Below are 123,459 nucleotides of genomic sequence, written 5' to 3' on the forward strand. Positions count from 1 at the left end.
AAAGGGGAGGTTCCCTGCCCCACGTTGGGCGCCAAATCTGTTATAGGACAGGGAGAGGGGCAGCCCAAACCCCGCAAACCTGCCTATTCTAAATGGGTTCTGCCATCCGCCGCATCAACACAAAACATAGGAGACTTTAATGGGAAGGAACTTTAATAAAACTAGGAAACAATACAGGTAAGGCAAAGAATCTAGTTTCTAAATGAAGCACCCAAAGTTACCCGTCCCCTCGCGGGTAAAAGTCCATCCATATGGGATTGGCCCAGAGCAAGGCCCCAAAGCCTGCCACAAGTCTAAAGCATCTTCCAGTGGGGACCCACAGCAAAGGGTCAGAAACAACCAGACAAGCCCGGAAGGAAAAGAGCAAAATCAACATCAAGATAAAAGCTGCCATGGTCACCTCTCCACGGGTCTCATCCACATCTGTGTCACCCAGTCCACAACCAAAAGACAAGCTTGGTTTCTTCACGTGTCTCTAGGCTCCATGCGCCTCCTCCAGGTCTCCTGGCTCCATCCTGCCTCCTTCCTTAGTCTCTTCTGCAGCTTCTCCTCTTCCTGCTCAGCTCCACCCTCCCTTGGGTGGGGCAGGGAACCTCCCCCTTTCCTGGGGACCACCCTGTTACAATAAGATCAGTGTTTAGATACCCCAGGGGAACCAAATGAGAACCTAATGGCTCCTAGACCCAGTAGGATGGAGCTCCAGTTGCAACAGTGATCAACAGTGATGGCTCACCATTATGGTGGCTTCCCCTTCTGGCCACACTCCCCACAGCCCTGCAGCATTTCCTGGGGGCGCTTCCTGAATCCAGACCCTATCTCAGGGTTTTCTTCTGGCATGGCTCAAGCTAAGATACATCTCACAACACCTTGGCTGTTTTGCCCTTCCTCCTCCCAATCACCTCAGCTTCTTGAAGCCAGAGAAACTCAGATTTATTTTCCTGACTTCCCCGTTGCACCTAACCATGCTGAGAACTGTAGGTAATCCATAAATACTAACCAAAATCATTAACTGGCTCAGGGGCATCTCGGACTACAGATATTAAGCCAACTATCAATGTCCGACCCCTTTTCCTTACAGACAGGTCAGCTTTGAGTTAAGCTGTGGGTGGAATCCATGACAACTGCTAAGTGTTCTCAGGCACTAACCCTTCCCCAAATCATTGCAGCAACCGTCCTGCTAAAGTGGAGGATGAGCCTCTGCCTGGGCTGAGGACACAGCACCAGCCTGCTGTTCCCCTGGGGTGTCCTTGAGAATACTTCAGTGGGCTAAAGGCCCAATCAAAATCAGAAATAAGCTGATTTTCACCAGTTGTCCTTTCTTACACACTCATCAAAGACTGTATAGTCCCCGAGAGCTGTACAGCATCCAGTTCTCATATGTTGGGACAGAACTGAACTAGGCCGATAATCTGATAGCTGGGCCCCTTCCAGCTCGCAGCTGCGAATTCTCCCCTGAGTGTTGTGAGATGGCAAGTGCTCAGCAATGAGCTAAGACGGGTGGAGGAGAGCTAAGAACAAACACAGTGCTTCTGCTAGGCACTACATAGCTAACCTATACGATTTCCACTAATCTACACTGCAGGCCAGGGTAAATACCTGCCTGCCATTTTACAGATATGGAAACTGAGGTTTAGGGAGGTTATGTAGCAATCTCAGGTGAGACAGTGGCTGGCAAAGCAGGAATTCATAACCATGTCTCCAAAAGCAACTTTCTTTCCCCCACCCTGAGCTGTTGCTCCATCTAAAGATTTGGTTGATTTTTAATGCAGCACCTCTTGGCGAGGCCAGGGCATTTAAACTAGAGGAATGTGTCAATTAGCCATTATAGCATAGCAAATGATTCCAAACAGCAGTGGCTTTTATTTTTTTAAAGATCTATTTATTTATTTATATAAGAATGGGGGTACAGGCCAGATCCACGGGAGGGTGAGAGGATTCACCAGAGACAGAGTGGGGAACAGAACAGGCAGACTGACGAAATACACTGCTGAGGAGAGGTGAGACAGCAGGTGAGACAGGAGCAGCAGGTGAGACAGGAGAGGTGAGACAGGACGTGTCTGAGCAGCAGGTGAGACAGGAGAGGTCTGCCGCTCCATGTGGGACCCTCCTGGCTGGCTGGGATCGAACCGGTGCTGCAGAGGCTGCAGACAGCTTCACAGCACGGCGCTCAAACGCCTGCGCCACCAGGGGAGGCCCAGCAGTGGCTTTTAGACAGCAACAATTCATTCTTTCTGGCACCTCTATGAGTTGACTCATCTGACTCACAGGGTTAGCTGATCCAGACTGGGCTCAGCTGGGCATCACTGTATCAAACTGCCTGTTTGACTGGCCTTGGGTCTTTGCTGCAGGCTGCGTTCAGATCAGCTCCGCCCAGGATCATTTCTGGGGTCAGGCTGAAGGGATAGCTGTTCTCTCGATGTTAGCAGAGGCATGAAAGAGCAACTGGAAATGCACAGTGAGGCTCAGAACTAGCACCCTGTCATTTCAGTCTCATCCCATTGGCCCAGGCAAGTTATGTGGCTAAGTCGAAGTCAAGAGCTGAGAGTGACTCTGCTCTGGTGGAGAGAAGAGGACTTTGTCCTATAACAAAGGTTAGGATACAGGGTGTAGGGGAAAAGCATAGCTAATAATTTCATCTATGAGGAAGACAAATATCAACACAAGGGAATGAGCAACTGATAGGGAACATTCCTAAAGTCTGTGGGGAAGATATTTGGGTATGCGGGTCATTCTGGTATCTCTCCAGTTACACTACACAGGGAATAGCTACACCTGTCTTCTATATCTGCGCTAGGGTCTCTCTGTAAAAGCTTTTTAGTCTTGGGGTCCCATCTCCCCAGTGTTTTTTTTTTTTTAAACTCTCTAACCCTTCTTCTACGTGATCTTAGACATCAATTTGGCTGAAGAGATGAATTAAAGCAATATGGGAGGAGTATGTGAATGGAGTGAGGGACAGGGCTACCTCCCTATTCTTTTACCTAGAACTGATCAGTTCTTGTCTTAGAAAATGAGTGATTTCTGGCCTCCCTGGCAGCGCAAGGGGTTAAGCACAGCACTATGAAGAAATCTGCAGCCTCTGCAGCATGAGTTTGAGCAACCCACATGGCGCAGCAGACCTCTCGTGTCTTATCTGCTGCTCCCCTCAGCATTGTATTTCAGTCAATCTGCCTGTTCTGTTCCCCACTCTGTCTCTGGTGAATCCTCCCATGCCTGCATCTCTGTCCTGTACCCCAGCTCTTGTATGCATAAATAAATAAATCTTTAAAAAAAAAAGAAAATGAGTGACTTCTAAATATCATGACTATTTAAGTGGAGAAGGAGTCCATGGACTATGTAGGTGGGAGCAAGGGAGAGGCTTTTTTTTTTTTCTTCTTTCACTTTATGATTACTTTATTTTTTTAAATAAATTTTATTTTTATATTCCCCATACAATTGCAACCCCCTTATTTTGACCCCAATCCCTCCCCTCCCTTCCCCCCATCCCCCATAGAGTGTCTCTGGTTCATAGTTTTTTGTTGATTTTGATTTTCACTTTCTTATAGTTATTCATTTTCCTGGTCCCTTATTTAAGTTTTCTAGATTCCTGCTATGAGTGAGACCATCTGGTATTTTTCTTTTTCTTTCTGGCTTATTTCGCTGAGCATGATCCCTTCCAGCGCCATCCATGTTGCTGCAAATTGCATGTGTTTATCTTTTTTGAATGCTGAGTAATATTCCATGGTGTATATGTACCACATCTTCTTGATCCAGTCATCTATTTTGGGGCATTTGGGCTGTTTCCAAAGCTTAGCTATTGTAAACAGTGCTGCTATAAACATAGGGGTGCAGGTGCTCTATGGAATTGATGTTTCTGTGTCCTCTGGGTAAATACCTAGGAGTGGAATTGCTAGGTCATATGGAAGCTCTATGTTTAGTAGGTCCAGAAATCTCCACACAGCTCTCCATAATGGTTGGACCAGTTTGCACTCCCACCAACAGTGCAGGAGAGTTCCTTTTTCTCCACATCCTCGCCAACATTTGTTGTTGCTAGTTTTTTTTAATATGTGCCTTTCTCACTGGTGTAAGATGGTATCTCATGGTAGTTTTGATTTGCATTTCCAAGGGAAAGGCTCTTAATGGTCAGGAGATAGAACAATTTAAATCTTTGGGCCAACCAGTTGACTCACTTGGAATTCTTTTCTTTGGCAGGAGCTAGAGTAGTAGAACCAGAGAGTGTTAAACAGACTTTAATAGAAATAACCCCATCATATTATGAGTTTAGGAAATATGCCACCTGTGAGTCATTCAGGGAAAATAATGGATTTAACTGATGACTGTGGTCTTGGTTAGAGCTGCAACAAATATTTGCACTTCTTCTGAGTTCAGAAGAGTCCTTGCCCCTTGGAGTTAGATACGACTATGTAACTTCCCTGGCCAATGAAACTTGAATGTAAGCGAAATGTGTCATTCTGGACAGAGGCTTTGAAAGGCAGTGTGAAATTCACCATGGCACTATCCATGCTGTGATAGTCATGGAAGCATGTATGTATTAAGAGGGAATCCCCATCAACCTATCTCAGAGTGACTACACCAAACAATTTTCCTGACATGGAGCTTGAGTGAGAGAGAGATCAACCTTTGTTGCTAAATCATTGAAATGTGTGTGTGTGTGGGGGGGGGAGGTTATTTGTTGTAGCAGAATAATTTGACCTATTCTGTTTGATCTGATGATGCAACTTGACCAACAAAGAGATGTATGAAAATAAAGAATTCAAGGATGACCAAAATATGATTTTCAAAATAACAATACTAACAAGAATTGATGAGCACTCTTAAATATACAACTAAGACTAAACAATTGCAAGGGTTATGCTTCTGGGAAGAATGTAAAAGCTATTAACTTTGGCAAATTATAAGTAATAAAACCAATTTTAAAAGGAAAGGGAGAAGGAAGATGGAAGAGTGTTAATTTTTTACTTTTGTATCAGGAGTTCATACTATCTAACACTGAAAAATTGAGTTTAAAGCAAGCCTAATGTACTAACCCTGCTTGTTTTTCCCATTTTATTCTTCAAACTAAGGAGAAATTTAGAAATTACTACATGTATTAATGGAGAAAAATTTCAGCGATATTCAGCACTGAATTTTTTCCTTGTTAAAAGAAAATTAAATTCCAGCACTTTTGTCTTCGGTTGGGTTCTTTCAGAAGTCAGCTGAGACTAAATTTGAGTATTTCGTTGGTGGGGAATAATCCCAAGGAACCCCGATAGGGAAGTAGGAATACAAGACAGGAAAGGGAGAGAAGCAAATACCTGGGTGGTAAAGAACAGGTGACCATGTGGGCAACTGGCCTAACCCCACTGGAAGCTTGGGGTGACTGCCTCAGAGTAGCCTCACCTGAGGAGTGAGGAAGCTGGGCTTTTGGCCATCAACTCCCACTCATAACTGAGGTTTTTCCTGGGGGCATTAGCTCCCTAATATTTCATCCCTGTGTTGTGGCTATGCTAATCCCACTTCTGTAGCCAGAGACCCCCCCTCAGGCTGAGGGGATTCAGCTTCTTGATGAGAGAAGTTACTGGCGTCTACAAGAACAGTGAATGCCTGAATTATGCTGAATGAAAAAAAATATGTTAAATGAAAAAAAAATCTCAAAAAGCTGCATACTATACAATTCCATTTTTATGACTTTCTAGAAAATTCAAAACTTTAAGGACAGAAAACAGATCTTTGGTTGTCAGGGTCAGGGGGAGGGGGAGGGGTGCCTGAATCAGGCATTTGGGAGTTCTTCAGGGTAATGAGAATGTTCTTCATCTTGGTCTTGGTGGTAGTTATAGGACCATGCCTTTGTCAAAATTCATAGACCTACACAGCTAAAATGGTGAGTTGTGTGCAAACGATGCTTGAAAAGCCTGACTGTGATGGTTTTTAAAATAGGTCCGCATATTATGTGCTATCTCAAGAAAGTTTAATTTCTCTCCTTCCTCACTGGGAGACTTAGTGACGTGCTTCTAAAAATAGAATAAGGAAGCTTGATGTTCTGTGAGTTAGTGACTAGGTCATAAAAGACTGTGGCTTCCTGCTTGCTGTTAGCCCCTCTTGAATCAGCCTCTTCGTGGAAAGCTAGATTCCCACACCATGAGCAGCTCTATGTAAAGACCTATGCTGGAATAGCTGAGGCCTTTACCCAACAGCGCTATGAATGAGTCATCTCCGAAATGGACCCTCCAGCCCAAGTCTAGCCTTCAGGTGACTACAGCCCAACTGACAGTTCACAACCTCACCATAGCCCTGAGGCAAAATCTCAGTTAAACAACTCTCATTTCTTAACTCTCAGAAACCATCAGTGATAAAATTATTGTTTGTTTTATATGACTAGATTTTGGATTTATTTATTATGCATCAACAGGTGATTAATACACTGAGTTAATATTTTAATTCCCATTTTTATATCATTATGTCCCTTTTATGTAAATGTCTGCTGAGATATTTGTATGCTATTCATACAAGGTGGATTTTCTTATGTTTGTCCTTCTTTATATTCTTAAACTACTTATTATAATAAGCAAGTATCATTAAAGTTATAAAAAAAAAATGACTCCAAGCCTACATCTTGGTACAGCACAAGTCCATTTATACAGGCAGCAGAGCGAGGAGGGGTGTTTACAGGAAGCAGGCACACCATTCCTTCAGACAGTTAGAGCTCTCCTTTGCCTCACACTCAGTAGCACCACAACAGCAAATGAGCCACTTCTGGAACTCAGCTTCATTCTTATGCATCAGAAGGAACTGTCCCAGTAGGATGTAGGCCTGTGGGGAGGGGACAGGCAGGGAGCAAAATGGGAAAGGACTTTGTTACATGACAAGTATTTCTGATATGTTCTTCAGGCCTCTGAGCTAGTATTTCTCTATTTATTTATTTATTTATTTATTTATTTATTTATTTATTTGTAAAAGATTTATTTATTTATTTATACAAGCACCGGTACAGTCAGAAGTGCGGGAGGGTGAGAGAATTCACCAGAGCCAGAGTGGGGAACTGAACAGGCAGACTGACGAAGTACACTGCTGAGGAGAGCAGTGGGCGGCAGGAGAGGTCTGTCGCGCCATGTGGGACCCTCGCCGGTGGCTGGGGATCAAACCGGCCCTGCAGAGGCTGCGGGCAGCTTCTCAGCCCAGTGTTCAACCCCTGCGCCACCAGGGGAGGCCCAGTATTTCTCTCTTCAAAACACACACACACACACACACACACACACACACGCATTCATTCTCCACACCACCACTATCTCAGTTGCTCTCAAACAAGGGTTCCCAACACCAGGCATTGATATTTTGGCTATTTATATTTTGTGGGGAGGGAACTGTCCTGTGCATTGAGGGAAATTTCCCAGCATCCCTGGCCTGCACCCTCTATGTATCAGTAGAATTTTCTCCCTTGAACAGTAACCATCACAACCAACTTCCAGACATTGCCAGATGACCCCTCAGGGACAAAAATCTCCCTTGGCTGAGAACCACTGCATGTGGGCCTGGCAGGTGAAGGGCCTATTAGCATCCATTTGTTTTTGCGACCCAGTTGCCTGAGATCTCAAAGGCAACTCAATCTGAAATGAGAACCCCCAAAACCTGGCCTCACTTTCTGCATTTTCTGCAGGTAGGTGACATGTCCTGCCTCATCTGCAAACTGACCACTAGAAAAACATGAATTCCTTTTTCTTCTTTTATAAGGAGCACCATGGGGTGAGCATAGAAGGTCACTAAACTTTGCCCTTCCTTCCCTCCTGAAGAATCTCCATGGATGAAAAACACACATGAAGATCAAATAAATACATCATGAGTCATACATACATTTCTGGCATTCCTGGTTTTCTATTTGTCCTACAATTAGCATTTATTTTTACCATTTTATTGCACCATTATGGATGAGGAGCAAGGAGCCGTGGAGAAATGGACTTTCAAGACCGGGTGGCTGTAGATTGGCTGTCACTAATGGGGAAAGCCTGGAGATTTAAGGTGCCATAAGTGCCTATCTCTTGGGGCTGTTTGGGGGTTTTCCAGCCTGGAATGAACGAGAACCATGTCCATGCCTCAGTTCTGGGCCCTCTCCAGAATACCCACTGGCATCTGTTTACTTTCAGTCAAATAGAACAAAGCAAATTTCATCTTTACCCAAGGGAACATGTTTTTTTTTAAGAGAAATTAAATAAAAGCTGAATCCCAGTTGTAAAATGTCCCCAAGCGTTGGAGTTTGGGGTTTTTAATTTTTAGTCATGGTCCAGTTGTTGAAAAGAGAAAAAAGTTAGGATTTCGTGGTCATTTTAAACTGCTACTTTAATCATCTTTTTTTTTTTTTTTTTTTTAAAGCAGGGTAGTTGCTGAGAATGAGCTCATTTTACTTTATCGGTATCCTCACATCTTCAGGGGTGGATTTCCTGAGCTGCTTTTTAATTCAACATCGAAAATAATGAATGGTTGGTTCCTGGTGGCTGATTGAGCCAGTTGCTGCCTGTGTGGGAGGTGCAGAGGTGAATACAACAGGATCTGGAAACACAGTGTTTTTTCTAAGGAGAGGGTACATTAGTGAGAATAATAGTAATAATAGTGAGGGCACTTCTGATCCTCTTTGCTGGGCTCCAGAGCCCTGACAATGTTTTAATCCATCTGACACTCACATGTACCTCTCCCGTTCTCCAGATGGAGTCACTAAAAATCCGAAAAGTTAAGACTTCTGTTTTCCTCGACCCCATTCTTGGACATCTCAACTGTCTACAGGTGGCCTGGCACCCATGGGGTCCCCTGACATTTCAGAGGCTTCCATGCTGGCTTCAGCTGGTCAGCTAATTGGAGTCTCCACATTCCCCCAGGCTCAGCAGCCAGGAAACCAGGGAATGCCTGGTACACAGAACCAGAGGCAAACTTTCCAGGAATGCCATAGGAAGAAGGCCTGGCCCCGTGGCTGGGCTCAGGAGCCAAGTTGCAATATGACACCCCCTTCTCCTTCTCCACTTTCTCTCTGGTCTCACCCTGCCACCTTCCAGCTGGTGGAAAGGGACTGTTTGCCTGCTTTGCTATGTTCCCAGGGGATGCTGGAGTCAGGGGCTTCTGTTGGGCCCTGCTCGAAACTTACTCCGTTTTTCTGCCAACTCCAGAAAGCAAGCCCTTTGGAGATGAAGAGAAACTGCCTCTCTCCTCTCTTGGGCCAAAGCTCAAAAATCTGGCTGCCAGGAGGGTGACATAGAGACACAGGAGCACTGAACAGATGTCCCCATCTTCCCACCAACTGAGACAGTAGCCACTGCAAAGCCAGGACGTTTGTTCCCTCCGCAGCACACATGGCAGGAGGGTGGCTCAAGGACAGGCTCCCTTCAACTCCAATTCCAAACACTAAGGTTTACCCCAGAGACTTGTCCCAAGCAAATCTGGAACACCTGCCAGTTTGCTGTATACAACTCCTGAAGGGCAGCAGTTCGTGTCTGCACCAGGACATGGTTCCTTGTGTGCAATGGGGCAGTCGATGGACTCACCCTCAGAGGGTCCAGCTTTGTTGCATATTCTGCTGCCCCCACCTTAAAGTGTTAATAACTTTGAACAGGGGCCTTGCATCTCCCTTTTTCACTTGGCCCAACAAATTAGGTAGCTGGTCCTGGTCCAAGCTGATTAAAAGTTTTGGTCTTCAGATGACTTCTGACCTTATCAAACAGAGATACAAAGTCTCAGCCTTCTTGTTGTCATGCTTGAGGCAATGTTCCCACTGCCCAGCTCCCAACTTCTCACAAGACTTCATTGTGTGACAAACAACTTTCTCTTTTTCTCTAATGAGATGTTGGCACTTAAGCCTCGATGTCACTGATAGTCCATGACAACTTGGCAAATCTGCTATTTCTCAGTGATTTGTGGGTTAAAACTCTAAGTAGAGTCTTAATTCAGTGCAGGGCTTGCTCCTTTTCTTGCTTCTTCCTGTTTCTCTGGAGCATAGGTCATTAAAACATCATTTGCTTATTTGAAATTCACATTTAACTAGGCATCATGTACTTATCAGGCGCCCTTACACAAGGTGACCCTAAATTTATTAGATGACTCCAGACACTGGGTAGTGGGATCCATTATCTTATAGCTTGCCCCAGAACCTGCCTGCCCATGTTCAAGCTTCATCTCTTTCACCTTCAGTGACCTTGAGCAAGTCACAAGGCTGTTTTGTGCCTCAGGTTCCTCACTGGTAAGATGGAAATGAAATTGTATACATTATAGGATTGTTTGTTGATTAAATGAAGTAAATTGAAAATATTGAGATGTAGCAGATTATGTGATGGTTCTTCTATCACACAGGAGAGACTTGGGGAACAGGTGGGCACCCAGAACTCCATTCTGATTTTCTAAGTATCACTTAGGAGGTAGATTTAATCTCAAGAATATAACTTTATAGCATCTTCAGAGAGCTTCGAGCCAAATTTGGTTCTCTGGGTTATTAAACTTCTAACCTGTTGGAATAACTAATCCCTATAGTAACACACCCACCCCATCAGGAACTGCCTGTGACTGAATATACTGAGTGCCTGGAAATTCATTCATTCCCCTGTGGTTGGGGTTTTCTTAGGGAGATGTGCAAAAACCAGAACAATCCTCTGCCTTAGTGCAGATTACAGAGAACACCAAAGGCACGTTGTGTCTCTATCATAGTGAGTGTGGGTTTGCAGATCACATGTTGGAAAACTGGTCAACAGTACAGGGTCCCGCTGAATACTCGGACTTCACTGAGGCCTGGAAATATGTCTCTTCCTCTGCTAGACATAAGTCTCCCCGAGGCAGGGGATAAAATTACAAGAACTCAGAGGATTATAAGGTAATGAAATGACTGTGTGTGATATTTTCATGATGGGTCATTTCACATTTGTCTAAACCCACAGATTGTACACCACCAAGAATGAACCCTAATATAAACTGTGAATCTGGTTGATAATGATATGTCAGTGTGGCTTCTTCAATTGTAACAAATGTACTTGGGATAGTAGAGGAAGTTGATAATGGGGGAGGACATATTGATGCATGTGTCAGTGCAAGGGATATGTGGAAAATTGCTGTTTCTTCTGCTTAATCTTGCTGTGACCTAAACTTGCTCTAAAAAATAAGTTATTAAAAATATACATTCATACATATGTGTGTGTATGTACATTTGAGTCTGCACTTTTATTTGCTACATCTGAGACCCCTTGTCTATAAGCATCTGCCTGCCCCAGAGGCTCAAAATTACACTGGCCCCGCACAACAACTGGTCTTTATCTAGAAGCATTTGCTCATCTTAGAAATGCTGAGTGTCTCCTCCTCCATCCTCCATCCTCTTCCATCCTCAATCCTCTTATAGGTCCAGCCGGTTCCAAGTCCTGATACAGGATCTCACCAACAGATCTTAGTGTAAGCCCCAGATCTTCTTGACAATTCTAACTTGACTTTACTCAGGAATTCTATCCCAAGGTACTAACTCCCCAGAGTCTCTGTGACTTTCTTTATGCAATGCAGACAGTGACTCTCATCTTGTTTGTTGCTTTCAGAGGCTCAAAGCAAAGAAGAAAGGTGAAATCCTCCGTGTTGTGCCTAGTGTCATGGCCGTAGGAATGAGAGGACCTAGAAATGGAATGCTGGTCAGGGTGCTGGCCAGGAGGTCATGAGCACAAGAAGGACATGACTCCAAGAGCTTGGCTGCATATAGACAAATAGTCTCTTCTTACTGGCCTTACTGGTCATGTAGCAAGTTCTCAGATGCCTGAAATTCTCCCATTATTCATTCATTCCTCTGTCTTAAACATACTTATCATACCTGTAATCCTCATTTACAACACAACTAAGATGGAAAGACTTACAGAAAACAAATCAGTTCTTGCCAAAGACTAAGGGTCGGGAATATGAAGGGTATGGGGAGTATTTTGGTGTGATGAGATTGTTCTGTCTTGATTGTGGGACTGCATGTATTTGTCAACACTTCCAGAACTAACATGTTTAGTACTTGCTGTACTAAAAAAAAGGTGAAATGTCCTTAAAAATATCTTTTAAATGATGATATAGTTGAATAATAAAACCTCACAAACATGGAACAGTAAATCAATGGCAATAAAAGCCAGAATAAGGGTTACCTCTGCGAGTGTGGGATGACATTGACTGGGAAGAGACACAAGGGAACCATCTGGAATTCCAGAGGTGCCTAATCACTGGATTTGGGTGGTGGATTCATGGGTGTATATAAATGTCAAAATAAGCTACGGTGAACCTTTCACATCACTGTAAGTTACACCATAATAAAAAAGTAAAAGGGACCATAGTTACTTTCCAAAAAAGAAACTGTAATTAAAAATGTCTCCCCTAATCAGACTTGCCCACCTCCCTCCTGATTAGGAGTGATCCTCTATCCTTTATCTGGTAGGAAAGAATCAAACCCACCTCAGTCATGGTGCTCCAGCTTCCTGACCAAGGCCTTTTATTGGACATTAAACTGGCTGGTAGATGGGGATGGCATTCAGAATACTTAACTTGGGCAATGCAGTGATCAATCAGAAAGCCACAGGTCCAGTAGCTCTGATGCCCCCTGGAAACAATCGTGTGCTGTGCCAGTGGAAACCAAACATGATCAGTTGAGAGTGGAACAGCCCCCAGCCAACTTGGGTGTTTCTATAACATCTTCCTTGCTGGCGATGTAGACTGATTTTTAACAATGGACGAGGAAGGACAGCAGTATTTCTGTTGGTGGTGTCTCTCTCCAGGATTGTGCAGTGCTGTGTGGATTCCCATCTGCCTCTGTTATGTGCTCTCTTTCTTTTGGTTTTCTTTGAGGATGTCCCCCTTTCTCCAAACAGCTTTATAATAGCACCATAAATAAAAATAATTACATAGGACAAGATGTTCAGATTCCACTAGAAATTCTTGAGACTGCTCTTGGTTCTGGGAGTGATATCACAGAATACTCATATCTCAGTACACTGGTGTAGATCCCAGGCTGCTGTGAATCCACCTGTCATTGCCAGGCTGATGGCCTGATGGGGTAAGAAAGACCCTGACAGTCTTTTCATGGGGATGAGGGGGTGGGTGTGCACCCAAATCATCCAACCTGTCAGCTTAGTCTGCCCTAGGCACTGACTCACTTCTGTCAACTCTTGAGTATTTGAACACCAAGTGAGTCATATCCAGTCCAGCAGCCCAGCTGCTCTGAATGGAAGTGATTCTACTTGCCCAACATTTATGGGCCCATGAGGCAACCCAAGCATGTGGGGTCAATAGTGCTGAAGTATGTCACACTCTGCCAAGTGGCAGCTTTGCACTCTGATGGCCCCTTACAGGGACATGTGGCAGCAACGACCATCTGGCAGGACTGGGAGAAGAGAGATTGGGGAAAAAAATGGAAAATAAGAAAAAAGAATTACCTTGTTGAAACCTTTGGTGACCAAATTGATTGCAAGTTCATGGCTGACCCCATCTACCCAGGCAACATCCTTTTCCCCGATGGGTTCAGAGAGGAAGGCTCTCAGTCTGGGAGACATGTGATCCATCTTCTGCAACACTAATGGGGAGAAAAAGGATTAAGAGATAACTGAACACTCATAATGTGAGTGGACACTGAGGAGCTCCCTCAGCCTACAGAGGAACTAGGGTAACAGATGGCAAACTTCCTTCCACCATCCAACATTTATTGGGGGCTTTTAGGTGCCAGGTGCAATGTCCTGCACTAAAGACCTTTACACATCCATTCCCATCTTGATAGACTAAAAGATAAATGGTGATGGTGTCATGTGAGCCTAACAAATCTCACTGAAAGAGTGTGCTTAATGCTAAGAAATGCAATGGTACCTTTCCAGTTCTTTCCACCCTAAGTACTCAAATGTCTTGCTTCTCTTAGCTAATTAACCTCTCTTAAATACCAACACTTTTCCCATATTTTTAATTTAGCACTTATCACAGTCCACAATAAATGGTTTGGTTGTAAGTAACAAAACTCTTAAACTGGCTCAAATCTTAAAGAAGACAGTCTATCACTTACTCTATAATTCAAAAGCTCAAGGGTCACATTGATTTCCCTGATTCTTTCAGCTTTTCCTCTTTGTGTCAGTTGGTTCCCCTTGGGCTAGTGAAAGAGTTCCAACACTCATATTCCCAAAAATCTCCACCCCAAGAGGAAGATGAAATAGAAAGAACAAGTCTCTGAAGAGTTCCCAGCAGGGTCTCACAAAGTTTCAAGGTCTCGCAGGGTCACTGGTGTGAGCTTAGAGTTGGTTGATGTGCCAGTCCTAGAGCTGGAAATAGAATTAGCTTTATTGAAGCTGTACAAGGTGTGAATTTAAGTATAGCTACCTGGAAAAAAACACTATTATTATCCAGAGAAGAGAAGATGGGTATTCAAGCGGTAAATATAACATCCCACTATGGACTACCCCTTTGGTGAACTGAATCCATACTCTCCTTCCTTCACATACTCATCAGAAATAACCACAGGGCCAAAATAGTCTCAACCCCTCCCCAATAGGTGAAACCCTGAGGTTCAATGAGTAATTGGATTCAGACTCAACTTTATTATTTTCTGAGAGATGTGTCATACTCTCATGTCTGGAAGTAGCTACACATGGTCTGATAACTTGTGAACTAAATTCTCAACTTCACTACCACCAACAGCCAGAGATACCAGGGAGAAAACCAGAATGTCTACCATAAGCATTTCCAGAAAGGAACCTTGTATTTGGAGAAGGGGAGCATGGGAAATACCTTCAGTTGTCATTGGTTGATATACCATACAATGCTGAGAAAACATTGAGGGTTCCTGTCCTATAAAACAAGTTTCCTGATCAGATAATATGGCAGCTCCCAGTTCTGGGTTTGGGTGCATTTCCACTGACTTGTTAAGATTAGAGTGGGCATAGTGTTGATTCCTTCCAAGAAGAGACTCTCTCTGTTTTAGTGCTCCACTTCATGTAGATTCAAGTTCAGGATGGTTCTGACAGATGGGAATCTCAGGCAAGAGTAGGCCTCTTTTTGGAAACTCAGTTCCCATGTGAATTTAACGAGTTTCTTTTATTTAAGTTCATGGGCAGGTAGTGGAAGCTAGAGATCCTCTCAGGTCATTTCCTTGAGCTGATAATTGACTTCTCTACCTTGCCATTGTCTTGCTGCTCATTTCAGTAGCATCTTCCCTTATCTGGTGTGGTACCTCAAACTTGCTCATTACTTCTAGTTGTTCCCAACTGCATCTTCACATGATAAGTCAGTTGTCCTCATTAGCAAGCTTGACATATGTTTTAAGACAAGATACTCAGCAGAGACCTGGTAAATGGGACAATGCTTTTTGGGGGTCCCAATCTTTTTTCTTGCTAAGTCACTAAATTTGTTGCCTGCCCTCTAACTTTATCCTGATAAATCAGCTTTTCCAACCCAGAAGGACTTGTTTATCAATGTCCAGAACCTTTAGATTATAGGTGACAGGCAGAGAGGCCCTCTTTTCACAAAGCTCTATTTCCATCCCTCTCCACTTTCAAAAGGGCCACCTTTCCCCTAAATGTGAAACTTCCAGAACCATGATGAAGACTGCCACTGGTGGCCAACATCCTGAATATTTCCTATCTTGTTTTCAAATATCATGTCTCCCTAAGTATAAGGCCTGTATTCCAGGGAAATACTGGCCCAGCAAAACTAACCATTTTGCTAAACAAAGGTCATTATCTTCCTGATTTAAGTAAAGACATTGAGACATTCATGCTGCCTGCTGTTTGAACTTCTTTTCACAGCCAACCTGCATTTAAGTTTTGCTCATTTTAGAATCCCCTTCCTCTACCAAACTCTGTGTCAGTTTGGGCAGTTTATGATGCAGTTTGTGAAAATCCAGTTCAAATGGGTTTACACAGTAAGGAGGTTTTATTAACATATGCCACCAAAAAATCCAGAGGTGGATCACATGGAGCACAAAAGTTGTGTGGTATTACTGGGGGTAACTGCCCCATACCACCACATAGAACCATGTTAGGAAAGCAACTCAGCACCCACTACATAGTCCTCAGTAGGCTGTGAGATCCTGGAGAGCCATAGCTACCTTCTGATGGTCTTTGCTCTCCACCCCAGCTCCTGCCGCATTGCCCAGATCTGTGCCTGACACATGCCAAAAGTGCTGTGCAGCCATTGGTTTCAGTGCCTCCCTTTCTTAGCACCAGCTCCCTCACCTCTCTCCTCTGCTCCCAATTCTTCAGACCCTCCTGTAAAGTTCAGTTCTCCCTGGAAGCCTTCTTATCCCCAGGGGAAGTTTTGTGACATTTCAAATGAAACTAAGCTCTCCACAATGAATCTAAACGCTCTGATTTTAGGAGTTGGGGGGTCCCCAAGGGAAGTGGTCTTGCTGTGTTGGCTGATTCTGGGAAAAGAAACACAAAGCAAGCGAGGTTGTCCAGGTTCCAAACTCTGCAGTTCTCAAATACTTGGATGTGTGAGCTGCTAATAAATTATGTGGAGAGCATCCGTCTCTGTCTTCAAAAGCCAAATAGGAAGATTTTTCTTAATCTATGAAAATAATCTTAATGGGTGAGCTCCTGGGCATCCGGCACCTCAGGGGACAATGATTGGGAATTGGTGGCCAGTTCAGGTCAGGTGGGTAAGAGAGGAGAATTTCTGAGCAGAAAACCCAAAAGTGCTGGCGGGGCTCACCAACTTTGCTGAGGGAAAATTCCATTCACTATCCATATTGGCCATCTGTTAAGTTAAACATTTCTACCTATTACAAGAATAAATGGAAACTACAACATTGTTATCACTGCACGAACAGCATCAAAGACAGGCAATGATTAGTAACACCTTGTGTGTGTTTGCTTTTCTCACACACCTGATATCACACTAATCGTTGAAAACTCTGGAGGATGGGAGTGATCTTTATCCCTCCAAGGGCCCACAGTAAGGTCTTCATGTTTATTAGGATGCCATGGCCTGCAATCATGGTTCTCCGTTAGGGGTAAATTGTCTCTCCCCCCAACATTTTGTAATGTATCTGGAGACATTTTTTGGTTGTCACAACTCGGGGAGGGGAGAATTATATTGAAAACATATGGGTAGAGTTGAGGGTGCTGCTTAACATTGCACAATACAGGTGACATCAACACACACACACACACACACACACACACACACACACACACACATACACGAAGTGTCCAATCCCAAATAACCACAGAGTGAAGGAAAAGAGAAACACTGAGCTAGGGATTTCAGAGAAACTGTGACTTAAATGGCCTTAAACAATAAATACATTTTGAATCTCATTTAACCAAAGACCCATTGGTGCAATGAACCCAGGATTTTTGTCAGTCAGTGGCTGTGTTATCAAGAACCATGCTGGTTGCTGCCAAGGTCCCAAAATCCCTGCAGAATTTGCTTGTGTCCCATCCCAACATGAAAACTTCCAAAGAAGGGAAGGGCCATTTCTACTTGGGTGTCACCGAAACCTATTCAGAACTTCCCTTGGTTTCACTGGTCAAAAGCTGGCAACACACCCAACCATAAGCCAGTCACTGATCAGGAGAGTAGGACCACATGGGGAATGTGGCCATGAGAGAATGTCCTGTTCTGTAAGAAAAAGAGAGGACGTGGGAAGGCAAGTGACATTTGTATGTTTTCTAAACTGTCAGTGAATCACAACTAGAGCTTCGCAGAGTTTATGTGTGCACACAACACCTGTGTGTGTGTTGGGGGAGGGTTGTTGAAAAATGCAGATTTTGATGCAGCAGATCTGAGGTGGGACCTAATATCACATTTCTAACTAGCTCCTAGAAGATGCCAATGCCATTGATCCACAAATCACACTGAGAAATAAGGCATTACATGATGCCACTTACTTTTTTTATGGTATTTTATATTTAATTGTGGCAAGATACACATAGCATAAACTTTACCATCTTAACCATTTTTAGTGCACAGCTCAGTAGTTACATCTATTTGCATTGTTATGCAATCCACCTCTAGAATTGTTTTCATCTTGCAAAACTGAAACTCCCTACCCACTCAACAAGAACTCCCCAATCCCATCTCTCTCCAGCTCCTGGAAATTACCATTCTACTTTCTGTCTCTATGAATTTAGCTATTCTAATATCGTATAAATGGAACCAAAAGAATGCGTCCTTGTGTGACTGGCTTATGTTTCCCAGGATAACATTCCCAGGTTTCACCATGTTGTATCATATGTTAGAATCTTCTTCCCTTTTTTAGGCCTGACTGATATGTGCATATACCCCATTTGTTTATCCATCCATCAACACTTGAGTTGCTTCTATCTTTTGGCTATTGTGAATAGTGCTGCTATGAACATGGATGTACAAAAATATTTCTTCAAGTCCTGCTGACAATTTTTTAGGATATGTACCCAGAAGTAGGATTGCTAGCTCAGATGGTAATTCTAAGTTTAGTCTTTTGAGGAGCTGCCATGCTGTTATCCATAGTGGCTGCACCAATGCCATGTGTTCTTAAACTTGACCACACATTCGATTCAGATTGGTAGAATTTCAAAATGCCGATGCTGGAGTCTCTCTCTCCAAAGTCTGAATTTATAGGCATGGGGTGTAGCCTGGACATTGCAATTTTTTTAAACCCCAGGTGATTCCAATATGATGCAAAGTTGGAAAGCCATTGCTTTCTTGTTATTTGCTTCTTTCTCATAAAATGATGAGAAATTTTTCTAGGATGATGGGATTTCAGCTAAGTGGAACTTAAGCGGTATTTCTCTAGCATCCGCATCACCAGATCAAGTACATTCACCAATTTGCAAGCCAGGTGCACAACCCCCATAGCCAGCCCAGCATATTCTCATTAGCCATCAATGGAAGGTTTTACTGTGACCTCTGATGGCTTTGAACAGAAACATTTAGAACAGGAAGACCTCAAAAACAGCCTACTCCTTTTTTTTTTTTCTTTTCAAATTAAAAAAGGTTTTTATATCAAAGTAAATTTTACCTGGAATCCTTTTCTTTATATAAAATAGATCAAAGTAGAATTACTCTGTTGACTTGGGAGTAAGGTGAGAGCACCTGAGGACCCCATCTCACTGCTGAAACATGGAGTTATTCCCATGGTTCCCCCTGTGTTCCCCAAAAACCCTTCTCTGACCTAGGTCAAATCCCTCAAATCCCTCACCTTACACATGAGAAGACTGGGGCCCTAGAGTGAAAGTGCTCAAGTTCACACATCTAGCAAAGTAAGGTGGCTTGTTTCCCAGAGGAGCACCCCTCTTAAATCCCGGTGTACTTCCCGTGTGGGCTTCTGGGTGGATTGCATCATGGTCAGATTAAGCGCTCAGCTACCATAGGACAAAACTACTGGCAGTACCTTAACATTGTTTCACTCTATAAAAGATCTGCTGTTACAGGGAGTTCTCTTAATGACTTAATTTTGAACCACAAAGTTTAGGGAAGATATATTGGCAGGAAATGGCATCATTTCTGGTTTTAGATGCTTTGAGAAGTCACCTGTTTAAATAAGGAGTAAAGGAGTCAATGGAATTTAATCATGATTCCCAAAGGAATGACCTCATTGCAAAGGTCTGACATCATTTAAAGATGATTTAAAAAATCTATACAATAAGTCTTTATGAGAAGGAAACCGCAGATACTCCCGGATTAGATAAATGGGTAAGGGGCCTACTCTAATGCCTTATAAATGGGTATTTGGGGTTTGGGATACAGTTTCCAGTGGGGATATTACACAAGAACTCGAATAGTGATACCTCTCAACAACCTTATGTTGACAACCTTATGTTCTGTTGTCATAACCTCAACATTAGCTGGAAGTGCAGTCACTGTTCTCTGAAATCCATAGGACTCAGTGGCTCCAAAGATGAGAGACTGATGCAGATGATGCATGAATATAGTTAGAACACTCTTGTATTGGTCAATGAAAATGGGAAATGTGTAATATTTTGAAATATTTTATATAACATGTTATCTGAAAGGTATCTAATTATGAAATCACATGGTACATGTAGACTATTTTACCTATATCCTGAAAAGTTTATATACTCAAATGGCAAAAAAAAAGTTTGGGGGGAACCTTTTTTTGCTTAGCAAAAGAGGGAGTCTCTTATTTTTATGTCTGCTTTATAGTTGAGTACATATGGTATCACCTAGCCCAGAGAACTGAAGTGCTAATAAACTTCCCATTTCACTCTCACCCTTTCTGGAGGGTGGTGACAAGGAGTAGCAGGGAAACCTGCATTGTGGTGATGTTGTTGAGGATGCTATTGCCAGTATTTTGCTTTGTAAGATCTCCTACATGATAAATCTTTCAGTGCTTAATGTGAAGAAAAAAAGTATACCTTTCAAAATTGGTAAATTTTTGTTTCTTTAAAAAATAAGAACTTAAAATCATCATACTCCTCTTTTTTATTCAGCCTCCTAGGAAGCTTTAAGTTATATATGTGGGGCCTCCTGCATATTTGGTGACCTAGGGGGTTACGTCCCAGCGTTATCACCTCTACTGCCTGAGTTGGGTCCCCAGCCAGGGAGCTAACCTAGATGGCTCAGCAAGACCTCGCCTGTCTCTCCCATTGCTTCCCCTTAGCAGTGTATTTGAATTAATCTGGCAGTTCTGCTCCCCACTCTGTGTCTGGTGAATCCTCTCACTACTGGCACTTCTGGTGTTTTCTCCAATTATTCTATGCCAAAATTAAAAAAAAAATTTATATAGGGTCTCCCCGGTGGTACAGCGGTTGAGCGCTGGGTTGCGAAGCTGCCTGCAGCCTCTGCAGCGCCGGTTCGATCCCCGGCCACTGGGCGAGGGTCCCACATGGCTCGCAGACCTCTCCTGCCGCCCGCTGCTCCCCTCAGCAGTGTATTTCGTCAGTCTGCCTGTTCTGCTCTCCCCTCTGGCTCTGGCGAATTCTCTCACCCTCCCGCACTTCTGACTGTACCCAGTGCTTGTATAAATAAATAAATCTTAAAAAAAAATTTAAAAAAAATTTATATATGCTGACTTTATAGAGAAAACAGTTTTTTGGTAGTTAACTTCCTTTGTACTTATATTTGTTTCTCTTGCTCAATGTCATCATTTTCTTTTTTCCACCTTTACTTTAGAACTTACATTCATGTGTTCAAAGTACTCACACCCTTTATAAAAGCTGTTTTATCATATGCTCAAAGCCTCAAAGATATGGAGAACATATATTAATAGTTTCTAAACTGAGCAGATTTATCAGAAAGTGCTGGATCCATCATCCCTATGTCCTCACAGTACTGCAGCCTTATATCACCAAACAAGGTGAGAACAAGGTTCCAACAATCTCAGAATAGTCCATGCAGAGCCCCCGGCCTCCAAAGAGAAGCTGGTGGGATGTCTACAGGGATGGAGTTGGATACTACACACTCTCACCCCATCAGGACCCAAGGGAATGTTGTCTGTCAAGTCCACTCCTAATATTCAATTCTGCCCTCTCCTCCCTTTGAATGACCAGGTCTCTACCCTCCCAGTCACTCAGAGGAAGGATGAGAGGTAGAGTGGTCATGTTCCTATGACTTTGAAATCTGAATGAGATACCTTCTCCTCCTTAAGTTGTTACGGGTCTGAGACGGTAAGGTTGCTCACGTACATAGGGAGGGAAAATGTCTCCCTTTTTGGAATGAAGCTTGTGACCTGCAGACAGTGTTCCCTTTTACAGAGTCAACTCAAGAATTACTTTTTGGAGTGATGAGACTGACATGTGAGCACTCCTTGCCTTCTCAGGACACATCCTAGCGCACCTAAGAATGATTTTCTCTGTGAGGATTGCGCCACGGTGGGAGCTAAGTATGCTGTCTGCCATCTTTGCCACTACCCATGGACCTCTGGCCTGAAGGGAAAGCACCACGGAGAAAGGTAGGTCTGAGAGAAAGAAGGCCCCAGCAATGCAGATGGACATAAATGCCCATGCTGGTGAGTCAGAATAATTATGTGGCGATATCTAAGTAACTGTAAGGTCCTGAGAGGATTCCTGAACCAGACTCAGTTTCCCCACCTGTCAAATGGGATTATGAATTTCACTCATCCAGAGGAGGGTTGTGCATATTCAATGAAATAACTGAATGTAGAACACATAGTACACTGTCTAGAATAGAGTAAGCACCATGATGAGCTGACTCATTGGGGTTGTATTTAATTATTATTTCTCAAGCCTACAATCAAGCAGTTCTCTACAGTTGTATGATCAAGTTGATATATGTTGTTCCAAGCACTATCTTCTAAAACATGTGCTTAATGCATCCTTCACAATACCATGGACAGACACATCAGCATTCACTCCTGTATGAAACATCTATCGTCTATCGTCTATCCCTGCTCAGCACCCCCACCCCCTCCTTTTGGGACCAGCACCTCTATTTTTCCTTGGGACTACTCTTCCCCCAAGCTCAGTCTCTCTTTTCCCTGGCTGCAAGGGCAACTGTGTTCAGGCCTGACCAAAGAAACAAGATATCACTTTGATCACAGTGATTGGGTCAGAAACAGGTGCATTATCTCGCTTAGGATAAGTCTGGAACTTCTGATGGAAATACTGGTAAAAAGACTGTCCTTGTCTGCAAGGTTTGCCCAGAAGGAAGCATGTGAATGCAGAACTGTTGGTGACATCTCTGCCACTATGTGTGCCCAAGAGTCTGCCTCAGAATGCAGCAACAGGTAAGAAAGCAGATGTGAGAGAACGAAAGGGACAGATTCACCAATGATCATTTCAGCACTGGACCTAGCCATGCCTAAAGCATCTGCCCCTGGACTTTTCAATTACATAAGGGAATATTTTCCATTTTTTTAATTCAACTTTAGTTGGGATTGTGCTCGTTGTAACAAAAAGTTCTTACTAATACACCCCCAGTATTTATTTATTTTTTTTAAAGATTTATTTATTTATGCATACAAGAACTGGGGTACAGGCCAGAGATGCGGGGGGTGAGAGGATTCACCAGAGACAGAGCAGGGAACAGAACAGGCAGACTCACTGAAATACACTGCTGAGGGGAGAAGCGGGCAAAACAGGAGAGGTCTGCCTCACCATGTGGGTTTCTCTCTGGCTGGCTGGGGATCGAACTCATGCTGCAGAGGCTGCAAATTGCTTCACAGTGTGATGCTTAACCCCTTGCACCACCAGGGAGGCTCCCCCCCAGTATTCATTTGTTCACTCATTCAATAAATTAGTGGTGCACCTATGTGTCAAGTACAAGCACCCACTTAACTCTGTCAATAGATTCTTAGAAGCTATGACTTTAAGCCCAATGATATATATCAAAACTAAAAGTCCTTGAATAACGTTGTTTCATGCAATCTTAGTCAGGATTCTTTTTTTCCTCATCGATGGTATAACCAGATTACACTGAATGACAGGACATTATTCAATGACCTGTTGTAATAGGCATGAAAACATCTTCACTCTTCCCTGAGATGGGACAGGATCAGTCCCATGGCTTAGGCATCAAGGATGGGAAACTATCACTTTTCAATGAACATTAATGCTCATCATTCAAAAATAAAAGTAATAGTTGCCTTCTTGTCTCTTATCTCCAACTCTACAATGGCAAACAAGATCTTTAGTGGCTATCTCACACATTAGCTTTTATTATAGCTCCTTCTCCAGATGGGTCTACAAGTGATGGAGACCCAAACAAATTTAATAAAATGTCTTCTGTTATTTACCAAGTAATAACTGTATGACAGCAAGGCCTTGAGTTAAATTTATGAGCCCTTAGGACTAGACCTTCTACAGGTGTCTCAAGTAAACAAAAGTGGCCTGTTGCAAGGTATAATAAGCAAGGTGGACTAAGCAATAAAAAGGTACAGTCCTAAAGGCAAGAGGTCACCTTTTCAGGGCAGTAGAAAGGAGAGGAAGGATTGATCTCATGGATTCCAGAAGCCATTCAAAGGGCAATCTGGGTCTGAAGGCCCTTGATAAGCCCCTGCTGTGTGTGCTGGGTTGGGGTAAGAGACCTGAGTCTGATTTCAGCTCTCCCCATGCTTGGTGGTGTGACTTTGGGCAAGCCAACTCTGTTTCATTTTATAAAATCAGAATTTTGGATTTGCAGTAAGTCATCATCCCTATCCTTTCCAACATTCTGGGTCTTTGTCAAGTTGCACTTTTTGGCTGGCACAAAATTCACACAGGTCCACAACTCCTATTTCTGCCATTTTCAAATCCAAAAAGCTCTGAAAGCCAGAATTTTTTTTTTTTTTTTTTGAAATTTACTTGGCAGCAAAACCTGGCCATGGACTAACATGAGGCTATTTATAGTCTTTATTATCCCACTTATAAATATTATACATTTTGCCACAGGAATATTAATGGGTTTGTTTACATGGTCCTGAGCCAGACTCTGCTGGGAGTGTTGTGTAGTATACAGAATAGGCACCATATTTCCTCTCTGGCCCCTGTTGCTTTTAGTACGGTTTTCTAGACTATGTCAAGACCACAGACTATGTCTGTGGTCAAGGGCACCTACAGTCACGTGCTGAAGAAGTCTTTTGTCTCCCTAACTGCTCCACACTCTACTTTCCTTGTCCCATACGTGAAGTCTCCCAAACCCCTTCTCCTGAATATAATTGTCCCCTTTCTCTAAAATGTTCTTTACGTTAGATATTCTTGGCATAGTGGTTCTAGTTAGGACTGGCATGGGTTGTATCTTTCCCTCATGAAAATATTTCCTCCCCTTTTGTTCTCACCAAAGACTCAGGGGCTGATCTAATAAAATAAGTCAGCCAAGGAACACATGAGTACACCTGTTACCCTTCATGGACAAGATTTCTGCATTTGTAACATATTTCCATTTTTTATATTTAATCATCATAAAATGCACATAACATAAAATTTATCACTTGACCATTTTTAAATGCATAATTCAGCAGCAGCAAGTATACTTACAGTATTGTGCAATCAATCCCCAGAACTTTTTCATACCCATTAAATAGCAAGTCCTAGTCCCCCTGTCCTCAGCCCTTGGCAACCACTGTTCTACTTTCCATCTCTATGAAGCTGGTGACTCTAAATATCTCAGGTAAGTCGAATCACACAGTATTTGTCTGTGACTGGTTTATTCACTTAGCATAATATTCTTGAGCTTCATCCACATTGTATTTTGTGTCAGAATTTTTCTTATAAGACTGAATAATATTCTACTGTGTATGAATACCTAATCTAATCATCTTTGCTTTCACCTTTCAACTATTGTGAATTCTGCTATGAGCATGGGTGTAATATAAGAGATACATGCTCAAACCTTTTGACTTACACCCCCTTATGGATAGCTTTTGATTTCTCTCTTTGTGATTATAGCCTCAGAGAGATGGGGAAAGCAATCTTGGCATGGGAAGGTAAAGAATTTTCCTCAGAAGAATGAGAAAGGAAGCATTTACCTCTTCTGCCTGGCGGATTCCAGAAAGAAGAAGGTGAAAACTTACCCCATTATCTATAACAGAGATGATGATATTTGGGAAGTAGGTAATAGAGGCAGGAAGTTTAACCTTCCCTCTCTCTGACAAAGATCCCAAAGTGGGCAGACACATTAGGTTCTAGAGGGAAAGTTCTGGAATGTTGACTGGGCTGTAGGAATGGCACCTGAAACCCATAGGCCCGTTTCTCAGGGTATACCAGAATATGACAAGAACAGATGATTTCCAGAGTGTTTTTGGCCAGTGGTGTAACCTCGTGAATATTGACTAGAAAGACAGATGAACCTGAGCACAGGGCAGAAGGCATTTCAAGGATTGATAGAAGTGTTAAAGCCTGAAGTCAGAATTAAGAGGTCCCGTGAATGGGGACCTTGCAACCAGGGCGAATGACCAAACCATAGATTCAAACAGTGGGTACCAATATATCCCTAAAAGAGCAGAAGGAACCGGTTCACCCCTGGCCACAGGATCACGTCATCCTGCAGAAGCTGTGGGAACCCTAAGTCCCATCTTCCTACTGCTATAAAGATGCATAGGGGCTGCTCCCACCCTCATGGCCACATAACTCCTTAGGAAAGATGGGGGGCCAGGTAGAGTGGTCCTTAAGGAGACACAGCTCCCACAGAGACTCTTGAAAGCCTCAGGGTTAGGTGACTGCTCCCACTGAGAGGACGTGGCGGCACTGCAGAGAGGAGGCATAGTGGGTGGCACGCCCAGGCCCCTGGACCGGCTGGAGCATTCATCCTGCAGCTGTTACAAGCGCTGCTGCCAATGCTCAGGGACGCAACTCTCCCTGGAGTAATGCTTGGCAATGGAAGCAGTTTCACCTGGAGACACCTGAAAGGTTAGGAGGCCCAGGCCATCCTGAGAGTGGCCAAGGACCCAGACACGGACATACAAAAACCCAAAGCCCTGTCTCTAGGTGGGACTAACCGGCACAGTTCCTGCTCCAGAGCTCTTGCGGCATCAGGCAGAAGCTCGCTCCAGCTGGCATCAGATGTGCTTAGCTCCTTCCTGCCCTCCTGCTTTTCTCCCTCCCTCTCCCCCCAGGCGACATGCACCTGAATGTTAGGCTCAGGTCTGGTCTCTGGAACCAAGTGCTTTGCTGACGAGTCTACATTTCCCTGCACCCTGTTGGCTGGAGGTGCCCAGGAATGAAGTACATTTTCTTTCACATCAAAGCACAGAGCGAGTGAATTTGTTACTGACTCCACTATTTAGCTAGCAATGTATTAAGGCCAAAGCAACCCTAAGGAGGAATTTACAAGCCCTGGACTCAGGTCCCCAGAGATGCAATCTGGGGGCAGGTGGCCCTTCTCCCCTCCGCTTTGCCCACAAGGACCAACCAGGTGGTTGCTGGGCTGGTCTCTAACCCAAACCTCCCTTGGGGTTTTTTTCCCCTCATGAAGATGGATGGACTTAGGAAACAAAAATACAAAACGCCCAGTTACATCTGAATGTCAGATAAGCACTAAATAACTTATTTGTATAAGTGGACCCATGTATTTCACAAGGCATACTAAAAAAGTTATTCACTGTTTATCTAAAATTTAAATTTAACCATGCAGCTTGCATTTTTCTGGCAGACTCTCCCATGCCCTCTGACTCAGCCAAAGGCGGTGAGCTGCAGGGGTGAGAAATTCTTCCTGTTGGGATTTCCCTCCCTGCTTTGTCTCTTATAGGTCAGCCACTTATTCCTCCCTCTCTGAATCTGATGAAAACCCAGCCTCAGGGGGCTCGCAGCTGGGGGACACAGCATGGTAACACATAGCTAGGCCATCCTGGAGTTAGGGCAACTTGTCACTCAGAGTTGCCTTGGAGGCAAACAGGAGTGGTGATGTCAGCATGTCCCTGCTTATCTGGACTAGAACAGAGCAGAGTGAAAGGAACAAAACCAAAGGGGGCTGAGCCTCCACCATGTGCCTACCTCTTCAGGGCCATTGGCACACTTAATCCTCAAAAGGAGCTTGGAAGCACTCAAGAACTGTTCCTATTTTGAGAGATGGGGAAACTGTGCCCCAGAGAGGCAAAAAGGGTCACAGATCTGGTGAAAGGCAATGATGGGAAATAAGCTCAAGTTGGGTGACTCCAAAACCCACACACTCTCCTCTCCAGGATGGAAATCAGAACAATGCTAATTTTAGCTGCCCCTGCCTGCCAGCTGGGCGAGACCCCGACAATGATGGAGGCCGTGTTGGTTAAACACCCCACTCCTGCAAGGCTCAGGTGGGACCACTCTGGGACTTGTTGGTGTCACCGCCCAGATGACTCTGCAGGGATCAAGCCTCTATTGCCTGCGGTGGTCACCTGCTCTCGAACAGTTAGTGACCTTCCTCGCTTCTTCATTCCTCTCTTGTATGACCTGGATCCCCTTCCACATTAACTGCTTGTACTGAGATTAGATTCTCAGGGTGGTGACTGGGAAACCCAAGAGAGCAGCTCATGCTTATGCAGGCTTCCTGAGGCACTGTGTGCGACTCTTCATTATTATCCCATTAAACCGCCCTTCTGTGTGAGGAGGGGCTATGACTAGCCCCACTTTATAAATGAAGTGCACTAACAAATCAGGCCATTTCTGGACTCAAGCAAGTGTGCTTCAGCTTAATTTCTGCATTTTCAAATACTGAATCATCAAGAAATCCAAGGATTTCTGGTCTTCATTTTCCATCCTTCGAGCTCTGGACTGAATTCCTCTATTTGGGTGCAAATATGAACTGGGGCAGCAGGAGCTGGCTGTGGGCCAGCAAAGGGACCTCTTGTGGAATAGGGGGGATGGTGCAGTGTTGATAAGTATGGCATTCATGCCAGTCTAAGATATACTAGGCCCAGATGCTATGTGTCTTCTGTGTGCTCTTTGGAGGACAGGATGCCCAGCCCAAGCTTCAAATTTCTGTTATCCTGTCAGCTCTCATATTTTGTGCACTGCCCTTCTCTACTGGTCCTCAGCACAGCCATTCTGGTAACTTCTAAGGACACTTTTATTTCTGCACATCTCTGGTTATGAGGGTATGTTTACATGCATCTGTCTTGTTCAAGATTCATTGCGAAGTGCCTTGCCCAATCTTCCCAAATATAAAAATTTACTTGCGACTCCCAAAAAAATCACTAGATTTATTAGCTCTTGTTTCAGAAATGGGAACTTAGCATGAGAGTTGTGTTGCTCCATCTTTCTGATTTGTATCCATTCAAAGGCAAGTTCTCAAGGCCTTAAAGAAATGACTTCTCAAAGATTGCCATTGGCCTCGTTCATTGTATTACCATCCAAGCAGATAATAAACTATTTGTATTGCAAATTGGATTCTTCCAGAAACTATATGAAGGAGTTTCTGTATTTTTGGAGACATTTGGTATCTTGTAGCAATGAAAGATTAGCCTGCCCATTTTTAAATGTACCTTTGACACAGCATGAGCACATTCCTCAGGGAAAGGGATTCCATGTTTCTTGGCCTGAGGGGTGGGGTGCTCTCCTCCTTCTAAGTGTTTCTCTTAACCCTGCATTGTCAGGGAATAATTTAAGATGGAAAGTATAATAGTCTCAATAATCTTTTGGCATCAGACATGCTTTGGAGCATTTATTAAAATTCAGATTAGGGCTTACTAATTCAAGATCCAGCAGGTCCAAGCAAGTGAAAAATATATTAATGAGGAAAAACAGTTCAAGAACATTGATGAATGAAGACTGACGTTTGACATTCATCAGGGAGGTCACAAAGTGGTGTGGACAATGGCTAAGTGAGGTCTCACACCCCCACCTAAAGAAAAGAAGGTAGGGGCTTCCCTGGTGGTGCAAGTGGTTAAGCACTGCACTGCAAAGCCATCCTCAGCCTCTGCAGCATTAATTTGATCCCCCCTTGTCCATGGAGCTACCCACATGACCTCTCCTGTCTCGCCTACTGCTCCCCTCAGCAGTGTGTTTCAGTCAGTCTGCCTGTTCTGTTCCCCACTCTGTCTCTGGTGAATCTTCTCACCCCCCCCCACCCCCGCACCTCTGGCCTGTACCCCAGGTCTTGTGTGCATAAGTAAATAAATCTTAAAAAAAAAAAAAAAAGGAAAGAAAAGAAGGTAGCCCCCTCTCAGGAATGTGGGTCAGAGCTTGTAAGTTATTTCAAGAGAAACTCAAATTATAGGTTTTTGTATGCAGGGTCCCAATTTTTAAATGCTGGGCAGTAATTCAAGAATCTATAACACATCATGGAGCCAACAAAACAAAGCTAGGCCACTAGTTTACCTCTCCTGCTGTAAACTTTTCCTTACAGAAAAATGCCCAGTTTGCACATATAAATAAAATTTGGCATCACATTTAAGGGGGACTGTGAGACAAAGACTCCAGGTTAGGGACCTCTGCTGTCAAGTCTCAACTCTCAGGAAAGCCTCATGTTGGGTGAGTGGAAATCATCTTCAACCTTGGACTTGGCTTCCTGGGAACACATTCTGTCCTCCTGCATAAGGGCTCTCCACAAACAGGTTACCTCTTTCTTATCTCCACTTTTATCTTCCTACTCAGTGGCCAGACACTAATCCAAGCTGGGGTTAAATCCCTGCTGGGATTATCAACCTGAAAGCATTCACGAGTGAGAGCAGATTTCCAGTACAAGCAAACCTGGCTCAAAACTCCAGGGTCTTCCCTCTAGATGGTCTAGAATGGTCATGGCCATTGGCCACACAAGTCACATTTGGCACAGGCTCTGCTCTGAAGGGTCAGATGCAGATACCCCACTCTGCTCACGATATCCTCTTCTCTGCCTGGCCTTTGGATAAAGTGACCTAGAAGTGACAAAAGAGACCATGCCACCCCTTCCCATACAGGGGAAGATTTGAAAAAACCCTTGGTTCCTCTCCAGGTTCCCAGCATCACCATCTCCCCATGAATGCTGCTTCTCTCTGAGTGGCAGGAAGGAGACACGCCAGGGCATTGACCTAACTTGGGTTTGATTTTGGCCCTTGAAAGCTCAGAACCTGGACCTGATGCAACTTACCACATTCCCTCTACCACATATATCGTCTTGACAATGGATGGGCCAGCCATGTTTCTATTTCAGACACTACCTTATTTAATCCTTATAGCAAAGCTATGCTCAGTGACTCATTTTAGTCACATTTAACAGATGAGGAAACTGAGATATAGAGAGTGTTATGAACACATCCAAGATTGTAAACTCAGAAAGAAGAGCTTCAATCCATCATCTTTAGTTATTACTTGTGAGTTCCACCAACTAGCTGATGGCCCCTTTATAATGGAGGTCCACTGAGTGGCTTGGAGAGAGCACATATGATGTGCTTCAAAAGCAATGCGGTTGTAACTGTCACCTCATGTCTGCAGGCTCCAGCCCTGATGCACAAGCTCTGCTTGGATTAAAGAGCATGCTTGGCTCAGGAACATTATTTTCTCTCCTGCCTGGTGCTGTTGGCAACTTGTCTGTTGCTGACTCTTCTACATTTGACTGAACTTCAAGCCTCCTCGACCTCATCAATGAGGTTGCTGGTTGGGTTTGTTTGCCTGAGTCCCGATCCACATGGCTTTCTGCACTTTCAATTGTTGCCTTCAAGTCTGCAAGCAGTGAGGGCGGTGTCCCAAGCAGGGGGTAGTCCATGCTGTGGGAGTTTATGAGCCGTGGACAGGGGTGGCTTCAAGAAAGAGAACAAATAACCATCCAATGGGAAAGAAAACCACCAGTTCTGGGGGACAGGGACACTCTGAGACACAAGGCAATGTGTCTATCCAGCATTAGAGCTGTCACTGTCACAGAGTTGGAGTTAAGTAAGGTGCTAACTACAGTTGGCCCCTGAACAGGAGACTTTGAACTGTGTGGGTTCACCAATACACAGATTTTCTTGTAAACAGAGCATGTTAGCTTATGTATTTATACATACAGCACCATGTTGTAAATGTGTTTTTTCTTACACCCTTAATAACGGTTTCTTTTATCTAGCTTACTTCATAGTAAAAATATAGCATATAATACATAGAGCATACAAAATACGTGTTTAGCAACTATTTATGATATCAGTGAGCTTCTGGTCAACAGGAAGCTATTGCTTAAGTTTTGGGGGGATGTCAAATATTATATGAGGAATTTGGACTGCAGTTGTGAGGTAGTGTCAGTACTGGTAACCCCTGCATTGTTCAAGAGTCAACAGTCGTTGCATGACCCGCCCATTTCTGGGCCTCAGTTGTTTCATCTGTAAAATGGGTAGAGTGGCATTCCATTTATCATTCACAGTATGCTCAATAGAACAACAGCCTCTGATATCCCCACAACTCTTGGGGATTCACAGGGTATTACAGATTATTCAAGGTCCCAATAATTCTAGGCAACAAGTTTTAAGCATGCGGATGACTTGGCCTAACCCATTGTCTCCTAATCTCCACGGATCATACAGTCTTTTCAGTAATATCAACTAACATCCTTTGGGCCAGTGTTCTTTGGAACATGCCTTGGCTAATTTTCAAGACTTTTCTGGTACTAAATGGCGTGGTCACTGCAGGGGGAGATGCAGCAACTAAAATTTTTCTTAAGCTGAATTCTCAATCAAGACTAGGGAACAGGGGCCTGGTTAGCTATGGCTCTATGGAACTGACAAGGTTCTGCCCTCAACTTCCTTAGCTGTCACAGTTCCTTTGTTCTCATGGCCAAGCGGGTGATTTCTTGGCTTCCCAACAGCTCTCTCTACTTTCTAGTTTTTACACCTTTCCTGTTCTCTTTGCATGTGGCTCACTGAGGTGGGGCTGGCCTCATCTGCTGGCTCCAAGGGCAATGACATGACCTAGGCCTGGCATGGAGGTACAAGCCCTCCTGCCACAGCAATTGGTTCATTGTGCTCATGGACCCCAGCTGGACCACCAGAGAGAACTCTGCATTTCTGTTGAAAAGATTAGCAAAGATGTATTTGCCCCTACCTGCTGTGGTTGTAAAGCAGGGGGTCTTTTCCTTCTCTGAGGAGTGCCCACCAGGATGTTCCTGGAGGAAAAGAATGTTGATGATGGTGGCAAATCATTTTCTGGCCCATCACTAAGGGGCTAGAACCAGGCATTCCTGAAGCCATGGAATGCTCATCAATTATTTCCCCTTAAACTAGTTTCAGTTTGGTTTCTAATTCTAAAAAGACCCCCCTAATTTTATGAGGGGTGTGATGAACATTGAATGTTAAAGGACAAAGGGGCTGTAGGGCCTGCTGAAGCAATGTGTTGGAAGAGTTGGGGAGGTAGCATGGACAGTTCCCCATGGCAAGGTGTGGTCACTAGGAGAGAGGGGGCTAATCACAGACCCCAACAAGAGTGGGCAGTTCCTAAGCCATTGGAGTGAGGCACCAGACTGGTATTATTGGGGCACTAGGAGACCACAGCTGAACAGAGAGGCAACACTGTAGTCTAATCAGCTTTGTGACTCCAAGTTGTAGTCCTGGACCCTCAGTCTTGGCAGAGCTCCTGGGATCTTGTTAGGAATGCAGAGTCCCGGGCCATGCCCTGGACCTACAGGATCAGGATCTGCAATATAACAAGACCCAGGCAGTCCATGTGCATATTCCAGTAAGAATGTTTGAGAAGCACCACTACAGGGTCACTGAAAGTGACTGTGCTGGCAGGTCAAGGTGGCCCTGCATATTCCTTCTTCCCAGTATATACCACTGTTCTGTCCCTTAAGAAGAGGACAATTTCCCTTTCCCATTTATCTGGCCTCTTCTGTGACTTGCTGAGACCAATGGCATGTGGCAGAAGAGGTGCCAATGCCAAGCTCACCCTCAAGGGGTCTGGGAGCCCTGCATCCTCTCTCAGAAGCCAGCTGCCATAAAGTCCCACTGCCCGAGACCTCCATGCTGGAAGGAAACCAAGTTGTCTGCATGGAGATGCCCCACAGGACCTGTGAGCTCCAAGTGAGTAGAAGGGACCCAGCCTTGGGTGAATGTAGCTGAATATGTGGCCCTCCTTGGGGTCACATGGAGCTCCTAAATCTCATAGAATTGGAAGAGAAATAACTAATCATTGCTGTTTTGAACTACTAAGTTTTAAGGTTATATGTTGTGACTGTCTTCCCTCCTCACTCATAGGGGTGGCTGAAGAATGGCTGCTGGGGCACCTGCAGGGTGCCTGGACACTGTGCTGAGAGCTTTTCACCTGCCATGAAGAGTAGAGACAGCATCCCTCTCTTGCAGAATTGAGGGTCTCACCCCATGAGGCAGAGGGTGGTGGGCAGGAAAACAAGCACAACATGACAGATTGAATGTTTGTCTCCCTACAAATTCATGTTTCGAAATCCTACCCCCTGTATGTGGCATCAGAAAGTGGGACTTTTGGGGGCCTCCCTGGTGACGCAGGGGTTAAACACAGCGCTATCAAGCTACCACCAGCCACTGCAGCATTAGTTCGACTCCCCAGCTGGCCAGGGAGGTGACCCACATGGCACAGCAGACCCCTCCTTTCTCACCTGCTGCCTCCCCTCAGCAGTGTATTTCAGTGGATCCCCCTGTTATGCTCCCCACTCTGTCTCTGGTGAATCCTCTCACCCCTTGCCTCTCTGTACCCCAGTTCTTGTATGCATAAAAAAATAAATCTTTTTTTTAAAAAAAGGTGGGACTTTTGGGGGGTAATTAGGTCACTAGGTGGTTAGGGTGGAGCCTCCTAAATGGGATTAGTGCCCTTATAAGAGGGACCCCAGAGAGTTCTCTCTCTCTCCTATGAAGATCAGTGATAAAATGGCCATCTGCAAGTTGCAAGTAGGAAACAGATTGTCACTGAACCCCAACCACACTGGCAGCCTGACCTCGGACTTCCAGCCTCCAGAACAGCGAGAAGGAAATTTCTGTGGTTTAGATCACCTGGTCTATGTTACTTAGTGATAGTAGCACAAACTAAGACACATGATAATTCCAGAAAGAACGAGCAACTAAGAGTAGGGATGGGGACAACAATGGACACTGTAGGGAAGATCTTTCCAAGGAGACACACTTATCTAGGGCCCTGATATTAAACAGGGATAAACCATAAAATGATCAGAGGAAGAAGAAATTGGGGAAAGCTCTTTGCTTGTTGGAGGCACAGGCCTCAGGTCTGTTGGGGAATGAAGAGGGAAGAGGACCCTGGGGACAGGAAGAGATGAGTCACAGAAGTCGGCAGGATGTGTCCCTGTCCAGCTCAGTTCAGCAGCCACTAGCCACATGTTGATATTTTACATTCTACATCAACAAATATTAAAGTGAAGTAAGAGAAAATTCACTTTCTTAGTCCCACTAGCCACATTCCAAGTGCTGAATAGCTATACATGCCTGTGACCATGCCTGTGACCATCTGGGGCAACACAAATATGTTTCCATCAGTCCAAAAAGTTCTAATAGCTAATGCTGATGCTAGAACAAATCAGAATCTATAACCAGGATCCATGTTCAAGGTCAGACCGTGTGCTCTTACTTGGTACTCCATTAAATCTTTTGAGGTTCCAGTCTTCCCAGGATTAAATCAGCTCTTCCAGCCCAAAAGAGGGTCTGAATTATCCACAATGAGATGCCAAGTCCATAATAAGTTGAACCAGGGTCTTACCCAGAGACATGTTCAAGGCCTCGTCATTGGTACTGGCAGCAAAGAGGCCTGTTTAACTGACTTCTTTGCAACCTCATTTAAGCTGCCAATTTGGGGCTCCCTGATGTGAAAAAAAAAAAAAAAAAGAACAGAGCGTGGCTACTATTTCAGGGCAGCACACAGAAGGGAAATTGCTACAATTAGCTGAAGCTGATTTCGATTAGCATATTTTCTTCCTTGGTGCATAACATCTGTTGGTGTGGAAACCATCCCTCCTTCTTGTCCCATCAGGGTGAGAGGCATGGGCAGTGAACCAGGCGGACCCATGGGAGCCAGACATAGGCCAGGAGAAAGCCAAGAAGGGCCTTGAAAGAGCCCTGAGGAATAGAGCAAGTCATCACAATTTGTCTTTAGGGAGGATAAGAAAAGATAATGCTTCCCTGCACAGGCTGGAAGGCAGCAGATGGAGATATGGGTTGTCCTTGGGGTTAGCGAGACCTGCATTGTCATATAGTGCCTTTGACATTTTCACAAGTTCTCTAACCTCTTGGGCAGTTACCCACTGTTCTCACCTGAGAAATGAGGACAATGAACCCACCTAATGAGTTAGGGACAGATTACATGATCATAATCTCTGTGAACTCAGGAGGCTCTCAGTGAATACTGACCAAATTATAATCTTGTTGGAACAAGTCTTAGGAGAGAAAGAGAGATGGGCTAAGGGATGTTTGATAAGTATTCTGACCTGTTTCAATATAGGTCCTATCACCATTCATTCCTTCCATAAATCCATAAATATTCTGCAGACTGGCTCTGTCACCTCAGATGAACCCCCTACTTGCCTGACCTCCTGTTTCCTGACTGAAGTCCAGCAGGTCAGTTCAATTGACCTCTCTGGCCCCTTTCAGCTATACCTCTCTAACCAAGTTCCCAACCTGACCTATTTGGGTTCAAACATGGGGAATTAAGCAGGTACTGAAGCCCAGATCATGCAAACTTGGATTTGGAATAGCCTTTAAAGATCTTTCAGGCTAAGCTCCCTACTGATTACAAGAATGGTGTCCGAGCCCTGCTAGCAGGAGGCACTCTACTGGCCCGCACACGTCCAAGGGCACACTCTCACCACCTCGCAAAACTGCCCATTCTATTTTCAGTGCACTCTGATGCTTGCTGATATAAGTGGTGTGTAGAGACTCTAAGCTAATGTCCCCCTGAAACCCAGCACTCAGCGTTCTCTGTAAGATGAGCGCCAAGAACACCTACTTCACCTTCCAGATGGTAGGAATTACAAGCCATTACATAGGTAATGAGTCTGACACATAGTATGTGCTTAGTAAATATTTGTTCCTTCCTTTCCCAAAGTAGGCTGGTTCAAATTGAGGACCACAGGGTTCACGTGGTGAACCAGTGACATCGGGACTCTCATGTGTGGTGTATGGGCCAACATTAGCCATCTCAGTAAGTCAAAGGAAGGATGAAAAAGACAGGGGTAAAAGACTTTTTCAACCACCCTCTTCCTGACTTTTATACTCAAGTAAAGCCAGGAACCAGATCGAAATCATGGGGCCCAGCACGCCACCCCTCTGCTATGGCCATGAAGACCTGTCAGGGTTCACAGATGGCGAATGGCCCATCTGATGCATGACACCAAAGGACAGGCGTGGGAGCACTTGGGCAGACACCCTGCAGTTGGCTGTAGGAGGCCTTCTGGATTCAGACCACTCTCAACCAGCCCCTGGTGACTGAGGTCAGGAAGGCCAATAATCACTTGGAAAGAAGGCTTTCCTCGCTGCCCCACCCCCACCACTTCCCATCTTGCCTACTTTCCTGGTGCTCTAATCCATCTACCCACTTTTCATCATTTTCTCAAATCTCTCTCACTATCCCAAAAAAGGAAGGAAGAGATTTGATACACTGGAGGACCATAAGGAATTGCATTTAGAAAGAGACAGAGAAGAAGGCAAAGTCTCCAGAGAGGAAGAGTCGGTCATAATATTCTCGGTGGGGAGGTGGCTTTGGCAGCACTGGCACCACAGGAGGTTACGCCTGCCTGGCCATGCTGACGAGAGGCGTGCCATTGGACCCATGGCTCCTATGACCTTGGCTGGATTTACCATCTGAGGGCCAGGTCTCTCTGCCCAGAGCCTCTATTAAGCACGAAGTTGACCTTTGCCCAGGTCTCTGGGGCAGGTGGCAAACCCAGCCTCTTAGACATGATTAGAGCATAACTTCCTGCAAACAGTAACCCTGCAGGAACAGGGTCAGAAAAGGAGAACTGCACTTGTAGCAGGACTCTACCTTGTCCTGGCACAATCCTGCCTGTTAAATCAGATTATTCTGTCTTGAGCATGAGGCCCCCAAAGGACTAGGCCAGTCGACCACTGGCTGTATTTCCTTCTGTGTCTCTCTGGACGTCTGAACACTCACCAAGAGTTCCCTGGGGTTGACGCTACAGGTTGGTTTGTCTCAGGTGCTGTGGCCTTGAAAATACAGGCCAGTCTTTGGAAGTTACACTGCAGGCCTAGGGGTAAGTCAGGTGCAAGATCATGAATGGACATTATGACGTCACACCACTGGGGCAAACCCACAGGCCTGCAGTCTCTGCTGGTGTCAGGGGACAAGGCCTAAGAAATGAACACAATTTGATGCTGTTCTCAGCCGGCACTGACGGAGAGGCAATGAGGGGTGTCTGCTGCTAGACACACAGCGCAGGAGATGGGTTATGAAACTACCCAGTGCTGTGGGTTGCCTGGGTCAATGCAAATAAACCAAGCCCAGCTTATAAATATTTTCCTCACACAAACTGATGAAGGGGTTATCCCAAACCCTTAACTATCCTTTTACACACTTTCTATGATTGATCTAAAATCCCAGGACAGATCCCTGTGTTTTCCCGACTGCCCACCACCTGGTGTGTCCCTAGGCAAGCAAAATAATTTAAATATTAGTTCAGGAAAATAAACAGGAACATAAATCAGCCCTACCCATCCTCTCTTTGTCTCTTTGTTCAAATCCAACAAGATGTTAAGTAATTGATAATTAAGTGCAACTTATATTAATAAGCACCAACAAAAAGGAAAACAAAAAGGGACAAATTTAGAAAACTTTCTTCTAGAGGTTCCATCCCTTTTCCTCTGGTGCTGGAGTTAGGAGTGTGGACCATCTAACTTGGAGACAGTCCTAAATATGAGAATCTAAAACAATGGTTTACAAACTCTGGAGTACATTAGACTCACCTGGAGGGCTTGTTAAAAATACAGATTCCCAAGCCTGGCCCAGAGTTTCTACTTTAGCAGTTCTGGAGTAAGACCCAAGAATTTGCATTTCTTCCAAATGTGCAGGTGTGATCTGGTCCAGGGGTGACACTTGGAGAACCATCACTCAAAAACGTAAGGGGTTCTTACCAAAATAGCACTACTGGCTGATGGCAGTATCCGGGGAACAAGCAGCAGCTATAGTTTCTCAGCCAAAGCTAGCTGAGTCCTCTGGGTTGTACCAATGTACTTTATCGAGGATCTGTTCCTAGCCAGTGCCGACCCATGTTGGGAGGCATAGCCGATATTTTCTGTGTCCTGCCTGTAGCTGCCAGCACCTGAGTCTCTGCCTGTGAGCCTTCTCCAGCTGCTGGAGTCCACCCTGCCTGCAGGCACCACAACTACAAGGACAAGAATTCAAACTCCCCAGGAACATCCTCAAGGAGCAAATGTTAATGGTTGGTGGATTAATAGCCCAGCTTCCTCCTGCTTGGGTGTGGTAATGTGAAGGTGTGTTCTGTGTCATTTCCCAGAGGTTCCACAACACAGCATCTCAGTTACCCACAGTGGTAAGTGTCTTAATACCACACCTTATTTGCTGCTCAATCTCTCCTGGCTCATTTCCTCACTCCTCTACCAAGGTTTCCTAGGGTCATGCCCTAAATAAATGACTTTCATTTGAATCCTCATCTCAGGTCTCCTTCTGGGGGAACCCAAGCTAAGACGTCAGGAGTAAGATATGTTTTTTGTCCTTGATAAAGGGGAAAGACATATAACATGGCTTAGTACAACTAGGAATTTCTGGGAACTGCTGGTGAGCATCAGTTCTGGGCACATGAAGATATTCTACTGGTTGCCCATTGGAGGGTCATCAAGGAGGCATTGAGGAATTGCACAAGTTGATAATCTCAGGGGAGGTCTCCCAGGACGGCTCAGTAGGGGCCTGGAAACTTCACTCGAGGGCCTTTTCATCCACTGGGAGGCCTGAATGTGGTGGCTGATGCTGAGTGATTTGCTATGTAAATTTCTCCTGCTTCCTAGCTCTCTGGACAATTCCCTCTGAAGGAGGAATATGGAAGGTGGATCTGACACCTTTGGGGGAGATGGGATGCTTGGAGATGGGTTGGTAAGTGTCTCTGCTGGCCTGATGGGATGCACGTGCTTTCCTAAGTGCCCAGCCCCATGTCTGCACAACAGCAGGATGAATCTTACTCCTCCATTGACTTAGTAGTAGGTCTTAGTCCTTCCAGTTCCTTCCACCTCCTCTTCCTCATCATATCATCACCATGTTTTCCCAGAGTTCCCAAACAAAGACACAATCCAGATAGAAATACCATGCAGAACATCAAAATGCTCTTTAAGTTTCTGCCTCTCTTTAATTGGGCACTTCATTTACAAAAATTGTGGAACTGCCACCTAATCACAACTTGACTGGGCACCTTCACAGATCATTCTTAGGGGCTAGGCACCCCAGAGTTCTTCTCTCTCCATATTTCAACTTGGTTAGAGGGAAAATGAAGTCTATTATGCCACAGCACTGAGTCAATAACAGCATTAACCTTTTCAGCTTTACCCAGGACTCCAAGAATAATTGGCGACACAGCAGCCATAAGCCCTGCCTCCAGACAAAAGGCTCACATTCATGATGGGGCCTGATTCAGACACCTCAGCATAGAGCTAAGAGATGACAAAGGGGGTTTAGCACGTGCCTTCAAAGGCCAGCAGTGTCAATGTCCATCTCATATTTTACACTTCCAAAGCCACAAAAATACATTTGACTGAATTATTTTATTTTTGTGATTAATTTAAAGGAGAATACTTAAAATATGGGGGAAAATATATGCACTCACATGTTAATTTCCATATTATTTAGGGATTTGGGAAATTGGAAATAATTTAAATGTCTGATATAGGAATTGATTGAATAAACTAGAGAATTCCCTTGTTGGAATATCAGGTACTATTAATGTAATGCTTACAAAGACTATGGGATAACAGAAGAATGTTCATATTATGTGTAAATTTAAAAATCAGAGACTATGAAGAATTATAACCAAGAGAATCTTGCTTGAGGAAAAATGTTCAACATTACTAGTATCAGGGAAATGCAAATTAAAGCCATTGCACATTCATGAGAATGGCTAAAATAAAAAAGTAGTAATACTAAGTGTTGATGAGGGTGTGGAATAAACAGAACTCTCAGACATTTAAAGTAGTATAACCACTTTAGAAAATCATTTGGTAGTTTTCTACAAAGTTAAACATACAAACCTACTCCATGACCCAGCAATTCTATTCCTGGGTATTCACCCAAGAGAAGTAAAAACCTCACAAAAAGACTTGTAAAAGGATGTAGATAGCCATTTTATTCATAATATACCTTACCCAGAAATAACCAAATGTCCATTAACAGGTGAGTGACTAAACAAATTCTTATACATTCTCATAATGGAATATTAATCAGCAACAAAAAGGGACTAACTATTGATAATCCTCAAAAACATACTGAACAGCAGAGGCCAGAGACAAAAAGTACACTTTATTTCATTTCTATGAAGTTCTGGAACAAGCAAAGCTAGTCTCAGGCCACAGAAGTAAGTTCAGAGATTGCCTGGAGGAGGGGGTGGGGGAAATGAGCTAAGGACACAAGAGAACCTTGTGGGGTGAAGGAAATGTTCCAGATCCTTATCATAGTGGTGTTTACTCAGGTGCATACATTTGTCAAAACTCTGACTTGCACAATTAAAATGTGTGAATTTTAAAGCATATAAATTATACCTCAATATAGGTGAGAATATATATGTGTGTGTTTACTTGTGGGATGTGTGTGTGTGTATGCTACATAATGTATATACATATTCACATAAATAAACATATAAACACATACAACTTACCTAAGGACAAAAACCAAAAGGAAATATACAAAATTATGAAAAGTGGTTATGTTTCGTGAATGAGATTATAGATGACTTTCTTTTCCTAGATTTGCCAAATTTTACCTGTGTGATTCTATTCTGATATGATATAATAATAAATGTTCATTTTTTTTTAATCAAAAGCTGCTAGAGGCAAGCACTTATAGTGATCTATAATACACTAGATTTTATTGAGGTTTGTGTGGTGATGTTCTATGGATTTGTTTTCAGTTTGTCCACCAACCTACATCTTTAAGCTAGGCTCCAATCTCACATCCCCTTCTATTCCATCCATAACATCTTTGCTATAAACAAATACTGTCTTATATCATTCACCATCTTTTCACATACGGTTTCTCTTTAACTGTACCATGTGTTCACCAAAGATTAGAACAATATCTTTACTCTGTATTCCTAGCAGTTCCTAGCACAGAAATTTGGAGAAAATAGATCTGATCTGGCATAGAATCACTACGCACAGTGACACAGGCTGTGCACTGCACAAACTCCAGGCAATGACACCAATGGCCCCACCTGCTGCATCCATAGTATCTTCAGTGATTGTGCATATAGTCCTTGATCAGAGTCTCTATCCCACCATTTCCTGGCTTTGTGACCTTGGAGTTACCTCCTGAATCTCTTTCCTTTTCTGATAATAAGGCTGTTAGATAATTAAATTGAGATAGGGTGTATTTAAAGCCCTCTGCAAACTATAACACACTGCAGTGTTAGATGTGATGCTTTTTCATGATATATCTTACTTCTGCCTTTCGTTACCCCTTGCTCAGTACCATGACTTCCTCACTAAGTTTCACATAGGTCCCTGATAATAGCAAACATGTCCCTACCTCAGGGTCTTTGTACATGCTGTTCCCCATCCGCTTAGAATTTTGCACCCACATCTTCTCTCAGCTGGTTTCTTCAACTAACTTAGATCCCAGCTCTAATGTCACATGAGGCTTTGCCTGAGCATATTCAAATAGCCTTCTCCCCACTATCACTTTCTTTCTTATCATCTTGTGATATTAGTAACTGGAATTATTGCTTGTTTAATGCTGATTGTCTGCCTCCCATCGAAACCTCCTTGTGTAGAGAGTCTAGGTCTATTTTTTTCACAGCTGTATTTCACAGCTATATCTCCCTGGAGCACAGTAGATACTCAAAAAAATCATTTACTGAAGGAACAAATCCTTATTGATAACTAGGGTGACACAGATTTATTCAATTTGGTCTGCCAACTGTTTTCCAAAAATGAGACTGTGAAGCAACATGGCTAGTTCCCACCTCTGCGGAGAGTAGGAACCCACCCCCATGGCTGAAAGAATCTGCCCAAGACATGCCTGTTGACCACAGGTCTGAACATTTGCCACTGACTCTGTACCGGGTGAGACTCCAAGTCAGCCGCCACGTCGTGAGGACACGGGGAATAAGGAGGGCATTGTGCTGCCCACAGAGATGGATGGTTCCAGAACAGCTCAGGAAAGCACCGCCTTCTGACTGGACACACCTCTCTCCCAGCCAGGTGCTTTGTTCCTTTCTCCTGTGCCCCTTTCTTTTCCTGGCTGGGAGCAAGAAAATCAGGCCAATGAGCCTTACCTTTGTTCCTCGTGGCTTTCAATGTGGGGTTTCTTTAAAGTTCTTGTGCTGGCGTAAATCCTGCCAACGCCACAGTGGAATTTTCTAATCCATGCCAAAGATGGAGCTCATTAATTTTCGTGCCTGAAAGAAAGAAAACACTTCTTTAGGAATTGGCATGTTTAGCGTTCTGCTGAAGGAGGGTGAGGCCTCCCTGCAAAGAAAATTAATCTAGGTTTGTAGGTGGCTCATTCAGGGAAAACCCAGTTCTCCTCACGGAACTCACAGGACTGCCAGGCCCAGCGTTGTCTGCACCTAAGGCCACTGCTGCCCATGGAGTGAGGGCCATGAAGGGCCTTGGGAGACTTGAGAAAAAGCAGGAACGCAGCCCCCTCCCCTTAAAGTGCCCACCCAGTACATTTCCAGAAAATTCTTCTACACTCTCTCTTCTTTCCTTTTCTGAAATGTACATGATTTCTGCAGGGTTCACCTCTGCTTTTCAAACTGGAAAACACATGGGCCATCCTAGGGTCTGGCCCTAGGCTCTCTGGACCTGACACCACCAGAAAAATAGCCATAATCTTTTAACACCATGGTAAATAATTTAAAGCATAATTTTCTATTAAAACAATGTGTTTTATTAATAGCAAATAGTGTAGAAGGGAATGAATAAGAAAACATCATATTACATGGTCAGGACTTTAGGTGGATTTTTAAATTTTTCATGATACTTTTTCCTGTATATCTTCATTACATGTTCATATATATATATATATATATATGTATGTATGTATATACATATATATTGCCCTTATGTCATAAAAATAACATTAATTCCTATTTTTAGAAAAACTGCCCATGTGACTGTATTTTGGAGAAGAATGCAAAAATCACATGGATATAAACCCTAATGCCTTCTTGATACAGATGACTTAGAGATTAGAGCCCCAATCCTCAAACTCCACCTTCACTTTCCCCTGCCATTAGAGGGAGTTTGGTGAAAATGTTTAAGAGAAATTGCATGTTAAGTCAGTGAAACTCTAGTGTGAATTAATCTGAGTTTACCTCCTTCTCTCCTGTGTGCATATACACACACACCTCACAGATGGGACCTGGAACTTTGTGAGCTTCTATGGAGTCACAATAAAATGACACTGGAAGAAAGAATGAACATTGAAAGTTGAATGATAGAATGAAAGAATGAAAGTTGTTTGCACTAAAGAATGAAAGGTAAAAGTTGAATGAAAGTTGCTTGCATTAAACTGGCTAACTAAATTCTGCCAGGCCTGGATTTTTCTGACTGCTGTAACTGTCAGCAATCTGAAGACAAGTGTCAAGATGGCCACAGGCTTGTTCTTATGCTACCAGACCTGACTTTTCTATGGCGCACACTTGGATCAGAGACTGAATAGCTGTGCCAAGTTTTTCTGCCAGGCCAAAGGTAGAGAGTAGAACTCAGTCACCCTAGTAGGTCCTTTCTGGATTTTATTATGCTTTCTTTTTTGCATCTTGTTAAAGGACTTCTTCAAAACTCTCACTAATGATTTTTAAAAATCTGATTAACAGAGTTTGAGAAGAGCCACACTATGATTAAGTGGTTGGGGAAAAGATATGAGGAGAGGTTAAAGAGCTGTAGTTTTTAAGTCTAGAGGAAAGATCTCAGAGGAGGGGATAGAATAATGATTTTTAAGTGCCAGACACTTACTAATCAACTGACATGCACTCCCTGAACACTCTGAACCAGCACTGAGCATTAGCTCTGCCCTAAAACCCTGAAGAATAAGGCTTTAAGAAGTACGTATACAGTGATGTGGGAGATATTTAAGATAAACATAAGACAGGACTTTCTGGAGTAAAAAAGTAGCTCATTGTGGAACTGGACATCACAGGGAATTTAGGGGGAAATAATAAAACTTAGAACTTTTGTAAGCTTTTGTCATTGTTGAAGAGTCATCATTTCTGTACGTAAAATCTACCAGAGGACTCTGATATTCAGTTGTGTGGAGGTGGCCTCTATATAGATATGGTGCTGGGCAAAAGTGTATTCAGAGGTTCAGTGATGGAAACAGCTGAAGGACAAGAGGAACCAAGTTTGATGGAAATTTATTTCCCCAACAATAAGAAAGTGTGAATTAATGGTAAACTTAGTGCCTGATTCTAGAATGAATGACCAAAGGTGGAGCTGAAAGGATAGCTTTCCTTGACAGCTGGAGCTGAAAAGGATAGCTCAAGATTGGGAGGGTGTGCTTTGGGCACAGGTACCAAGAGGGCTCAGGGTGGAGTTTGGTGAATGTAGCAGAAGCAGGGGAGAGGAGGCTCTGGGCTACGGGTTCCACAAAAATCAGGCAGAGAGGCTTGACACGGTGGAGATCATTTTAGGCTCCTAAGGGAAGGCAAGACAAGATAAACGTAGTTATTTGAGAAGGTTAAGTTTGCTAAAAATAAGTGGGATGGATTAGAAGAGAAAGAAAAAGATGATCTCTCACAGTTCCTGTATATCACTTTATTTCAGAACACTCCCCACAAACTGATGAAGTATTGGTTAAATGTTTCCATATCTACTCGATTATAGGCTTATTGAGTGTGTGGGTATTCTTTGTCTAGTTCTCTATTAAACTTTTAGCATCCAGCATAGACCTCAGCATGAAGCAGTGCTACATCAAAAGCTTTGGAAACAGCCCAAATGCCCAAAAATAGATGACTGGATCAAGAAGATGTGGTACATATATACCATGGAATATTACTCAGCATTCAAAAAAGATAAACACATGCAATTTGCAGCAACATGGATGGCTCTGGAAGGGATCATGCTCAGCGAAATAAGCCAAAAAGAAAAAGAAAAATACCGGATGGTCTCACTCATAGCAGGAATCTAGAAAACTTAAATAAGGGACCAGGAAGATGAATAACTATAAGAAAGTGAAAATCAAAATCAACAAAAAACTATGAACCAGAGACACTTTTTGGGGGGTGGGGGGCGGGAGGGGAGGGATTGGGGTCAGAATGGGGGGGTTGCAATTGTATGGGGAATATAAAAATAAAATTTATTATTTAAAAAAAATTAAAAAAAAATTAAAAAAAATTATTGACTGAATGGATAAAGTAAACCAGGAATGGGAAACAAAGTTCTGGAGTCCTGAGTTCATTTCTGCTAATCTTAGAGGCAAGCCAAGATGAACTAGTCAAGATGAAATAGGGTACTTAAGGATGCTTTTTGCTTAGGGATGGAAACATAAAGCTCCACTGAGCCTTCTTACCCGGTGGGTCCTCAGATTTTGTTCCATGATGTCTAGTGTGAAGCATGTTTCTCATGACTGGTACCTCCTATTTAAGACAGAGGGTTATGATTCTAGAATTCTAGGACAACTTAACTGGATATAATTGGACATAACTGTCCAACATAAGTTGGATAGTGTCTTTGGTTCAGTTGAAACACTTCTGACAGCTTACCAAATATACACAGTTATCCAAGGAGTTGTCTGAAGGAGAGATACATGGAGATCTGGAAGGATAATGGGAAAGAGAAATGTTTCATTAACTCCTATAGGCTCTGTTATATCTGCTCATTTCCCTATTGGTATTTCCATGGAGGAAACAGAGGGAAGCATCATGGAAAGATGTCAATGTTGACGTCTCCAAGGCTTATTTAACTTTGTCATTTATAAGAGTGAAATCTTGAATCAGCTACTGGACTTCTCCAAACATCTGATGACTCATGTGTAAACATCTGATGACTCACGTGTAAATTGGTACCTGTGCCCAAAGCACACCCTCCCAACCTTGAACTATCCTTTTCAGCTCCACCTGTCAAGGAAAGCTATCCTTTCTCCTGGTTCTAGTAAAGATCATTTACAAAGCACTTTAGAAGCAAAAAAGTGCATGACAGACATCATTCATTTGCTTTTTGTTTTCTTTGGGATGCATCTGCAGCTAGCCACTGGGTCAAATTACAGTTTTTGCAAAAGCTCCTGAGTTCACTTTCAGTATCCCATACGCAACAAACCAAACATTCTTACCTAAGTTATCTTTTACTAATACTAACAATGACAAAATTTGGTAATTTGGGTATATGCTTACCCATAGTCTCTTTTCTTTTCCTTTTGATATTAATATATCTATAGAGATTTTTCTTTATGTATAACAGCGCTGCTCTGCTTTTCAGTAATACTGCGGCAGAATTTAAATCGTCTGGGATATTATAGGTCCTCTGCTCTAGATTTTGCAAAAGTACGTGATAAATGTGCTGACTGTAGAGTGGACGAATCTGCATTCTTTCATAAAAATTTTAACGCACAAATTTGTGTTTAGAGAAGGTCAGAGGACCCCACATTCATTCATTTAAGAAACATTTCTCAATTTTGGACCAACACTGTCAGTGAGATTTTCACATCCCTTTTACCATTCCTGTGCATACAACAACAACCTCTGTATACACCAGCAATGTTCTTCCTCAATACTTTCTCAAGAGTGTGGCCTAGAAACACCAGGGGCAGACTTCAACTGTGATGATAGCAGTTGGTGAATCAGTACCCCAACTTCCCTGATTCTCAGTTTGAATATCTCTGGGGCATATGCATCATCTCCTGGAGCTCTTCAATGGAATTAGGCTTCTGCTGCTCACAGTGGAAACTTCCTGATGCTGCTATTCATTGGCCATATTCCCTTCCCCATCTTACTTCTCCAGTCCTCCCTGGCAATTCCTGGGATCACTTTCCAAACAAATACTTTTCATTCAAATCTTTTTCTCAGAGCTTGCTTCTAGGGAGATCCAAGTTAAGGTGAATTTTTATAAGAATCAAGGCATTGGGTTAGGTGTTCAGGGAACATATTTTGCATCAGATAAAGCCACTAGCTCCAGAGACTCCACAGTTCAGAAGGGAATGGCATGTGTGGAGAAAGGTAACATTAACAGGTACTGTTTTTCATTTCTCTGATATTTTCAAATCTGTTAGCACTCTCCCTTTCTCAATGCTCTTTCTATCTCCTTCTCTCCCCTCTGGTTCAGATAACTGGAGGAATATGACAGCTCATAAGAGGTAGCTGTTACATTTTCAGGATTTTTTTGCAACAGTTCCCTAACACAGTCATTACTTCAAGAGCTAATTATGTAAACTTATAATGAAATAGATATATTAAAATCAAAGGTAATATATACTCAATATTATCACTTCCTAATGATTTAACTACATGTTCCCATTACACATGCTCTTGAGATTTCTTATATCTATTATGCCTATTTGATATATAATGTTAAGTGCCACAAATTTCTTTGCACTTTCGTATTCAGTGACTCAATAGCTTGAAACCAGCTACACTGGGAGTATTTTTACCAATGAAATTAGCAAATGCTATAAATTAGGAATGCCCCTCCTACTCCTCAAACTGTGATAGTCAATTATTAAATATATACCCACAGAACATGAACTACAGTTTGCCAGGAATATTGCAAAAAAGTGGTCTATCTGGTCCCAGTGAAGCTATCCTAACTATTTCCATACCCCAGAAGAAAAACATTGGATGGTTTCACTTATAGCAGGAATATAGGGGAAACAAATAAGACATCAGTATAAAAAAATAATAACAGTACAAAACACAACAAAGCAAAACCAGACAATTATAAATCAGAGACATCCTGCAGGGGAGGAGGAGGGAGAGGGATCAGAGGGAGGGAGGGAGGAGCACAGGGGAATGAGGTGATGGCGCACAGGTGCATTGGTGGAGACTACACCTGAGGGTGGGGGGAGGCAAACATTGTTTAAAAATGAACCATGATGTAAAAAATTTTTTAAAAATTTTAAAAAGTAGTCTTAAAATGCAGAGGGGATTGCTTTACTCTCCCCTTTAAAGCTGCTTGCATCCATGCTGGCTTCCCCTTTCATCCTAGCTCTCTCCCACATGTCCAGTACAGCTGGTCCTCTAACACTTTCCTTCCAGTCATTTCATTATAACATTGATAAGGAGAGACCAAACCAGCCAAGTTATTTGAGCACCTGCTCTTGTTATACAAGTCCCAGTTTCTAAGAGCCTATTGACACCCTTAAGTGAGGACTTCAGCACATACCTTCCTGCACATAGTTCCCTATTCCTTCTTGTCTTTTCTCCTTGAATTCTAGTCATGCGGACTTTTGTTCCCTGAACCAGCTAGTAAGCAAGCTTCTTCTTGCTCCAAATTTTTTTGACTTATCCTTCCTTCTCCCCAAGACAAGATCAACTTCTTCTCATCACTTAGGTGTCATGTCAACTATCATGTCCCCAGAGAGGTTTTCTCTGATCATCTTCCTTACATCCACTGCACTTCCTGTCCCCAAACCCTCCAGCCAACCCATTGCTTGAGCCTGTTTTATTTTCCTGGTGGCCCTTACCTCATTTTGATTCATCTTCCTTATTTACTTACTATCTTACCTATCTATGCTCTGCCTACTAGAATGTGAGCTCCATGGAAGGAACTCTTTTCAATGTTCATGGCTATCCCCCAGCATCTAGAATAATGGCTACACATAGTAAGTCATGAGTTGGATTAATCTGTTGGATGAAAGGATGAACATTATATCTACTCTCTCCCTTCCCATTGTTTTCTCAGTCCTCAAGTTTGTCCTCTCTTCCAAAACTGTGTATTCAAAGTATCTGATGACTCTTGAGTTGCCACATTTAATATATACTCCAGTTTTCATCTTGTTGGATTTCTAGAAGGCATTTTATAGGGTTTACCATTCTCTGTTATTGAAACTCTTTCCCTTGTAGAAATCCATCCTCTCTTGATTACCTTTCCATCTGTCTTTCTTGGACACACAAATAAATTGCATCATTGGTGTCATTTCTTCATCCCTGCTGAATCTGGCTTGTCCATGTAACATGCTTTGGCATTAAATCAAAGTGAAGTGACACAATTCTAAGTCTTAGTGAGAATTTGTTTTCTGCTTGTTTTCTTTTGCTTCATCCATTGCCAGATGTGAATGCCCCTTTGGCTCACTACATCCAAGAGACTGGGAAGGAGCTAAGTGGAGCAGAGCTGCTAAGGTGCCTCAGTCAAGCCCAGACTAGAGGTGAGCCCCCACTCACTCATGACCCACAAGTGGGCCGGCTGGGATTAGTCAGGTCACAGAATTCTAAGAAGAAATCTAATTGTTTTAAGCTACTGAATTTTGGGGTGGTTTCTATGCAGCAAAAGCTGATTGCTATAGACTGTTCTGTAAATTTTCTTTTCTCTGTCCAGTACTCAAGCACTGGCTTTCTCCTGCCCCATACCATGCAGCTCCACATCGGCCTCCACCCCAGAGCTTTAGGCCCACAGAAATAGTATTTCTCCCTGACTTCCTTCAGGCTCCTTGAATTCAATATGTCAAAACAGCAACATGTGAAAACATCCTCCCCAAATCCTATAGGCCGCTGGTTCATTCTCCTGTGGGCTCTGCCCTAACCAAGACACCACCACACTCCCAGCCACCCAGGCCAGGAACAGGGCCTCACAGGTGTAGTCTCTTACACCCTGTGGATGCCAACTCTCACCTACTTCACCTCTGAAACACCTCTCACTTGGGACACTTGCAGCTTCCAACGCTGCAGCTGCCTTGCTCAAGCCCTTGTCACCCAATGAGGTGACTATTGCAATAGCCTACCAGTCCACAGGCTCCCTGAGCTAGCTGAGCTTCACACCACCCAAGAGAGTGCTCTAGGAGCAGTCACGACTGTCACTGATCACAACCATTTCCTGAATCACCACAACCAAATGTTGGGCCCCCTGCTCCCCACCCCCCACAGGTACAGCATAAGGCTGCCTCAGAACACAGTGGTTATGCTCACAGACTTCAAAGTTTCCTCCTGACCAGCTCCACAACATTGGGGAGGCTACGCAATCTCTCTGTGCCTCAGTTTCCTCATCTCTGAAACAGAGATAATAACTGTACCTTCCTTTTGGCATGTTCTGGGGGTTTAATAATTTCCTATATGTGTAGGGCATGTTGAACAATGCCTGATGTGTGCTAAGACCAAAAATGTTATATGCTGTCACAAAGACTTACATTTCACATGAGATTTTATTGTTTGTCATTTATCATCCTTTCACAGTTGTTGATAAAGCAAAACCTCTTTAAACACTGTAAGATAAAATTTATTCTCATCTTTCTGCCTACTCTTTTAGGATAATATTTGCAGTTTAGTAATAGAAAGCAAAGCACTGGCATGAGCTAATGGGCCATAGTAGGTGATTACTCTTGTATGTTTAGTTTTTTCTTAATAAGAATGAGTTATTTTAAATACACAACTAAAACTTAATATGCCCTTTTTTTGAGTCAGATTGAAGTATAATTTGCTTACAAATCAAATTCACCCTTTTCAAGAGTGTATCATTTGACTATTTGTACCAGTTATGGTACAACTATGGTACAACTATCACCAAGTTATGGTATCATAACTATCACCAGTTATGGTATCACTATCACCAAGATAGACAACATTTTCATCACCCAAAAATGGTTTCCTCAGGCCCATTATGATCACTTTTTGACACACATCAATTCCTACCCACTCCTTCACTCTTCAGGTTTTAGCAAAACATAACATTTTTGTGTATGTATCACAAAAGGCCTTTGGACTTCCAGGCCTTTGCATGTCCCATTCTGTTTTCAAATGCCTCCTTCACCCACTGTTTGGCCTAGCTAACTGCTATTTCTCCTTGCAGCTTCCACTGTCACCTAAGTCTAGGTTGACACCCCTGTCCACCAGCTCTTGTCACATCACCTGAGGCCTCCCTCTCTGACCATATGGGCAACTTTGTGTTGCTATGAGTGGTTTACATGACATCCTCTCGCTGGACTGCCCCCAGGGACCTGTTTTCCCGGGTTCTCAGCTAGTGCCAGGCACAGAACAGACAGGACCTGGATGCTGGAGGGTGTGATGGGCTCTCTCTTATGCCATGGCAGGGAGATACAGGTCTGTGGTAGAAAACTGCCTGCGTCTGGAGGAGGGCCCTCACTCATCCCTGTCCATCTAATCCTGAGATGTTTCTGGGCTTTTCCAGACACACCTTGGGAGAATACAAGGCTGAAACACTGATGAGACTGAGCTTGGGGTTGTCAGTGAGAGGACAAGGGCCAGGGAGGAAGGAAGGGCAAAGGCTCAGGCCAGGCCTCTCTTCCATACGGAAACATGTGTTGAGGCCAAACCAAGCATCAAATTATGGGAAGGAGCAGAGAGTCTCTCTCTCTCACACACACTCTTTTTTGTAAACATGCCTCACTCTTAGGGACTTTGCAATCTTATAATTAAACAATATTTAAGGAACATATATTTATTGAACTTCTACTCTGCATGGGCACACTGCCAGGCGCTGGGTCATATTGTATAGAGGAGACAAGTGTGACCCCAGAGCCCCTCTGTAGTCACCCATGTGGCAAGGGCTTCTTGTCGTGAGCAGCGGCTTCTCTCTGTGGGAAGGCTGACAGGGTGTGGGGGTGAGGTATAGACCCATGCCCCCAGAAGAATGCTTCAATTACCAAGAATGTGTAGATAAATAACCCTCTTCCTCGCCCCTTGGGTGGATCATCTCTGGGGTGTTTCCTGGCATGCTGAGCGATACGGAGCCCTAGTGCTCACAGCACCACTTGTTTGCTACTGATATTTTGTCAGCCTCTTTTCATTCCACTTCTTTATTCAAGTTTTCTGTGATCATTCCCCAAATCAATTACTTGAACCCCAACCCTGCTATCAGGATCTATTTCTAGGAAAATCACAGCAAAGACAAGCAATGAATAAGATGAAGGAGGTCTCTGCCCAGCCCTTACTTGGTCTGTGAATCACCGGAGGTTGCTTACCCAGCCAGGCAGTGAATACCAGGCACGCAACACTAGTGACTGGCTGAATGAATGAATGGCCTCCTGAAAACCCAGAGTGGCCAGTGACTGTCTTAGAGAAGTTCATCCATGTTCAGAGATGTTAACTAGTTTGCCCATGGTCAACTGGTAGCACATGCAACCGGAACCTGGAACTCTAGACTTTTTTTTCTAGCTGGGGCTCAACACGACAAAGATTTGAGTTTTGAAAGCTAATCCAGGTTAATTCCCATCGATTAATCATTAATGTGCTAAGGAATTGCTAAAAAGAAGAATAGGAACGAACGTTTTAATTTCAACTTTATTCCCTCATGATGGCTTATATTTTCCATGTCTTTCTAACAACAACTGGTATATTAGGAAAGGCAAATGTTAGGTTGGTAACATAAAATTATCCAAGAATAGACATTAGGAACAGGATTCCACAGCCACAGAAGCTGGGGAAGGGAGGCTAGGAGCAGATAAGTCTCTGCAGCAGGCCTCTCATCTCTCAGAAACTTTAATCCCAAGAAGGTGACTTTGACTCAAGTTTGGAGTTAGCTTAAGAGAAATTGAAATAATGGTTAAAAACTGGCCTAAAATTAACTTAATTGAAAGATTTTATTTGGTTATGGAAAGAGTTGGCTCACATGGGGGAAAGCCATGTAATCAACAGGTACCATTTGCTCAGTTTTCTGTGAAATAGGTAAGTTTTCTTGGGTGGCATGCTCACCCTCCTCCTTGCATGGAGTAAAAGGCCCTAAGATGCATTGTAATCATCGCTCTGCTAGCAGTGGTTTGCACTAGCAACTCCATATGACTCAATTGTACCCTTCCTAAAAATGGGTTCAATGACGTCTACGCTCGATTTTTTTGTGCACTTCCTGTCTTTCCACGCAGATCCCTCCATTTACTCAATAAAATTCTTTCTGGGGTTGATAGCAATCTCCTTGCGATAGGCACTTGCCCTCCCGGGGTGAACCCCCAGCAGACCAGGGGCCTAGAGAGGGCGCTGTTTCGGAGGAAATCAGCGGTTTAATTTTTCCCGGCATTTGCGGGTTGCGCAATCCGCTCAGGGTGACACCCACTGCCACCTCAGCTTGGCAGGACCAGGGGCGCAGGCCCAGCACCGCCAGGATTCGAACATTCCGCCGCCCGCCTGGGCAGAGCCCGCCCCACGTCGGCGAGCGCGAGCAGCGCCGCGGCCCGGAGTGGGCGGGGCCGGCCAGCGCCCCCCTCCCCCGTTTGGCTGGGCGTTCCGGCCCCGCCCCGCCCCCGCGCCGGGCCGAGCGCCGCGCCGCCCCGCCCCCCTCCGGCCCCGCCCCCGGGAGCCCACAGCTCCTCCCCTCTCCCATTGGCCGAGGCGGAGACCCTCCTCTCCGCCCAATGGCCGCCGCGGTGGCTCGGCCACTTGCACTCTGACTGGCCAGCGACCGGCAGAGTGGCGGGGCGCAGGCCAATGGGGAGAGGCGGCTCGATGAATGGCTGGCCCGGGTGGGGAAGGCAGGAGGCGGTGATCCCAGCGGAGGGGGCCGTTCGCCAGCTCCGAGGCAGAAAGTGCCACGACTCCACACGCGCGCACGCAGCGAGCGAGCGGCCGGAGCGGACGGTGGACGGGGCGGGTGGCGTCGAGGTCGCGGCGCCTGCAGCTGCTCGGGGGCGGCTTCTCCGCGGAGGCTCGGCCAGCTCCTCTCTCCCGGCTCCGTTGCGGCGGCGGCGGGCGGCGGTGTCGGCGGCGGCTCCTGCCCTTCCCTTCTCCCTCCCGCGTCTCCCGCTGCAGGTAAGAAACTTGGCCGGGCCCTGCAGCCGTGGCGGCGTCGGCGCGCGGGCCGGGCCGTCGGGGCGCCTGGGCCGGGGCCGGCCGCGCCGCGAGTGACACGTCTCCTTGGCCGCCCCTCCCCCGGCCGCGCCGCCCGCTGTCGCTGCAGCCGCTACCCGCGGGGTCGGGCCGGGCCCGAGGGGCGTGTGCCCGGCCGAGCCCCGCGCAGGGCCGTCGGCGGGCGCGACCCGCGGTGGGAGCCCCACGCCCCTCGCCGTCCGGGGACCTGCGGCGGCCCCGCGGCGCGACGTGGCGATCCCGCCCGCCCTCCCAGGCGGGCCGTCGGGCCGGCCCGCGCGCTCCGAAGTTGGGTGAAGAAAGTTGGCGGCGGGCGGGGCGGCGCACAGCTGGCGGAGGAAGGGGTTAAGTTTCGGGAAGCGGCCGGATGACGTTGCCCGGCTGGAGTCCGGGCTGGCGGGGGTGGGGGTGCGGGCGGAAGGCGGTGGAGGCCGGCGGGGGGGGCGGCGGGATTGAATGGGGGGCCCGCGAGTGGGGCGCTGGTCCGCGGGCTGCGGCCTGGAGGCGCGTCGCGGGTCGGGCGGCCCCCGACGGCGTGGGCCTGAGGCTCGGGGCTGCCCCGGGACTCGGAGCAGGGACGGGGGCCGTCCGGGGTCCGGCCGCGGTAGCAACTTCCCGGAGTGCGGGACGCGGCTCCCTGCTCCCCCTGGCGGCGGGGCTGGGGGCGCCGTTTCCTCGGCCCGGCCGCGCGGAGCCCGGCGCGAGGGCGCCCTGCTGAGGGACGGGGGCACCCCGAACCCGGCCCGGCCCGGCCCGCTCCGCCCCGCCCGCGCCACGATGAATGGACCCGCGGTGCCAGGCCCGGGCGGAAGCGGGCACCTCCGGCCTGGCCCGACAAGCACACTGGCAGCCGGCCTGCCGGCCTCTGTCCGTCGGTACCCCAGCCGCACCCTGGGTCAGGGGAGGGCGGGCGGGGGTCTGCACCTCCTGGAGAGGCAACCCCTTCAGGGACCCCTTGCCAGATTATAGACGGTACATTTTATTTTGCTCGGTGTGATATGATAGTTGAGGGAGTGGGCTTCTGAAATCACAGCACCATTGAGGGTAACCTCGGCCAGGCCCTTCCCCTGCGGGTGTCAGCTTCCCCATCTGAAAAACGGGGCTGCCAATCATTTATGATTAAAGAGGAAAAAAAGCTGTAGAGACCCAGCACTTGCAGGGAGTCGTCAACAAGTGTTGGCTGTTACTGTTGGGATGAGTTTTTAGGAGCCTGCGTGGCACAGGAGGGAGGTGGGGTCTGGCGTCAGCCTCCTGCTACAGACGTAAGACAGGGCACGCACAAGTCCCAGGTTGGGATTCCATCCCCTTAGCACGCTTACAGACCCTGTGTGCAGATCCTTTCCTTATCTGTAGCCTGGAGATAGAACCACCCACTCACTGTAGGGTCGGCAGCCTCCAGGCAAATGCTGGGAAGAACCGGGACCTTGTGCAAACACAGGGCAGTTTGGCAATAACTCCTGGAGGTCGAAGGTCAGCTGAGACTAGGATGCACCCAAGAAATGAAACTTATTTTGAAGGCTCTTGGGAGCCTCCCTTGTCACTGTTCACGAAGTGTGCTGGAATCTTCAGGTTAGAGGGCTTTCTATGGCTTTTTCTGAAATTTGGGGGATTGGGCCCAGTAGGGCCTTGCATCCTGGGCTAGAGATCTCTTCAGAACTCTCCCTGCTAAGTGTCCCCTCAGTGCTAAGTCTTCTGTCCTGCTCTCTTGGGAGGAACAGCTGCATGTTTTTACACCAGCCTTGTGCAGTTGGGAGCATACATTCTTTTCCATCCCTGCCTCCTGCCTTACACTTTCTGTCTGCTCAGTTGTTTTAACTTCCTGCTCTTTGGACACCAGAGAAGTCTTGGTGATTCTACAGCATGCTACTTACTGTGGTGAAGTCTCAATTCCTTTATGAACTTTCCAAAGGTCATCTCCACTGTGGCCTGCCAACCTGTTTGTCTTGCAGGAAGAAGCTTCCTGTTCTGAGGTCCTGTTGATGCCACTTCCCTCTTTAAGTAAAAGATAAGAGGTGGGAGCAAACTTCCTAGTAGGTTAGGTTTTCCCTTTTCTTGGGGCATTGCAAACCTCTTGCAGGACTTCTGGGTCTTTTTGAGGATGGGAAGTAGTTTAAGATTAGGGAGGGGAACAGGAAGGGTAGTCTTGCAATTTGGTGATGGGTTTTAAATAAATCTGGAATCACTGAGTCACATTTGAGCAGTTATGCTCTTTGCTGAAATGAACCCTAAGTCAACAGGCTGCAATCATTATACAGCATCAAATTCTATTCAAGTGGTTGGATGCAAATGATTTAATTGTAATATTGGTTTGGTGTGTAGCAGGGACACCTTTCAAAAGTGGTGAGACCCCACGTTCTTACTTGATCTTTTATCCTGGGACTTTAACAGAGAATGACACAAACACAGAACTCTTTTGATACACCAGGTTTTTCATTGCTGATATCTTGTTTCGGAAGAAAAATAAGTTAGTCAGAGTTATGAAGGCAGAGACTGTGTTATCCATTCCTGTATCCTGGGCCTGGAATGTTTAAGGCCAGTTCCACGACAGAGTAGATGTTAACCAAATGAAGTACACTGCCATACCTGCTAACATTCTCATTAGTTATCCAGTTATCTTGCAGGACAAATGAAACTGAATCCAATTTGCTTTTTAAGGTTTACTGTTTAGAATCAGATTCCACAATTTAATGTTTATGTAGACATTGCAACAGTCCCAGTTTCTAGAGTCCGTGTGGTCATCCCATTCTGTGGGTGAGAACACGGAGGACAGTCGGTCAGGCTGTCAGGCCGGTTCCCATTTCCCAGCTGCTGGTCTTTTGAGTGTTTACCTACAGTGCTATATAATTCCACGCTCGTTAGGTATCAGTGGAAGGAAGGTGGGGAGTTAGTTGAAAATGTGGCAGTGTGAGAAGGTACTTTTCATTACTTTATCACATGTCTCCTGTGTCCTGTGCTTTCAGACACTGTCGATACAAACATGAAACTTAGATCTGTGTTGTCCAACATATAACCATATAGAGCAATTAAAATTAAGTAAAACTTAAAATTCAGTTTCTCAATCATAACCACATTTCGAGTGCTCAGTAGCCAGATGTTGGTCAGTGCAGATCTAGGTCATTTGCATTATCACAGAAAATTCTCTTGGACTAAACTGGTCTTGTGTTGCTAGAATTCTCTAAACATTCAGGTCTGTGTCTCTTGATTGTTTGGAAATATTTTGTGAGTCACATGAAATTAATTGCCCATTCTATAGGTCAAAAACATCTAAACTAGTGGCAGATCATGGGTTCATTCAAGCTAGTAAAATTTCACCTTTGGAAGGCATTTTTTCCTGACTGTACACATTATAAATTGCATATCAAGATAAGGTGGGGTTGTAGAGTAGGCAGCACAGATTGTGATCACTCTTGGAGAGATTTTTACCTAATCCTGACCACCAAAAGGGGTTGAATGTATCAAACACAGAAAATAGGTATTGGCAGAAAGCATATGGCTTGTAGGGAAAGTAAATATTTAATTCTAAGTGAGAGAAGCTGAGCAAGGAAGGCCACGTAGCGTTATAGAAAATTAACTCAGGACTTGCTCACAGGCTGTTTTCTTAGGCAGGCAAATTGTGATGAGTCTCCTAAAACAGACGGCCGGATATTCCTCTGTCTAAAAACCAGACACCTTGTATTTCATTTAAGTGCCATGAGTAACATGTATCTCCTGCCTGCCTAGCAATGGGAAGCAACTTTAATTTATAAAGAAAGTTTCGTAGTTTCTAAACTTGATTATTTTTGGCAAGACTGGAACAGCTGCTGGCCCCCAACCTTACATTCAAATATATGGGTGTTTTCATATGGACGGACATAACTTGTTACCTGGGTCGGTGACCGTTTTCAGAACTGTGTCATCTCATGGCTTTGAAAGGATCTTTGAAAGGATCATTGGGTAGTATTGGAGAAGAATTTTTGCATTCTTGGCTGTGCTATTCGGCTGATCTTGTTACAGGACAGGGAGAGGGGCACCCCAAAACTCCCAAACCTGCCCGCTCTAAATAGGTTCTGCCATCTACCACATCAAGACAAAACATGTAAGACCTTTAATGGAGAGTAACTTTAATACAATTAGTGTGCAATACAGAAAAAGACAAAGTATATAGCTTCCAAATCAAGCACCCAAAGTTACCCATCCCCTCGTGGGTAAAAGTCCACCCAAACAGGATTGGTCCAAAGCAAGGCCAGAAAGCCTGCTGCAAGTCCAAAGCACTGTGTGGCGGGGACCCAAAGAAAAGAGTCAGAAACAGTCAGACAAGTCTAGGAAGAAAAGAGCAAAATCAAAATCAGGATAAAGCTGCCATTGTTACCTCCCCACGGATCTCTCATGCACATCTGTTTCAACCAGTCCAGGACCAAGAAGCAAGCTCAGTTTCTTCACATGCCTCTTCCTTCCAGGTCTCCTTCTTGCCCTCACATCCAGCTTCCTCCCTTCTCCAGTCGCTACTGAGTTTCTTCTCTTCCCTGCTCAGCTCCACCGTCCCTTGGGTGGGGTAGGGAACCTGGAACCTCCCCTTTTCCTGGGGACCATCCTGTTACAATCTTAGTACAGTTCTGTAAAATAATGTAAGACCAAAGTTAACAAAGAACCTTGACTGATTATCAGTTGCTTACTCGCCTTTTGGTTAGAGAGGAGATCCTCTAAGGAAGTTATCAACTAATTAAAGTGATAATAAATACCTATTGGCCCAAAAGTTGGAATAAAAGACTGTCTTCAACCAAACCTTTAATTTCATATTCTAACCCTGGTTGAGGTGTGAGCAAACAGTATGTTTTCAGGCTGCTGTCCTGCATGGATTGAACTTGACCTGCGTATGAGATTTGTTTGGCTAGCCCCATGGTACTAAACAAGTCAGCTGCTTTTTAAAAACAATTTTTTTTTCATTAATGTCTAGATTGGGGAGTTCTCCCTTGAACAAAATGGGAATTTAGGGGACCTACCAGGTCACACAACTATGGACTGTGGTCTCCCTTTCTGGGCAAGGCCTGTGCAATTGTTCACCAGGTCCTACCCCAGTTTTCATTGCATGGTTGAGCTGGAGAAGTTCCTCCAGTATCTAAAGGCAAGGAGGATCTGGAGAGCATCTTAGTGTGAACTGAACCGTGTCTCCCGCTGAGCTGCAGTTTGGGCAGTGGGAGAAGCCCAGGTTGAAGTTTCTAATCACAGAAATAAGTGGTGTGACCTTGGACATGACTTTGCTCCTTCCTGGGCTTCAGTTTCCTCTTGTAAAATGAAACTAAGCCAGATGGCTCCATCTTTCAGACCACAAGCCTTAGTTTATCCTTAACTCCTTGCTCTCTCATACATCTGAAAATCCTGTCAGGTCTTTCTTCAAAATAGTCAGAATTCAACAATTTTACCTCTTTCACTGACACTTATCTTCCACCTGGTCCAAATCCCTGTCATCTCTCGCCTGTGTTATTTCACTAGCTCCAAAACGGTCTCTCTCCTTTTGCCCGTCGCCTCTGCATTCTAGCCCTTGGCCTCTACGTTCCCAGAGCAGATCATGTCAGTCCTGTTCAAGATCCTCCTTGGCCAAAGTCTTTACCTGAAGTGGCCTCGAAGGACCCTGCATTCACACCGGCTTCACTCCTGCTACATCCCTGTAGCATTTGCACCAATCACACTGGTCTCTTTGTTTCTCAGGCATGCTTCTGCCTCAGGGCCTTCGCATATGCTGCTGTTCTCTGTGGGAAGCTTTGTCCCAGATGACCACATAGCTTTCTCTTCTACCTTCTTGAGGTCTGTGAAATGTTACCTCCCTGGCCACCCTATTTAAAGTAGAGTGGTGACCTCTTGGCCCCATTCCCACTCTCTGTCCCATTTCTTTGCATGGTTTTCTCTTCATTATCACTATCTGTATCACTATCAGCATAAAAACGTGTCTGTTTTGTTTCCCGGAAGTATCCCTAATACCTGAAACAGTTACTGACATACAGGTGATGTCCATCCCTGCTGAGCTAATGGAGAGATGATTTTCTCGTGCTCATGTTCTATGATTTTATTATTCAGCTTGAAATAGTCTGGATTCCTAGAGTGTCCAATAAAAACACACCAAAAAACCATATTTCAAAGCCAAGTGATTTTTTGGATTCTCTCCAACCTGACTCCAGTTGGGAAATGGACAATAACAGTCATGGAGAAGCGCTACCATTGCTAACCATCCCTGTTCTGCCAGCAGGCCAGGATTTGAAGTGACCTTAGGGGAAGGCCTTGGGCGTTTGCTCTGGCCTGGGAGCCCTAAACCTCCAGGCTGGGTATATTTATCTCAGCGCTACCTGTTTCTCCCGGACCCTAGCTTGCAACGGGTCCCTTCCCTGGCATTCTCTTGGTTCTGGGAGGAGAATTGGCAGCAAGCGTCCTTTATTTCCTTTTATAGTTTGAGTGTTAGGTGGGACTTGGAGAGTAATTGCGTATCAGTGGTGACACACTTACTATGAAACAAAACGTTATTTTTGGTTTGAACAATGAGCTGGCTTACCCTGAAAAGAGATGAATTTTGTGTTTAGTGAGCAAGAGTGTTCCTTAGTGTTAGGAGGGAACATTCTTTACTTGTAGTTGGCATTCCATTCTCTCTTCTTTTAGTTAACTTGGTCAGACTGAAGAGGAAGAAGGGTTGATAAGATTAACCTCCTGCCTCCCCTACTTGGTTTTTCTTTTGGCTCTGCAGAGCTTGTGCACAGAAGCCCGGGAAAGTGGGAGAAAACAATCGAGCTCGCAGTCTGGTTGGAATCCCTCCCAGTCCTAGCCCTGTCCTTTGTTTCTCCTACTTTTGCTTTTCGGCAAAGAAATGACAAGTAGATCCTTGTTTCCTGGCCCTTTCTGCTGGGAGGATCTGACTCGCCCATTTTACAGGGAATGGTGCAGGACCCTCATTCTAGGCTAAAGCCTAGATTGTGGCTTTTTCAGATACTTCTCATTGTGTGGTTAAAATGTACCACTCAACTGCTTTAAAAGCCATTTTCTTTTCAATGAAGATTCCTGAATAGGAATTTGACATAACTTTATGAAAATGAATGTATTTTCATTTCTTAGGAAGCTCTAGATATTTGTAGTTATAAGAAAGAAATATACTTTCAGAATTTCATTGTAATCACAGTGATTAAAGAAGTCAGTGAAGAATAAATGGATTATTGACACTCTTCATGAATCGTCTTTGTGATAAGTCCAGGGACATTTCAAAGGTCAAGTTTAACCTCAACTCCAAGTCTACTCTTACCTGTTTTATCACGTCCCTCTTAAGTTGGAAGCCCCCAGCCTTGTTATACACATTTTGACTTTTAAAAGACAGTGGGGACAGTACAGCAGGCATGGCCTCAGACAGTGAGGGTCTGTGGAGTGGTTAAGGCAGGAGATGACAGCACACCTTCACCCTGGTTTCAGCCTTCCCACCCTTCTCCTTGGTGGGAGCAGCATCGTTACATTGTTGGAGGGCTGATGTGGCAGTTATGAAAGTGTTATGACAGATTCTGCAGTTATGAAAGATGCTTCTCCTTGAAAATTCATGTGAAACTTCTTCCTTTCAAAGTTGGCATGTAAATATTTTTTAAACCCTTTACTAAGAGTGCACGCATATAAGAATGCACTGTCATGAGTTTACAAATCGATATACTTCCACAAACCAAGCACCCCTTTTAACCAGCAGCTCAACAAACAGATTACCACCACCATTCCCAGCTCCTTATGTGTCCACCCCCCCTCCACTTGCTGTCTGTCCCCAAGGGCAACTAATCTCCTTATTTCTAGAAAACACTTTGAACTCAGTGTAAATGGCAGCTACTCCTTGGGTTTTCATTCAGTGTTGTGTGCGAGATTCTTCTGCACGATTGGGCTAATTCATTCTCATGGTTGCATAGTATTCCAGCATGTGAACACATCACAGTTCATTCATTTCACTATGAATGGGTATAGGGGTAGCTTCTAATTTGGGCCTTTTTAATAATATGATATAAATAACTTTATAAAACATAAAGACTTACCTCTGACTTTGGTGACTGCTTGTCCATATTTCCACTGGGTTAATTCCTAAAAGTGGGATCACAGGGACACAAGGAGACAGGCTCAGCTCACTCTTTAGAAAAGAGTGCCAGTCTTTTTCCTAAAGTGCTGGTATTTTTCACTCCTGCTAACAGTGATGGGAGCATGGACTAGATTATTCAGTGGTTGACTTTAAAAAAAGAACCAGAATAAGTTTGAGTTACCATTGCTATTAACAAAAAATAATTCACTTATGTTGAATTTTTCTGTCATAGAGGTGAGAATGTTTGGCTGTGGAATTTGTTAATCAAAGGTGGGCCTTTGCAAAGGACTTGTGAAAGAGGGTCAGATTTTATTACCAATGAGCTGTCTCTTAACCACAAATCCAAGTGAAAAAATAGCTCTTCTGGTAGTGGTTAAATAAAGGGAGGAGTTCAGCAGAGCTCAGAGCTGGAGACCAAGTTTTTCAGGCATAATATAATGAGTATTAGTGTATTAAGTGGAAGTCTTAAAAACCAGAGGACCAGCAGATGGGTACCAGATGTCATTCAGTGCTAACCTACATACACATTTCTAATCTGAAATCCATCCACTTTCTGGAATCCTTGTGCAGAGTCCAGGGTTAGTGGTGCAAGGACACTGCAGGCTCCCCTCCTCCTGGGATTGATGGATTGGATTTGGAAGTATCCCTTGCACATAGCACAGAAGCCCTTGTCATGTAGCAGGGATGATCTTTTTCTTTTAAGCGCTTGATTGGACAGGATTTGCTTTGGGTAGGTATGACCACAGTGCCAAATGTTAGTAGCTTAAAGAAGGAAGGGGCCACTATGTTTCTGGTGATGAAGATGGACTGAGTGGTCTGGACCTGACTTCTGACAAGTAGGATGGGAGACGTATACGCAACAGGTAAACTGCTTCTGAAAAAGCACTGGCTTAGACAATACTGAAGAAGAGAGGGAGACTCTGAAAACTTGGTGGAAGGAGTATACTGAATGTGGGTACAACCCTGAGGGCATTTGGCACACTGAGTTTTGATGGCATCTTTGGGTAAGGGTGACAGAGATCAAAGTGGGTAGTGTGATAGAAGACCCTCTGAGCTAGAGCTACAGAGGGCTGCTGCACTGTCAGGGTCAAAGTGCATCAGAAGTAACCCATTCCCCTCCTGAGGAATGTCCCTGTAAGTGTAGAAATCATCACACCAATTCAAGAATTCTTTCAAGACAGCCTGGATGGATACTGCTCCTGGCCAGTTTACAAGTAAGCAGATCTTTGAAGGACTGAGTTTTATCCTATCTCAGTGAAACATCTATGGAAAACAGGGATAATAGAGTGTTGACATAGCTTTTAAACAACACTTTTACAATACCCCACATAATAGGCAGGATTGAAAAGATGTACAAGAAAAAGGAAACTATGACGACTTAGCAGACTTGAAAAAGCAATCAGATACAACTTCTGGACATGAGCAGCTCAGTAATTGTAATGAAAAATCCAGCAGATCAGATATAGCTCAAGAGACTAAAGAAACTGGAAGATAGAAGAAAATATACAGATTTCACCTTAGAGAACCAAAATATTAATTTCTAAGACCAGTTAAGAATCAGGGAAGGATAGACTGAGACATGTGTCTAATTGGGATTCCAGGAGGGGGAGTGATCAGGGACAGAGCCAATGCATGATAAAGGCTGAGGTTTACAGAGCGCATGAGACACCCACCCAAAAACAAAGTAAACAAAAACTCCACTTGTGAAAACTAATGATTTGGCAGCAAAGAGAAAAAAATGTAGAGTAAGAGAAATGAAGATAATGTTTAGTACAAATACAAACCAGGATTATTGGTGGCAAATGCTCACTATAGAAAATTCTCAAGGATGTTCTTGGAAGGAAAGTAATACCAAATGGAAATAGCGAGATGTACAAGCAAGGAAGAATAAAGAAGGCAGTAAATATTGGGCAACTCTAAACAAATGTAAAAGAACAATGATAATGTTTGTCAATGAGGAAGGGGCTGGAAAATGCATAGGATTAAATACATTAAAACAATCACACCTAAGTTAAAGGGGTAATGGTGTTAGTGGAGAGGAGTCAAGTTTTGTTTAACTTTGAATTTTGGGAACCCTGCTTGTTATTTTTTAAAGGTTCTTACTAAAGAATGGAAAATGGTATATTCCGTAATAGTGGGGGTGGGGTGGGATAGAATGATTAAGAAATAGTCCAAAAAGAAATAAGAAAGGACAGTAAAAGAACCCCCGAACAGGGCAGGAAAATAATACCAAATAAGATTACAGATTTAGACTCAGATATTGGCATTCATATTACATATAAATTGACCAAATACTCCAGTTAAAACATGTTTGATTTCAAAATTTTCAAAGATTGGCCATATCTGGGGCCTTAAACTATATCTCAACAAATATCACAAGATTGAAATTACATTGAAATTGATTGAATTGCAGGTAGTTTGAACTTAATTCTGTTAAACTGAAAATATGAATTAAAAAATAAATAGAAAAGCTCCATGTGTTTGGGAATTAAATAAATTGATTAAAATATACTTCTATTTATTTGTAGGCCAAAAAAGAAAAATAGATGTTAAAAATACTACACATCAAAACTGTGGGATGTAGCTAAAGTGTTCTTTACTGTAAAATAGGAGAAAAATGAAAATTAATAAATAATCTTGCTTCAGAAGTTACAGCGGGAAAAAGAAATTTAAACCAATCAGACAGAAGTAACAATGAGAAGGAATTAATGAAACAGAGAGCAAATATATATAAAGTAGAGGTTCAGCAAAGCCCCAACTTCATTGTTAAAAAGATGTTAACAAATATGTAACAAAGTTGATCAAGAAAGAGGCACAAATAACTATTACCAAGGTTATAAAGTAGAACTTCACTACAGATGTGGTAGACATTAAAACTAAGTGGTTAGTATGAACAACTTGTGCAAAATAAAAATAAAGCATGTCCATATCATTGGTGTTTATTAAAAATACTGGAAGGATCCAGAGGAGGGGGCTGTCCTGTACATCATACATAGAAGATATCCTTTTTATATCTCAACATGGCAATAATTTTGCAAGTTCTGACAGTTTCTAGGAAAACATAACTTATTAACGCTAACCCAAGAAAAGTACCAAGAAAACATATAGCAAACATCACACTAAAAAGCAGGAGATCCTGGGCCTCCCCAGTGGCGCAGCCGCTGAGCGCTGGGTTGCAAAGCTGCCCGCAGCCTCTGCAGCGCAGTTTTGATCCCCGGCCACCGGGCGAGGGTCCCACATGGTATGCAGACCTCTCCTGCCGCCTGCTTCTCCCCTCAGCAGTGTACTTCATCAGTCTGCCTGTTCTGCTCTCTGCTCTTGCTCTGGTGAATTCTCTTACCCTCCTGTGCTTCTGACTGTACCCAGTGCTTGTGTAAATAAAATTAAAATAAAAAAAAAAAAGATGAAAAGCAGGAGATCCTAATTTTCCCTTTGAGATCAGGAAAAACAGGATATCTTCTTTTTAACACTGTGTTGGAGGCCCTAAGCTGTGTGGAAATTCAAAGAAAGTGAAGCAGGAGATGGGAAGGTTGGGAAGCAAGGGTCAAAACTATTAGTATAGGCAATATGCTTATATATGTAAAATGTTTTTTAAAAATCTATAGCTACTAGATTTAAGCAAGGTTGGGGGTAGGAATCACCCTGCAGAAATATAGAACAAAATAGAAAGTGAAACTTAAAAAGCATTTGTAGTAGTGTGAAAACTATGAAGAACCAAGAAGGTACTCTTTCCAAAAACATGTAAGATCTCACCAGTGAATGCATTATTTTCCTTTATTAGAATTACTTGTTTTTTTCTGTTTAGATGTGGTCCTTACAACCATATTAATGAATGATTCCTATCTTGATGAGATATTCTGCAAACACTCTTGAGTGTTGATGTGCTAAGATTTCATTGAATACAATGCCCAAGAGACTGATCCCTGGTTTCTGGAGCCTAATGTCTTAATGCAGTGAGAATTGTCATAGGCTTGCACGTCTTTGCTGTTGTGATCATTTTGAGAAGTCAGGATTCTTGATTCCTAACTTGTAGACATGCTATCTTCATTAACAAGGTAAAACCTGTAAGCTTCAAATACCTACTTTTCCAAAAGCTATTATTTGGAGAAAAACAAAAACATGTTTTTTCCTCCCTTAGGCATAGAAATTGAATCTGCAATGACTGATGAATAAGCAAAGACTATACATTTCTATTTTTAGTGTTTCAATCTTTCTTTAAAGTGAGTTGCGTTGTTTCTCCAAAAGAGGGAGTCTGTTGTTTCCATCTCCTTAAAACATGAAATAAATTATATCAGAATACATCTTTTAGTTACCGCATTTCCTTCTTTGTTTTTCTGAGTACATAAAATCAGATTCCATTTAAAATTTTAGATGATTTGATCTTTTTTTCCAAATATTTTAAAATGTTAATGTTAATAAGTATTTATTTTTTTTTAAAGATGAACTTATAAAATAGAGATCGCCAGAGGTCATAAAAGCCTAGGGTGGGGGCCGGAATGGTGATGGTGGGTGGTGACTAGAAAGGAATGAGCTGACCCTGGTGAAGGTGGGGTGTAGTCGACTGTTGTCTTTGTGTCTTTGACTTTAATGTCCGGGTGGGAATAAGGCTTTGTGTCTGAGGTGGTGAGTGAGCACTGAACCTCTCCTGCAACCTAGAAGGGCTATACCATGCTCAGTGAAAGGACAGACTTGTTGCGAGGGAAGACTCACATATTTTGTCCTGAAACCAAAGAGTCAGAGTCTGAGAATTTGTAACAGGAGGTCCATGCCTCATGTGAGAATTAGTCGTTGGCTGCTGTTTTCTCTGAGGGTCAGTTGAAGGAAAAAACAGTTCTTCAACTCAGCCCAAACAGGATCGCCATGGTATAAAATCACTGTTAAAGGTGTAAAAGTAGGTAATAAAAAACATGTTAATGTCAAAAAATAACACCAGGAAAAAAAAATCTGGTCAACTTAAAAAAAAAAAAAACGAATAGAATAATTAAAAGGCTGTTTATAGAGCTGGGTAGAGTTAGTTGAAGAGACGACTGGTGAAAGTGGACGTGTGTCCAGGGAGTTTTTCCAAATGATAGTACAAAGTAAATGAGGTCTAAATAGGAGATTTACTACAAAGAACTGAGGCAAGAAAATTTTCAAGGAACTAAGTCCCCATGGGTTTTCTAGAATTGATGACAAGTTTGACTCCTCAAAGTCAGGAGGTACAATGAGCTTGAACAAAGTAAATAAAAATAAATACACACCTAAAAATTGTTGAAACCTTAAAACTCCAAAGGTAGATCTTAAAAGTAATGAGAGTTTCAAATAAAGTTTTATTAAGGAATGACAACTTGACAGCACATTTCTTAATAGTAACTTCCCCTTCACTCCTGACCCCCCCCCACCAAAAAGAAGCTAAACATTTCTTCAAAATAACTGCCTGATAGGATTCTCTACTCAGTTTATCTATTTATGAAGAATGAGGGTAAAATAAATTTGTACAGGGCTGTATTGGCTGAGAAAGTTTATCAAGGAAAGATCATTGCTGAAAGAACTAGTCAAAAATGTACTTTTGGAAGATCTTGAAGACGGAAATGAGATCCAGAAATCAGTAATGAGCAAATTGGTAAACATTAGCTATCTGGAACAAAAATAAGTAGTTCAGGTCAATGTGATAAAGAAAGGGGTATGCTGATGTGGAAAGGGGGCTCTTATTTAGATGGAAGGGCAGCATACTTCAGACCTTCTGTGCTGCTTCTTTTAGGTAGGTGGCATTAGTGGAATCAGGTCAAGAATGATGTGTGTAAGGGTAATAAAAAATAGACTTTTTTAAAAGAATGCTTACTAAAAAGAAATAGAAGGGACATAGAATATGTAAGTTCTGAACACTAGAGGGAAGAGTGATAAAACTTGAATAATACAAAAAAATGCAAAAAAAGGGGAGTGATCAAAGAAAAAGTATAAATAAGAATCACAAAATAAGGATATAAACAAGTCCAGTTATACAGGAAATTGGAATAGATATTGATGAACTAAACCTAATGCTAATAAAATAAATTGCTACTCTGGTCTTAAAGTAAAATCCAGCTATATGCTATTTTTAAGAACTCCACTTAAAACATGAACACAGTGGGCCTCCCCAGTGGCACAGCGGTTGAGCACTGGGTTGCGAAGCTGCCCGCAGCCTCTGCAGCGCCGGTTCGATCCCCGGCTACTCCCCGGCCACCGGAGGAGGGTCCCGCATGGTGCACAGACCTCTCCTGCCACCCGCTGCTCCCCTCAGCAGTGTACTTCGGTCCTTCTGCGTGTTCTGTTCCCCGCTCTGGCTCTGGTGAATTCTCTCACCCTCCCGTGCTTCTGACTGTACCCAGTGCTTGTATAAATAAATAAATAAATCTTAAAAAAAAAAAAAAAAAAAGACCCCTCCCGCCTTTGTTTAAAAAAAAAAAAATTGACCATAGCCTAGGAAATTTCACCAAATACATAATCTAAATTAGTGTTTCTCCAGCTGAAGACCGACCTAATGTAAACCTCAAAGTTAGTTTTGTTGGTTGTGAAAAGCCTTTCTAAGTTTTTTGATGGCACAGAAAATATCATTACATCCCATGTACTAATATTGAGTTTTTTGTTCATGATAGCTTTATTGCTTCATGTCTCTCTACATATACATATGCACATGCTGGTGTGTGTCCCGGGTAATGTAAAAGTTATTTTTCTGGATCATGGTTAAGTCTAAAAGGTTTGACTGATAACACACAGAACAGATTCTCTGTGACAGAGCAATTAGAAATTATCAATAATAGCTCAGAACCCCCATGTGTTACGAAGATTAAGTACACTGCCACCTCACAAATTAAAGAAGTCATACAGAATTAAAAATACAACTGAACTCTTATAAATATGCTTTGCATTGCAGCTTAGAATAAGAAGCTACAGCCCCACTTACAGGGAAATTTAGTACCTTAAATATTTGCTACAAGGAAAAGTAAAACCTGAAAATTAATAAATGTCCATGACAAGAAGAAACAACAGAATAAACCAATGAAAGCTGGGGGAGGGAATAATGAAAATTATTTAGATCAGATTACAAATCCAAAAATGCTGATTCTGGAATCATTTAAATGGAATTAGTTAAAAATAATTACTCTTCAATAACAGATCTTGAAACACCAGATTCTGACAATTTTACAGGCACGTTCTTCCAAACCTGCAACTACCAGGAAAAAAGGGATGTTCCTTAACTCATTTCATGAGACTGACCTTGCTACCAAAGCCACATGAGATCAGTCCTAGAATGTTCTTGTACCTTACTCACCGAGGGCACATATGCAAATACCATCAAAAATATGAACAAATGAAATCTAGTAATATATTAAGAAAGAAAACTACCACCAAGGAATTTTTATATCATAAGTATCTATGAGTTAGCATTAGGATATATTGTATTTCAACCCATTTCAGATCAGAGAAAATGTCCAGTGATAAAAAGAATCTGTTAAAATTCAATACCCACTTGTTTAAAGTAGAAAAAATAACCAGGAATATGAGCTTAATGAGATAAAATGTTTCTACCAAAATCTTAAGATCAATACAACACCTCATAGGCAAACATTGGAGTTGAGGCTCAGGGGTGAGGCCAGGCAGCGCTTTCTCCACCCTGCTCAGCTTTGCTACAGAGTTCTTAGTTCTTTGAGTCAGGAAAAGACATGAGAGATAATATGACTTAGAAAGCAAGAAGCAATACTCTTTTCATAGGTGATATTTTACAAAGAAAAATACAAGAGAATCTACAAACTCCTAGATCTGATGGAAGTTTAGCATACAAGTTGGGTAGACAAATGACACATACAAAAATAAATAACTTCGCTGGTTGTCTATAGCTAGAAATAAAAATATTTACAAGAGATAGCATTTTCTAGTACATTTAAAAGTGGCAATAACCTTAAAACAAAAAGTTCATGAAAAGTATCGGCAAGTGTAAAATAACGTTTAAAGACAGGAAGGCCCTACATTGTACAATATCAGTTGATCATACATTCATCTGTAAATTTAGTGTGATTCAAATAAAAATCCAGTAGCGTTTTTGGAGGGGGACTACATAGACCAAAAAATGTGGTGTTTGGGCCTCCCTGGCGGCCTAGGGGTTAAGTCTCAGCGCTATCACCCCTACAGCCTGAATTCCATCCCTGGCCAGGGAGCTAGCCCACATATGGCACAGCAGACCTTTCCTGTCTCTCCTGCTGATCCCTTTAGCAGTGTATTTCAGGAAATCCACCTGTTGGGTTCTCATTCTGTCTCTGGTGAATCTTCTCAACACCCCCTCCACCCCCACACCTCTGGCCTACACCCCAGTTCTTCTTTTGCAAAAAACAAAAACAAAAATGTGTTGATGTAGAGCATAGATAAATATAATAGTGAAACCTAGTGTGGTAACTGATAACAGATCCACGCATATTTCAAACTGAATGTGAACAGATGTGGCTGTGTAAGTCTAGTCAAGTTGGGGTCGAGAGAGACTAGACCTAATAAACCAGTCAGGAAACTGCCGAAGAATTAATGTGATGTCACTATTTCCTGTTGTATGACAGTTAATTCCAGGTGAATATAAAACTATAAAAAGCATTACTGAAGCTTTCAGAAGAAAATAGCTTATTCTATATGATAAAATGACTTTTGCCACATGGTTCTCTCCTGTCGTAATCGTAGGAACAATGGTGACTGGGGGACAGGGCTGTAACGGAGATTTTCCTCTTGTAGAAACCATTTTGTTCCTTTTTGAGTTTTACCCAAAGGAATTATGTTGCCTCTATTCAAAATGAATGAGCAGTTATTTAAATTTAAATGACAGCAGTATTTTCTTTTCCTTAAAAAAGGGAAACATTCTCTTTATGACTCTCGGGTAGTAGCTGTCAGATAAGAATGACAACTGTAAAGGCAAATGTTAGTCAACTGGACTGTGTTAATGGCATAATTAATAGTTATTGTCAGAAAACACTATAAATTGGTTCAAAGAAAGATCATGGACTTGAATACATCTAAAACTACAATGTTAATATCTAAAATGTGTAAAGGATACCTATAAATCAGGAAGAAAGACAACCTGATAGAAAAATGAGCAAAGGATATGAATGACACTAAAGGAAACCCGGATGTCTGGACCTCTGGTAAAGTGGAAGATGCAGTGTTACATCCATTCAGTTGATACCATGTCTCAAGTTTAACACAGGAGGAAATGTTTGCAGAGATGTGGGGGGAAAAGTGCCTTTGGGGAGCAGTTTGGCAGCCCAGCAGGTACAGTTGTAGGCATCTAGAAAATCTGCAAAGGCAAACTGGGAGGCATGTCACACTATAGTTCTGTATGAATAGCATAAAATTTTGAAATGTAAATGCCTGTTATGGGAGTGTGAGTCCATTTCCATTTGTGGTCACGACATAGGAATTAAAATGAACTATAGCTAAGTGTATTTATGTGAAGAAATCTCAAAAATGAAGTTTAATTTTAAAAATGTTGTCCAATACCTCTAATAGTAGTGTAGAGCATGTACTAACTCTCAAATAACTGTTTGTTTGTGGAAACACACGTGTGCATAAACACCCATGGAGGTGCTAAATCATACATTCCAGATACTGGTCTCCAGAAGGATATATAAGATAGATATATAAATAATATATTTATGTGTGTGTGTTTTAAGTATCTGTTTTAAGCATTTATGCGGTCAAATACTGGATTTGGTAAGTCTGATAGGTAGTTAAGTGGATGGTCCTGATATTTTCCTTTATTAAAAATACTTCATAATATTCTTTAAAATAAGGAACGAGAAATCTGGATCCACCTGTGTCTCTAGGTTCTCTATTTCATTCTGGTTGGATTTTAGTTTTACATCTTCCTGATAGGGCACCTTGGTCTCCTAGGAAATGTATCTGGAGGCTCGTTTTCTTTGACACCTCTCCCCACCTCCCCCCTTAAGCACCTGCCCTCCCCCAGGAGATGGTCTGTCCTAGGGATTCTCTGAGTACCCACACATGGCCATGGCATAGCAGCTGGTTAGGGTGAGACGCAGCCAGCCCCAGGGGTACTGTTGAGGGTCCTTTCACAGTGCCACATTAGAAGCAACTAGTTGGTCTCAATGAGTTAGCAAATGTATTTCATGTCTAAAGAATTTGGGACTTCACTTATTTTTGTTCCTGAATCCTTACCCCCTAGGAACAGAAGAAAAGCCACTCAAAGGACCCTTGAGATGGGTCAGTGAGTAGTCAGCCAGCCAAACTTGGGAGTGGTGCCCAAACCTCTGGGTGGCTACAGGCTTCCTTCTCTTGTGGGCGTGTATGAGGGAGAGGAAAAGGTTCACCTTTTTGCTTGACACTCTGAACATACTTGCAGTAGTACCTGGTGGCACAACAGGTTAAGACACAACCTATGAAGCTATCCCCAGCCACTGCAGCACAAGTTTGATCCCCGGCCAGGGAGCTACCCACATGGTGCATCAGACTTTTCCTTACTCACTCGCTGCTCCCCTCAGCAGTGTGTTTCAGTCGATCTGCCTGTTCTGTTCCCCACTCTGTCTCTGGTGAATCCTCTCACCACCACCACCACCCCCCCACCTCTGGCCTGTACCCCAGTTCTTGTATGCATAAATAAATAAATCTTTAAAAAAATAATAAAAAAGGGCCTCCCCAGTGGCGCAGCAGTTGAGCGCTGGGTTGCGAAGCTGCCTGCAGCCTCTGCAGCGCCGGTTTGATCCCTGGCTGCTCCCTGGCCACTGGAGGAGGGTCCCACATGGCACACAGACCTCTCCTGCCTCCCGCTGCTCCCCTCAGCAGGGTACTTCGGTCCTTCTGCCTGCTCTGCTCCCTGCTCTGGCTCTGGTGAATTCTCTCACCCTCCCGCACTTCTGACTGTACCCAGTGCTTGCATAAACAAACAAACAAACAAACAAATAAATAAATCAATGAAACATCTTAAATAAATAAATAAAAATTCATGTTTCTTAAAAGTTTCTGGAAGGCCTCCCCGGTGGTGCAGTGGTTGTGCGCTGGGCTGCGAAGCTGCCCACAGCCTCTGCAGCACCGGTTTGATCCCCGGCCACGGGAGAGGGTCCCACATGGCGCAACAGACCTCTCCTGCCACGCCCGCTGCTCCCCTCAGCAGTGTATTTCGTCAGTCTGCCTGTTCTGTTCCCTGCTCTGTCTCTGGTGAATCCTCTCACCCTCCTGCGTTTCTGACTGTACCCAGTGCTTGTATAAATAAAAATAAATGAATCTTTAAAAAAAAAGTTTCTGGAATTGATACAATGTAGGTCTTTGTGGTCAGACCATATAGGATATGGGTGGGCACCCATCTGGTCTCATTCTTTTCCCTTTTGGGGAAAACCCTTAGGGAAATTCCAGCTGGGGCTAATTTTATGGGGGTTTCAGAAGCAAAGCACCCAGAATGTTAAACTTGAGCACAGTTGGTAAGCAGCAAGCATTGGCTTTATTGTCCCTGGGAATCAGGGATTTCTTCATGATGTTTCTGCCCCATCAGGCTGACTACAGAACAGGAAGGCTGTCTGTCACTTAGATTTCTCTGCTGCTCCAGTGATAAGATCTTATAGTCTTAAAAAATCTTAGTGTATTACTACTTGAGACTAGGGTGTTTCATTTTTCTGTGAAAGAATTCTTTCAAAGATAGTCTAACTCAGAAATTAGTGGTGAGGATATCATTTCTTTTTAGAGCAACCTGTTCTACCTAAGTTGGGAAGACACATTTATGCTCCTTTCAAACATGGAGTTGCATGAGCTGCAGAGGAAAAATATCCACCAAAGTTTGCTTTTCTCAATTTTGTGCTTCCAGTGGGGCTCTACTTTCGTATTCCATGTTTGTGAGTAAGAAGCAAAGCTAACTTTTCAACCTTGGCTTCCCCCCCCCCCAAAGATTTATTTATTTATGCATACAAGAGCTGGGGTATAGGCCAGAGGTACGGGAGGGTAAGAGGATTCACCAGAGACAGAGTGGGGAACAGAACAGGCAGATTGACTGAAATACACTGCTGAGGAGAGCAGTGGGCGAGCCAGGAGAGGTCTGCTGCGCCACGTGGGTAGCTGTCTAGCCGGCCGGGGATCAAATTTGTGCTGTAGAGACTGCAGATAGCTTCATAGGTTGCGTCTTAGCCCCTTCTCGCCACCGGGGAGACCCTCACCTTTGGCTTTTGTGCCATCACCAGGAGGCTACCCAATGCCTACAGCACTTGCTGAGGAACAGACTGCCTTGTGACTCCACAGCTCCACCAGAGACATCCCGGAACACATCTTTGGGAACTCATCTGGGCCTTGGAGAGCTTTGGCCAGGGTAACCAGGCCCCTGTAGATCTGCTGCCTCCGGAGAAGGGGTGTATTTCAGAGGATTGTTGTCTTCTGAATAGACCGAACATAGTTTTAGTTGGTGGATGCCCACCAAGATAGAGAGGTTGACCATAGAATGTTTCAGGCCTTCTTGTCTCTGCCCTCCCAATCACTGGGAGCTCTCCAGGGCTCAGCAGGCTAGTTCCTTTTCAACAGCTAGCTATTGAATGTTCCTGAAAGGCAGATTTGGGAGCGCTTCTCATGGCTGTCATACATGAGGGAACCTGACAGGGGGATCACACAGTCAATACCCGAGGCCAGAGGTCAAAATCCACTTGCTCAGCATTTGAAGACTTCATGAGCCCATGTCAGACTTTGCAGAGTTATGGCCTGCAAACCACGGGACAGTAGTTTAGGGGAAATGTTACTGCTGCAGCTGGCTGGTGTTACTTCTGTGGAAAGCATGTGCTATGAAGTGTTTGTCATGAGTTTATTAAGCCCTTTTCCTGCAAGGGTTTCATTAAAAAGGCACAGTGAATTCATGTGCTTGTTCTGCATTAGCAGTGACTTTTCTGAGAACATAATGCTAAGACCTTTAAAACAATTTCTTTTCTCAGTCCCTTTAAAATGCACTGAGGTCAAGATTTGGATTTCATGATTATTTAGAAATTTCCACTCTTTCCCTTCATTCCTACTCAAAAAGGAGCCTTAACTTCTAAGTCATTGATAAGCCTGGACCCAGCCTATCATTTTGCCCAGAGATTTTAGGGGGTAATCATTCACCTTTCTCCCTTCACTTCCCCTTCCACTTGCCCTTACCCTCCTTATGCTAGTGTTTGGTTCGCTAATTCCATTGTTCAGCCTCTTTAGTGGGGTGAGGCTTTTTTTCACTCTGTAGTTTAACGCATTGAGAATGTAATAAAACATAAAAATTAGTTGCTAAAAGTTGAGTGTATCCAAATAAACATCTTACAGTTCCTCACTGAAGAACCAGGAAGGTGTGGCTGCTGCTGACCCTTTGGACTTTGGTCCGTTGAGGTGGGCAGGGGTGCTTCATCCTCTTAGAGTGTGTCATCAGACTAAGGGTGCCCTCCTCAGGCAAGAATTTGTCCTGGTGATACCACCCTCCTCTTCCTCGCAGTCTGTGGATGTAAAATTCTAACCTGAAGTCTTTGCCTTGGTGGAGTTCCTAAGACTGATGCTTCCTGTTTCCCAGTGTGCAGGCAGCAGGTTCTTTCCATAACTCTTCAGTAGCTATCCCTGGCAAAAAGCCAGTTTTCTCACCAAGTCCTCTATCACGTCGTAGCATTGTAAGGCAAAGGTTGGCTTCTTTGGATAGTTGTGTTTATCAGCACTGGGAAAGAGGGAGTCAGCAGGATAGAGAAGTCATATCAGGGGCCTGCTGGCCATAATGAATGTGGCCAAAAAACTGCAGATGTGTTTGGTTTGGCTCATGGCATTTTCAAAATCAATCAGTTTCACATTGAGAAAAAAGATTTTTGGCCTAACACGAAAAAGTAAAAGATCCTTCAGTATGCTCATATTGCTATATCAATCATGTATGCCTGGGGAACATCTGCTTCCTAATTTAGTGGGGCATTTTTACCACAGTCTTGACCATTCCCCATTGTCTCACACCTGTCCGTGCTTGTGCTCATGTGTGTCTTTGGCCTCTGCGGTGGATTGAATTGGGATAGTGGGTTGTATATATTCCAGTTACAGACCTATGCTTTGCCATCTCTCTATTGCTTTGTATGACCTGGCTTAAATATGGATTGTTCACATCTTGTGTAAAAATTGTTAACTTCTAAAGAGGCACAGGTAAGAATGCATGATATCTGAGTTTGCCTGGGTTTGTTTTGCCTTCACTTTATTAGTCTGAGGAATTGGTGAGGCCCTAAGTTTGATGGAGGGGGTGAGGATAGAAATTATCAGAAGCCTAAATTTCTACAAAACATAATCTACATGTATGTTTTGGCAGGTGAAATAAAAGCACGCCAGGATGGATATTTACGACACTCAAACCTTGGGAGTTGTGGTCTTTGGTGGATTCATGGTTGTTTCTGCCATTGGCATCTTCCTGGTGTCTACCTTCTCCATGAAGGAGACATCGTATGAGGAAGCCCTAGCCAACCAGCGCAAGGAGATGGCAAAAACTCACCACCAGAAAGTAGAAAAGAAAAAGAAGGAGAAGACAGTGGAAAAGAAAGGAAAGACCAAGAAAAAGGAAGAGAAACCAAATGGGAAGATACCTGATCATGAGTCAACCCCCAACGTGACCATCCTCCTCAAAGACGCAGTGCGGGTACCTGCCGCAGCTGTGGCTCCAACCCAAGTCCAGCCCTCTGCGGTCATCGCCCCTGTAGCCACAGTACCAGCCATGCCCCAAGAGAAGCTGGCCTCTTCCCCTAAAGACAAGAAGAAGAAGGAGAAAAAAGTGGCAAAGGTGGAACCAGCAGTCAGTTCTGTAGTAAATTCCATCCAGGTTCTTGCCTCCAAAGCTGCCATCTTGGAAACCGCTCCCAAGGAAGTACCTATGGTGGTTGTGCCCCCAGTGGGTGCCAAGGGTACCCCAGCCATTGCACAAGGCAGAAAGGCAGATGGTGCCCAGAACCCGGGCAAAAAGGCAGAGGCTGCCCAAAACCAGGGCAAAAAGGCAGAGGGAGCCCAGAATCAGGGCAAAAAGGGAGAAGGGGGCCAGAATCAGGGCAAAAAGGCAGAGGGAACTCCCAACCAGGGCAAAAAAGCAGAGGGGACCCAGAACCAGGGCAAAAAGGCAGAGGCTGCCCAAAACCAGGGCAAAAAGGCAGAGGGGGCCCAGAATCAAGGGAAAAAGACAGAGGGGGCCCAGAATCAGGGTAAAAAAGTAGAGGGGGCCCAGAACCAGGGCAAAAAGGCAGAGGCTGCCCAGAACCAGGGCAAAAAGTCAGAGGGGACCCCCAACCAGGGCAAAAAGGCAGATGGGGGTCAGAACCAGGGCAAAAAGGCAGAGGGGACCCCCAACCAGGGCAAAAAGGCAGAGGGGGGTCAGAACCAGGGCAAAAAGGCAGAAGGGACCCCCAACCAGGGCAAAAAGGCAGAGGGGGGCCAGAACCAGGGCAAAAAGGCAGAGGGGACCCCCAACCAGGGCAAAAAAGCAGAGGGGGGCCAGAACCAGGGCAAAAAGGGAGAAGGGACACAGAACCAGGGCAAAAAGGCAGAGGGGGCCCAGAACCAGGGCAAAAAAGTAGAGGGGGCCCAGAACCAGGGTAAAAAGGCAGAGGGGAGCCCTAACCAGGGCAAAAAGTCAGAGGGGGGCCAGAGCCAGGGCAAAAAGGCAGAGGGAGCCCAGAACCAGGGTAAAAAGGCAGAGGGAGCCCAGAACCAGGGTAAAAAGGCAGAGGGAGCCCAGAACCAGGGTAAAAAAGTAGAGGGGGCCCAGAACCAGGGCAAAAAGGCAGAGGCTGCCCAGAACCAGGGTAAAAAAGTAGAGGGGGCCCAGAACCAGGGCAAAAAGGCAGAGGGGGCCCAGAACCAAGGCAAAAAGGCGGAGGGTGCCCAGAACCAGGGCAAAAAAGTAGAGGGAGCCCAGAACCAAGGCAAAAAGGCAGAGGGGAGCCCTAACCAGGGCAAAAAGGCGGAGGGGGGCCAGAGCCAGGGCAAAAAGGCAGAGGGGGGACAGAACCAGGGCAAAAAGGCAGAGGGGGGACAGAACCAAGGCAAAAAGGCAGAGGTAGCCCAGAACCAAGGCAAAAAGGCAGAGGGGGGTCAGAACCAGGGCAAAAAGGCAGAGGGGGGTCAGAACCAGGGCAAAAAGGCTGATTCAGTTGCTAATCAAGGCACAAAGGCAGAGGGGGCCCAGAACCAGGGCAAAAAAACAGAGAAGGCCTCCAATCAAGGCAAAAAGGCAGAGGGAACCCCAAACCAGGGCAAAAAGTCAGAAGGATCCCCCAACCAGGGCAAAAAGGATGCATCTGCCAATCAGGGTAAAAAGGCAGAATCAGCTCCTAACCAGGGCAAAAATGCAGATGTGATCCAGAGCCAGGAGGCACCGAAGCAAGTGGCTTCTGCAAAGAAGTCTGGTTCAAAGAAGAAAGGAGGTGACCCTGGTGAGTTAACGTGATTTCTTTATGAACTTGGAAGAAAAGCTATCTTTCGTGGATTTTCTTTGAGGAAGCCATCTGTATCAGTTAGCAGTTGCCTCAAGGCTGTGTAACAAATAAGCCAGACTGCTGCTCACAGCAGCAGTCACTCTGGCTTGTGCTTCTGTTGAACTGACGGAGCTGTGTGGTCTCAGTTTGGTGAGTCTACACTGCACTTGAACCAGGATTGGCTCCTTGATACAGGTCGAGCATAGGTCTGTCACACCTGTGTTCATTTCTGGGCCCAGAATGAGGCTTCTGATACGCAAGGGCAGAGTTTTGTGGTTATGGGTGAGCTATAAAGGGCACAGTTCACCAAGCTCCTATTGGCCAGAGCAAGTCATATGACTGAGCCTGTGTTGAGGAGTCAGAAGTCCACTGTCTACAGTGGGAGGGACTACAGAGTGACCTGGGAAAGGTGTGAGTACAAGGAGAGGTGAGGGATTATGAGCAATAGTTCTACCCACCCCACAGTCTGGAGCAGGTCCGTGTCTTGGCAGGTCTTATTTAAACATCTGATTGCTTTCCATTGGCCTGTTCTGTGTTATTCCCTCACCTGGTACTTTAGCATAGCTTTACTGGTTTCTTTGTTTTTAAGGAGCAGCAGTATCCACACTCCTCCACCCTCCTCCCCAGTTTCCCTCTTCCCTGTCCCCACCCCAATTATTTAATGGACTATATAGAACATGAATTTTCCGTTATCTTCATGGTGCATAGTACTATAGAATTTGGGCCAGTGAGTTCCTCTTCCATGGTTACTGCTCAACCAGCAGTCGTGTGGTCTTTTTTTTTTTTTCTTTTTTTACTAAGTTTTTATATAGTTATTAGTTGATTTGGAGAGTTAGTTGCATTTACCTTTCAAGATATCTTAAGGGTTCTGAAAGTTTGTGTCTGGTCACTCATGGCCTTATGTTTTCTGTTGGATTTCCCTCTCTTGCCCCTTTGTGAAGCTGTATTAGGTTTCCTCTTGCCCCCAACTTTTTTTGGGGATGGGGAGGCACCTTGTGCCAAGTTAGAGGAATCCTGCTGTGTGAACAGCTTTGGGCTCCTACTGAAGGATATAAGACCAGCCTGCCTGACCCCAAAGGCCAACTCACCTCAAGCCCTTTGAAAAGCCCCAACTCCCCGCTCGCATAGGCTGAAGGCATGGGACCTGCCCTGCCTTAAGGTTTGATTTGAAATAGGAAGATGGCTGGTATGGGAGCCAGCCTGTTCTCTGGTTCTCCCACATCAGGTGTTTTCAGAACAGAGTTTCCTGGGTCCGGCAGCCATCATTACCAAGTGTTGCCTTAGACATCTGAAACAGGTGGCATGAACCAGAGATGTGATGATAATCTTAGAAAGGAAGACAAAATTATCCTAATTTGCAATAATAAAAACCTTGTTTGGAAGAAAACCCAACCTTATGACTTGTGTGAACTCCCATAGCAACTTGACTGAGGTGGTAGAAGAGGAAATTTGACCAGAGAAAAAAAATATTGTCCAGATTAAGAAATATGAAATATTATATAGATAAAATCATAGTTATTCCCAAGTTAATTTAGTGGTTTGCTGTTCTTCAAGCAGAATTTCAGTGCCCCCCCCACCCCTTAACTTAACAAAACTGCTGTGTCAAAGTAACCCTTCTATGGCTAAAGGTTCCATCTGGAGGGAAAAATAGGTAAGATTATTGAACATATTTTTAAGTGGCTTTTGTACGGCCACTTCTGTCCAATGTGTGACTGCATTCCCAAGTTACTGTAATTACAAAGTAGGGCATGGGCCCAATACCAGCCAGGTCAGGGAATAGGGTGGTCCTGTAGCCGGATCCTCCATTTTGCAGTAGAAAACATCCCTAGACTAAAAGTTAGGAATAAGAGGAATTAAACTCTAACCCATGAATTGCATTCCTTCTTCAGTCCTGTTTACTGTTACTGTTACTGTTTACTCAGTTGTACACCCTGTCCCTTCCTGATGATTAACTGTTAACTGTCTTCACCTATATTCCTGGGAACTTGGAAAACTGATTGTGTTACAACCCTAATAAAATTCTCTGTGTCTCTCTGAGTTGATAGTGGCATCAGAAACAAACATCCGCTGATTGCTGAGAAAACACCCCACTGGGAAAGTCAAACACCTTGACTCCTGTCACCTAGACTGCCTGGCACCTCCTCGGACCTGGAAATGTGAAGTCCTGATTTCCCTCACATTCCTTCGCCCCTTATAAAATCCCAGCACTCCTGCCATTCAGGGAGCCGGTTATTTTGGGGTGTCTATCCCACCGACTCCCTTGATGGCTGTCTCGAATAAAACTCCTTCATGTAAAGACAATTCTCGTGATTCAGAGTTTGGCTTTCTGGGCGCGAGCGAGAGACCCGGTTTGGTCGCTTACAAATTTGGGGGCTTGTCTGGGATCCCCTTCGCTCGGAGCTCAGGGGCCACCCTGGTGGGTGACAGAGCCACCACTCAGTCCTAGCAGCTGCCCGAGCTTCTTTGTCTCGGAGGACTGGGAGTTGTGCTGACTGTGCCTCCAGGGGCTGTCCCTCGCTAACTTTGCATGGAGGAGTTTTGGGGGTAGTGCCGGCTTCAGCCTAGTCTTTCTGTCTGTCTGTCTGTCCGTCTGTTTGTCTGTCCAGACCGGGTAAGTACCTGTGCCACCAACAGGCTTAGAATTGATTGTCTCTCCTGGAGCAGTCAAATGGGACTGCCAGGCCTATGTTGTTAACATTCTGCCAGCGGTGGGGTGAGGGGCTCTGGTTTGAGGAAGGTCCTGGAGGCAATCTTTTCTGGCTGCCTGATTCTACTTACCCTCAGTCCACTCTGTTCTGTTTCCCTAGGCTCATATTATATGGGGGCTTTAAGTTCAATACCTGCTGAGAGTCCCTTGGAATGCATTCTGCATGATTGAGAGTCCTTTTCTCTTAAAAAAAATGAGACTTTGTTGTTTCTTTTGGCTTTCCTCTTGAGACTCTGTTTTTTGAGTTTTCTTGTGCGTCATGCTTTGTTCATGTTATGTGTTGTATGCTATTTTATGATAAATTGGTAAGAGAGCTGTGAAAAGGAGGATCCGGCTATAGTCCTGAAGTGGACTTATTCCCACCTGACAGCCTCAGTTTCAATGAGGAAGTGAAAAGTTTAGGCATTGATCTTGGGCAGAGTGTGCAAGATTTGGAAAAGTCTGTTTGGACCTTTCTAAAAATGTGTGGTTTGGGTGAATTAGATTTAAAAAGAAATCGACCCTAGAAAACATAAAAGATAGCTGAAATTGGTAATAGTCCAGATGTTGAGAGACCCCCATTGAGGTTGCAATGAGAACATCACTAAGGCTAATAGGGGACACTTGACTCACATGGAAAGTCAGAAAAGACCAAAATGAAAGCACTGCCACTTGGGGAGTGTATGTGACTATGACACCTGAAAAGTGAGTTTTCTTTATTCTTTAAAGTATCTAAGTGCCTAGAAACATGGAGAAAATGTTTTCTTACATTTTTTTATTTTCTTGAAGTTTTATTGTGTGATCACAACCTAGTTTCCCCATGTTGGTGTGTTAATGACATCTTTGGCCACTCCCTGCTTCCTTCCTTCATGACGATCAAGATGTCCTCTGTCTTGGGAAATAGTACCTGAGTCTCAAGCTTCCATATGCAGAAGAACTGCCTGGGAATTTTGTTTCCACTAAGATTCAAGATTTTGACTTAGTAGTTCTGGGTGGGGCCAGAGATTCTGTATTTCTAACTTGCTCCCAGGAAATACAGAGGGTATTGGCCTCAGGACTACTTTTAAAGGTGGTAAAAACCCTTAAACCACTGCCAGAGTGGCAGAGTAGAAGGCAAAATGCCTCCATGAGCTTGGCTTCAAGCAGCCTTGCAGCTTTTATCTGTGGAGGACCTGGGCCCCAAGGATGGAGTAAGGCATTATGTGCATTTTTCTTCATGACTTGAGTGTTTCCAAATACAAATACACAGTTCAGGGCTTACTCTGAAGAGCCATTCCTAAGTTGGGTGTCATTTTTCATCAGGGCCTACTCCACTCTAAGAAGCCTTAGTCTTTTGCAGCCGTATGCCCTGCCCTGTGCTCCCGTTGACTTCTTTCTGCATTTTTAGCAGTGTCACATTAGCCTTAACTGTGATGATTTGAGGGTAGGGTCTGAGGAAGGAATCTATGGGTGTCATGGAATGTCCCCAGGGACTTAGGGAATGGGTCTCATTTCTCTGCAGTTACACCTTGTACGTGGAGTTTAGGGTTCCACAATTAATCTGACTCATATTTAGCATTTCCACCTGTAACCATGTTGCTGGGTGAATAGACACAGGTGAGAAGCAGACGATGTTCTTTGCATACAGTTACACCTCTCTTTGCTGGATAAGTTGTAGTCAGCTGCAGCCAACCTGCCCTTGACCTCCTGCCTGCCAATCAGGGCTGAACTTTTCTGTGTCTTTCAGGGCCTATCCTCTCCCAGCTTCTCCAGGGACCACATACACCCAAATCAAAACTGTGGGCAGAACTCTGGCTAGGTTGACTGACCTGGACATTCAGAAACGTGGGGGCCAGAGATGATGGGAGTTGTGTGTGTGTATTGTGGTGGTATGATGACAGCATTGCATAGATCTCGGAGGTGCTTGGGGGTGGGTTTTGGATCACAGATATAGACCAGGCCTGGAAAGAGCTCATTCTCTGAATTGAGGAGAATATGACTCAAGCGGGCAAAGGCTCCAGGGCCTGAAGTTTTTTAACTGTGGCTGCAGAGAGCTAGGGTTGAGGGCTGTGCTATCCAGTATGATAACCATTGGTCATGCAGGCCCAATTAAATTAATGTTTATATTAGTCAAAAGTCAATCAAATGCAAGATTCAGTCTCACTAGCCACATTCCAAGTGCTCAGTAGTCAGTGAGCACTGTGTACAGTGCAGGTGAAGAGTATCTCCAGCAGTACATGGTTTTATTGGATGTGCTGTTGTGAGCAGGAGCCATTGGGAGGGAGGTAGCCTCTTGTGTCACCTTGGGGGTGTCCCTGTGAAAAGGAACATGTGTTTGCAGCCCTACGTTGGTGTTTCCCAGCCCTTCCCTCTGTGTTCTATCTGCCTACATCATGAGTAGGGTGTGGGTGAATGCACCATTTCCTTTGTATCTCAGTGAAATATGACTAATGAGATCACAGAGTCTATGACTGACCCACAACATGTGACAGCAGCAAAGCCTGCTGCAGAGCTGGGTCCATCAGCAATGGGGTTGCTTCCTCAGTTGTCTGCGTCTTACCTGTCATCTGGTCAACCTATCAGGGCCCTCGCTTACAGGAAACCAGGAGGGAGACCTGGCAGGTGTGGAGGTGGGCACAGGACATCTGCACATCCAAGTTGGAACGATTCCAAAATTGCTGATCTGAATTACTTGCAAGAGCAAATTGGTGCCATGTGACAGGTTTGACAGTGAACACCTGCCTTGCTAATCCTCACCTTTTAACATTTATTATTGTATAAATATGTGCTTCCAGTAAGCAAAACTATATGGAAGCTTGGAAGGTGAAAATTGAAAGTCCTCCTTCCCACTCTATTCCAGTCACTACCCACTGACCAAGGAAAGCCTCCAAGACCATCTGCTTGTCGTACCGCATACACAGGGGGTTGTGGGGGGCATGCTGCAACACACAGCATTTGAACTTGCTTCCTTTGCTTCCAGGTGTACTGGTGACATCTTTCGAATCCCACCCATAGGGTTGCCATGTTCAGCTGCATCATACTCCATAGCTTGAATGTGTCATAATTATTTCAATGACATTAAGAGCTTACAGTGTTCTGCGACTAAAGTAAACACTGCAGTCACATGCATATACTGATGTGTACCTTTATAAATTCCTCAGTGTGTAATTGCTAAGTCCAAAGGTATATTTTTAATATAGGGTAGTCCAAAATCACTTTCCAAAGAGATTTCATATCAGTGTTCTCCTTCTGACTGTACTGCTCGTGGGGTGATGTGGAAATGGTGATAATTTGCGGGATGCATTATAAACCCAGCATGGAATAGGGAGAAATCATTTGCTTGTGAAACAAAGGGCGCGGATTCTTTTCTCAGTGTTGGAGAAGAGGGAATTCAAGGAAACATAGGGAAGTGGAAATTTCCCCAAACTAAAGCTTCTGGGTGTTTACCACTGTTGTGCCTGCATGCACAGGGCAGGTTCCCTATCGATTCGAGCAGGTGGATAAGGAGAGTCCTGGTGCCCTCAGTGGATTTTTCAGGCTTTAATGCTCTGTGAGGGAACCAGGTACACAGGCACACCAGGCAGGGAGGCTGGCACTCAAGGAGGCAGGCATGGGCCTGGCAGGGGTGGCTGGGAGGCAAGCAGGCAACCGAGCCTCCCAGCCCCCCACTAATCTTTAAGCTCTCTCTGGCATTCTCTTGCGCGCGTCGTTTGGTCTCGCCTCCTCTGTAGTCATGCTGCTTGTCCGTTTCGCCTGTCTCTAGACGCAGGTGTGCACACTTACACATGCGTGTGCTCCCGTATTCCAGGTGTTCACAATCAGGCACACATGCCTTCTGCATTAACGCGATCAAGGCCACAGAGGCTAGTGACCTAAAAAGCCTCATAAATATATTTACCCTATAGCCACCCAGACCTCTGCTGGTTTGTTCTCTAATAATTGCCTTACACAGTGTTTATTAGGAAAGCCACATTTACAGGAAGTGGATGTACTTGATGGGAACTTTTTAAAGGTCTGTTTTTGTCCTCATCCTTCATCTTTGCTCACGTGATTATGCCAGCTTGCCGCCCATACTCTGCCTCCTGAGCTTGGTGGCACATGTGCTGGGGGGGCATGTTAATATTACACATCTGGAGTGAGTCCGGATTACACAGTGCTGGACCCTGGATTAGCCAAGGACTTAGACCTGTGTAGTGGCAGAAAGGGACGGAGCTGGTTCTCTATGATTCTAGCAGACCAGATAAAGGAGAGTTCTGGAGCCCTCAGTGGGTTTTTCAGGCCTTTATTGAGTTTACCAGGTACATGGCAGGAAGGGGTGCCGGGGAGCTGGAAGGCTGGCAGGCCTCCCAGCCCCCAGCAAATCTTCACTCTCTCTGACGTTCTCTCGTGGCCTTTGCTTCTCTATTCCTTTCGCTCTCCTCTGGTTTCTGCTCTGCTGGTGTCCCCGTGACACTGCCCTTATTAAGCCCAGTCTCTCAGCCCAGGTGTTTCTACCTATGTATGCCCACACCCTACTCCAGGTGTCTGCCATTAGGCATGCATTAAGGGCCACAAGGATCTATCATCAATCCTAATGGTGGGAGGGCAGGAAAGCCTGATGCTTTACTTACCCTACAACCTGAAAAGTGCAGGATGCACATTCTGGAAACTCCAATAGCTCTGGTGTGACGTGCTTCCACTGGAGCTTGATTCATGCAGTGTTGCGCTGAGGGATACTGAGATGGTGGCAGGCCAGCCACCACATCCCTCAGAAGGGTGTGGAGGGAGGGCCTTGCTGCACTTCTGACTCTCAGAACTGGATGGGGTGGGCACCCTGGGTGTGGCACTTCTCTTCTGGACTGTAGGCTGACTTTATACTGGACCTGTCCTGACTGTGTACACGAAGGTCATCACATCAGAGCTAGGAGAGCTCCAACACCCTCCAGGAGGTAGAAAATGCTCTCAGAAATGTTCTCTATGATGACTCTTGACAGACACACAAGTTCATGTGGTAGGAAGAGACCAACTTGAGGGGATAGGATTATGGGTTAATGTTAATATCTTCCCTTTTCCCATCCATGTTTTCCAGTTTTCTGTTTTGTTTTGTTTTTTTCTTTCAATGAAAGAAAAAAAAATTTTAATGAGTTAAACAGACCTCCTCATGCCAGAGTGGGACTCCTATCCTTCCAGGCATCCTGAGGCACCCTAACCCTGACCTCGGGTCCCTGGAGAGCACTGGGCCAGCAGAGAGGAGTTGCCTGTCCTTTGAGGGGCCAGATTGGGGCAGGATGGTGCCTCGGTCTTCTCAGGCTTGTCTCAGCACCTGGACACCAAGTAAATGGTTCCTTACTTCAAAAACTGAGGAAAGCTAAAAGGTCAAGTTGGCCCCCACATTGACGGAGCTAGTGGCCTGCCTGTTTGAGACCTTGTTGGGCCACACCTGCCTCTTCCAGAGCAGGTTGAAATGCACAAATGGGAAATACCCACAGTTTGAAATAGAGAACATATTCTGTAAGGTAACAGGCCATGGTCACCAATAGTCTGGGAAAGAGATTTTGTTTTTTCTTTTTTGTAGTTGAAGTAACATAGCATTGCAGCATACAAGTTTCAGGTGTTTGTAGTTGAGAATCAATAGGTATATACTAAATGAAGTCCACCGGGAGAAGAGTTTTCAGACCTATCATTAAAACTTTATTCAAGTTATCTGGCTTAGCAGGGGCTCTCATTTGAAATGGTATGACTTGATAATAATAACACCCCTTCCTCCCTGTAGCCCACCCCCTGCATACCTGTCCTTTATCTAGCGTGGACCTGCTGTGCCTGAAGCCTGTTGCTGGGTCACCACTGGGAATGTGACTCTGTTGTACTCCTGGTGGGAATATGGTTTATAAGCTCCTTTTTCATGCATTTCCCCCCTGACTGTTCTATAAAGTCCCCCCCCCCCCCGCCTCATTTTACTAAAGCAGAAACCAAAGTTTAGCTGTGTTTCAAGGCTTCCCAGAAATCACACATCAGCAAATGGAGCAGAAGGACACAGCACCCTGAGTCTCTCTACTGGGCTTCCTCAGGCCTAGCTACCCTCTTTAGGCACAGGCTTCACTCCCTTAGTGCCAGGGCACAGGCAGGTGTTTGTGGAGACTGTTTGATTGTCTTTCACTTGAACTTAACTCAGTTTCAGAGGGGCTGAAGCTCTGAAGAAAAGTCTCTTGGGCTTTTGAGCTCTTACTTTCTGTGTAAGTGCTTCAAGCCAAAATCTCCCTTTTCCTAGGGGAGTGAGCCAAGTATCAGCGTGGTACTGCCATGTCTTAGAAAAGCTGCTGCTGACATTCTTCTAGAAATCTCCATTCAGTCACCTTAAAACATGGCAGCCTGGTTCTCCCTTTTTTAAAATATATATATATATTTATATTTTATTTTATATATTTTTTACATCATTTTTCATTTTTTGCACAATGTATGCATTTTCATCTTGGTTATAGTCCCCATACAATTCCCACCCCCCTTGTTTTGACCCTAATCGCTCCTCCTACCCCACCCCCCCAGTGTGTCTCTGTTTTACAGTTGCTTGTTGATTTTGATTTTTACTTTGCTGTGGTCAGGAAACCCATGGTTATGACTTTCTTGTATTTACTGCAGGCATCAGGTAAAATAGCTCATCCTTTGAGACATGATCTCCTAGGACATCCTACGTGCCTAAGGAAGCCCAAGGAAAGCTCTTTCCCAGAGGTTCTCCAGAGGTTGTCTTTTGTTAAAATATTGTGATGCAATTTGTTTTTGTTTTTTTATTTTCGATATAAAATTGGTTTTGTTTAAATTTCTGGGGGCAAAAGAATAACAAGAAAAATAGTCAAAGTAGTCATTCAGTGTATAGAATATTCACATTGGGCTAGACAGCATTAAATGCATAACCTCCTAGTTCGTTACCAGATTTACTTTTTTCCAACCAGAGGGTTCAGAGTCCCCGAATCGTTTTGCTCTTGACATTATTTGGGCTTCACTGCTGGATACTTAAAACGCCAGATGCTATTATCTGTGGCAGTCAGCAGTCAAGTGCCAGCTGCGCCTCTAGGGTCTTGTTTCCCAGCCTGGGCAGTGCCAGTGCCAGGCTTCGTGCTTGAGCTGGGCTTGCAGTCGGCCACCTGCGTGCTGCCTGTGCTGCCTGCGCTGCAGGGCAGCCGAGTGGCCTCTGGTGTATCTGGCAGATCTTCATCTCTTCAAGGGGTTGCTTCCCCTGGCCTCAGTGACACCCTTTAGGGTCACTCACTGGGAAAATGTGGCTAGTGGGGAGGTCAGCAGTGATACTTGCCCAGGTTCCTCCTTTCTAGACAAGGGTGTGCCCACCAGTCTTTCAGATTAAGGGGAATGCCCTCTGGACTAGGGGTGGCTTTTCTCCAATCTGTAAATTATGTAGTGTGGGGCTTTGAGGCTCTGCAGGGGAAGCTCACATTGGGGGCTTGGGACCTTCAACTTGAGTTTCGCTCAGGTGATTGGGGATGTCAGGGCCTGGAAGTCTCTACGAGATTGGAGTCTGGTTTCCTGATGGGGGAACCATGCAGGGTATCGCCTGCCTGTATCTATATGTTTGAGACCTTTAGAACTAACTTACTTTTCTCAGGACATTCCCTGAGAAAATAAGAGTGTTTGCTATTGGCATTCTCCTCCAGCTATTAGGATCACACTGCCATGGCAGGGCCCACTGTCAGAGTCCCTGGGCTGACCCCTGGGCCTTCTGTCTTCCCACCTTAGTTTCCTAAATATTCATCTTGGGCTTCAACCTTGGCCTGTGACTCTTTCCTGATCTGCCTGCCTCCAGCCTTGTTTCCTGGATGTCCTGAAATAACTTCTCCTGAATGCAAACCTTGCTCCTTTCTAGTAGGCTCCTTGCCTGTGAGACAGAATCCAGATCCCTAGGGCCTGTGTAAACTTGGACCTGCTCCAGTCTCACTTCCCTCCTGACAAGTGAGGCTTTAGTGCCCATCCTTGCCGCTCCCCTTCCTGAGTCCCTCACTTTTCCCAGCCCTTGCCTTCTCCTTACCCAGTGGTGTTTGGTCCAGGTTTCTTCTTCAAAAGCTTTTCCCTGGAGTTGTGGCTGGAGTTGCTTCCACGGCACCAGACATATCTCAGGTTCCCTCTGTGTATGACTCTGCTGCGTGGCTGCCTTGTGTCTGGTCCTTCTACTTTTCTCTGGCACTTCCATTTCTAACTTACTTTTCCAGGCCCAGCAGTTTGCAGACTGCAGGGTATATAGTAGGTGCATGTCACTTAGACCTGTCAGCCCTGAGTAGAGCTATGGGCATCTGCAACAGTGGTGGTGTTGGTTTTTGCACTTACCTGTGGGCATATGTGATTGATTAGACCCCACCACCACTGAGAGACTTGGGAAGCCGTTCTTGAAGCTGTTGTGAGGCCCTCCCTGTTGGTTGAGTCAGCCAGGCGTGAGCAATGAGGAGTGTTCTAGTAACCAGGCACTGGAGGGGCTAATGCCAAAACAGCACTGTGTACAGAGCCTCATGAGTCCCCTGTGGTTGAGACCTGGTAGTTAGGCAGAGAGAATGTTGTTCCTGAAGGACTCCACAGTTGACAGTGAAAGTGACTCCTAGGTTTGTTTTGGCAGGACAAGTTTCATTTTCGGTGATTAAGCTTCCCAAACAGTTACAAAATGGAGCATACATAGTAGTTCTGTAATTTGAGGCTTTACGAACATTGTTCCAGCGTTGCATGCTTTTTGGCTGAGAGCCAGAGAGTAGAGGGCTCATCTCTTAACCAGAAACGCTGCTCTTTTAGCCTGATGGGTGAGGACAGTGGTGCGGGGCAGAGAGTCTGCCGGATATGCAGTGCTGTCCACAGAGAGGTATGTCTCGGGTGCCACCCTGCCTGACTTTTCATTCCTGTGGGAGCAGGAGAAAGACCACCTTGGGTGTCTCTTTAGGTGTTCTGTTCAGGGAGGGCTTGAGGTCTGGAGTTCTCCTGTGATTCGGGCCTTTACCCGGTGCCAGGCGAGTTCCAAGTGCTTTGCAGTTTAATCTTCGCAGCGAGGCTATGAGGGAGGATGATTATTATTCCCATTTCACAGATGAAACAAAGGCAAGTGAAACTGCTTGGCCAACAACATGTGGTGGAAAGGAGCTGAGCTGGGGTGCAAGTCCAGGCCACCTGGCTCCAGGGACCTTGTTCGTTCTGACCATAGTGCCTGTTACCTAAGCGTGGAATTAACCTACAGCCAGACCTGACACAAACAGGGTGTTCGTTCAGCCCCACAATCGTTTATTTATTTTTCATGATAGCTATCGGCCCTAAAGGTCAGGAGGTGGCACATCACACATCAAATTTTCCAGTTTTCCTTCACAGGCAGGTAGCTCCGAGGGTTCTAACCCAGATCCATGGGGATCCTGGAGGTAAAGGAACTTGCCTCAGGCCACCATGTTTAGGAGATGCTTCTGTGCAATGCCTGGCTCTGGGGATGTTTGCTAGACCCTCTACCAGACGGGAGTCTGGATTATTCCATATCAGTGAGTACTGGCCTGTTCTGCTGCCCCCCTCCTTGCTCTCCTGCTCTCTTGTTCCTTCCTGGGCCTCCCTGGTCTTTGCCTCACCACTGTGGGCAAAGCACTGACTATGGGAGCAAGCCCTGATCTTTGGAGTTTACTGCCTGTGGTCTTGATGAAATACAAAGTATAAAGTACAGACTGGTAGATTTGATGTTGAGTCTTTAACAAATTTATTTTCGTGCCTTAAGATTTCACAATACCCAGGATACTTTCTAGTCTTCGAGTATTTGCACATGTGTGTTGCACTGGCATGCAGTGAGCGCCCATTGACACGTGACTGCTGATGGTAAGGCTCCCAGGCAAGATGAGTTTAGCACTGCTGGTCTGGCAAGAGGATCTTGAAACCCAGAAGTAAATGCCCATCACGCAGAGATCTAGAAATTCTAGTTCCTAGTTCCAAGTGCTTTTCTTTTTTCTTTCAGTTTTACTTCCTGTGATTTGGGGAAAATAGAGACAGCACAGTTCTTATCTGACAATTTAATGGAAAACTATGAAGTTATGGCTCTTTAAAAGTAATTTAAAAGATGGTGTTTGAGCATGGAGACTCCATGGAGTTTGGTGGGGAGGGGCACGGTGTGGGACATGGTCAGAGTTAAGATTTGTTGTACATAGCTTTAGATTATTTCACTTGTTATTTCTTTGTGCACCAAAATATTTAATAAAATTTAATGCAGTTATATTCGGTAGTGATTATAAGGGTTGATTAGAATTATAGAATTATAGAATTATAATTATAATTATAGAATTATACTCTCACAGAATACTCTCAGAAGCATTTTGTGGCTAGAGCATCATGGGGTGTGACTTCTTTGGCCCTCCAGGAGGGACATACATTTGTCAGAACTCCCCAGGGAGCATCTGGCTGGGTTGATGAATTCCGTGACAAAGCCAGGCTGCCTTCTCCTACTGCTTCCCCTCCTGGGGCCACAGGGCCCACAAGGATAGTCTTCAGGAGAGACCAGAGTGTCACTCTAAGACCTCTGCAGCGTTGGGGCTGCCAGGTGTTCACATGAGGAGGACCATCCTATTCAATGGAAATACAGTGTGAGCCGTGTGTGCAACTTAAATTTAAAAAGTGCACGTTCAAAATGCAAACAAGAAACAAATGGAATTAATGTTATATTTTATTTAACCCAATTTATTGAAAATGCTATTATTCCAACATGCAATTAGTATAAAGATTTACAGATACTTTACAGTCCTTTTTTTTTTTTTTTGGTCATACTAAGTCTTCAAAACCTGGTGTGTTCTTCTACTTGTGCACACCTCAGTTCATACCAGCCCCATTTCAAGTGCCCAGGACAGCACGTGGCTGACGGCCAGTGTGTTGGACAGCACAGGAAGGGCCTTTTCTGTGTCAGGAAGGAAAGATGTCTGTGCAGAGATCAGCTTCTGAGAGGCTGTCCTGCCCAGTCCAGCTCTAGCGTGTGGACCTCCTTCCTACAAAACATTGGCAATAAATGTCTGTCTAGTTTGAGGGGGAAGAACAGGAAACCCCTAAACCAGATTGTTAATGACCTGGTTTTCTCCGGATCGTGATTTTTGTCTTTTATCTCAGCTGTGCTCAGACTTTTCTCTATTGTGCTTAAGTTTACCATCAAAATTATTTTATATATAGACACATATTTCAATAAAAAGAAAGCAGACTGAAGGGGCATGCGCTCCCTGCCTATCTCCCACCCAGTATCCTTGAGCCACTAGACCTTTCATGTCAGTGTGGTGGTTTCTGATTTGCTTCACTGAGGTAGGAGGTTCTCCTGTGAAGGTGCTTCTCTCAGTCAGTCGCCCACGCCAGCACTCCCCTTATTAAGGTATTGTGTGAATGCTTCTCTTGTGCTGAAAACATTGTGACTAGTGAGTGGAAATATTGTGACAAGTCAGAGAATTTAGAGTTGCTATGGGAACTTCCCCATTCATTGTCCTAAGTAAGGGGGCTTAGTCCGAGGTGCTGCTGCAGACCAGCCTATTGCCTTTGATTCAGCTCATTTTTGGCCCTGTCCCCTGAGAAACTTGAGGCAAGGCTCTGGCCAGTCAGGGTATCTCAGCTTACTTATTTTGCCTTTGGAGATGGTGGGATGAGAGTGAAACTTAGGGGGGTGGGGCATGGGAGGGTGTCAGGAGGTTTTCACAAGTGACACTTGATTGTTGGCAGATGGCTCTAATGTCCCAGGAAGTCGCTGTACTGGCAGGTGCAAGAACCCAGCCCAGCCTTCCTTCCCCTAAACCCTGTCCTAACCCCATCCTGGAAGAACAGGAAACAGGGTGTTTGAACCTGGATGCCCATGGGAAGCAGCCTCCTGCAATCAGAGACCATAGAAGAGCCGCCTTGGAAACAGGAGCCCATTTGCTTTCCATCCTTCTCCTATGCGGGTCGGGGAGGGGAGAACACTGAACTCACTTGTCAGTCAGCACCCTTGCGGCCACAGGGACAGGTCACAGGCAGGTGGAGATCCAAGCCAAGCTGTCAGGGCAAGAACTGAACCACATATATTGCTGGAAAAAGAGGGAAATTAAAAATGACCAATGGAAAAAGTATGCACTGCTTAATTCTGCTCATGTTGATGATTATTTTGATAACACAAAAGGAGAGACATCTCCCCCAACCCAGAAAACTAAGCCTTTATTTACTTCAGGACCTTACCCCTCAGCTGTCTTGGGTCATTTAGGGGGCAGGTGTGGGGCCAAGGTGTCATCCATGTCACAGTAAGTGCTCTGACAGAGCTCGAGGTAGCCTGGGCAGCTTGCCAAGGATCCCAGGCAGCTAGATAGAGCCCTTGGCTCTGACTGCATCTGCTGCTTCGGGGTGTTACAGGCTTGGCTGCTGGTGTTTTGAGTGGTGTTCCTACTCCTTCCCTGCGCAGGACTCCTGGACTCCGACAGCTCTCTCTGCCTCCCCTACCAGACCCTGGTCTCCACGGTGGGAAGCATGGTGTTCAACGAGGGTGAGGCCCTGCGGCTCATTGAGATCCTCTCGGACAAGGCTGGCGTCATTCAGGACACCTGGCACAAGGTGGGCTGCCCTATCCCCGCCACACTCAGTGGCCACTGTGTCTGGCCAAGGCAGTTTTGCCCTCCTGCCTTTCCTTCTTTGGCTGGTGAGTTGCAGTGGTTGCCTGGGCTGGAGCCCTGGCCTCTGCTGGGAACTGCCCACTGACTGCCACTCTTGGCCTGCCAAGCTGCACGTGTTTCAGAAAACAACCTCCATGCTGCCTTCTCTCCACTCACCTGCCCAGACTCAGACTGCATTAGTCTCGTGCCAATGCGTTGCTTCTGCCGCAGCTCACCTGCTCCTGAAACACAAAGGCCATCAAAGACCAGGACAGGGTTCTGTGCTGCAGGAACCTGGGAGTAGATCACAGGAGCTGGGGCCCTGCTGGTCTGTGGCCAGAGCTAAGAGTACAGGAAGGAACATGCAGGGAACCCTATAATGTATCTGCAGTGCCTTACTCTGATTTTCCTCCTGCTTTTTGCACCAATTCAGAGGCTGGCACCCACGTTTGTTTTGGAATAGTCAGTCATTTTGCTGGAGAATTTTGTGGTACCTTAATGATTAGAATGTTTGGGGATTCTGAGAGCTAGGCTGATGGCCCCTAAAGCCAGGAGAGCCTACTTCCCTCCTGCCCTCACTGAGGGTAATGTGAACTCCCTGCTTTGTGAAACCTGAGGGATTTTTATGGGTGTAGGTGATTGAAGAGGGTCAGGATGACCACTCCTTCGAGAAGAGAGATCCAGGCTCACCTCAGGCCACTTTTCCCAGGAAATACTTTTCCTGAGTGGCCTGCAACCTGCATAAATAGACTGAGGAAATGGACCTCATCCAGAAACAATGGCCAAGTACCTCTCAGGAGGGCAGGGAGAGGCCCTTGCTACCATTGACCAGCTTAGTATGAAACTCCACGCTTCTAGAGAGCTAAAGCTTTTGGCCACTATACACACCAGGCATGGAGTCTGCCCGGCAGAGTCGGTGGCCAAGAACTTGGTTGCTACTGTCACTGGTCAGGGTCTGATCACTCTGATGAAGGCAGCAGACCAATTGTGTACCCCCTCTGTTAATGCAGCTCTGTTGGGCATTTTTAGGCCACTCAGAAGGGAGACCCTGTGGCGATTCTGAAACGCCAGCTGGAAGAGAAGGAGAAACTACTGGCCACAGAGCAGGAAGACGCCGCTGTCGCCAAGAGCAAATTGAGGGAGCTCAATAAGGTATAACTGAGACATCGTCCTGTCCTGAGACCATGCTCCCCGACATGTACCTTGGGCAGGGGGATTGTAGCCAGTGCCATCCGGCATGTGGGTTCAGCTTGCTCGCTGCCACTGCTCGCTCTGGCTGCCTGAATGAAGACTCTGAGGCTCTGCTTGGATGTTAAGTGGGGGGTTAGGGTCCTTCATTATGAGGAGGATGGACCAGAATATCACTGAGTGGTCCCTTCATGATGGACTGTCTTTTTAGGGTACATGCCTAAAAAGGAGGATGAACTCATTGATTCTCAATTCCTGAGAATTGAAGCAGAAACCCCTGGGTAGGGGATTAGAGATGGAGGGACTAGAGATGGAGGGACATCACTTCTCTGATGTCAGTGGCACCTTCCTGCGGGAAGTACTCCTTGCTCCTACTATCATCTGATGGGCTAGCACTGGACATTTGTCCTCAGAGAATGGATGAACCTTTGGATGGTTGTTACTCTAGGTTCATGCTCAGCGCAAGAGAAGAGAAAAGCAGGTCCCCATGCCTTCCCAAGAGCTTAGTAGCCTTTTGTCCAGCGGGCCTTTGTCCTCTCTCAGGATGGGCCATACTTGGCCTTCACAAGCTGCATCCTGGGTTGAGCATTAGATGTGGCAGTGGCTAGAGCCACTCCCCTGCTCCTGGCTGCGCATGTGCTGTCTCTTTCTGTCTTGGCAGTAGTGTGACAGGGGCCGTGGGTGCTTACAATGTGGGAATGGACCAGCACCACAGTTCAGCTCCCCTCCCCCGAGCTCGCTGACAGCATAGCATTGCTCGGGAATCTGTTGTTTCAGGGAGTCATTCTTATGTAACTGCTTCCTGAGCAGAGAAGTCCCCGTGAACATCTGTCGACCCCCAAATGAAGCCCAAGGGAGAGGAAATGGGAGTCAGCATAGTCATGGTGGGGGTCAGGTGGCTGCCTGGCTAGTTCCCTGTGCCTGCCCCCTTGAATTTAGGATGGGCCGGGGGTGTGGTGAGTGAATAGGTACAAACTCAGACAGTGACAGGGCCTGTCTCTTCCCCACTTCAGGTCCTGCAACCAGTGTGGCCAGGGAGGCAGGTGCAGGAGAGGGAGTGCATCCTGTCAGAGGAGGCCCTTAGATGCTGCCCCTTATGCTGGGCACTTACTGCTCTTCCTCAGCGGTGGCCACATGAAGTGCTCTCCAAAACCATAGGCAGCGGACCCAGGATACCATCCCAGGTCCAGGAGCCATTCCAACCTCTCATTGCTGGAGGTTGTGAGTTACCCAGGGCCTGTCTGGCTTACCATATCCTCCCCCGTGAAGCCCAAGGAGATCCTCTTGGGCTCACTGAGTCCAGTTACCAGTGTGTTAGCTCCAGAGGCTTTTGGTCTTCAGACCTAAGTCTGAATCCCTCTACTCCACTTCACCCACTGACAAGCCATGCCCTTTATCCTCTGGCCTGCCTGCTATTTGTTAGCCTCAGCTGCCCTTCGCTGCTTGACTGGCTGGAAGTATTCTCCTTATCCTGGAAGACTCAGTTTGATCTTCCTCTCCTGGGAAATGTTCTGGAGCTCCCATTTTCCTGCCCAGCAAGGGGTTGTCATTGCAGTATACATCTGTATCTGTCACCTGCACCCTGGCCACATTTTGTCCCTGCCTAGCTGGTTATCTGTGAGCAGTGGCCACTGAGCCCCAAAACTGACTAAGAGGAAGTTTTTGATAACTTGTGCAGCTGCCTTCATTCCTCCCTGTGCTCCTGGAATCCCTGCCGCTGGGTCCCTGCAGGTGTCTCTCGAGAGTTTGAGTAGAGCTGGCACGTTGACTTTATTTCGAGTCTTGTCTCCTAGCCCGGCACTGTTGAGGAAGGTTATGTGAGAAACTAAATTATTGAGTTTGTGAAAGTTCCTCTAATTTAATCCCCACATGAGCAGGTGACATTGAGAGAATCTGCATTTTGTGCTCTAGTTCCCTCCACATGTTTGGGTTTTTTTTTTGTCCTTATAGTTTTATAGTAGCCAAAGAGGGTTTTGATGGATTTTCTTGGGGTCTTTGGCAGAGGCACAGACACAGGGAACATGTCGATCAGCTGCTGGATCTCAGCCTCAGACTGGGTTGGGTGAAAAGACCATTCCAGGCACCAGTTGCAGGAGTTGCTGGGCTGGGGCACCCTGAGAGCTCCATTTGGCCTCTTGAGAGTCTTCGTGCATGAGGAATTCAGACAGAACCTGGGGGCGTAGCCAGAAAGGTGCAGCCCTTGTGGGAAAACCATCTTTCCAGTTGTCTTCCCAGGCTCCAGGGCCCTATCTCCAAGGGGCTATGTCCTGAGGAGATTATTCTGGGAAATCAAGCTCTGACTCCTTGTGCTCAAGGAGTCCAAGACTTATCATATTCCTGAATACTGGATAAGCTGACCTTTCCTGCTTTTTAAGAGGCCCGGGGCCCAATGGAGGATTACCTCTCATCTCCTGGTTCTGGGACCCTTGTGGGCTCGCACAGCCTACATTAAGCCCCCTCCTGCTACATATAACAGTTACCCAGCTTTGGATGGCATATTTTACCTAAGGTTCAATGCACTGAACTTTAAAATGGGGATCATGGCCTTTGTCTTACTGAGAAAATTGAATGAGACACATGCTTATCTCCATGTAGACTATACTGTCAACCACCCCTCCCATTTCTGTAGCTGCTCAATGATGCCTTCCCCAGCGTGCCCTTCATGCTCCTGTGGCCTCACCCAGGCAGAGCCGGGAAGATGATTGCCTTTAAAAAGTAGGACCAGGGCCTCCCTGGTGGCGCAGCGGTTGAGCGCTGGGTTGCGAAGCTTCCCGCAGCCTCTGCAGCACTGGTTCGATCCCCGGCTGCTCCCCGGCCACCGGAGGAGGGTCCCACATGGCGCGCAGACCTCTCCTGCCACCCGCTGCTCCCCTCAGCAGTGTACTTCGGTCCTTCTGCCTGCTCTGCATCCTGCTCTGGCTCTGGTGAATTCTCTCACCCTCCCGCGCTTCTGACTGTACCCAGTGCTTGTATAAATAAATAAATAAATAAATAAATCTTTTTTTTTTTTTTTTTTAATAAATAAATAATAAAAAGTAGAGCCAGTGGGTCCCAGGTACCCAGACACATAGAGCAGCTCTGGTACCAAGTGGTCACCCCGATCACCCCAAGCCCTTCTTCTGGCTTCTGATTTGAATGGACGCTCTTACCCTTTCAGATGGGCCACCCTGATAGCCCTGGCTGGGGAAAGGTGAGGACTTCCCACTTATCTGTTCCAATGCCCAAGACAGGAACAGACAAGGCCTTGTATCCTGTGGGACACTGGCACTGTGGTTACCCCAGCGAGCTGGGCCAACATCAGGCAGCTTCCATTCTGGCTGGAGGCCCTCTGGGCATGGAACACTCACCCTAGCAGCCAGGTGACCTCCCCGTCCTCTCACTGTCACCTGTGCTTCCCCATGGCCTCCATCCATTGCCATTCCTCTGGGATAGCAGATCCCAGTGAGCACCTGTCCCTCTGCCAGTCCTGCCCACCCTGCACTCTGTCCCTGCCTGAGGCTCCAGGTCTCTAGGCCTGCATCACAGGTTCATCATGGGCATCCACTACTAACCAGGGCAGACCTTCTCTGGCCTGGACAGGGAAGACAGAGTGACTGCCCCCAAGAGCCAGACCCTCCAGAAGTGGGGCTGACCCCTGAGCTACAGTGAGTTGAGCAGCAGTCTGTGTCCCTACCCAGCCATCGAGGTTCGCTCTCTTGTTGGTCTGACACAGGCATTATGTAGAGGAGCATTCCTGGATGTCAGTGATGGAGCCAAGCTGGGTATTGTAACACCAGCAAGCTTAAACCATGTGCCTGGAGAGCGTGCTGTGTTCACGCAGCACATGCCTGTCTGCCACTCCACTGTGTCTAAGACCCCACATGGAGCCCTCCACCTGTTAGACTACAGTGTTTTCCAGGGGCCCCTCACTGTCCTGCTCGCACTCTGCTGCGGCTGGCTTGGGTAACCATACAATCTTGGCCAGTGAGAGGGCTCTCTGACTCTGCTTTTAGCTCCTCTCAGCCCCCAGTGATGCCCTGGGTTGTCCTGATCTTGTTCCCATCTGATAAGTCCCCATCCTTACCTGCCTAACCAGCCTCTCTTCACTCTGCCTTTTTGCCAGGAACTGGCAGCGGAAAAGGCCAAAGCAGCAGCTGGGGAGGCCAAGGTCAAAAAGCAGCTCGTGGCCCGGGAACAGGAGATCACCGCTGTGCAAGCGCGCATGCAGGCCAGCTACCGGGAGCATGTGAAGGAGGTGCAGCAGCTGCAGGGCAAGGTGAGAAGCGACTTTGGGTGCATGGGAGGGTTGGAGTAGTCCCCAGAGGGTAGTTGAGGATGCCCACAGGTAGGTGGGGGGCTGCAGGATTTGGTCTGTTCTGTAGGGTATCTGATCAGTTGGCATCAGGCAGCCTGTTGTATGTGCTTAATGTAAAATACTTTTTTTAAAAACAGCCTTGTTCCAACTGACCAGCCCTGTGGCCTTGCCTAGATGTCCCTGTGACCCTGGAGACACTCAGTGTGGATTTCCAGGCCTGCACTAGTCAGAGCCCTCTGCTTGATCTAGAACCTGCAGTCTGTGTGGTGGGCTGTGCTGCAGGAGCTCGGGCACAGGAAGCAAAGCTTCCTTGGGATGGAGCCTTCGGCCTGTGGCATATGCTTTGTCTCAGAACAGTCCTCCCAGGGACCTGCAGGCGGGGTGTACAGAGTATATCTGGGACTCTGGGCTGGACGCGCAGCCGTCCAGCGCCAGTAAAAACCTGAGGCAGGAGAGAGAGAAGAGGCATAGGGTGGCAGGTCACCTTGGGTTCTAAGCCCCCCTACTGGAGCTGTGCAGTTTTCAGGGGTCCTCCCCAACATGTGGAGAAGGCGGAGGCCTTGGGAGTTTTGTCTGCAGATTGTGTCCTCACTCACCGGAAATTGGCTCTTTGTACAGCTAAGCAACTCTAATGCCCGTCAATGACTTTGCAGATCCGGACTCTTCAGGAGCAGCTGGAGAATGGCCCTAACACACAGCTGGCTCGTCTACAGCAGGAGAACACCATCCTGAGGGATGCCTTGAACCAGGCCACAAGCCAGGTGGAAAGCAAGTAAGTTTTACGCTCTGGTAGGACCCTGTGACGGCGCGTCCTTGGGTGTCTGGAGCTGGGGGCGGGTCCCTGAGCTTCTTGAGAGGCTGCAGTGGGCGCAGTCTATTTTCCTGCTGGATCTGGGGCAGGTGTGTCAGCCTTCACAGGCCCACGTGTACATACAGAGATGACTGAGCTTCCTCACCCTCCCCGTTAGGGCACTTTCCTCATCTGCCATCTGGGCGGCTGAGCTGCCGTCACAGGTCTTCTCACATGGTCAAGGCCCCAGGGAGAGTAGAGGGAGTGATGTCTTCTGTGTTGGCAGGGAGATTTTACTTCTGAGTTCTGCCTGTCTGTGTTGCCTCTCAGTGGCTGAAGTGCTAGAAAGTCCACCGTGAATGGGCTGACCTGATTCCCTGGTTTGAGCATCAGTCTCAGCAGGCAGCCCCATTGCATTTTCTTCTGACTTACATTTCTTTGGCTTCTGTTGGCCTGGAGCATCCTGAAGGTGCATTCCAGAGGACGTTGTTCTGGGGTTCTGTGTTATTACCAAGAAGAAAACTGACTAAGGGCAGAGAGCACCACTACCCCAAGTCCTTTAGCTGGAAGTCAGGTGGGGAGAATGTCAACCCAGGAGCTGGACCTTTGAAGAAAATCTGTGCCTGAAAGTCGGCTTTTGCTGGCACATAGTGAGATCCAAAGGCCGCTATTCCCAGGCCTGTGCCTTCTGTCTGGAGGTCTCTAGAGTGTATATGCACATCTTCATCTCTCTCTCACTGGTTGGTAGGTTAGAGGCTTGTGGCTGCATTTTTTTCAGCAGCCACAAGCAGAAGGCAAACACAGGTATGGAACACTCTGGCTCCCTCCCTCATAAAATCCGCCTTGGCCTCCACCACGGGAAGGCATGAAAGACTGGAGACTTCTCACCTGGAGGTAGCAGTCAGTCTCTGTGGAAGCTCCGCTCTTATGAGGTGGATGCTCCCAGGCCACTCCCAAAACTCCAAATCAGCCCCAAGGGCCCACACCCGCCCCTGACCTCAGTTCTCCAACCCAGGGTGCTGTAGTCTAGCTTCTTTATTATACTCTTCGGTCCTGAATCTTGGCCTCATAAGGTGTGTGAGCTGATGACCCACGGAGGGCTTTTGACCTCCCTGGTATAGATGAGGAACCCAAGTCCAAAGAGGTGAGAACCCGCCCACCCCCAGTCAGCGGAGCAGAGCTGGTCTTGGCCAGGTCTCCCGTCTGGCCTGATACTCCCCCAGGTCATCTGTCCCCTTGGTCTTGTCTGGTACTGCCCCTTGGCTGGACAGTCAGTCCTGCCTTGAAGTATGTTTTATGCATCCTGATTAAGCTCCACATGTTGGATAAAGCAGGTTTTGACCATCCTCTCCCTGCCAACCAGTCTTCCCTAACTCCCTGCTTCTGAGGCCAAGCTTCTGAAGTGCAATGTGGAGGGGCACTTTGTAAAGTGCCTCAGCCTTATTCTTCAGGCAACCCCCTGTTCTGGGTCTAGTTAGCTAGCCATGGACTCAGAAAGGCAGTCTCTGGCCTTGCAGAAGGGTCAAAGCAAATCAGCCCACATCCCAGAGCTTGTGTGGACACAGATCAACAATGAGAAGATGAGTATCTTGCTTTTTCTCTCTCTGAATTTGCAGCCATTTCTGAGAGGGCCTTCTCTGTCTGGGGCTTCTCTGTCTCTCCTACACATTTTGCTCTTTGCTCTCTGGCCCATGTCCCTTGCCAATAAAACAGTGTTTTCGACAAAACACTCATCAAATTCCACATGACCGCTAAAGCAAGAGGGCTTTGGTAATGATGATGAGATTTGGGTAACTATTGAAAGAGCAGGCACCTAGAGGGAAGGCTTAGACTGCTGGTCCCATCTCCTGGGCTAGCTGGGTGCCTGAGAGAACTGATCAGCACCCTCTTCTGTCTGCCAATGGGGTGCTGGTAACTGTCTTGCAGGCAGAATGCGGAGCTGGCCAAGCTCCGGCAGGAGCTCAGCAAGGTCAGCAAGGAGCTGGTGGAGAAGTCAGAGTCTGCCCGGCAGGAGGAACAGCAGCGGAAGACTCTGGAGGCCAAGGCATCTGCCTTTGAGAAGCAGGTCCTACAGCTGCAGGTGAGTGGGTGATCGCCACCTCAAGGCCCGCTTACCCTGCCTTCAAGCCTATCTGCGTAGCAGGGACAGGCTGGGGCTCACCTAGCCACCCTGGGTCATCCCTTCCCAGCCATGACCGTGGTGCACACAGGACTGGGGCTGACACCCTCAGCCTTGGTCTTGTTAATAGCAGTGATAGCCAGGTGGCATCGCATGGGCATTTTCCATGTGCTGAGCATTGTTCTAAGTGATTTATAAGTACTCAGCTAGTTCTCATTGTAACCCTATGAGGTATGTATGTTAGCATCTGTAATGTACCCAGAAGGGAATTTGGGGCACAGAGCATTGAATTGAATATCCCACATTCACAGGAAGATTTGAGCCCCTAGGTCTAACTCCAGAGCTGGGTCTGTCCTCCCACACTTGCCACCACCTATTGTAGCACAACTCCAGCTGTAGCCAACCAAGTGGAGGCAGCCTCCAGCCTCCAGGCCAGGTGTGGGGTTCTTCCTTCTCAGCCTCTAGATGTGGCTCAGGAGGATACCTCTAGATGTGGCTTCAGAAGGAAGAAGATTGTCCCTAAGTAGGAAAAGTAGGAAACCTGAAGATCTGAAGGGCTTAGGACTTTGAGCCCTTTTCCTGTTCAGCTGTTGGGACCATCTAGATGTTTTGAGTATATACAAGGGCCTGAAAGAAAACAGGGAAGATTAAAACAGTTTAGATTGTTTGGGTGGAGTTGAGATGGATAAGCTGCTGTTTACCATTCATTGTTCATGTAAGCCACCTACCGAGACCAGTGAGATCAGAACCACCACGTTGCCCTGGCTATGCTTATATTTTAAAGACTGCATAGTTCTGATCCTCCCCTCTAGTACCCAGGTTGTCACCATCACATGTGCTATTTTAAGGACTAGCTCAAGACCAAGGCCTGAGCCTGGCTCTTACCACTAAGCCCCAGACCTCAAACATCTCCTGTTCTCTCAGACACCAGGTGCCTCATTCTCAATCCAGGGTCAGAGAACCTATTTATTCCCCTCTAAGACCAAAGATTCTGGGAGTAGCTGGCCAGGGTGGTGAGGAAGGCAAGTTATGCAACTGCCTTGTCACAGCTCCTGGTGTTAACAAGTGTCTGCTATTGGATTCCAGAGCTTCGGTTTCCCCAAGTGCAACCTGGACAGTAAGACCAGTCCTGTGGGGTGGCTGGGAATAAGCCACATTGACACAATATGCCTGGAACCCTGCCTTGCATAGAAAGAGAGCTCAGTGAACATGAACTTTACCAGGGCTCTTAGGAAGTCTCCAAGTTAGACTAAGGTGGAGGTTGTAAGAAGCATCTTTTGGTGTCACACTGACCTGGAAATGGGGCTTTTTCCTTTTTGTGATTGTTATTCCTTCACCTCAAGCACCTTCATGGTGATCCAGCTTTCCAAGGCCATGGCCTCCTGTCTTTTTGCAATGGATGAATGACTTTAGAAACCCAGGAGGTTTTATAAAAATAAAAAAGTTTTTTGAAAGAATATAAAGAGCTCTCTGTCCTTTTGAACCTCAGCATCCTGGCACCCTCACCACCCTCTCCCTTCTGCCTGCCTGCAGGTGTCTCACAAGGAGAGCGAGGAAGCCCTGCAGAAGCGCCTGGACGAGGTCAGCCGGGAGCTCTGCCGCTCACAGACCAGCCACGCCAGCCTCCGGGCAGATGCCGAGAAGGCCCAGGAGCAGCAGCAGCAGATGGCCGGTGAGACACCTGACTCCAGGCAGCTAGCAGAGTCTATGCAGGGTTAGGGCGCACACACCCCTTGCCCCACTGCCACTCACTAACCTTGGTGAGTGAGAGCATCATAGGATCTCTGACTCTGCCCCTCAAATTCTGTAAGGCAGGGATTGGATCCTTTCAGGGGAGGGACCAGAGGTCTATGAGGGTCAGGCCTGCAGCCTGCAAGTGGGCTGGGCTTGGGAGTGGAGCCTTGGAGGGAAGGGTGTGAGGGTGGGCCCTACAAGCAAGGGCTACTAGCTAGGGGGGATGAGGGATGGGTATGAGGTTGGAGCCTGTATGGGTAGGTGGGAGGAGTGAGTCTTGGGGATGGGGGGGGCAGGGCCTATTAGGACTCGGCTGGGGAGTAGAGGTGAGGGGTTCCCTTCTGAAACCACAGCTACAGGTGAGCTGAGGCCTTCTGCAGCTGTTGCTGGCTTTCTCAGCTGACTCCTTCTGGACCCTTATTCTCTCCCTGCTGGGTAAGCCCAAGTCACCGGGTTTGGCAGGTACGCCTGTGGTCCCAGTGCTCACAGGTCACCTTTACTGTGAAGAGAGGGTGGTGAAGTTGGGGACACTGATGGCCCACAGACCATGCCTGTGACCACTGGATGTACTTGCTCAACAGCACTCCCGAGTGTCCACAAGCTGAGCGCTATCTGGGCACCCAGGGCAGCAGGGCCACATTCTAGCAGAGACAGGCACAGTCAGGTAGGTAGACAGGCACTGGCAGGGTCACACAGCTCTGTGCTCCACAGACTTCAGATAGCCAATGTGACCCAGAGCAGGCTCAGCAAGCTCTTTCTGTGAAGGGCCAAGTAGTAAATATTTTTGGCTTTATGCGCCAGGCAGTATCTGTCACAACTGCTCAGCTCTGCTGCCATACTGAAGCGGCAGCTCTAGACCACATGTGAACAAACCCGCCTGGCTCTGTCCCAGCTTTCTTCACCCAAACAGACAGTGGCCCAGGGTGGCCCGCTCTAATGGACCAGGTGTGACTTTAGATTGGGTGGTCCTGAGGCAGAGGGTATGTTTGCGCTAAAGTCTGGATGATGGGAATGGGCAGGCCTCACAAAGAACAAGAAAAGAACCACCTGACACAGAGCCCTGAATTGGCCTGTATTAGAAACAGATACAGGCCAGTGAGTGTGACTCACTGGCAGGCAAGTGGCCAGGGGAGAGGATGTTGGGCGCTGTGTGAAGTGACTTGCGAATGCTTGCAGGTTTTTGGGGGCAGGTGAATGGCATGATCCCATTTGCATACCTGACTCTCTGGCCCTGCATAGAAAATGGACCAGAAGGGAAGTCCAGGTGACTAGGAATGAGACTTTTCTGGTTGCCAGGCTAAAAGCTGGGGTCCAGGTGTCCACAGGGTGCTGGTGAAGGGGAGGATTCAGCAGACAGTAGATGACAGATGGAGGCGAGAGGCAGGGCAGCAGGACTAGGGGACTGGGAGGTTGGGGGTGCTGGGCTTCGTACCTAAGCAGAGGTTTATTTGGAAGTGGCAGGTGGCTGAGCCTGGGTTTGGGGATGAGACCAGGCTGCGGGCTTTTCAGAGTCAGAGACTCTGATGACATTTAGAGCCATGGGACTTACCTCAGGTCACCAGAGAGGAGGACGCCCCAGGGGGAGAGGTGTCCAGGGACAGGCCCTGCCAACACTGAGAGGTGGGGAAGCTGTAGCCCAGTGGGGTCTACACAGTCACTTTCTAAAGACTTTCTGGTTACATCTCCCCTGCTCTTGCTAATGTGAGCCAATCTTTAGAGAAGAAATTCATAGACACTCCAACTGATCCATTTTAGGTTTCTGTCATTTCCCCCTGATCTGCAGGCTTGCCATTCCACCCTAGTTAGTCCTGGAGAACAAAAAATAGGGTGTGACTTTCTGATAGCCCCCGGCACACAGTGGAGGCAGGGGAGTGAGCCTTCAAAGGCCTGTGTGCAGAGGGACAGTGGTAGGGGTGTCTATCCCAGAGTCTCCTGCCCCTGACCTGCTCTTGCCACCCCCTTCTGCCACAGAGCTGCACAGCAAACTGCAGTCCTCCGAGGCTGAGGTGAAGAACAAGTGCCAGGAGCTGAGTGGTCTACATGGGCAGCTCAAGGAGGCCAGGGCTGAGAACTCACAGCTCACAGAAAGAATCCGGTCTATTGAGACCCTCTTGGAGGCAGGCCAGGCCCGGGATTCCCAGGTCAGCAGGCGGCTGGAGGGGAGAGAGAATGCTATCCTGCGAGTGGGACCCGCCCTGAAGAGCTATGCCTGAGAGCTGGCTCATGGTAACCAAGTTTTCTGTCTCCTTCCAGGCCAGCCAAGCGGAGACTGATAAGCAGCAGGCCCGGTAAGTGGAGCTAGGGCACTGGGGCCTCAGAAAAGGTAGCACAGGACCCTGAAGTTGGGGCTTCAGCAAGGGGAGGAGTCCCTTTCAGAGATCCCTGCCTTCCCCCATTCCCCAGTGACTTTGAGGACATGAGACAGGCCAGCCCAGGAAAGAAGGCAGCCTTGCAAATACTTCTTTGCCTCCTCCTGAGGAGCAAAACTCATCTGTGTGGAGAGTGGTGGGTTTCAAGGCGGTGGGAGACAGATACCTTCTGCCTCTTGCCACCCACCTCCATCTCTCTGTGGGAAGGACCTAGCTGTCAGGGGTGCACTTCATGTCTATAGGTGTGGGGTTTTAGGGACCAAGGCCATAAATCGGAAAAGCAGTTGTACACCCAGAGTGAAGAACCTGGGACTTTGGTGTAGTTCACAGCTTCCCAAGTCACAGAATAGTTTGCCTTTTGTCACAGAGGTTATATCCCTCAGTGTCAGCAGCCCAGCACGGGGCTGGGGTCAGCACCTATTTGTTTGCTTTTGCTAAAACTGGAGCTGACACCCGGGTGGGGCAACTTTATTCAGGGGGCTGGAGTTCTTGAGATGGTCACTTCTAGGGTAGGGGTCCCTGAGTAGATGCCCATGGTCCAGGCAGCCATGGTCAGAGGTCAGAGGGCAGCCCCTGGGGTGAGTTGACAGGCAGTGGATGCCTCCTCAGGCCATAGCCCATGTTTTCTGGCATCAGGCTCTGTGGTTTGGGGGCTGGAGAAGGAAGCCAGGTGAAACCCAGAGCACCCTGCGAAAGACCCAGAAGTAAATCCTCTCCACCTTCCTTTCCTGGTGTGCTTTCTTCCAGAAAGCTAAAGGCAAACTTTGTTTCTCATGATGGTATTTTTTCTTTGTGTTTAAAGATCAGAGTCTTGGAGCACACAGTACATAACTTAAGTAATGTTGCAAAAAGGGTTGGTTTTAATTTCTATGCTTGACAGAAATTAGATTTTCATTTCCTTATCTGAAGGTAGTGACTAGCCCAGGTCATCCTGTTCTGTGCTGATGATCCAGTCCCAGAAGTTCTATAACTTGGGCAAAAGCTACCAGAGGGGCAACTGTTACTGTGTCCTTGCCATTAGCCTGCTAACTCATCTTCCTTGGGGCCTTGTGCTTTTGGGGTAGATGACTGGAGGCAGACTATTGAATAATGCAGGGAACTTGAGAGGAAAGCTTTGAGGGGTCCCAGAGGAGTTTGGGGGCAGGGGAATGTCAAGGTTCTGTGGGTCTGAAACCAACACCCAGGAAGTCAACAACCATCTTCAAGGCCGGATGCAGGGCGTATTTAAGGTGAAAGTGTGAGGTGGTGCCATGGGGGTCTATTCCCAGATAGCATGGTGAGGGGAGACACAGGCTATACCCTCCCCGAAACTATATTCAATCCTAACATGCATTAGAATAGTGTTCTTCAAAAACTTTTGACCATCACCCATCATAAGAAATATAGATACATTTGCTCCTGTTGGCCAGACCCCACCTCCCCACGACTGGTGGCAGCCCCTCCCAGGCAGGGACTTCTTTCATGCTCAGAGTAGTGCAGGTGTGCTGATTCAAGTCACCACTGGCGACTTCTGGGCTTTAGAGTTCAGGTGTTCCTGGGGCGTTCCCTGTTTTAAATCTTGATGCAGAAAGCAACATAGTGTCCTCAGGACAGCTAGTGCAGTTTTAGTTAGCACTGCTGATCTCTTACTTTCTGGACTATGAGGTAGATGACCCTCTGGAATCTGGAGGGAAATGTGGCAAAGATGGGACCAACAACTTAACAGCCCACAGCATCTGGGGGTCATTTCAGGACTAACACAGAGCAGGGGAAGGAACTATGCTGTACCTGATGGGGCGTGAGTCGACTTTTGTGAGCTGATGAGAGTGGTGGCTGCTAGTCTTGATGGGATGCGGTGATAGTGCCACCTAGTTCAGATGTCCTCTAGGAAGGCCTAGCTGTTCTTAAGAGGGCCAGGTGTGGCTGGGGCACGAGGGGGCAGCCACATATTCTGTGGGGAAAACAGAACCAGATACCAGACGATGGAGCTCATTCACGAGAAGAAAAATTCCAAAGCCTCACTGTCTGGGGCCCATCCCTGTGCTGGTGACTGTGGCCACTTTGACCTCTGTAGTTCTGGAGTCCAAGTCACTAAGTGGGACTCTGGTGGCCTTTGGGGACTGTGTCCTGGCTTCACTGAAAGCTGTGCCTGCGAGGTAGAGGGAGTACAGGAGGGGCTGGCCCTATGGGTGGCTTGGCCTGGCGTGTGCTCCTGGTGGAGGCAGATGCCCAGGTAGCAATGGAAGGGGCCCTGTCAAGAGGGCCCTCCAGGAGCCTGTGCCCTCAGAACCTGGAACTGACCCCACTGTCTTCCTTCAGCCTCAAGGAGCTGGAGTCTCAGGTGAGATGTATGGAGAAGGAGGCCACTGAGCTCAAGGAGGCAGTGGAGCAGCAGAAAGTGAAGAACAATGTGAGTATCAGGCAGTGAGTGGGGCAGGAAGAGCAGGCTGAGCAATGTGAGGGCGGGCCTGCTACGTGAAACCTGCCCCTAGCCACTAGCCAGGTGGTGTGCTTAGCTACCTCTTTACATTGTGCTACTTGTGGCTGAAGGTCTGCCTTTCCCTAAATGGGGTATGGGGTTCCTCCTGCCTTCCCCCTCAGGTCTCATAAGTCCCAGGGCTGAGGCCCATTGGACCAGTGTGGAGCCTGTGCCCAAGCAAGGAGCCATTCCTGTGATGGGGCAGAATGTGCCAGTTGGCCTCGCTTGGGTCACATGGTTCCCTCGAGCGGGAAGGCTGGGACAAGAGCAGGCGATGGAAAAGTTCCTCTCATGTGGGGTGCAGAGCCACCTTGGCCATATCCCCCCTCCAGGCTACCGACCCTCAAAGAGCTCTGATTTCCCAGCTGCCCTGTCTTTTAACTCCAGGGGAGTCCCTGGCTTGTACCTCCCAGTGCCAGAGACAAGGCTTGCTGTGCTGCTGGGGAGCCTGTCTCTGAGGAGGGCAAGCTTACCCTCCCTCCTCATCTCCTTCAGACTGGAGTCTCCCTGGAAGGAAGTTTGCCTCCTTACAGCTAAGCCTTGACCACCCCACATCTGGCTGTGGGTGCGGGCCAAGAGAAAGGGCCTGTTGTTTCTTTGCAGAGCCACCATGGGGTCCAGAGTGAGGACGGGCGGGTTCTCTGGGCCCTGCCCTGGTAAGACCAGCTGAGGCAGCTCCTGTGGGCCTGTCTACAGCTGACCTGGTCTGCCTGCTTACTTTTTCACCTGTCACTTCCCAGGACCTTCGAGAGAAGAACTGGAAGGCGATGGAAGCTCTGGCCTCAGCAGAGAGAGCCTGTGAGGAGAAACTGCGCTCCATGACCCAGGCCAAGGTCAGAGCCTCCCCCATCCCTAGATCTAGCGGCACCTGTATAGCTTCAGCAAAACACACAGAACTCAAACTACATGCAGAGCAGCCTTGACCTCTGAGCTCAGAAATCTATGCCAGGGGCCAAGGGCACAGTGCCCTGGGCTCCTGTATCTTCCTTTTTGCTTTCCCTTCCTCTCGCCCTTCCGTTTTTCTTTAAAATGAAAGAGGAATAGTGCTCCTTTGATGGCTTTTACTCAGCAGGGCCCTTTAACATCAGGGGCAGAAACTGAGGGGCCATGGGGGCCATGAGCCCACCTGGCTACACCAGCTATGAGAACACCCAAGATTGGCCGTCTTCATGGACTTTCCTCATGTTATTTTTGACTCCTGATATTCTGTCTGAATAATCCTACTGGCTTCTTAAATCAGGGCCTCTTGGGTTCTGTGATTGATCACAGAGAGGGAGTTCATCTTTAGCAGCAAGCACTTAGGAACCTGTGCTCTGTGCTGCCCACGTAGGCGGAATGTGGGGTTTCAGCATCTGGGGCCCTGGGGCCAGCACTAAGGCTCTGGCCTGGACATGGTCTACAGCGGCGGCAAGGGAGGGCCCCACCACCACCATCCTTGGCCCTGATGGAAAAGCCTGGGGGTAGCCGGTCTTCCTCTCCCGGTCCTTCATGCAAAAGAAATGTTTGTCCTGATAATAAGCTTTGCTGGGACTTCCATGGATCACAGGGAGCCTGAGGGTTGCATTAGATGAGGACCCCGAGAGGTGGTGGGAGCTGGAGGGCTGGCCTCGGGTCACCAAGGGGACTGGTCTTCTGTGGCAAATGTGGAAGCTGTGACCAGAGACGTCAGCTGACTCGCTCATGGTCATGCAGCCAGATAAAGACGAGAGCTGGTCCTTGGTCCTCTGGCTCTTGCCTTGGACCCCACAAGGCATGTGGGGGAGGGGACTTGAATGGCAGTCACGAGGTCAGGGGTCCGTAGCAGGCCGAAGAATTCACTTCTGAGGTTCGAGTGCAGACCACATGGGTGCTGTGGTCGGGCCAGGCGTCAGCTGTCCTGCATGCGCACATTCTGACCACCACTCTGTGCTAATCCTGCATTCCTAATGACGCCCCTAGACCTCGGGTTGTGCCAGATCTTGGGGGGCTGGCAACAGGTTCGACCTGCCAGGGGCAGGTTACCAGGTAAGACTCTGAGCCAGAAATGCCTGTGGCCACCACCCAGGGTGTGGGGAGGGGGTGTTGTTTGTCCCCAGACACACCACAGTCTGGAGCAGAGCTCCTTAGTTTCCCCTCCACTCCTTTCTCATGTTGTGAGTGAGTGGGAGCCTCCAGGAGGACAGGGCATGGCCAGTGTGTACACACACACGCACGCACGCACACATATGCACACGCACAAACACACATACACACAAGCAGAGCACTCAGGAATCAGGACTCCCAGATGCTTCTGTCGGCTGCTCCGATACTGTACTAGCTGGGAAGCACCTGGCACCTGCTGCGGGCTGGCCCGCTGGCCCCCTGGGTCAGAGCCGAGTCTGTTGAAAATTGACCCACCAGGCTGGGGTTGCCAGAAGTTAACCACCACCACCCGCCTCAGCTCCACAGAACTCCCCCCCACCCCCCCTTCTCTGCTGATCCTGACCCCGCCCTTCCTGGGGTAGAGGCCCATGAGCACTCCCGGGGGTGCCCTAAACCTTCAAGGCCAAATGCCCCCCTTTCCCCTTCTTCCAGGAGGAATCAGAAAAGCAGCGCAGTCAGACCGAGGCCCAGACCAAAGAGGCCCTGTTGTCTCTGTTCCCTGAACTCTCCGACTCAGCACACCAGGTAGGAGGGGAGGGCGGCACCCTGGGACGCGCACGCACGCACACGCACGCACGCACACGCATGCACACACCCGGATCACAAGGAATGTTATTGCCTGGGCCCCACCTTGTACATTTTGTTGCAGAACTACACCAAGTGGCTGCAGGAACTCAAAGAAAAAGGCACCAAGCTATTAACGCAGTCACCGAGTCACACGGAGCCCTCCTCGGTAAGCCCACGTGCCAGCCTGTGCCCTCGCCGGGGCTGCCGCTGTCACCCTCCTCGCCCCTGTTCCTAGCAAGGGTGGGTGACCGCACTCGTGGGAGGAACCTTTGTGTTTGGCTTTCCTGACCGTGCTCTGTTCTGCCCTCTACCCTCAGGAGCTGGCTTCCAAACTGAGGGAGGCTGAGGAGACCCAGAGCACCCTGCAGGCCGAGTGTGACAAGTACCGCACCATCCTGGCGCAGACGGTAGCCTGGGGAAGGCCCACAGGGTGGGGGCGGGGGGGGGGGAGAGGCTTCGGGAAGGAGAAGTCTCTCAGGAACAGCAGGGAGGGAAGCAATGTGGAAAAGCCCCACTGTCCCCTGGGAAATGAGCCCTGAGCCCTGTGTTCCAGCAGTGGCTCTGTGTGACCTTGAGCAAGTCCCTTCCCCTCCCTCGGTTCCACTTCTTTGGTTGAAGAGTAAAGGGTTTGGCTAAGGCATGTGGGTCTTCCTTGCTTCTAAGCTGAGGAGAGAGTCAAGTTTCAGGTTTGGGGCTAGCCCCAGGGGCAGGAGAGACTTGGTCATCACAAGGAATAGTCTGGGAAGGAACAAGGTGAGCATTTGACTGACTCGAGCCATACTGAATCCAGCCCTCTTGATCCAAACCACCCAATTTTGTGCACCGTGTTCTGGGCTTCTGATCAGGTCGGTGCTAGTCGCAAATCCAAGAAAGGCGAGAATCCTAGTGGCCTCATTTGTGTCACAGACTTCATTCCCCTGTGTGACTCCCAGCCCGTGTTCACACACTAGCCAGAGGGCCCACTGTGGCCCTCCTTCCCTCTGCACCCGGCACTATGACAAGATCAGTGCAGGGCCACACATGGGCAGCCAGGCATCATCCCAGAGGAGCAGAGGGGACAGGGAGATGCAGTGTGTGTTTATGTGTGGTGGGCCTCTGAGGAGAGGGCCAGCTTCAGCGCCCTGTCCCCCCAGGAGGGCATGCTCCAAGCCCTGCAGAAGAGCGTGGAGGAAGAGGAGCAGGTGTGGAAGATCAAGTTGAACAACACAGAGGAAGAGCTCCAAAAGGTACAAGACAGGCCTCCCGGCCCTCCCCAGGGTCCAGCCACAGGAATCTCTCTCCAAGGGGCCCAACTTCTCTAGGAATTCAAACAATTTACTAGCACTATTCAACCGGCTCCCTTGGCAAAAGAGTCAAGTTGCTGATTTTTGGTGGTGCTGCGTAAAGTGCAATGACACTCGGCCCCAGGAAGAAGCTGCAGGGTCCTGCTTAAGGGGTTGTACTCTGCCTGCTCCCTGCGAGAGAGGCTCTGAGTGAGGAGACTACATCCTGGGACAAATCCCCCTCCAGGCCTTGTGTTTGACGGGGCTTCCCCTTGCTTTGTAGTCACGGGTCAAAGTGAATCATCTTGAAGAGACCGTAGAGAAGCTAAGAGGAGAACTGGAAAGTTCAGACCAGGTATGTGGGGAGCTCTGCTTAGGGATCTGCTTTCCTCACAGAGAAACATTAATCAGAGACTCTTTTCCTCCTTTTCCCTAATGGACCACAATCTTGTCGGTCCTGCTTTTCCTTAATGAGAGCTATTTACCACTTCAGAGCGGCCTGAGGCAGCCGTGACCCTGGCAACAGGCCCAGTCCTAACAGACAGCGGCTTCTGCCATGGCCTTCTGAGCCAGGGGAGGTGTGTGTCACTGCCCCGCTGCTCCTTCCCACGCCAGTCAGCCCTGCCTTGGAGAAGGAACTCCTGGTATCACCTTGCAAGTAAATCTGAGAGCTCGTCCCCCACTATTGGGGTATGAGAACACTTCAGGACCCAGCAGTGCTGGAGTTCAGGGTACCCACTTCAGTAAGGTGTTCTCTGTCATCTGCTCATTTCTGCCTGGCCTCAGCTGACCAGCAGGCTGGGGAGGTCCCCTCTCAGTCCCTGTTTATCCCAGGACCAGCCAGACTCGAAGCCCCATTACCCTGTTCCCTGGGTTAGTGCTGGCCCCTGATGTATGTGTGCACATCCAGGTGAGGGAGCACACCTCGAATCTGGAGGCGGAATTGGAGAAACACATGGCAGCTGCCAGTGCTGAGTGTCAGAGTTATGCCAAGGAGGTGGCAGGGGTGAGTCTAGTACCACAAGGCCTGTGGCCCCTGCCCACTGGGGTCTCTGCCTGCCCAGTTGCTCCTGCAGCTAAATATGAGCTGTAAGTCTGAGCTCTCAGCCTTTGCCCTAGGCCTTGGGCCATTAGAAGGTGTCACCGCGGTGGGGGGAGGGGGGGATCGGGAGGAGACACAGACAGATTTCAGAAATGTGGCACCACTCACAGGGAGGGATAAAGCCAGGTCACGCTTGCAGCTATCGAATTATCTACTTGGCAACAGACATTTTTGGCAAGGGATGGGAGGGTGGATTTAAATGATACTGTTATCTGATTGTTCAGAAATAAGAGGCAAAACCTGCCACCCCCCGATTCTGTTCTGATCTCAGACTTGGGCATTACTTTTTGCAAGCGAGAGTAACATTTGAGAAGGCCTCAGTGTGGACACTGAGGTGTGCAGTAGTGGATACTGCCCTTCCTAAGTCTTCAAAAAGCAGTGGTGGCTGGGGGCACTAGGGAGCCATGGCTTATGTGAATGTGTTGGGTATGAACTCACAGGACTGCTTTTCTGTCTCTTCTCCCCCTCCCTCACCACCCCCCCCCCACCTCCGCCCCGCAACACCTGCTCTGTTTTCCTTCAAGTTGAGGCAACTTTTATTAGAGTCTCAGTCTCAGTTGGATGCAGCCAACAGTGAAGCCCAGAAACAAAGCAATGAGCTTGCTCTGGTGAGTGAAGTTGCTATAGGGTGGGCGCTGTGACATGGAGGTTGCGTGTGTGTGAGATGAATTCGTCAGATGTGTTTCTTCCTGTTCAAGGTCACTTGGCTTGGTGGAGGGACGTAGCTGTGTGGGCCAGGCTCTGACGGGGTATGCCGAGGGGCGCTTCACGTGTTTGCCCAAACCTCCATGCTGGGCCTGTGGCTGCCAGGATCACATTCTACTTTCTGTCTCCCCTAGGACAGCCTGGTTGCTGGTCTAGGTGCTGGGAGTTTGTGGAGTTCAACTGCCTGTGAGCCTGGCGTGTCACCTGGGCCCCTCTGGGCTTGGCCACTTTGTGACTCCCAGTACATGGCTCTGGCAGACTTGGGTCCTTTCCACCTCATCCGTGGCTCAGACCAGCTCAGTCACCCCTTTACGTACAAGGAGGCCTGCTCAAGGCCCAGTGGTACAGGTGCCCCATTCCTAGACGTGCTGGTCCCTCTGTGTACTGGCTTTCTGTTCCAGTGCTTTCTGTTCCAGGGCCTTGGCAAGTTCAGTCTGGTCTCACAGAGGCAGGCCCCACGGTCCTAACAATGGCTCCCGGGCTGGGGCTGCAGACAAGTAACTGCATGGTCACAGACGTGTTGTCTGATGTGCACGGTCTTTTAACACCCTAAATTAGTTGCCAACGTTTAGAAATTAGGCAGTTTTGAGTACAAATGCATGTCTGGTCTTCTGAGAGGACACTGAAGGTCCATTCCCATTGCTGAGCTCGAACAGCCACTACGCTGGAGTCCACGCTCCCAGCTCCCCCTCTTCCCAGTCATTCAGCCCTTAACCCAGGATCATCAAACCGGAGGACAGGGCTTTCCAGGCCGCGTCTCCACCTCAGCCCAAGGGCCACTCACCAAAGCCACTAAGTTGGGTCTGGATACAGCCCAGATTCGGGGCAGGTGCAGAGATCACTTCCCCGAATCTTTCATTATCATTGGGATACACTTTGACTTCTGGATTTGGTGATGGGAGGAAGGGGGGAAGAAATGTGAAGGCAGACCCCACATACTTGTGGCACCCTCTGGAGCTGCGTCTCATGGGTGGGGCCCTTGGGGCACCTGTGTCACTGCTGCCCTAGATCTTCCCACTAGAGACTTTACCTGACCTTCACAGGTGACACTGCCTCCAGATTTGAGGGCTGGGGCCTTGGGGGCCACTGGATACATGAACCCCACCCCCAGTGATGCAGCGCAAGGGTGAAGCACCTTATTAGGCTAGGGTGTCCTCTCTTTTCTAGACCTCCAACAAGGGCTTTGAACAGTAGCTTGTGTCTTGAAAGAACTAGGACCAGGTAGCATTAGTGCTGGTCCAACTAGTCATCTTGTACTTTCTTCCGGATTCATCTGCTCTGTGCGTGGCATCTGTCAGGCGCCTTGCCCCAGGGAGGCGCCAGGCAGCTGGCTTTGGTAGAGAGAGCAGGGGCCTCAGTGTGGGATCAGCCGGACCCCTCAGTGGCCCTCAGGCCTTGGTTTGGCCTAGTGAAGGGCCGTGGCACTGGCTTCCCTGCGCCAGGGAATCTAAGTGGCAACTCTAACACAGGTCAGTTACCAGATTGGGTCCCTGAAGGAGCATCAACAGTCCACCTGAGGGGTCTGTGTGTGTGCGCTTGTGCGAGGTGGGTGTGTCTGGCTGCGTATTTGCACAAACCCACCCCTCCCTGTTTCAGGTCAGGCAGCAATTGAGTGAGATGAAGAGCCACGTAGAGGATGGTGATGTAGCTGGGTCCCCGGCTGCGCCCACAGAGGCCCCCTCAGCTGAGCAGGACCCCATCGAGGTTAGGGCGGTGAGCAGGTCCCCAGATGTCTGTTACTAACCGCCCATGTGGTCCCTCTGCACCCCATCTGGAGCGCAGGGATAGCAGGCCTCTGTTTTGGCTAAACACCAGCGACCTGCAGCCTCTACCACACGCACTGGCAGGCTCCCCCAGGTTCTGAGGAAGTCACAGAACAGAGGAAAGGGCAGGGGCAGTGGCCAGGTGTGGGGCACCTCCTAACATCGGGATCTTGGGGGCGGCTGGGTCTGCGCGCAGGGCTCCGCTCGCCCGCTGTTACCACGGCGAGGCCGTCGCAGGCGGGGGCCGCGCTCTGGCGCCATTCCAAGGAGCTGTCCCTGAGAGCCCTCTCGGGATGTCACCAGAGCAGCAGTGGTGTGGCTGCTGGGTGGGGGTCTTGCTGTGGGGCCGGGGCATGTGCCGTGACTCTTGAGGTGGCCTTGCCCTTTGGGGTTCATCAAAGCAGCCTGACATCAGGGAGGCGCCATCGGCACAGCTTGTCGGCATCAGCTTCCGTATCAGAGCTGAGCATCATCTCCCCAAAGAGGGAGCTTGGAAATACCCCGCTGGCTGGCTGGTGGGCAGAGGCCACCTCAGCAGGCCGAGGCAGGGAAAGGCTGAGGAATGTCAGAAGCAACTAGAAGGTGGAACCTCAAGGTCTCAGCCTGCCTGGGTTCCCAGAGTACGTTCATGATGATGTTTCCATGCAGCTGAAAACACAGCTGGAGCGGACAGAAGCCGTCCTGGAGGACGAGCAGACGCGGCGGCAGAAGCTCTTGGTCCAGTTTGAGGAGGTTAGGCTTTGCCCTGTGGTCTTGACCCCATCGGCTTTGAGGCCAAAATCTCAAAGCTTCCACATCGGGGACAGTATGGGCCGGCCAGGGGGGCAGGAGTGGTTGCGCCTTGGCCCTCCCCCGGGGTGTTCCTGCATAAGCAGGTCTTTTGCCTCCCACCTGATCATCTGGTCACAGCTTGACCTGTCGTCCCTTCAGGCTGGGGTGCCCTTCTGTTCCCATGGGGACTTGTGAGGTCTGTGAGGCCTGTCCCCTCTGACCTCACTGTGTTCTCTGCCAAGGCTCAGAAATCAGCGTGTCAACTACAAGAAGAGCTGGATAAGCTCCGCAGTGGTAGCCCCCTCACGTCATCAGAAGCAGAGGTCTCGCAGTTGAAGGTAAAGGGTGGGGTCTGCTGTAAGGCCAGAAAGGGGGCGCCCACCCAACCCAAGCCTGAGCACCCCTTTTCCATTATTACCACCAGCGCGGGAATGGCAGCGGGGCGATCTTGAGGCCCCTCGAGCAGGTCCAGCTTAACTCGAGAGGGAAGGGGATCCTAAACATTCAGAGGCACATAAAGCAGCCGCTGGCTGGTGTGGCTGAGCTTGAGGGGCGGGCGTCGGTGCCGCTCAGCACCCACACGAGGCAGCTTTGCTGGTGTGCTGGTGGGTGACAGGGCAGGGCTGAGGGTCAGAAGTCTGCTCACAGCCGTCACTGCCTGTCTCTGGGTAAACAGCGGGCAGCGTGTGCCCTCAGAGGGCGTCCTGTTCCCAGGGTGTCAGGGCACCGGGCACTACTAGAGAGAGGCCTTCCTGCTTCGTGCCATGTGAAGGCTGATCCCCTTCGATTCTCTGACCCACAGGAGAGGCTAGAAAAAGAAAAGAAGTTAAGCAGTGACCTGGGACGCGCTGCCACCAAACTGCAGGAACTTTTGAAGACAACCCAGGAGCAGCTCACAAAGGAGAAAGACACAGTGCAAAAGTTGCAGGAGCAGCTGGCCAAAACAGTGAGTGTCCTGGCCGTGCAGGGCATCAGATGTGTTCCCTGGCGACTGGCACCTCCCCACCTGCCCCCTGCATGAGAAGCACGCCCTGACCCTGCTGCCAGCCCTCACCAGACTCCAGACCCTTGTCTTCATCCTCAGCTCCCACCAGAAGGGTGTGGGGTATTAGTCTGGGGAAGGGGGTGCTGGATCCTAGGACTTCGAGTTGAGTGCTCCCCTTGGCTCCCTAACTCCGTCCGTTCCCTCACTCTGCCCGTCTGTCTTTGCAGGAGGACAGCAGCAACTCAAAGGAGGGCACCTCTGTCTGAAACTCCTCTGCGTGGAAAAAGAAGTTACTGTTCAACTTACCAAAATGCCTTATACATTCCTTACAAATAAATAAACCGACCAACACAGCGTTATCCAGGCCCAACTTCCGGTAGCTCTGAAAGAAGCCATTAGAGACAGGAGTCTCTTAGAACCACAGAAATAGATCTCACAGACCCTGTTTGTAAAAGAATCTTTGTCACATTCGATAAACACTATTCCCCAGGACCAGCCCTGGACTCCCGCCAGCAGACGCCAAAGCCCTTATCAGCTCTGTGACAGACCCCAGGGTGTGTGCTGGGGAGGCCGGGACCTCTGGGTATCTCTATGTCAATCAGTGCAATTGTTCTGTCTTTCGGTGGGGTGAGGGCCGGGGGGGAGGGCAGACCGGGTGGTGAGACTCAAGGGCTGTGCCACAGACTGGAGAACCATGCCGCAGCCCAGCGAGGCGGCAGCCCCTCACCCCTGGAAGAAGTTGCCAACCACAACTGATGTGTGACCTCCGGGATGTTAATGCCATTAAAACCAACATTGTCGCTGGTGCTGCAGTCTCATGTCATCTCTGCTGGGGGTCCCCGACCTGGCTGGCCGCGGGGCCTGGGGTGAGGAAAGAGGAGGGGCTGGCTCCCTCAGGACAGAACAAGCGCAGTTCTTGGTGTCTGTGAAATCAGAATCCGCAGTTCTGTCTAGAGTGGGGCGAAACTTCTTGCCTCCTGGTGTCCCCAGAGATAGCCAGGCAGGGTGACACGCGGTGACCAGAGGGTGCTTGCTGCGACAGAACTTTGTCGCTGCATTGTGGCGGGGACACGACAAGGGACACAGCAGTCGCGGAGCAGGTTTGCAGGGCAAGACTCTGCTGCTTGAGCAGAAGTTCTTGTGCCATTCATTGAAAAAACACAGGCTAGTAAAAGCTGATCATGTGACAATGGTATGAGGAATAAAGTCCAGAGGGTGGGATAAGAATGGGGGACAGAGTTTTACAAGGGACAGGGAAGGGGACGTTGTGACCATACACCAAGAGACATTTGCGTCAGCGAAGTATTTGATGTTATCACAGAGAGAGTTATCCCGAGACCACCATGCCGAGAGTCACATAATCAGGTCAACAGCGGCCTAGGCATCCCTGGGCCTGCCTCGTGACGGGCTATACTCCGCAGGTAGTCAAGGAATGCTCTGATGTGACTTGCAGATAGCAAATAGGTCAAATTGCCCATGAGTGGCCGGCCAGTAGCCAGCTCATGTCAACCCATAGGTGCTGACCACAGTCCTCACCATTGCTATCTGAGGTGGCCTGCCTGAGCGAGGCTGTGGGCAGCCTGGACAACGGTGTGAAGCGAGCGCCATGGATGAACAGGGGGGTGTACGGGGAGGGCACTGTCCTTGCCAGGACTTAGACAAATGCCCAGGCCTTGGGAGGGCTGGGCCAGGGCGGCCCACTGCTTGCCCTCTGGAAGTAGGGTTTCACTGGTGGAAACTCTAGGGCCTAGATTGCCTGTGGTCCTCAGGCCGAGTCAGGAGGGAGGAGAGGAACGGTCAGGCCAAAGAAGGCAGAAGCGGAGGCGTTGAGGGACTAGGAGACCATGACAATGGATAAGCGGTCTGGGCAAGGCGGTGGAAGCTGCAATCATTCTAGACTCGAGCAGGCTTAGTGGAAAGGGTGGAGCTTGGGAGATGGACACCATGGTTTCTGGATGGGAGATTGAGCAGGAGGAAGTGACAAAGTATCTGACATCTGCCATTCGCCCAGCCCTGTGCTTGCTTCTCAGGTGAAAACTCACCATGGGAGGGAAACGACCCCATATTTCGCGAACAATTCCCATGCGAAGCTACCTCGCTCGGCAAAGGGCAGGGCAGGCTTCCAACGTACCCCTCTAACAGCTGGCAGTGCGTCAGGTCAGAGGGCAGGCAGGACTGAGCCCATAAACCTGTGGCCCCCTCACACTGCCCCTCCTGTGCCTTGTATATCAGCAGTGGGGTCTCAGCGGGAAGACTGGCCTTGTGGGGGTGGGGTCACATCCTCACCCTGCACACAGCAGCCTTACGCAAGGTCAGTGGTTTGGTGCCTTGGTGAGTTTCCTGTTGGCAAATAGGCCAGCCCTGTGCCCTGTATCTGGACTCCTGCATCTTAGTGGTCACTGTGGGCATGAGCACCTGCGTTTCCAGCAAGCTCCCTCCTCTTCCCCTCCCCTTTCTCCCTCCCCTTGCTACAGAATTGAGAACTCCTACCTGGGCATGCACTCTGATTTGGCACAGAAATGAGGGGCCCTTAAGAGGAAGAAGAGCATGAAGCCCTGGGGCTACCAAGCTGCTGCTTTTAGGTTATCATGTGTTATAATGGCTGCTCCCTGGATTCTAGCTACAGCCTTGCTCTCAGACCACCTGGCAGGGGTCCACTATACCTGTGGGAAAGGAGTTAAGACAAGGCAGGCACAGTGCCAGGGCTAGGAATCCACGGACTGACCTGGGTTCTGGGAAAGATCAGTTTGGAGGTTTCTCTTCTGTAGCCTAAGGGTCCTATTATCTGTTCTTCCTGCTCCAGCAAGTGCTTAGCAGCCTTGAGGTCCGGCAGTGGCATCTCTTAGGCCAGCAGAGGGAGCCTGAGTTTGCCAAGCCCGCTGGGCCTTGACTCAGCCTGGCCTGGTGGCCAACAATTATTCCTGGGCAAAGTTTCATCCTTAGGCTGGGGGAGGAAGGAAGAGCCATTTAGGAACATATCTGAGTCAACTACCCTGGGCGGATCCTGCACAAGAGATTTATAGGCTCCTTGGTGTTCCTCAACACAGTACAGACACCCAGGAGCCTCGCCATTTTTGCTTCCTGTCCTGCAAATGTAGCAGCGCTCTCGCAACACTGGCTTTGTTGTGTCCCTTGCGATGAAGTTCATTGTGGAAGCAGGAAGAACTGCTGTCCCTAGGCCTGGCTTCACAAGCGGCCATGGCTTGGGGTGGGGCTAGGGCTGCTGCTGCATCTTAGACGACCCAGATGAGAACAAGCAGTTCTGAGAACACCTAGTCTAAAGGCTCCATTTAGAGGCCTCGGAAAGGACCTGAAACTACAGGGTCCCACGGCCCATAAAAGAGCAAGTCCCGGCCTCTAAGTGCTTTTCTTTGGACTAGCTTTCTCTGGTCATCTGCCTAATACTTAAATGCGCAAGTATGAGGATGCCTGTCCTGTTGCACCATCTGGTAATGGATAGGATGGGAAGGGTGGGGGGAACAAGATTTCGGAAACCAGTGTACACCCTCCACAAATGCCTTCTCTCTGAGCTTCCTCTAGGTTTAGGTCTAAGTAGACTCAAAGCCCTAAGAACTGTTTTCTTGTGCTCCAGTTCAAGTCTCATCCCTGATACTGAACAAGAGCTAACCTTACAATTTCAGTTGTCAGAAATAAAGAACTCTCCAGGGGTATATGGAACAGCTTAGCACCAAAACAAGAGATCCAGGCTGCTGTTTTCGTTTTGCCACGTGTGCAGCCGCAGGCAAATGACCTTTCAGAAGTGGCCGTGGCTCGGGGAGTCCTCTCCCCACAGCCCTTCCGAGCTGGGCAGAACCCCTGGAGAGCCGTGGCCAGCTGAGTTAGACGTATCTGTCTTCCACAGAAGCCCTGGCTCCTGGCACGTTCCCTCTCCTGGCCACAATGCAACTAATGACCCGTCTTCCAGCTGCATCTCAGCTGCCGTATTTCAGAAATGCCCCCAATCATAAGACAGTCATGCCGTGTGCCTAGTCTTTGATAGTCACAATAAAGGGCAGAAAACTAGTCAAGAAACAAACTGAACTTCCTGTGTGACCAGCCAGCACTCTGGAAGTTCTGCAAAAACAGAAAACCACTTGACAAAGCCTACTTCTATTATTCAAGTCACTGTGTTCACGGCTAAGATATATTCTGAAATGGCAAACCAGGTAAGTTCTGAATTTCAGTTAGCAGTGGCTTTATTTGCTTCTTAGGGCAAAAGAGTAGCCATTAGGTGAACAGTAAAGTCTCCTTTCTACATTTCTGTAATATGGTAACACTTGTAAAAACGTAAATATACTTACCTGCAACTTCTGCTACTGGCCAACATCAGCTGATATCTAAAGCTAGTTTTTCATCAAAATTATCTGGAGTGCTTTTAACTAGCCGGATTCTTGGGTCCCAGCCTTGGGAATCTAATATGTTTTTTTCTCAAAAATTCCCTAGGTAAAGATTCAGGTAACTATTAGCATCTTCCCAATTTCTGGAATAAGAGTGCAGTGTTGGGAGATGTTTACATGATATTATATCCCGGAAGTTTAAAATCCTTCCCATGCGTAGCATAGCATGCACCCCACTCCCATTCCCCTCCTCCTCCACACCCCCATTTTCTCTCACACACACGAATGCACACGCACCTGCAGAGTGATGTTTATGCAAGTAGTGACAGGTGTCATTGGCTGACACCAAGGACAAGACACTCCTTCTAAAACTCCCTGACCAAATACGTGGCTCTAGCTACATGGTTGGTTCTTGAGCAAGGCAGCCATGGGCCCAAACATCCTTCTCAGGAGGCTGTTAATATAGAGTCACAAAAAGCACAGCTATGCAGTAGAGATAATAGAAATTCAGAATGATAAGCAAGTATTTTGATTAAAGCATGCTGAATTTTTTTGTCTCCCAAATAAAGAGGCGATAAAAGCCTGGCATTTGGAAGAAGAAAGATCCCCAGCTTTTACATCAACTTCCTCATTCAATCAGAGCTAGAGCTGTGTGTGGTCTCATGTTTAATTGTCTGAAATACTCAAACCTCAACAACTGATCCCATATGGAAGACCAAATCCTTTAGTCCCAGTTTACCAGTGAATAATTACACAGGAGATAAGTTAAAAATGCTTCCTTTATTACATAAAGCCAATACTGCTACTTCTAAGTTCAACCATTTGTGCATCTCTACATTTTTCAAAGTGTTATGCCTGTGATGTTAAAGACAGTCACTTCCAAGTGCCATCAGGCGGT

General features: G+C 46.8%; 2 protein-coding genes and 1 long non-coding RNA gene across 5 annotated transcripts; 1 reads left to right on the plus strand and 2 right to left on the minus strand.

Moving 5' to 3' along the window:
* Positions 1–6,593: 6,593 nt before the first annotated feature.
* On the minus strand, positions 6,594–37,424 carry BANF2 (BANF family member 2). The gene is made up of 4 exons (XM_037521056.2): positions 37,311–37,424; positions 32,271–32,331; positions 13,383–13,519; positions 6,594–6,786 (listed from the first exon to the last, which is right to left on the minus strand). Exons 3-4 carry the CDS (start codon positions 13,506–13,508, stop codon positions 6,640–6,642), a joined length of 273 nt encoding a protein of 90 aa, XP_037376953.1. The 5' UTR covers positions 13,509–13,519; positions 32,271–32,331; positions 37,311–37,424; the 3' UTR covers positions 6,594–6,639.
* A 16,749-nt stretch (positions 37,425–54,173) lies between these two features.
* Positions 54,174–119,059, plus strand: RRBP1 (ribosome binding protein 1). Of its 3 annotated transcripts, none has more exons than XM_037494256.2 (24): positions 54,174–54,213; positions 76,608–78,714; positions 93,810–93,958; positions 95,026–95,148; positions 99,287–99,439; positions 100,132–100,250; positions 102,195–102,348; positions 103,921–104,059; positions 106,093–106,262; positions 106,375–106,409; positions 108,789–108,879; positions 109,689–109,781; positions 111,502–111,594; positions 111,719–111,802; positions 111,954–112,043; positions 112,770–112,862; positions 113,182–113,253; positions 113,809–113,904; positions 114,525–114,608; positions 116,302–116,418; positions 117,117–117,200; positions 117,482–117,577; positions 118,042–118,185; positions 118,452–119,059. In XM_037494256.2, the coding sequence occupies exons 2-24, from the start codon at positions 76,629–76,631 to the stop codon at positions 118,488–118,490; spliced, it is 4,404 nt and encodes a 1,467-aa protein (XP_037350153.1). In that variant the 5' UTR covers positions 54,174–54,213; positions 76,608–76,628; the 3' UTR covers positions 118,491–119,059. The 3 variants fall into 3 exon arrangements, with proteins under 3 accessions (XP_037350153.1, XP_037350162.1, XP_037350185.1); XM_037494265.2 differs by having other exon boundaries at positions 116,302–116,409; XM_037494288.2 differs by lacking the exon at positions 116,302–116,418.
* On the minus strand, positions 91,108–93,646 carry LOC119232312 (uncharacterized). Its single transcript, XR_005122045.2, has 3 exons — positions 93,590–93,646; positions 93,347–93,441; positions 91,108–91,379 (listed from the first exon to the last, which is right to left on the minus strand). It is a non-coding gene; the product is annotated as an uncharacterized LOC119232312 (long non-coding RNA).
* Positions 119,060–123,459: the final 4,400 nt, after the last annotated feature.

The sequence above is a fragment of the Talpa occidentalis genome, unplaced genomic scaffold (assembly GCF_014898055.3).
Source record: "Talpa occidentalis isolate TD23 unplaced genomic scaffold, MPIMG_talOcc4v2.1 talOcc4.10, whole genome shotgun sequence".
Classification (NCBI taxonomy): Eukaryota; Metazoa; Chordata; class Mammalia; order Eulipotyphla; family Talpidae; genus Talpa; species Talpa occidentalis.

Coding starts and splice junctions, on each gene's coding strand:
- BANF2 (XM_037521056.2), bottom strand. CDS start 13,508: ATGGATCACATGTCTCCCAGACTGAGAGCCTTCCTCTCTGAACCCATC. Junction 6,787..13,382: donor TCACCAAAGGTTTCAACAAG/GTAATTCTTTTT, acceptor CCCTCCCCACAG/GCCTACATCCTACTGGGACA.
- RRBP1 (XM_037494256.2), top strand. CDS start 76,629: ATGGATATTTACGACACTCAAACCTTGGGAGTTGTGGTCTTTGGTGGA. Junction 112,044..112,769: donor GCACCATCCTGGCGCAGACG/GTAGCCTGGGGA, acceptor CTGTCCCCCCAG/GAGGGCATGCTCCAAGCCCT. Junction 117,578..118,041: donor CAGAGGTCTCGCAGTTGAAG/GTAAAGGGTGGG, acceptor TCTGACCCACAG/GAGAGGCTAGAAAAAGAAAA.